This window comes from Sciurus carolinensis, chromosome X, assembly GCF_902686445.1.
Source record: "Sciurus carolinensis chromosome X, mSciCar1.2, whole genome shotgun sequence".
In the NCBI taxonomy this organism is placed as follows: Eukaryota; Metazoa; Chordata; class Mammalia; order Rodentia; family Sciuridae; genus Sciurus; species Sciurus carolinensis.
In genome coordinates this window covers 38,042,929-38,187,107 of record NC_062232.1, presented here as the reverse complement: position 1 = coordinate 38,187,107, position 144,179 = coordinate 38,042,929, and the positions used below count along the sequence as shown (strand labels likewise).

Genomic DNA, 144,179 nt, shown 5'->3' with positions numbered 1-144,179 from the left:
GACTTTCCTTTTTCAGAACCACAGTGGAACACATCTTGTTTTATTTTTCCACTTTAGTTTTTAACCTGTACCTACCCTACATCCCCACAACCTGAACTGTACATCATTGCTCTGGTTTTTGTTGTTGTTTTTTTTGTTGTTGTTTTTTGTCTTTTTTTGTGGTTTTTTTTTTTTTTTTTTTTTTTTTTTTTTTTTTTTTTTTTGGTGCCAGGGATGGAGCTCAGGGCCTTATTCATTTTAGGCAAATGTGCTATCACTAAGTTGATTGGTCTGGGTATTTTTTTTTCTTTTTTGATAGTTGGGAGTAGTTCAGTAGTAAAGTACCCCTGGGTTCAAGACCAAGTACTGCAAAAAATATATATATATATATATATAAATAAATAAATATATATATATGATAAATATATATATATCTGTGTGTGCATATACATATAGTATGTATATATATACATATATGTGTATACTACTAGAGAAAAATTACAAAAGCTGTCATTTGTTGAGCATACATTATTTCATTTAATCCTTACAGCTCTTGTCTCTGTAATCCTTACAGCTCATTACCTCTTGTTTTATAGATACATAATTAAGTCTCTAAATAGGCACCCCAAAGCATACAGTTTGCTAAGTGGAGGACCTTACAATTTGCATTTGAGTTGTGTTAACACCATAGTAAAACACTGTCTGATTTCCCTAACTTGTTCTATTTTTTGGGAGCCAGTCTAACAACTTAGGTATTAAATTTAAACTTATTAATATTAAACTTAAACCATAACTACTTTTACTTCAGCCCCTTCCCTTTGATCTATCTTCCATGAAAATATATAGCATGCTGGTAATTTTGTTTAGCCTTCTTCAATCTCAATATCCTAATGCAAAAATCCTAATAGAGGCTTAGCAATATATTAGAAAATTGAAAAATGAGAAGACAGCTATGTTTAACCTGATTTAAATATTATGCAATGTGTACATGTATCAAAACATTACATAGTACTCAATTAATATGTACAATTTTATGCTTTATGGATCAATTAAAAATACAAATTTAAAAATGTGTGACAGAAATATATTGGAAAACTGGCAGAATTTAGTGAGTGGGACACCTGGCTAAAGAGTATAGATACATGGAAGATCATATTAGCACTGGTTGTTCCAACAAGTTTCAAGACTCTTTGATTCTCATCATCATCTCTACCCTTCCCATTCATTCAATCTCTACAGTTAAATGGTGCAGTCAACTTAGAATTATAATGATATTGAAACGGAGTTGCCTTTCTGTCTGAGAATGTGGGTATTTTGTGGATATGTAGCCAATATTAGAAGGTAGAAGTTGTCTAATTGTGTGGTGTTTAGTTTAGATTCCCAAAGCATATTTTCAGACAAGGATTCCAGTGCAAGTAGTTTATTCAGAGGTGGGTGGAATGCAAGGAATACTGGTAGGGAAGTGGAAAAATAATACTGGAAAGAAAAGTAGCCCCAAAAGATGCATTATTAAGCCAGATGCTATCCTGGACAACTGGAGCTTAATCTCAGCAAGAATCTCTGAGAAACGGTGTTAAAAATCACACATGGGAGGTGGGCACAGTGGCTCACACTTGTAATTCTAGCAAATCAGGAGGCTGAGACCAGAGGATTGCAAGTTGGAGGCCAGTCTTGGCAACTTCGAGAGTCCCTAAGCAACTTAGCAAGACCCTGTCTCAAAACGTAAAAAAAATAAAAAATAAAAAGTGCTAGGGATGTAACTCAGAGGGAAAGTGCCCTTGGATTCAGTCCCCAGTACCAATAAATAAATAAATAACATACCTCAGAATTAACCAACTCAGGGCTGGGGTTGTGGTCAGTGGCAGTGTGATTGCTTAGCATGTGTGAGGCCCTGAGTTTGATTCTCAGCACCACATAAAAATAAAGGTATTGTGTCTACCTGCAACTAAAACATCTATATATATATATAAAGGAATTAACTGACTGGATGGTCAACAGAATTGGGGTATTTATAAATAAAATTCTCTAATTCATTGGTTGAAGGCTGCCAGGACAGGGGAGGTGTTAATCGCCTGGCATTTCCACACTGCCGTGCATGAGTAGGCAGAGCAGCCTTTTACAGTTCTGGCAAAAATCCCTTGCACACAGAGATGCAAATATCAGGCACTGGACATTTACCAGAGGATGCTGAAATAGTAAGGTCTAAGGGATCTAGGTGGGTGGGTTTGCCAAATGTGGACAGTTTAGGGGTTGGTTTCACAGTCAAGACAATTAATCAGGCAGAAATAATTTGATACTTAAGGAGTTATCTCAGTTTGCTTTGCACATAGTTTTAAACTACTTGCATTATTTGAACAATATTTCATCAGAAGTAAACAAAACTGATGATCTACATCGAAGGTCGACAAATGTTTTCTCTAAAGGGCTAAACAGTAAATATTTTAAGCTTTGAGTGCCATACAGTCTCTGTCACAACAACTCAGTTCTGCCATTGTACCACAAAACACCCATAGGCAACAGTAGACAAATAGCTGTGTCTCAATAACATTTTATCTATGAGCACTGAAATTTGAATTACATATAATTTTCAGGTGTCATGAAGTATTATTCTTGTTTTAATTTTCCATAAAAATGTTTTACTGTTTTGATCTTTGTGTTAAATAAACTTTATTGATTCTAGAACACAGATTAGATGGCAGATAGTCACACTCAAAGATTAATTCTATGAGTTACTATATGACAATTCACCATGTAAATCCAAATCATAACTTTGCCTCATCTCATGTGAACAGGGGGCATGAGTTTGGAAGGAGCAGTGTCCTGGAAAATGGATGGACATATGGCAATTTTAAGATGACTTGAGATAGCACAATCTCTATAAGAACCTATGAGCATTGTTTAAAGCTAAAATGCCTACAAAAATTCTTAGCTCACAGGCCATACTAGTAGACTAGATTTGGCCTGTGGGTCATAGTTTGCCTACCTCTGACAACATGACTTCACCTGGTTTTAAAACTAGGACTCTTGGTCTCTTTTTTAATTGTGTGCTTTTCACTTAAGGAATTTTCTTAGGGTTAGAACTGTGACCCAGGACATCAAACACACAGTTGATGATTACAAGAACATCTAAATAGTTAGAATTCCAAGTACCCTCTTTCTTTACACTGTAGCTGTATAGTATAAATATGTTTTAAACTATGCAAATGTCTTCAAATGAAATATTGAAAAAAAAAGATAAAGTTTAATTATTTCCAGTTTTGGTGTGGATTAATATCCAATGATGTGTGCTGCTGGCTGAATATACTATTAAGAAAACAAATGTCAGATAAATGTAACTATAAGGTGTCAAGCATTGCACCACCAATTTACTTATTATATTAACTCAGAGAAAAGAACAAATGATCCTCAATTTATGATGGGATTATGTTCTGATAAACCCACCATAAGTTGAAAACATCGTGTCAGAAATGTATTTACTTTTACCTAACCTACCACCATTCCTAGCTTAGCAACATAGCACACTGCAGAGTGTTGGTGATTTTCCCCTAGGATCATGTGACTGACTGGGAGCTATAACTTGCTACCACCATTCGGCATCATGAGAGGATCATACTGCATATCACTAGCCTGGGAGATGATCCAAATTCAAAATTTGAAGTAGAGTTTCTATAGAATGTGGGTTACTTATGTGTAAAGTCGAAAAATTATAGGTCAAACCATCATAAGTAGAGGACTGTCCATGCTAATTGCAAGCAATATTTACTCAACTACAATATTACTCATGAAAACCATTGTGGATGCTAAGGATTTGAAGTTGAAACTTCTTACGAAAGAGCTGCAGATAGCAGTCTCCAGTGCTATATATAGTCTCTGCAAAACCCACATGACTTCTTAGGAAGGAGAGTGCTAGCAATCGTATATAGGCCATATCTAAGGATAACTCTAATCAGAGTACAATTTTACCCCAAATTTAAGGCTCTGCCCTTTCCCTTAATCCTTCCCTTCCCCAGTAACTAGAAAACTAAAGAATAGGAAGAGAAGGGCAAGAAAGAGAGAAGCAGTTGACCATGCTTCCTCCAAGACCAGTAGCATCCAAAACTCAAGTGGACGTAAGCTGGGTGGTTTATAACACTAGACCACACCAAAGTTTGGATGCATATACTGCTTAGGGGTTTTGAAGTACCATAATGAATGTATTCTCATGACTGAATGTGACAGCAGGGCTTTTGAATTATGTAATACTAATTATTAAAGCAAGGAGTCAATCTATGATTTTATTCAAGGTTAAGGGAAAAATTATTCAACAAATTCAAATGGAGTAGTGAAATAAATGAAGTCATTTTCTGCTTACATCCTAATTTTTGTTAGTTAGGGAAATGTCAAAATTCTAAGCAACAACCAGATTAGGATGGTGTTCAATGGATAGTGCTTAAATTCTAAACCTGGAAAGAACAGAAATAATGAAAAACTTTAGACTGTATTAGTAAAATGCCTAGTTAGAACTGTATAAACAGTGCATTTACTTGGATGTGCTAATAGGGAACAAATCCAGTGTTGTCCACCACTGCTGTTCGGAATTTCTCTCTCAGCTAGAAATCATTCTAGCTGAGATTATTCTAGAAAATCCAATAATTTTTTTCAATCAGGGAATTTTATGACATCAAGGAAGTCATATTTTCAGGTATTAAAAAGTCAGTAGCAGTGTATGTGCTTAGCAAGTGTGAGTCCATGGGTTCCATTCCCAGCACACATACACGCAAGTCAATATAAATCAAAACTTCACTATTCAATAAAGTCAAAGACTCTTCCCAAGCTCAGAAGTATCTTAAGTTCAGAATCATATGATGGAGAAGGGATTATGTTACACCTTTTTATCCTCTTTATTCTTCATCATTTCCTACTCATCAGCTACTGAGTATGGGTTTTCTAGGAATTATGTGGGGCATTACATATAGTAATCAATACTGCTTGCCATATGGTTGCAGGCAATGGTAAATTTGTATTTCCCTGTCCTCTTATCCATAGGTATAGCCATGCGCTTTGCCTTGACAAATAAAATGTGAGTAGAAGGGAAGTTGTGTTACTTCCAGGTGTAAGCTTTAAGACATATTGCATGGCTGGGCACAGTGGGGCATCCCTGTAATTCCAGCAACGTGGGAGGCTGAGGCAGGAGGATTGCAAGTTCAAGGTTAGCCTCAGCAACTTACTGAGGCCATAAGCAATTTATTGAGATCCTGTTTCAAAATAAAATAAAAAAGGCTGGGGATGTAACTCATCTCATGTTTAAGCACCCCAGGCTTCAATTGCTGGTACAAAAAAGAAGAAGAAAAGAAAAAAAAGAAAAAGCAAGCAAGCAAGGTACTGCACAAGTTATCATATTTTCTTCCTACTGCTATGGTGATCATGGAAGCAGTGGAGGCATGGAGATAGAACCTTAATGAAGTCAACTCACATTGAACATGTAATATCAGATGAGCAAAAAATACATTTTTTTTTTACTGTTTTAAGGCATTGATTTTGGGATTATTTGTCACTACAGAATTAAATAGCCTATCCTGACTAACACATTGCACGTCACACTGATGCACATTAAAAGAAACAAAGACATAACAATCATGAACTTGTAGTCTACCTGATAATATATCCTTAAAATATATAACATTTTAACAATTAGAATCATAAAGAGAAGTTGAGAAATATAAAATTATGAGGGACTCTATAAGACAAGGAGACAAAAATGTTCGTAAGAACTTTAAAATTTCAAGCAGAAAAGCTAATAACCTATATCTACTGGTATATATCAAAGAATAAACATTCAAGTTCATATTGAAACATTTATGAAGCTTTATCATAATAGGTTGTAAAATAGTCTCAGATATTTCAAAGAATCAATATGATATAATGTTTGTTTACCACAATTAAATTTAAATTACTGATCAGCAATAATAAGAATAAAAGCAAACAGATGCATACATAAGCAACATATACATTTTAAAACTTAAAATGTACACATGAATGACTTAAGGATCATTTTGAGAATTATGTAATATTCAGAAATAGACAACAATGAAAATAGTACCTATGAAAACCACTAGATATAATTAAAGAAGTAACTAATGGTTGGCTTATACAGCTGAATGATGACATATGGGGTTCATTATTTGATTTTCCATTCATATTTTATGTTTATAATAGTTAACAATTTTTAAAGTAAAAATATTGGACCTGGTTATTGCAAAGATTTCTGGTAACTAAAAAAACTGATTTAATAGTTTATGTAATAAACTATTGATTTAATATTTATACATAGTGGCCAGTTTCTCTCAAAGATCATCTAATAAGCAAATTCTTTACCTTTTCTGTGTCCTTCTAATGAGTACTTAATTCTCATCTTGTGATCTATTGATATATCAAAGGATATTAAATGTAAGTATATCAAAATGCATCTTTTTCTTTGCTCAACAAATACTGTTTAAATATGCTATGATCTCCCAAATAGATTACCCATATTAAACAGGGCATTAATTTGAAAATAAAAGTGCAAATAAAATCATTAAATAAATATTTTATCACATACCCAGCCACAATGTGGTCCTGCTACTGAGTCTGGCTCTGTATGAAGAAATATCTGGTCTTTGTTTCCATGTTCTGTATTATACAGTAACTCAGAGATAATTTTACTTCTCCAAGAGGTAAACATAGGTCCTTAATTTGACTTTATTGGTCTATGCTCATTTTGAGCTGGCAAAAAGTACTAGAAAAGGCTACCCAGGTTTGATTTACTCGGGCTGGATTTATTCATTACACTGCCCAAATCTGTAACTTGGATAAGCACTCACCACCTATCTTTTTTTTCTCATTCATCACTAGTTTCTTTTCATCCTGGGCTAGCACTGTGATATCATCTTAGTGATGAAGCAACTTTAGTACTCAATGCATGTCTTCAGAGATGTGTTTGCCCATGTGCAGATTTGCAACATAAAATTCGAATCAAATATGAATCATATTTCATTTTCTTAAGAAGTCTGAGCAAGATATTTTCTCATAAGAAAAACAGAATTTGAAGAGACAATTTGGAAAACAAACTGTTGATCTTTAACTGTATTTGCACTTCTATGTATTTGACACATTCTGATTAAAAGTACGTGTGCAGAAGGATGATGTCAGCAAAAGCAGCAGCATATGCAACTCCAAAAGTCAACCCCTCAATAAGAGCAACTAAAAATATGAAATGTCAGAATCAATATTTTTGGAACTCTGAAATTTAACAAAAACTTGCAACAGCCCAGGGAGCACTTATTCAAGAAAACCAGCTGAATCTTTATCAATATAGTGAGATTTGTGCTGTTTTAATTTACACTAGTCCCACCTTTTGCTCCCCAGCTCATCAGTAGCCTTAACAGTAACAACTTGTATTCCAAGGATTGGTAACTGAAGAAGCAGAACACACCTCATTTGCACAGATTGCTCTTGATTGATCTGCCTGGTGGTTGCTCCAAAGACTGATTGAAAGGATTTGCTTTAACTTTGAACTCACCCAGCACTAACTCACCCAGAACTAAAGGCATCTTCTGGAGTGTTGCTCAAAAAATTTACATGTTGAAAACTGAGGCAATGGGTAATATCTGGGGGTGACAATATGCTCACAAAAATTACTGGGAGAAAAGGTTGGGAATTAGACACATTTGGCCCTCCATATCTGTGTGTTCTATATCTATAGATTCAACCAACTGTGGATCAAATATATTTGGAAAAAAATTGTACCTGTACTGAATGTGCACAGACTCTTTTCTTGTCATTTTTCCCTAAAAAATATAGTATAACAATTATTTATATACCATTTATATTGTATTGTGTATTATAAGTATTATAGAGATGATTTAAAGTATATTGGAGGGTCACACGGCTTATAAGCAAACACTATGGCATTTTATATAAGAGACGTGAGTATCTGCAGATTTTGGTATCTGCACAGAGTTCTGGAACAAATTCCTCATGGATACCAGAAGAATGTTAGAAGAAATAATAGCTCAAAATTTTCTAAATTTGATGAAAAATATTACTTGACATATTCAAGAAGTTCAACAAAACCTAAATATGATATGCTCAAAGAGACCTACATTCACATACTCCATAATCAAAATATTAAAAGATGAAGAATAATCTTGAAATCAGCAAGACAGAAGTCAGGAACAAAAGAAGGGATATCACTATTGACCTCACAGAAATAGAACAGATTATAAGAGAATGATATGAACAATTGTATGTCAAAACAGCAGATAACATAAGTAGAATGGGCAAATACCCAGAAATGCACAAATTACCAAATCTAATTTCAAAGAAACAAAAAATATGGATACAAAACAAGAAAGGAAGTTGAATTAATAATCATAAAACTTCCAGCAGAGAAAAGTCCAGGACCAAATGGCTTTACTGGTGAATTCCACCAAATGTTAAAAGAAAGAGCTAACACTAATCCTTCTCAAATTCTTCCAAAAATGAATAGGAAGGAACAGTTACTAAATATCAAGAGTATTACCTTGATACCACGCCAGGTACTTCATAAGAAAAAAAAAGCTACAGTTTCATATCCCTTATGTATATAGATTAAAAAAAAACTTCAACAAAGTATTAGAAAATTGAATACAGCAGAACATTAGAAGCATTTTATGACACTACTAATTGGGGTTTATTCCAGGAATGCAGGGAAGGTTCAACATAAAGAAATTTAATCAACGTAATGCATCTTATTAATAGAATGAGTGGGAAAATCTGTATGATCATTTCAATAGACATAGAAACAGCATTAGACAAAATTCAACACCTTTCATGATTAAAATAACACTGCCAGGTGTGGTGGCACACACTTGTAGTGCCAGTGGCTCTGGTAACTGAGGCAGGAGGATTGTGAGTTCAAAGCCAGCCTCAGCAACTTAGCAAGGACCTAAGCAACTCAGTGAGATCCTGTCTCTAAATAAAATATTTTTTAAAAGGGGCTAGGAATGTGGCTCAGTGGTTAAGTGCCCATGGGTTCAATCCCTGGTACAAAAACAAAGCAAACAAACAAACAAACAAAAAATACACTTGGCAAACTAGGAGTACAGAAAAAAATCTTCAATTTAATAAAGGACATCTCTAAAAAACCCACACTTAAAATCATAACTAATATCAAAAGTCTGAAATAACTTCCCCTAAGACCAAGAATAAGGATGGAAATAAAGCAAGGACAATCATTGTTTTTTTTTTTTTTTTTGTATTGTTTGGTGGTACTGGGGATTAAAACCAAAGTTTCACGCATGCTAGGCAAGCTCTCTACCCCTGAGCCATATCCCAGCCCAACTATTGTTGTCACTTTCTGTTAACATTGTACTGGATATTCTAGCTAGAAATTAGGGGGAAATAAAGAAAAAAAGAAACAAATTCAGATTGGAAAAGAAATAAAACTATCCCTATTGCAGATGACATAATCTTATATATGGAAAACCTTGAAAAATCCACATAAAAATTATCAGTTAATAAATCCAGCAAAGTTGCAGGAGACAAGATATACTGCATAGTAAATTCAGTTGTATTTCTATATACTAGCTATAAACAATCAAAAAAATGTAATTGAGAAGACAATTCCATTTACAATAGTACCTAAATAAATAAAACAGGAGTCAGGCATGGTGCTGAAAGTTTGTAATCTCAGTGACTCAGAATGCTGAGGCAGGACCATTGCCAAGCATAGGCCAACCTGGGCAACTTAGTGAGACCCTATCTCAAAAAATAAAAAGGACTGAGGATGTGGCTCAATGGTAGAGAACACCTGGGTTTAATGCTAGTACTTAAAAAAGAATACAATAAGAACAAATTAAAAGAAGTTAATGACATATATGTAAGCTGAAAACTACAAAACATTGTTGAATTAAAGAATGTCTAAATAAATGGAGACACATCCTTTGTTCATGGATTAAAACATTTAGTATTATTAAGTCAGCAATACTCCTCAAATTGACCTACAGAATTCATGCAATATATTTCTGTAGGAACCCAGAAACCACTCCGGACGCAGGAACTCACATAAGAGAGTTTATTAAACAAACCCCTGCAGGGTAAGAGAGAAAATGAGAGGAAGAGAAAGAGAGAGCATGTGCAAGAGTGAAAGCCAGGAGGAGAGAGCATGAGAGCAATGAGGAGAGAGAAAATGGCGGGGAGCTATTCTTAAGCAGTCGAATTCCACGGGCTAATGGGACCAATAACGGAGAAGGATACTTGCAAGCTGACTGAAGAACCAGCTAGTTAGCTAGAATGTTCACAGACTGACAAGCTAGGATGTAAGCTGGGAGGCAGGGAAATGACTGCAGCATAAAGGGCAGGGGATCAGCTTTATATTATATTATAATATCAAATTTACAGATTTACAAATTTACAAATTTACAAATGCTTTTTATCCCAGAAATTTACAAGCAGATATCTAAAATTAATTTGGGATTGCAAGGGACCCAGAGTGGCCAAAAATGTTTAAAAAGAGGAACAAAATCAGAGTATTAACACTTACTAATTTCAAAACTTACTACAAATCAACAGAATTCAAAGAGTATAGTATTGATATAAGTATATATATGCAATAAAATTGGGAAACCAGAAATACATCCATATATTTTTGGTGAATTGATTTTCAGCAAAGGTGTCAAGACCATTCAAGGGGAAATATTTTTTTCAACAATGGTATAAGGACAACTGGATATCCATATGTACAGGAAAGATGTTGGATCCCCATATTCATCATATACAAAAATTAGCTCAAAATGAATGAAAGGATCTAAATGTAGCACAAAAATGATAAAACCCTTAGATGGAAACAAAGGACTAAATCTTTATGACCTTGGATTAAGCAATGGCAACTTACATGTAACACCAAAAGCATAAGCTTAATAGAAAAACTGGGTAGTTTTTATTTCATCAAAATTTTTAAATGAAGTGTACTCTCATGTTCTCCCTATCCCTTTCTTTTTCTTTCCCCAGTCTCTAGTAACCACTCTTCTACTCAATTTCTGTAAGATCAACATTTTTTAGATTCCATGAGTGAGATCAAGCAGTAATTGTCTTTCAGTGCCTGACTTATTTCACTTAGCAATGGCCTCCAAGTCCATTCCCGTTGTTGTAAGGAACAGAATTTTATCCTTTTTTATGACTGTAACAGTAGTTCACCTCATGCTTTGAATATAGCCCTTGCTGCTCTGCCACTGAGGCTTTTTTAAAAATGGACATGTTTTCTTTTCCTCTTCTTCTTCTCCCCTCCCTAACCTGGGGGAGGAGACAGGAATCTTTTCCCATCCTAGTAATCTGTTTTTGAGTACAAAATCACCACAGGAACCAAGTAATTCAGACTTCAGAGATGACACCAGAAGGAATGGCTCTCTCCCAAATTAACAAGTGAATCACAACCCCCAACAGGGAACACCTGGAATGAACCATTTCTTTATTAACCCTCTGTTCTCCCTAATGGGGAGAATCACAACCTCTGGGACAGGAGTGACCGGAATAAACTTTCTCTTTCCTTTTTCTCAAAACCATGTGTTTGTTATTGAACTGGCAGGAGGGACAAGGACCAAGCTTTGGGTAACATGACTACATAGCATTCCATTGTCCACATCTACTACGTTTTCTGTCCTTTTTTTTTTTTTTTTTTGGTACCAGGATTTGAACCCAGAGATCTGTAAGCACTGAACCACATACCCGACCCTGTTTTATTTTTTATTTTGAGACAGGGTCTCACTAAGTTGCTTGGGATTTCACTAAATTGCTGAGGGGGCTCTGAACTTGAAATCCTCCTGCCTCAACCTCCTGAGTCACTGGGATTACAGGTGTTCACCACCAAGCCCAGCTATACTACATTTCCTTTATCCAGTCATTACCCTGATTTGATCATTACATAACATATATAAGAATCAAAACAACACATTGTACCTCATAAATATGTATAATTATTATGTGTCAATCAAAAATTAAAAATTAATAAAAATGAATACTGTCAAGTGAGTAAGAGACGACCAACAGAACCTGAGAGAGTATTTGTGAAACATATATCTCCTAAAGGTCTAGTATACAGAATATGTAAAGAACTACTGCCACTCAACAATAGATAAATAATATAGTTTACAACTCGGCAAAGGATTTTAATAGGCATTTCTTCAAAGAAGATATGGCCACCAAATCCATGAAGAGATATTCAAAATCATTAGTCTTTGGGGAAATACAAAGCAAAACCACAATGAGGTACCATTTTGCACCCACTAGAATAATGCTGTGCTTTGGGATTTGGAATGTCCTCCAAAGGTCCATGTGTTAAAGGTTTGGTCCCCAGCCTGTGATGTGTTTAGGGGTTGAAAGAATCATTAAGAGGAGAAAGGTCTTAGGTCATTGGGAGTGTGCACTTAAAGGGAATTGCAGGACTCCGGTCTTCTCTCTTTGCATCCTAGTCATAAGGTGAATGAGTTGTCTCTGCCACACACACACCCACCATGATGTATTGCCTTGCCACAGGCCACAAAGCAATGGGGCCAGACATCAACTAAAACCTTTGAAACTGTAAGTCAAAATGAACTTTTCCCATGTAGAATTGGATTATTTCAGGTATCTTGTTACAGGAACAAAAGGCTGATATGAATGGGCATAATTTTTCAAAATGGAAAATAACAAGAGTTGGTGAGGATATAGAAAATTATAATATTTATATATTGCCAGTTGGGATGTAAAATGGTGCAGCTGCTGCTTAAAACAGTTGTACTGTCCTCAAAGTTAAATAGAGTTACTATATGACCCAGTAATTTCATTCCTAGGAATATACCCAAAAGAATTTTGAAAAGATTTTCTCACAAAACTTTATATGTAAACCTTCACAGTATCAACATTCATAATAGCCAAATAGTGGAAACAAACCAGATGCCCCCCAACTGATAAGTGAATAAATAAAATGTGAAGTTCATGGATGAGCCCTGAAAACGTCATGCTAAGTGGAAGAAGTCACAAAAGGGAAGTTAATTCATGTGTAATTCCATTTATATGAAATATACAGAATAGGCGTATCTATAGAAGCAGAGAGTAGAGGTTACCAGGAGGTGGGGGAAAGGAATATTGAAAAGTACAGAGTTTCTTTAGGGGATGTTGGAACATTCTGGAATTAGATCATGGTGATATTTTCACAATATTGTGAACATATTAAATACTACTGAATTGTACACTTTAAAATGGTTAAAATGGTGACTTTTATTGTTAGGTATAAAGCCACCTTTCTCTCCCGCTACAGGAACCACCTGTCAATCTGCCGTTAAACGCCAGCCTCTCCCCTTACAGGAATTTCCAGCTTACGTTGCCGTAACCTTCCTGCCTCCCACATTACGTTCTAATATGTCATTGGTCCATCAGTCAGTCTGTAATAATTCTCCTCAGCGATTGGTTCCTCCCAGCCCACAAAATTCCAATATCTGAGAAGAAACCCGGCGCCATCTTCTTCTTTCCTTTTCCCCTTTCCCCCGAGGGGGCACAATTTGTCCGCATAAAATAAAGAGTTCCTCGTGTGGGATCTGTATCTGCGGAGCGTTTTTTTCTGGGAGTTATCAACGAACCAAAACTGCCCCTAACATTTATGTTGTACGAATTTGTGTGAATTTTATCTCAATAAGAAAATTAAAAATAAAGTATGAGTTTTTAGAATTTGTTTCTAGAAACTCAGTTAACAAGTTATTAAAATCTTATGGCAAAGGAAGTGTGTTAAATGCTGAAAGAGATAAAAGGCCACTCTATGCACCTGTTCTCTAGGGATGAGACATCTAGGGCAGTGCTTCTCAAATATTAATGTGCACTGGAATCTGTAAATGGGGATCATTTAAAATTCAAACTCTAATTCCTTAAGTCTGGGGTCAGAACCAATATTCTTCATTTTCGCAGAGTACTACATGTGATACTAATGCACCTGGTGCCTGTACCATTCTTTGTGTAGCAGAGTTCCAGGGGAATGTGTGCCTCAGTAACAACTGTCACAGTCATAGTAAAAGCCACCTGAGACATGATCTACTGAAGTGTTCACTAGGGTCTACAAGAAGAACAAATAAATGGTCTCTCTTCCTTTCCACACCCCTGAAGCTTTTGAAGGATTTGAGAAAAAATACAGAAGAATGATTTAGAGGCTAAGTTATTACCTTCATTATTAGTAAAGGCTAAACTGGCGGATAGAGCTAACTAGGCAAACTAAATCACTATGTCCCAGGCAAACAGCAAAAACTCTGTCACTGAGTTTCAGAGGAAAACTGCTCCATGAAAGCAAGGCTACTCTCAGGAGAAAAAGGGAAGACAGAGCTGAGTTGAGGATGTCCAATTTATTTTCCCCTAATTTACCAATCATATTAAGCAACTTCTCTTCCATGAGGAGTAAATCTGGGAAAGAGAGTCCAGGGAAAAGGGAATATAGCAATCCCCTATCAATGTCTATCAATGAACTCTTTAGGTAATATAAAGGGAAGAGAGCTTAATCCTAAACATAAAGAAACAAGATATCTTCTTGGAAATGGCATTTTTCTCTTTGGCTCAGTTTAAAGGCTGGTGGGAAGAGAAAAGCTTCAGGCAGAAATACATCAGAAACAAATTTCACACATTCCTTGAATGCCTGGCCCATATCTGAGCTAGGTAATTGTCAAATCGGAAATTATTCATACTGATTAAGTTTTAGGTAAAATGGGCCAATCCCTAGAACCAATCCTTTCCTCAAAATAATGCCACAATAATTTGAAGTCAATAACCAGAAGAGTTCAGCACAATTAATTAATGACAATGAGGTTCATATGGACAACAATTATAAGGCCACTAAATTAATTCTAAACCTAAGGTAACAATTCACAATTAAGAGCTAATTTTCAGAAAGTACTAGAGGAAAAACAAAATACATTACTAGTAAGAGCTTTGAACTTTGCTTCTCTTTGGAGAATGATGTCCATATATATTTAAGCACTGCTAAATTCTATTCAAAATTACTAATATTATACCTGGTTATCTAGAAACTCAACAGCACAGATTTTGTAACTGAAGAAATTAGGTTTACAGTAGAGAAGAATACCAGGAAAGCTTTTCAGTTATCTTTAGCTAGATATTAGCTTAAATATGTCTTCCCTATTTGTTCATATCCTATTGAATGTTCTGATACTGCTTCATGAGTTTCTGGCTCCATGACCCCACTTACTTCACATTAACCCACTCATTTATATATTGCTAAGAAAACGAAAGAAGAAAGAATGATGGAATCAGAAACTTGAGCTACTTTGGATGGTCAACTTGTTAATATCCTAATTAGAGATAAAATTGCATTGACCAGGGGGAAGGATTCCAAAATGGCAAAGAGCTTAATAAATCCTCTGCATCAAAAGCAATGATAAAACTGGATGAAATTAACAAAAAAAAAAAAACAATCATAACAGGACTCTGGAAACTGAGTAAAGTCAGGCATCAAATTGAGAAGCATTTATTCAAGAAAAAAACCATTGAACCTTGGTAAGAACAGTGAGAAATCTGTGGTGTTTTAGCCTGGGGCTGCTCCTGTTTTTTCTCTGTTCCACGAGGGAGCTGTACTTGATTTGCATCAGAGCACAGAAAAACTCATGCTGAGGGGCATTTTGAAAAACAATAGCAATCTCAGTAGCAAATAATCAAGGAAGACTAACATCACAGTTTTAGCCTGAGGTCATTATATTGGTTGGGACAAGCAACAGAACAGCGCAGCAGCAAGAAATTTAATGTTGAGATCCAAGAAACAAGACAGTCATAGTGGGCCTTGATAAGCTGTCACATGTCCCTGGGGATCTGGGAGACTGTATGCATGTGCTCCACTGCGCTCATGCTCAGAAGAGACTGGAGAGAGCTTTAGTGTGACATTTTGCCAGCACAGAAAAGCAAAGCTGTGACAGACCTGTGAAGTCTGAATTTTGAATCCTTTCCCCCAAGCAATACATGGATCCATCATCAAAGGATAGAAATCTTACTGTCTTGATGTGTTTAAGCAGAACCTCTGACCAATAATTGGTTGACCACTAAGCTCTGCTTCTCTGTTTAAAAATTCAAAACAAAAGAAAAAACACAAAAAAGCAGAGAAATCAACACCTCCACTGTGTGTGAAACAGAGCTCCTGAATTTCCTCATGCTGAGAATAAAAACTACCCCCTGGCTTGGCTGGGTGCCACTGACATGTTCTCTGGCTATCACTGCCTAGTTAAATACACATATGTATATCACCTGACTTTTGTTTCTATAAATTATAACTGCTTCTGTGGGACTTGCAGAGAAACAATTTAGCTGCTTCTCCCCAGTTTGATCAAACTACACAAAATTCATTTTTTCCATTTCCCATCATTTGCCTAATTCTTATGTGGTGGGTGGCCAACTCTGACCAGCTGGGATCCAAGGCAGACTCCCTGGCTTTGCTGTCGGGTAATATGGGGGCAACAGACACTACAGAATTAGTCTTTGCACGAGACTAAACAAATAACAACAAGAGAATTGCAACATCTAGAGTGAGGAGGGGAAGGAATCAGAATTCAGATTTGCTGTCATATACTATTTTTAAAAGTATTTTTGCAACAAAAATTATGAAATGTGGAAAGAAACAAGAAAGTGTGCCCTGTTAATTACCTTAAAACACAATTCACAAAGCAATATTATGAAATTATATTTTTAGGTCTAGAACTGTTCAAAAATAAACTTTGGTACATTAAAATTTTAAGAAGTTTATTTTAGCAGAGAGTGATTCATAAATCAGGCACCTCCAAATCAGTGGTTCGGGGCTTTTATAGGGTGAATGTAGGAAAGCAAATAAATTACTTGTTTGGTTAAAGTTTGAGCAATTTCCTTATTTGGACAATCCCTGTGGGAAAGTTTAGAACAATATGACTAATATCCAGTTGGCCATTTGTGATTGGCCAAGCTTAAGTTTCAGTTTCTTTTAAATTCTGAGTCAGGTTTCAGTTTGCTTATGTAGGAACCCAGGGTATTAAAGTCACCTCAGTATAATGGCCTCTGATTTAATTATTTTAACAAAGCATATAAAAATATACACACCAATAAAAGCACAGGATAGGAGTGAATGTTACTATGGAAGCAAAATTTTATATTTCATTTGAACTAGTATTAATCGAGAGGCTGAGAAGTTAAGATCTATATTATAATCTCTACAGCAACCATTAAGAGAATACGTCAGGAAATAAAGTAAAAGAATCAACAAAAATTAATATAGTACACCAGAAAATATCTATTTAACAAAAAAAGTATCAAATGAGGTAAAAGAAAACCTAAAAAGACATTGACATGTACAGAACAAATAACAAAACAGCAGATATAAATCAAACCATTAATATTAACATTAAATACAATTTAAGCCCTTTAATCAAAAGGAAGAAATTGTCTTTCCAGATTTAAAAACAAAACAAAACAAAGCCTTGACAATTTGGTGTATACATGAGACAAATTTGGGATTCAAAGATACAAATAGATTAGAAGTTAAAAGATGGGAAAAGATATATCATACAAAGTGTAAGGGATCCCACGAAAACCACGCCGGACATGGGAAATCACATAAGGGAGTTTAAGCAAACAAAGTGTCTCCCTGCAGGGTAAGAGAGAAAATGAGAGGAAAAGAAAGGGAACGAGAAAGGGCACATGCTGAGAGAGTGGAAAAGTGAGGAGGATAGAGAAAATGAGTAGGAGAGAAGCATGAGAAAAGATGGCGGGGTAGCTACCATGAAGCAGTTGAATTCCGCTGGGCTAACAGGGGACCAATAACGGAGAAGGATACTTGCAAGCTGACTGATGAACCAATAGCTAGCCAGGATGTTCACAGATTGACAAGTGGTTGGGAGGCGGGGAATGGCTGCAACGGAAAGGGCGGGGGAGCAGCTTTGTACATTACACAAAGAGTAATCAGAAAAGAACTACAGTAACTATAGTAATATCAGACAAAATAAGGCAAAAATTGTTACTAGAGATAAAGAAGTATATTTTATAATAGTAATAGAATCAATTCATCAGGGAGATAAAACATTTAGAAATATATATACCTAAAAACAGTGCTCCAAAATACATGTAGCAAAATCTGACAGAATTAAAAGGCAAAGTACACAATAATGGTTAGAGATTTCAATATTTCACTTGCAGTGATGGGTAGGAGAAGGAGCCACCAATTCAGGAAGGATTCAGAAGGTTTGAACAACACTATGAACCATATTGACCTAATTGACATCTATAAAGCACTTTATACCCAACAAGAGCAGAACATACATTCTTCTAAAGTACATGTGGAACACTCTACAGACAGACCATATCCTAGTCCATAAAACAACCTAAATATATTGAGAAGGACTGAAATTATACCAAGAATGTTCTTTGGCCACAGAAGAATTAAATAAGAAATCAACAATAGAGGATTTGGGAAACTCAAACTGTTGAGAAGTAGACAACAGTCTTTTAAAGGATGCACAGGTTAAAAAAGAAATTACGAGGGACACTAGAAAGTATTTTCAATTGAATCAAATTTTAAAAGATTAAAATTTATGGAGGATCAGGAAAACACAACATAAGCACATTTCACCCTAGTCTTCCCCCCCTTATCACTTCTAAACATCCTCAGTAAAATAAATGAAATGGATAGCAGAAGCTCCTGAATGATAGAGATAAAACTGCAGATTATCTAGGGATCTTGAGATTCACAGAATGAGCCATTGGTGAGTTCTCAGACAATAGTTGTTTTTGTTATGCCTCCCATACATCCCAAATTGAACATAAGAGAAGACTTAAATCCAGAAACACCAATGGACATAACCAAAAGAAAAACAGAAGATAGGCCTGACCTTCACTGTCTGACCAGGAGACTAAGAAGGGGTCCAACCTGTATGATAGCACCTTTTTGCCAATACTAGATCCATTACAGTCAACACCATGGGAAAAATAATGTCCACACTCTATACCCACTGCTGACACAGGGATTGTGAGTGAAGACCAGATTACTATTCAACTCTGGTAATAATGAGCTAGCTCTGTGTCCTGACTGGTAGGCATCTATAGACACTGTGTGAGGGAACAGAGTTTTTTGATCACCCTACTTCAACAAGGTGGCTCCATATTTTGCCTGTGTGAGGGAATAGAGTTTTTTGATGCCCTACTTCAAAAGGTGGCTCCATATTTTGCCTGAAAGGAGTCTGCAGATGCTGTGTCTGAACTGAACCTATTTATAATCCTACCATGGAATGAGATGGTTCTGCCTCTCACCCAGTGAGAATCTGTGGAGGCTATGCCTGAGAGCTGAGCCTATATCCCATTCTACCCCAGTGATGAGACCACTCTGCCTGTCCACAGGAGAGTCTATGGATGATACATATAAGAACTAACACTGACCTCATAATAGAGAAAGCAATCATGAAATTTATTTGGAAAAATAAGAGACCCAGAATAGACAAAGCAATCCTTAGCAAGAAGAGTGAACCAGGAGGTATCACAATACCAGATCTTAAACTATACTACAGATCAACAGTAACAAAAACCTCATGATATTGGTACCAAAATAGTCAGGTAGACCAATGGTACAGAATAGAGGACACAGAGAAAAACCCACATAAATACAGCTATCTCATACTAAACAAAGGTGTGAAAAACATACAGTGAAGAAAAGATAGCCTGTTCAACAAATGGTGCTGGCAAAACTGGAAATTCATATGCAGCAAAATGAAATTCAACCCCTATATCTCGCCCTGCACAAAATTCAACTCAAAATGGATCAAGAACCTAGGAATTAGGTCAGAGACCCTGCACCAAATAAAAGAAAAAGTAGGCCCAAATCTTCATCATGTTGACTTAGGACCAGACTTCCTTAACAAGACTCCCAAAGCACAAGAAATAAAAGCAAGAATCAATAAGTGGGATAGATTCAAACTAAAAAGTTTTTTTCTCAGCAAAGGAAACAATCAATGACATGAAGAAAGAGCCTGCAGAGTGGGAGAAAATCTTTACCACACACACTTCAGATAGAGTACTAATCTCCAGAATATGTAAAGAACTCAAAAAAGTTAACACCAAAAATACAAAAAATCCAATCTATATATGAGCTAAGAAACTGAGCAGATACTTCACAGAAGAAGATATAAAATTGATCAACAAATATAGGAAAAAAAGTTCAACATCTCTAGTAATAAGAGAAATACAAATCAAAACTACCCTAAGATTTCATCTCACTCTAATTAGAATGGCCATTATCAAGAATACAAGCAACAATAGATGTTGGTGAGGATGTGGGGAAAAAGTTACACTCCTACATTGCTGGTGGGATTGCAAATTGGTGCAACCACTCTGGAAAGCAGTATGGAGGTTCCTCAGAAAACTTGGACTGGACCCACCATTTGACCCAGTTATCCCACTCCTTGGTTTATACCCAAAGGACTTAAAATCAGCATACTACAGTGATGCAGATACATCAATGTTTATAGTAGCTCAATTCACAATAGCTAAATTGTGGAACCAACCTAGATGCCCTTCAATAGATGAATGGATAAAGAAAATGTGGTATATATACACAATGGGATATTACTCAGCCATAAAAATGAATAAAATTATGGCATTTACAGGTAAATGGATGGAGTTCGAGAATATTATGCTAAGTGAAATAAGTCAATCCCAAAAAACCAAAGGCTGAATGTTTTATCTGATAAGTGGATGCTGACATGTAACAGGGTGGGCATGGGGTAAGGGAAGAATGGAGGAACGTTGGATTGTGTAGAGGGAAATGAGGGGAGGGGTGGGGGTGAGGGGAAGGAAAGATGGTGGAATGAGACAAACATCATTATTCTATGTACATGTATGATTGCATGAATGGTGTGACTCTACATAGTGTACAACCAGAGAAATGAAAAGTTGTATTCCATTTGTGTACAATTAATCAAAATGCATTCTTCTGTCATGTATAACTAAATAGAACAAACAATAAAAAAAGAACTAACACTGTCTACCAATGCTGGCAATGAGACAGCTCCCAATCTTGACCTATGGACACTTAAGGAAGCTTAGAAAGTGAATAGAGACTATCTACCACCCCACCAAGCAACAGATGGCTGTTTCTTGGTTGGTGTGCATCAACAGAGGCAAGGCCCGAGAATTAAGTCTGTCTACCATACAGACACTTCACTTCCTAGCTGGCAGGAGTTTAGGGATGTTTAGGAATGCTGTGTATGATCAGAACAGAGCCTGACTAACAAACCACATCAATAATAAGGCAGATCTGACCCCCTACCCTTGAGTACTTACCATGTGACTCCTGGGAGCAGGCCAGTCCAACCATAGCAGTGAAGTGGCACTGCCTCCTGGCCATCAGACATCTATAAGGGCTGTTTGTATGCAGGGAGCTCTCACTACTTCCCCAGGCTGGCAATAGTAAATAATGAGATAAGAATATGAACCTATGTCTCATAATACCCCAAATGGTCAGGACATAATTGAAAATCACTCATCATAGTAAGAAGCAGGAAATCTCAACTCCTTTATTTTCCTTTTTATTTATTTTTAATTGGCACATAAAAATCATATATACTGGGTGTGGGGAGTATAGCTCAGTGGTAAACATTTATCTATCATGCACCAGGCCCTGGGTTCAATTTCTAGCACTGAAAAATTTGTACATGCTTATGGGGATACTATGTGATGTTTTGATACATGTATATACTGTGTCATGTTCAAACAAGAGTAAGCACAAATATTTATTAAACTTTAAACATTTTTTGTTTCTTTGTGGTGAAAATCATTCAAATTGCTTTCTCTTAGCTTTTTGAAATCTATACTACATTATTATTATCTATGTCATCCTATTGTGCAATAGAACACCAGAACATATTTTTCCTAACTATAACTTAGTACCTGTTGACAAACTTTTTCCCAGCCCTCTTACCTCCTTATTATGCCTTGCCTTTAGTAAACAAAATTCTTCTCTCAATTTCTATGAGATCAATTTTTTTTAGATTCCACATATAAGTGACACTTATCTTTCTGTACCTAGAGGAAATCTCAACCAAAATGAGAAAAAAGACACTGAACAGATGTGAAATCAAGATGACACAGATACTGATATTATCTAACAAGGATTTTGAAAGTAACTTATAAATATGCTTCAATAAGCACTTAGAAAAACTTTTTAAATAAATTAATAGAAAAATCTCAGAAAAATATTTTAGAAAGTGGATCATAACTGAAAAACACATTTGCCAAAATAAGAAACAGACTAGAAGGGCACAATAGAAAATGAAGACGACACAGGAAATATCTGGTGAATTTAGATAAAAATGACCAAATATGAATAATAGAGCAAAAACAGATTAGTTAAAAAGATAAACAGACACTCAGGAACATGTGTAACAATAACAAAAGATAGAACATCTATGTCATCAGAGTCCCTTGAGGAGGGGAGAAAGAAGGCTGTAAAATATTTTTCAAATAATGGCTAAAATTTTCCAAACTAATGAAGATATAAACATGTAGATTCAGCAAACTAAGTAAATACTAAACAATACAAATATAAAGAAATCCATGCCCAGATACATCGTAATTAAACTTGTGAAAAGAAAGGTCCTAAAAAAAAAAAAAAAGAAAGGTCCTTGAAAGCAGGTCACAGAGAAACATTATGTCACCTATAATAGAACAGCAACAATTTGACTGATAGTGGATTTCTCTTCTGAACTCATGAAGGCCAGATGAGAAAGAAGCACGATATGTTTCAAGTGCTGAAACAAAAGAACAGCCAATCCAAATTTGTTATTTTTATTTTTATTAATTGTACATATTACTGGGTTCAGCGATATTTCAACACATGCATATGGGGTGCACTAATCAAATCCAATCTCCTTTTATCATGCCAACATTTTTAGCTTCCACTTATCAGAGTGAACATGTAGTACTTGTCTTTCTGTGGCTGCTTATTTCACTTAATGTAATGTTCAGTTCCATCCATTTTGCTGCAAATGACAGATTTCTATTTTTCATGATTGAATAATATTCTACAGGATGGATGGATCTATATCTATATTTGTATCTATATCTATCTATATATGTGTATACATATGTAGTCTTTTCTTTATCCATTCATCTTCTGAGGTTGATTCCATATTTTAGCTACTGTGAAGAGTGCCACAAAAAACATGAGCATGCAAATGCATGCCTCTTTGATATACTGATTTCATTTTCTTTGGATATATACCCAGAAGTGGGATACCTAGATTATACTGTAGATTTATTTTTTTTAATTGAGGTAAAATTTATACGATTTTAGCCATTTAAAACGAAACAGTTCCATGACTTTTACTATAATCACAAGGTTGTGCACCATCACTATCTAATTCTAGAATATTTTCATCACCCAATAAATGAAACTCTGTACTCATTAAACAGCCAAACTCCCTTCTCCCTTCTCCCCAGTCCCTGGAAACCATAAACATGCATTCTGTTTCTATGGGTTTGTGTATTCTGAACACTTCATATAATGGAATCATATACAATGTGTAGCCTTTTGTGTCTGGCTTCTTCCTCTTAGCATGATGTTATGTAGGTTCATTATGTAATGTGTATCAACACTTAACTACTTCTTAAAAGTATGATAAAATATACTCCTGGGCTAGGGATATAGCTCAGTTGGTAGAGTGCCTGTCTCACATGCACAAGGCCCTGGGTTCAATCCCCAGCACCACACACACTCACAAAAAAACACACTCCTATTTATGGACAAATAATATTTCCTTGTGTGAATATATCACATATTATTTATTCATTCATCAGTTGATGGACTTTTGGGTTGTTTCTGCTTTTGACTATTGTGAGAAGTGCTGCTACGAACATTCAAGTTCAAGGTTTTGTTTGAGCACCTGTTCTCAATTTTCTTTGGTATATGCCTAGGAGTGGAACTTCTAATTTTTTAGGGAAAAAATTTCTATTGCTAGGGGTATGCTTGCACATTTGCATGTTTGTTCATGGTCACATATATATCTGTCACTGCAAGTTTATCTGTGTGCCTATCTATACATGTGTGTATGAACTTATGTATGAGTGCATGTGCAATAATGTGTGCAAATGCATGTGAGCAAGTAAAAATGTATGCTTGTCTGTGTGTGGCTGGTGAGCTTGTGTCTGTGTTTGTGTTTGTGTAGTGTGTAGTTTCCATGAGGATATCAATCTTTATTGATAGTTCTACAGTGACTTGAAGAACTGGTGCAAGACTAACTAAATGATAGCACGTTATAAAAAGTTCTACATGATATGCAAATTCAACGCTTTAAATGTAATTATCTCTTCAGCTTTATGTTAGCACAAACCATAGATTTTTCTCCAAGTGATCTCTTCATTGACAAAACTGACCAACATGGCTTACCTGAACCTGATCTTTTAAATGGTATAATTTCAAAAGTCCTGTAGATTTTTCTGATAAAATACAAGAGATGCTGTGGAGAAATCTACCAAATTGTACCTAGCAATTTGATTCATGCCCTAATACTTATGTTTAGGATTATCTGAAAGGAAGAATGCTTCACAAATAATTCATTTGTTTCTGGATCAAATTAACCAGTAAAAAAGAATGCAACACTTTTTAACCTTCTTTTTAATAAAAATCAAAGTCCTAGGTTTCTAAGGCCTCTCTAACCTAGGTATTTAAAAATGCTAAACATTATTTCTGCAGTGCATAAGGCATTTACAAAAGGAACATCTGTTACCTTTTATTTTTTTATTTGTATACAGTATAATGATCTCTTTTATTTTTAGTGTATAGTTAAATGCATAGATTTGTATAACTATCATCACAACCAGGATACTGAGTAGTCCACTTATTCCAAATATTACCTCATCCCACTTCTTTATAGTTACCCCTACATATTAGTCAGCTTTCCATCATTATAAAAATACACCTGACATAATTAACTAAAAAGAGAAAAGGTTGACTTTGGCTCATGGTTTTTGACATTTCAATTGATCAATAACTATCCCATTGCTTTGAGCCTAGACAAGGCAGCACTGGTGTGTTAAAGAAAAACCACTCTCTCATGGCTAGGAAGCAAAAGAGAGTGAGGAGGGGCTTTGGCCTCATAATTCCCTTTGAGGGTGCATGCCCAATGACCTAAAGACCTCCCGCTAGGCCCCTCCTCCTAATAGCACCACCCTGGGGATAAAGCAGTTAACACATGGTCCTTTGGGGGACATTCCAGATCTAAACTATACCTCTCCTGGTAATCACAAATCTGTTTTTACTTCCTATGGTTTTGTGTTTTCCACAATGTCATAAAAATGAAATTATTATTACATATGTAAACCTTTTGAGTCTGGTTTCCTTCACTTAGAAAAACCCATTTAAGATTCACCCATGTTATTGCATGAATAGCTCATTTTTATTGTTGAGTAATATTTCAATTTATGGTCATACTATAGTCTGCTTATCTAGTCACCTATTCAAAGACATTGGGTTATTTTTAGTTTGAGGATATGGTGAAATAAATGCTATAAACACCCCATGTCCAGAGGGATCTTTTTTTTTGTGGGAACATAAGTTTTTATTTCTTTAAATGTTCAGGAGTGGAATTATGGGTCATATAGTAAGTGTATTTCTTATTTTAGAGTTGTTTAGTTTTATGGAAATATTGAGTGGAGAGTACAGGGAGTTGCCATATGTACTCAATCCACTCCTCCCGCCCCCCACAATGTTTCTCCTTCAATTAACACCTTGTAAAGTTGTGGTATATGCTTTAATTGAAGAACCAATATCAATACATTACTATTAACTGAAGTCTATAGTTTACATTAAGTTTCATTCCTTAAGTTATATAGTTCTATGGATTTTGATGAATGTGTGATGTTGGTTAGCCACTATAATAATAGTTACACTGACCTAAATATCTCCTATCCTCCCTCCCTCCCATGACTTTTACCCCTGGCAATCACTGATATTTTTTACTGTCTCTGTAGTTTTGTCTTTTCCACAATGTCATGCAGTTGGTATTATGTAGCATGTAGCCTTTCTATTCTGGCTTCTTTTATTTAGCAAAATGCATGCAAGGTTTCTCCATGTCTTTAGTGACTTGATAGCTCATTTCTTCCTATCCCTGGATCATACCCCATTGTATGGACATAGCACAGTTTGTTCCTGCTACACCTACTGAAGGATATCTTGGTTGATTCTAATTTTAACAATTGTGAATAAAGATCCTATCATTTGTGTATAGGCTTCTGTGTTGGCATAAATTTCAACTCACTGGGGTAAATAATTAGTAGCACAATTGTTGGATCATATGATAAGACTATAATTTAGCTTTGTAAGAAGTTTCTAACCTGTATTCCAAAGTATGTATGTGATTTTGCATATATAATGGTTACATTGCCCTAAACATCCTTTGGGTTCCACATACATATTCCTCCTGCCCTCCCCTAAACACTTGGTAACCAGTCTCCACAGTTTTGCCACTTCATATTATATGGTTGGAATCATACAGTATGTGATCTTTTCAGATTAGCATCATTTACTTAGCAATGTGCATTCAGTTTCCTCCATGTCTTTTATGACTTAATAGCTGATACCTTTTTAGTGCTAAATAAAATTTCATTGTACCACAGTTTATCCATTCACCTACTGAAGGACATTTTGGTTGCTTCCAAGTTTCGGCAATTATGAACAAAGCTGCTATAAACACCTATGTGTAGTTTTTTGTGTGGACATATAGTTTTAATTCATTTAGGTAAATCCCTAAAAGCACAACTGCCAGATTGTATGGTAAGAGCATATTTAGTTGTGTAAGAAACTGCTAAACTATCTTCCAAAGTGGCTGTACCACTTTTCATTTCTACCAGCAGTGAATGAGAATTTCTAGTGCTCCACATTTTGTGTTTGGTGTTGTCAAAATTTGGGGTTTTCACAATTCTAATACGTGTGTAGTGGCATCTCATTGTTGTTTAAATTTGCAATTCCCTAAGGACATATGATATTGAGCATTTTTTCATATGGCTAATTTGTCAGATATTTATCTTCTTTGGTGAGATGTCTTTTACATACTGTATGATTCCATCTATATGACATTCAAGAAAAGACAAAACTATGGGAACAGAAAAATCAGTGGTTTACAAGATTTTAGGTGAGGAGAGATGAATAAATAGAGCATTGGAAATATTTAGGGCTGTGAAACTACTCTGTATGATACCACTGTGATGGTGGACACGTCACGATTTTCATATGTCAAAATCCATGGAATGTACAAGAAGAATGAACTGTAATGTAAACTAAGGACTTTGGGTGGTAATGGTATGTCAGTGCAGATTTATTTGTTATAACACTGGTGGGGGACATTTCTAGACAGGGAGGCTGTGCACGTGTGGAGATAGCATATGAGAACCTTCTACAATTTATGCTTCATTTTGCTATGTGTATCAAATCACTTTAAAACATAAAATTTATTTTTAAAAAGTTTTCCTTCCCCCCAAAATCCATCAGTATTCTCCACTGTACTAACAGACTATGGAGGGGGAAATCACATACATTTTTTTAAATGACACATAAAATTATAATAGGATACCACTCCACACCTATTACAATAGCTAAAATTAAAAAAAAATATTGTTAATACCAAATGCTGGTGAAGATGTGGGACAACCAAATTTTTTATATATTGCTATTGGGAATGTAAAATGGCACAGCCAATCTGATGGTTTCTTATAAAACAAAACATACATTTACCATACAACCCAGTAACTGCACACTTGGGCGTTTTTCATAGAAAAATTAAAGCATATGCCACGCAAAACCATGTACTATAATAGCAGCTTTATTTTTAGTGTATAAATACTGGAAACAACTCAGATGTCCTTCAAAAAAGTTTGTGATTAAACTAATAGAGTTATGGTTTTATATATATACACACACACACACATCTATATCTCCAGATATACATATATATATATGAATGGATAGGTCATATATATATGTGAATAGGCATATATGTATATGAATACTATCCATCAATACAAAGGAGCAAACTATTAATACATGAAAAAAATTGAATGAATCTCCAGGAACTATGCAGAGTGAAATAAGCCAGACCCAAAGGCTACATACTGTATGATTCCATTTATATATTATTCTAAAATAGAGAAAAATATGAGAATGAAGAACATATCAGTGGTTGCCAACAGTTGGGGGTGGTCGGGGGAGAGATGTGACTATAAAGGATTTGCAGGAGCAAGTTGTCAAATGATAACATTTTATTCTTAGTCCCACTCCTCCTCATCCACCACCTCCTCTTCTACTCTTCCTGTGTGTTTCTTAAAAAAGAACTAGTCATTCAGTGTGCTCTAGACCTTCATCCCAGGCTTGGTTCAGGAAAAAATCAATTTGTCCCCAAACTCATCTCTGCTTTGTAGCAGGTAGTAACAGTGTGCCATGAGTGTGTGATGTAAGGGGTGACCATCTGTTTGCATTCTATGTTGTGCTGGAAACTCCTTTGCACTTCTACCTTCGTCTGTCCATTACTTTTGCATTAATATCCACTTTTGGTTTTGGGTCTAGGCTATTTTCTTTATTTGTCTTTGGTATTTCCCTTCTCCTGGAAAGGGGGATCTCATGATGCAAACATATTCCTTTCCTCCTAAAGAAAATAGTTTAATTCTGAAAACACTGGGTAAAATGACCAGCAGAATGTTTAGATTATCTGCTTGGATATAAGTCTGATAGAAACTAATAGTAATCATTGCTCTAAAAGTTCTAAGCCAAGGAGTAAGATTTTAGTGGCTTACCAGTGTTCTTTTTGACTTTGTTGATGCCAGGTGACAAAGTACCTTCTTTAGATAAAGAGCACTCATTAATAATTCATACTATTTTTGAAGGAATATATCTGGAAATATATGGAAGTTTAAATAATTTCATTTATTTATTCCATTATAAATATACAACTATTTAGAAAATTTATAAAATATTTCCATTTTTACTGTCTTAAATCTAAGGAGTGTTTTTCTCCAACTATGTACTTTCATTACAAATTTTATTACATGACTAATCACAATACTCTAATATAGGAACACTGGGTTTTATTATATTTGTTGTTTCATTTAACCTTGAAAGTAACACTATAGATTATAAAGAAAATTGAGTATGACCTTTTCTAAACATTTACAGCATGCACATACCATGGAGAAGATTGCAAGTATACTAGTGGCTAATTTGAGGATCCTTTCTTTAAGGAGACAAGACTAGCAAATAAGTACATGTTTAACTGGTTTTTCTGGATAGAAAACACACATTTCTTCATTTACAAGCTTGGTTCCTAGGCTTGTTTACTTTTTACTCTAACTTTATCTCTTCTAGTCAAAGTGTTACTAGTTATGTTCAGAGTAGGGAGAACTTAGTCTTAAACAACAACCAGTTTGAGGTGGTAAAATATATCTAAGTGAGAAATCAGATAAGAAATAGGCAAATATTCAGAGAAGAAAGGTGATAAATCACCATCAAATTCAAGGCAATCAATAAAGTGTCTCATCTGGTGAGTGTTCAAGGAATTGAGGATCATATTCTAGGGCATCCCTAATATGGGGGTTAAGAAGACAAAGATTTCCCAAAAATATGCTAAATGAGTACTCAGGCATACTACAGAGACTGTAGATGACCTTTAGAGATGAGCTATCTTTTAAGACAATATGCTTTAAGATGGTCATGGTGTCCCTATACAAAGACAGATATTGCCTTAGTTATTAACGAGAATCAGTATGGGAAGTGAATCAAATATCATTTTGGAATTTTAGTAATACTCCAAATATCTTATCAGAGAACTTGTAGACTTTAATCATTGCAGAGATAGATGCAGGTCTTGGGGAAGGACAGAGGCCCATATATTTTCTCACATTTGGCATACAAAGAAAACATACAATCAATGACAAAGGTTTAAGAGGCACTTTTGTTTTTAAATTCAGAAGTTATAAAAGAAGATTCTCATAGGATCCCAAGAAATGATAATCTTCCATGGGGCATAAGCAAAGGAAATCTCAGGTAGGAGGGCAAAGGGAATCTGGAAACACCATTCTTTTTCTTTTCCCCATAACCTATGATACCAAAAATCTACAAGTTTTGAAACTAGAAAGAGAGCCTCAAGTTCAATATAATTAAATCATTAAATGTCCCTGGCATCTGTGATCGCATGGTAACTGCTAAAAAGTTGATGGCGTCCCAAACCTTTTTATAGATTATTTTTCTCATTATTTTCAGCTCAAATTCTACAAATATCACAAAAACCTGCAATTACAGTAGTGCCATAAAAATATAAAGTTGACAAAGTCTTCTGTTAGAACAGATGGGCTTCTAGAGTTCCAACCAATGCAGATTAAAAGCTATTATAAAGTATAAAATCAGACCATTGTGAATTTCAGTCAGGCTTTTAACAAAAAGCTCTGCTTTCTGTGGTCATGCTGATCTGTAAGGCCTGCTGCTCTGCACTGCATGGAGATTAAACTTTAGCTTGTTGATGTTTGAGTACTTATTTAGTACAGAAAGGAAGAAATGTATGTAATGCTCAGATAGAGGATACCTCTTCATAGATTTAAGAAGTATATGCTATAATAGATAGTTGTTTTGTTTGGCAGCCCTAAATCTGAATCCCCTTTCCAAGTTTGAGAAATCGCCAAGCGATAAATTTTGGTGTGAAGCAGAGCTATCTTTTCTTACAGGAGCTGAAAATGGCAGATACTTTTTAGGCACTCTTAAAGCTTTGATACAGGTATGTAAACTGGGCTCAGACAATTTAATGCAGTCGCAATGCATGTTAAACCCAGAGTAAATGATGAAAAGAATCAGAAGCAGATGGACATCCAATTAGCATACCACAGTGACTCATTGCTTTGAAATTTTTCTCTAATTCAAACATATAGCAGTGAACCAGAGATGGGGTGAGTTTATAAGCTTGCTGAGCTCAAGACCAACAATAGGCAGTGGTAAGCAGAAGTTTATATCTTACATGGCCAAAGAAACTTGAGTGATTCACACAAAGCAGGGAAGCAGAGGCAGGAACACATTGTGAAGTAAGATGCCAGGGGAGCCAGATCTCAACTCGATTCCTCTTAAAAGACCCTAAGGAAATTACCTCAAATATTGCCTGTTGCTAGAATTGGAATCGAGTTGCAGGTCCAGGGATATAAAAGAAATAGACACACAGCCTTTAAATCTAGGGTTGAACTAATCTACCTGCTGGGTTTGATTTGTTAGGCCCCTGTGATTATTGTGAGAAAGGAACCCCAAAATGTCATTATTAGAACTATTTTGAACTGGGATCCCCAAGGGGCAAGAATAGGCAACTATAAAACCATCAAATCAAAGGGGACCATGCAGAGGCAGATAAGAGAAAGGAAAAAATGAGGTTACAGAGCAAAATTCTAAAATGCAAGAAAAAATTTAATATTATGAAAGACAACTGACAAAGTGAACAATTGATGAAGGAAATTATTTTTATATAATGGTCTGATGAAGGTTTGAAAATAAGTGTGATGAAATGTTCAAAGACAGATGAAATAATTTTAATTTAAAAATTAAGAAATAAAACAGATATTCATAAAGAAATGGTATATTTACAAACAACTTCATTAGAAACTTGAAAATTCAATGTCTGATCAAAAAATATAATATATCATATGCTAATCTAAAGACTAAACAAAAAGAACAATTTGTGAATTACAAAACAATCCTTGGGCTAGGATTGTGGCTCAGTGGTAGAGTGCTTGCCTCACACATGTGAGGCACTGGGTTCAATCCTCAGCACCACATAAAATGAATAAATAAAATAAAGGTACTGTGTCCATCTACAACTAAAATTTTTTTAAAAATAAAAAATAAAATAAAGTGATCCTGACAAAGAATATGAAAGAGAAGATAAAGAATGTAGAAGATATAGACTAAGATGCTTCCACACTTGTAGAATAGAATTTTCAGAACTTGAGAAGGGAGGGAATGCAAGATGCAGTAGAGTGAGAAGTTTTTTTTTATTAAGCAAAGTTTGAATGTGCAGAATAAAAAGCATTCTCAGTATCCAATATAATAAATTAAGTCAAATATAGAGCTAGGCATTTCAGAGCAAAGAAACAGAATTTCAAAGAAGAAGAGATCATAGTAAAAGTTACAAAAGGCAGATTATATGTATATCAACAATTCAGATGAGACAATAGTTCTCACCAGTATCACTTAATGACAATGGAAATGGAGTAGCATCTTCAGGGAGGGAAAAACTCACAATTTATTAGTTGTTACCCAGCCAAATGTATAATATAAGCTCACAGGGAGGAATAAAGAAATTTCAAACTTAAAAAGACTGAGATGGGCAAAGGAATGAAATACTTCTCAAAATAAGACATAAAAATGGTCAACAAATAAATGAAAAAATGTTCAACATCACTAGCAATTAGAAAAATGCAAATTGAAACTACAGTGAGATTTCATCTCATTCCAGTCAGAATGGCAAATATCAAGAATATAAGTAACAATAAATGTTGGTGAGGATGTGGGGAGAAAGGTACACTCATACATTGCTGGTGGGACTGCAAATTGGTGCAACCACTCTGGAAAGCAGTATGGAGATTCCTCAAAAGGATAGAAATGGAACCACCATTTGACCCAGCTCTTCCACTCCTCAGGATATACCCAAAGGATTTAAAATCAGCATATTTCAGTGGCACAGCCACATCAATGTTTATGGTAGCACAACTCACAATGGCTAAGTTGGAGCTAAGCTGGGTGGCCTTCAACAGATGAATAGATAAAGAAAATGTGGCATATATACACATGGAGTATTACTTAGCCATAAAGAAGAATGACTTTATGATATTTGCCAGTAAATACATGGAACTGGAGACTATCAGGTTAAGTGAAATATGCCAATCCCCAAAAGTCAAAGGTTGAATGATTTTACTGATATGTGGAAGATAATCCAAAATAGGAGGGTATAAAAAAAGAATAGAAGAAAGATCAGTGGAGTGGACAAAGGGGAATGAATGGAAGGGAGGAAGGATGGGATAAGGAAAGACAATGGAAAAATCTGACCTAACTTTGCTATACACCTATAAATACACCACAATGAATCTCACCATCATGTACATCCACAAGACAATAATTTTTAAAAAACCTATACATAAAAAGCTGAAAGACCAGTAGAGTAGAGAGAAGGGAACAGCGGGAGGGGAAAGTGGATGGAAAAGGGAATTTTTGGTAACTGAATTAGAACATTATATTCCATGCTTTTATAATTATGTCCAAATGAATCCTATTGTTATGTATAACTAAAAAGAAACAATAAAAAAGATCGAGACATGAAAACCATCTTGTTTGCAATAATCTAAAAACAATACTTGGGAAATAATCTAACTAAGCAGGTAAAAGAGCTCTACAATGAAAATTATAGAACAAAGCAATTGAAGAAAATCTTAGAATATGGAAGGATAGCCCATGTTATTGGAATTAATATTGTCAAAATGGCCATACTTCCAAAAGCAATATACAGATTCAATGGAATCCTCATCAAAATATCAATGACGGGTTTCAAGATGGTGGACTAGAGGGCAGCTGCATTTCATGTTGCTCCAGGACTCAAGATTCAAAAAAAAAAAAAAAAAAAGTTGAGTGCAGGAGAGGAGCACTTTTCTGTCCTCTCTGAGAGAATACAATCTCTCTTGAGAGTGTCCCCTTTCCCTTGTACTAGCACTTCAATAAACTCACATCTTTTAAAAAAAAAAAAAGATTCAAAAGAGGAGATAGTGAGTGACTTGGGACCAACTCAAAGCCACCAGGTGAGTCTCTCCCATTGGGGAGGCGTCCCGGATGGGGCAGTAGCCCCGGAACGCAGGGAACTTTGTGAAATAGAGTTGCTCGGCGAGACGCACCTCCCCCCGCTGGAGCGGTAAACACGGACAGCGGGGAACTTTGCAGAGGAGGCCGTGCAGCACAGCGCTTGGTTTCGGAGCAATCTGCCAGGGCTCCGGCAGCTGCCAGAGGAAGAGCTGGGGGCGAGCTATTTGGACTCAGCAACCGCCTGAACAACGGGGGGGGGGCTGTCCTGAGGAGGTGGAGGTGCGCAGTGAGTTGCTTGATCTACAAGCGCCCACACAGAACACCGGGTGGCTGCCTGGAGGAAGAGGTCAGCGGCGGGTCACTGGGGCTTGGAGCATATGTACGAGGCTCCAAGTGACTGCTCAGAAGAGGGGTCACATAGCCAGGCGATTAGGTGCAAAGCAAGGTCCGGTCCGGGGACCTAGGCGCCTTTTGTTGAAAGAGCTACACAGAGACAAGCTGAGGGGCGGGGCGAAGGTTCCAGGACTGCGGGTAGATTCTCTGAGGAGGGACAACCTAAGGAGACTTGTCTGCGAAGGGCAGGGCTCCCAGGCCCAGGAGGTAGGTCCGGGCCCCTGGGAACGTTGCCTGGGAAGGCTGCCCTGCCCAGGTGGTAGTTGTGGACTGAGGGGAACCTCTAGGAGGGGAACTGACCAGCAAGACCTCCCCATCGGGTGAGTCTTCCCCACCGGGTGGGGTTTTCCCACAAGGATGGTAAAACCAGAGACACAGGCACAAACAGGCCTTGCCTCAGCCCACAGCCTAGTTCCCCTTTGGATGACCATTGCTCAACAAGTAGAGGCATCTCTGCCCACTAGCAGGGAATATACCCCACCTGAAGACCACCACCCCTAGAGAGGTAGCTTCCTTTTGGAGCACCGCATTATCAACTTCCTCTAAGACTTCAGGCTACTGAAGGATAAGAGGGGATACACTAGCAATCTTCAGGGACATTATAAGTCAATAGAGGAAATCTGCAACATCTCAGCAGTCCACTGACACCTGAACGACATGAGAAAACAAGGGAAGAAAATGCCTCAAACAAATCTGGATGTTACATCAATAAAATCCAATGACAGCATGGCAGAAGAAATGTCAGAAAGGGAGTTCAGAATGTACATAATTAACATGATAAGGGAAGCAAACGATGAAATGAAAGAGCAAATGCAGGCATTGAATGAATGCACCAATCGACAGTTAAAAGATCAAATACAGGAAGCAAAAGACCATTTCAATAAAGAGTTAGAGATATTAAAAAAAAAAAACAAACAGAAATCCTTGAAATGAAGGAAACAATAAACCAAATTAAGAACTCCATAGAAAGCACAACCAATAGGATAGAACACCTGGAAGACAGAACCTCAGATATTGAAGAAAAAATATTTAACCTCGAAAACAAAGTTGAACAAACAGAGAAGATGGTAAGAAATCATGAACAGAATCTCCAAGAACTATGGGATATCATGAAAAGGCCAAATTTAAGAATTATTGGGATTGAGGAAGGCTTAGAGAAACAAACCAAAGGAATGAACAACCTATTCAATGAGATAATTTCAGAAAATTTCCCAAATCTGAAGAATGAAATGGAAAATCAAGTCCAAGAGGCTTATAGGACTCCAAATACACAAAATTACAACAGACCCACACCAAGGCACATTATAATGAAAATACCGAACATACAAAATAAAGACAGAATCTTAAAGGCTGTGAGAGAAAAGAACCAAATTACATTCAGGGGGAAACCAATACGGATATCAGCAGATTTTTCAATCCAGACCCTAAAAGCTAGAAGGGCCTGGAATAACATTTTTCAAGCCCTAAAAGAAAATGGATGCCAACCAAGAATCTTATACCCAGCAAAACTTACCTTCAGATTTGACGACGAAATAAAATCCTTCCATGATAAACAAAAGCTAAAAGAATATACAAAAAGAAAGCCAGCATTACAGAACATTCTCAGCAAAATATTCCATGAAGAAGAGATGAAAAACAAAGAAGCAAATCAGCAAAGGGAGGAGCTATCCTAAAGGAACTCTCAAATAAAGAGGAACCAAGTCGTGTCAAAAATAAACAAATAAATGAATAAAATGAGTCAAATGACCGGAAATACAAATCATATCTCAATAATAACCCTGAATATTAATGGCCTGAATTCATCAATCAAAAGACATAGACTGGCAGATTGGATAAAAAAGAAAGATCCAACAATATGTTGCCTGCAAGAGACTCATCTCTTAGAAAGAGATACCCATAGATTAAAGGTGAAAGGATGGGAAAAAAACTTACCATGCACATGGACCCAGCAAAAAAGCTGGGGTATCCATCCACATTTCAGATAAAGTGGACTTCAAGCCAAAGTTAGTCAGAAGGGATAAAGAAGGACATTTCATACTGCTTAAGGGAACCATAAATCAGTAAGACATAACAATCATAAATATCTATGCCCCAAACAGTGGCTCACCCATGTATGTCAAACAAATCCTTCTCAATCTCAGAAACCAAATAGACCATAATACAATAATACTAGGTGATTTTAACACGCCTCTCTCACCACTGGACATATCTTCCAAACAAAAATTGAACAAAGAAACCATAGATCTCAATAACACAATCAATAATTTAGACTTAACAGACATTTATAGAATATACCATCCAACGAAGAGTGAATACACTTTCTTCTCAGCAGCACATGGATCCTTCTCTAAAATAGACCATATATTATGCCACAAAGCTAATGTTAGCAAATACAAGAAGATAGAGACACTTCCTTGTATTTTACCAGATCATAATGGATTGAAATTAGAAATAAATGAAAGAGTAAAAAACAGAAATTACTCCAACACCTGGAGATTAAACAATATGCTATTATATGATGAATGGATAACAGAAGATATTAGGAAGGAAATTAAAAAATTCTTAGAGGTAAATGAGAACAAAGAAAGATCATATCAAAATCTCTGGGACACTATGAAAGCAGTACTTAGAGGAAAATTTATTTCATGGAGCGCATTCAATAAAAGAAGTAAAACTCAACAAATAAACGACCTAACACTAGAGCTCAAAGCCCTAGAAAAAGAAGAACAGATCAACACCAAAAGTAGTAGAAGACAGGAAATAGTTAAACTCAGAGCTGAAATCAACGAAATTGAAACAAAAGAAACAATACAAAAAATTGACAAATAAATAGTTGGTTCTTCGAAAAAATAAACAAAATTGATAAACCTTTAGCCACACTAACAAAGAGAAGACGAGAGAAAACCCAAATCACCAAAATTCGGAATGAACAAGGAAATATCACAACAGACACAACTGAAATACAAAACATAATTAGAAGTTATTTTGAAAATCTATACTCCAACAAAATAGAAAATTTCAAAGACATCAACAGGTTTCTAGACACATATGAATTGCCTAAACTGAACGAGGAGGACATACACAATTTAAATAGACCAATTCCAAGTAATGAAATAGAAGAAGTCATCAAAAGCCTACCAACAAAGAAAAGTCCAGGACCTGATGGCTTCTCAGCCGAGTTCTACAAAACCTTTAAAGAAGAGCTCATTCCAATACTTCTCAAAGTATTCCATGAAATAGAAGAGGAGGGAACTCTCCCAAACTCATTCTATGAAGCCAATATCACCCTGATACCTAAACTAGACAGAGACACATCGAGGAAAGAAAATTTCAGACCAATATCCTTAATGAACATCAATGCAAAAATTCTGAACAAAATTTTAGCAAATCGCATACAAAAACATATTAAAAAGATAGTGCACCATGATCAAGTGGGTTTCATCCCAGGGATGCAAGGTTGGTTCAACATCAGGAAATCAATAAATGTAATTCACCATATCAACAGACTTAAAGTCAAGAATCACATGATTATTTCAATAGATGCAGAAAAAGCATTTGATAAAATGCAGCACCCCTTCATGCTCAAAACACTAGAAAAAATAGGGATAGTGGGAACGTTCCTTAACATTGTAAAGACCATCTACGCTAAGCCCATGGCTAATATCATTCTTAATGGTGAAAAACTGAAAGCATTCCCCCTAAAATCTGGAACAAGGCAGGGATGCCCTCTCTCACCACTCCTATTCAATATCGTCCTTGAAACTCTAGCCAGAGCAATTAGACAGACCAAAGAAATTAAAGGGATATGAATAGGAAAAGAAGAACTCAAACTATCCCTATTTGCTGATGATATGATTATATACTTAGAGGAACCAGGAAATTCTACCAGAAAACTCTTAGAACTCATAAGTGAATTTAGTAATGTAGCGGGATATAAGATCAATGCTCATAAATCTAATGCATTTTTATACATAAGTGATGAATTTTCAGAAAGAGAAGTTAGGAAAACTACCCCATTCACAATAGCCTCGAAAAAAATAAAATACTTGGGAATCAATCTCACAAAAGAGGTAAAAGGCCTCTACAATGAGAACTACAGAACACTAAAGAAAGAAATTAAAGAACACCTTAGAAGATGGAAAGATCCCCCATGTTGTTGGATAGGCAGAATTAATATTGTCAAAATGGCCATACTACCAAAGGTGCTATACAGATTCAATGCAATTCCAATTAAAATCCCAATGATGTACCTTACAGAAATAGAACAAGCAATCATGAAATTCATCTGGAAGAATAAGAAACCCAGAATTGCTAAAGCAATCCTTTGTAGGAAAAATGAAGCAAGGGGTATTGCAATTCCAGAACTTCAACTGTACTACAAAGCAATAGTAACAAAAACGGCATGGTATTGGTACCAAAATAGACAGGTAGATCAATGGTACAGAATAGAGGACACGGACACAAACCCAAATAAATATAATTTTCTCATACTAGACAAAGGGGCCAAAAATATGCAATGGAGAAAAGACAGCCTCTTCAACAAATGGTGCTGGGAAAATTGGAAATCCATATGCAACAGAATGAAACTAAACCCATATCTCTCACCGTGCACGAAACTAAACTCAAAATGGATTAAGGACCTCGGAATCAGACCAGAGACTCTGCATCTTATAGAAGAAAAAGTAGGTCCAGATCTTCAACATGTCGGCTTAGGACCAGACTTCCTCAACAGGACTCCCATAGCACAAGAAATAAAAGCAAGAATCAACAACTGGGATAGATTCAAACTAAAAAGCTTTCTCTCAGCAAAGGAAACTATCAGCAATGCGAAGAAAGAGTCTACAGAGTGGAAGAATATCTTTGCCAATCATACTTCAGATAGAGCACTAATCTCCAGAATCTATAAAGAACTCAAATAACTCAACACCAAGACTACAAATAACCCAATTGACAAATGGTTTAAGGAAATGAACAGACACTTCACAGAAGAAGACCTACAAACAATCAACAAACATATGGAAAAATGTTCAACATCTCTAGTAATAAGAGAAATGCAAATCAAAACCACCCTAAGATTCCATCTCACCCCAATCAGAATAGCGATTATCAAGAATACAAGTAACAACAGGTGTTGGCGAGGATGTGGGGAAAAAGGTACACTCATATATTGCTGGTGGGGTTGCAAATTAGTGCAGCCACTCTGGAAGGCAGTATGGAGATTCCTTAGAAAACTTGGAATGGAACTACCATTTGACCCAGCTATCCCACTCCTTGGCCTATACACAAAGAACTTAAAATCAGAATACTACAGAGATACAGCCACATCAATGTTCATTGCTGCTCAATTCACCATAGCCAGATTGTGGAACCAACCTAGATGCCCTTCAATTGATGAATGGATAAAGAAACTGTGGCATATATACACAATGGAATATTACTCAGTCATAAAGAATGATAAAATTATGGCATTTGCAGGCAAATGGACGAAATTGGAGAATATCATGCTAAGTGAGATAAGCCAATCTCAAAAAACCAAAGGAAGAATGATCTCGCTGGTAAGTGGATGATGATACATAATGGGGCATGGGAGGGGTTAGTGTTAGGGTTAGAGTTAGGGTTAGGGAGGGGGGCAAGAATGGGGGAAGGAAGGACTGTACAGAGGGAAAAGAGGGGTGGGAGAGGTGGGGGGAAGGGGGAAAATAACAGAATGAATCAACCAACATCACCCTATGTAAATTTATGATTACACAAATGGTATGCCTTTACGCCATGTACAAACAGAGAAACAACATGTATCCCATTTGTTTACAAGAAAAAAAAAATCAATGACATTCTTTACAGAACTAGAAAAAACAATTCATAAGTCCATTTGGGAAAATAATGGGCCCAGAATAGTCAAAGTAATACTAAGCAAGAAAAGTGAAGCAGGAGGCCTCACAATACTAGATCTGAAATTATATATCAGAGCTGTAGTAACAAAAACAGCATGGTATTGGTATCAAAATAGACATGAAGACCAATGGAACATAATAGAAGACACAGAGATAAATTCACATACTGACAGCCCTCTGATATTTGATAAAAGTGCCAAAAATATATTTTGAGAAAAGTCAGCCTTTTCAACAAATGGTGCTGGGTAAGTTGAATAGGTATAAGTAGAAAAATGAGATTAAACCCCTATCTCTCACCCTGCACAAAACTTAAATTGAAATGGATCAAAGACTTAGGAATTAGACAGAAACTTTACAACTGCTAGAAGAATATATAGGGTCAACACTCCATCGTATAGATGCTGACACTGACTCCTTTAACAAGACCCCCAAAGCCCAAGAAATAAAACCAACAATCAATAAGTGGGATGCCATTAAATTAAAAAACTTCTGCCCAGCAAAGGATATGATTAAAAGCATGAAGAGAGAGCCTACAGAATGGAAGAAAAGCTTGACCAGCTACTTCTCCAATTGAGGATTAATATCAAGAATATACAAAGAACTCAAAAATCTTAACACCAAAAAACCAAATAACCCAATAAATAAATGTGCAAAAGAACTAAACAGAAACTTCTCAAAAGAAGAAACACAAATGGCCAACACATATATGAAGAAAAGTTCAACATCTCTAGCAATCAGGGAGATGCACATCAAAAATACACTAAGATTTCATCTCACTGTAATCAGAATGGCAATGATTAAGAATATGAAAATAAATGCTGGCAAGGTTGTTTGTAAAATGTCCAGTTTACATTGTTGATAGGACTGCAGATTAGTACAGCCACTTTGGAAAGCAGTATCTCGGAGATTCCTCAAACAACTAGGAATGGAACCACCACATGACCTAGCTATCCCACTCCTTGATATTTTCCCAAAAGATCTAAAATTGGCATACTACTGTGATACAGCCACCTCAGTGTTTATAGTAGCACAATTCAAAATAGCTAAATTATGGAATGAACTGAGATACCTGCCATTAGATGATTGGATTAATAAATTAATAATACAATGGAGTTCTACTCAGCCATAAAAAAGAATTAAATTATGGCATTTTTCAGTAAATGGATATAAATGGAGAATATCATGCTAAGTGAAATAAGCCAAACTTAGAAACTCAAAGGTCAAATGTTTTCTCTCCTATGTGGAAGTTACAGTAAAATAAAGGAAAGGGGGAGAAAAGCATAAGATAACATAAAGAACCAATCAAATACAAATTAATATACAAGATAAAGGAAGTCTAGTCGAGTAGAAGAAGAACAATGAAAGAGGGTAGGGAAAGGAGGATGGGAAGGAGAGGGGAAGGGGAAAAGGGGGATAGGTAACTGAAATCGATTTCCATGCATGTGTGTGTTTGTTGGAATGAACCCAACTACTATGTATAACTATAAAGCTCTAATAATAAAAAAAAAGACTAAGAGAGCCTTTATGTATACCAACATCAATTAGAATAATTGGGAATAATTACCTCTAATGGGAGGTAAGGGCTTTTTTGCAAGAGTAAAAAATAAATAAATAATTACCCAGATGTAAACTTAATAAGAGAACTATTCAAAATACATGTTAAGCATCACTAATCCAAAATTCAAAATGCCCCAAAATTCAAACGTTATTGAGTGCCAACATGATGCCACAAGTGGAAAATTCCACACCTGACTTTAGTGACAGGTTGCTGTCAAAATGCAGGTGCACTAAAAATATTGTATAAAATTACTTTCGGCTTCTGTGAATTAGGTGATTATGAAACATGAATGAATTTCATGCTTAGACAAAATTGGGCTCAATCCTCAAGATATCTTATGCATATGCAAATATTCAAAAATCTGAAAAATCCAAAATCCAAAATACTTCTGGCCCCAAGTATTTCAGACAAGGTATATTCAACTTGTATAGATGAACAAAATTCTACAATACCCTTAAAACCAAAAATAGACTTGAATAAATAGAAATGCATATCATATTCTCACATTAAAGACTCAACCTAATAATGGGTCAGAACTTAAATTTATTTATAAATGTAACACAATTTCATCCAGGAAAAAAGTACAAAAGGTATTTTTCTGGAGCTTGACACATTAATTATAAAGTTCATTGAGAGTGTCACATTGCCTATAAATCCAGTAACTGGGGAGGCTGAGGCAGGAGGATTGCTAGTTCAAAACCAGTCTCAGTAATTTAGCAAGAGCAACTTAATGAGATCCTGTTTCAGAATAAAACATAAAAATGACTGAGGATTTAGCTCAGTGGTAAAACACCACTGGGTTCAATCCCCAGTCCCCCCCACAAATCACTTAGTATGAAAATAAGTAAAAATTGCCAGAAAAATCTGAAAAAGAAAAATAATGAAAAAGAATACAGTAATACCAGACATTACAACATACTAGATACCCTATAAAATGACATTTTGTTACTGGTACAAAGACACACCAATGGAAAAGAATAGAAAATCCAGAAATAGATTGCACATAAAATTTAAGTGTACATTTCCAAGTGGAATCTTAAGTCAGTGTAGGAAGAGATGGACTTTCTCTTAGTTGTTGTGGGCTAACTAGATAGCCTTAATGAAAAAGATAAAAATTCCTCACAGCATTTGCTAGATAAGTTTTAAAGGGATCAACACTTTAAATTCAGAAAATAAGCATATAGGTACTAGAGGAAAACACGTATGAATCCCTTTATAACCTGAGGGCTGGGAAAACTTTTTAATTGTGTTTTTTAATTTATTCATTCATTCATTCATTTATTTATTTTTGTGGTGCTGGGGAGTAAACCCAGGCCAGTGCATGCTAGGCAAATGCTTTACCATTGAGCTACATCAGCCCTTCTAATCATGTTTTAAAATCCAGAAGTGATAAGGGAAAACACTGTTTTTTAAAATTACATTAAAAATTCCATGAGTAAAGTAAAAAGATAAATAATAAATCTGGAAAGGATACAGAACTTGTGAAAATAGCGGAGAAAAAGACCATAAGTTCTAGAGAAAACTGAAATAGAGATATGAACAGACAGTTCACAGAAAAAAATGCAAATGGGTTTTAACCTTATGATGATTAACTCAAAATGAAAGAAATGCAAACTGTGCAGAAAGACCATTTCACACTTACCAGATTGGCTGAAGCAACGGTGCTGGTGGGAGTGGAAAATGGAAAGTCCCTTTGAAGGGAAATTTGGCAATATTCTGCAAAATCACATATGCATTTATCCTGTGATCCAGCAATCTCGCTTCTAAGTCTCTACTTCAAATATACATTGCCAAAAATGCAAAAAGATATATGTACAAGGCTATTCACTAAAACACTATTTATAATGATAGGAAAAGCTGGAAACAGCCCCAAGTGTCTATCAATAGGAAACTGGTTAAATAAATTAGTACTGAAAAGTGAAGTGCTATGCAGGTGCAAAAAGGAATACAAAATATCTCTGTGAAATCCTATGGAGTAATCTTAGGATAGGCTGTTTAGGGAATAAAAGCAAGAAAGAGAAAACAGTAGAGATGCCACCTTTTTGTCTAGGAAAGGGGAACATGAATTATAAAATGCCTATGTAATTATGTCCGTATGTCATTTAAAATAAAATGATAAATCATAACATCTTTAAAATGATTACTTATGGAGAGAAGAAATAGGACCAGAGAGACAGAAGTAGAAGCTGGATTTTATTGAATATGCCTTGTTTTGTGTATTTGACTTTGGAACTATGTAAATGTTTTATACATATATGGGGGAAATTAAACTTTAAAGAAAGAATTCCTAAAATTGAAATTAAGACATTAATGAACTTTTATATGTATAGAGTTCATGACAAAACTAACCAGAGAAGCAGGATACCCATTGACTTTAAAACACAGATATATGACTGTACATTCTTCGTGGAGACAAAAACCTAAGGACAAAACAACAATAACAACAAACAAAACAAAACAACTCTTCAAAATTAATATCAAAGAAGTTAGTAATTATATTGTTGGTGGTAGTGTTGATACTGTTATTCTGATACTGTTGTATGTTTAATGTATGTTGTATGTTGTATGTTTATGAGTAATGTGTTGGTGTCATCGGGATTTTTTTAAACAATGTTTTAAATGTTGATAGACCTTTATTGTATTCATTTATTTATATGTGGTGCTGAGGATTGAACCCAGTGCCTCATGCATGTTAGACAAGTGCTATACCACTGAGCCACAACCCCAGCCCTCATCAGAATGTTTTTTTATCAGCAAAGCTCAGTTTTTTATTCAACATGTTACAAGAATTTAGTCAAAAAGACCAAAGCCCATGTCATCATTGGATTCTTCTTTCTTGGCTTCCACTTTCTTCTCCTTAGCTAGGGTAGCCACTGTGGAGGGAGCAGGACCTCCTGCTGGTGCTGCACCAGCTGCTGGAGCAGGCCCACCAGCCCCTACATTGCAAATGAGGTTCCCAATGTTGACATTGGCCAGGGCCTTTGCAAACAAACCAGGCCAAAAAGGTTCAACATTTACACCAGCTGCTTTAATGAGGGCATAGATTTTATCCTCTGTGACGGTCACCTTGTCATCGTGCAGGATGAGGGCAGAGTAGATGCAAGCCAGCTGGAAACAGAGGCCATGGTGCTGACTGCCTGGTGTGGTGCTAGTGGCTGGATGAAGTGAGGGCCTCACCCCAACGCAGCCTTAGCTTCTAAGGACTGAGCACTTTGGTGGCAGCTGAGGAAAGTCTCATCAGGATTTTTGACATGGGAGAAATAAAATGCAGATGCAAGTTCAATGAAGTTAGGTAAAACCAATAATTCTTGATGTTGAATTGAAGTATCATTATGAATGGGTGATGTATCTTCCTTTTTAAAATAAGAAACCATATTTCTTAGTTTCATTCACTAGAAAGTTCAAGAGACAAAATGAACAAACCAGAAGTAATAAGTACCTTTGGAACTAAGATTGTGGTCCCTAATTTTCCATCAGAAGAAACAGAGCCCACGAGCAGGAAATAAATGAAATGAGCCTAAATATCATGTGATATCACAGAATTTAAAAATATTTTCAAAAAATATTAGAGTTGTGTCTTCAGGACTCAGGAACCAGTGTGAATAGGTTCCCACTGACCAAATGTGCATTGGTCTGTTCATCACAAAAAATAAAAACATGCAATGGATTTAAAATACGACTTGATAAGGATACTTAAAACTATTCTTTGGATATCATTGGTAAATGCTAGAGAACCAATTTACTATTTTGAATTTACAAATGAAGAGGGAGATCAAGAGTTAAGTATGTCTTTCTTTCTTTTTCTTTTTCTTTTTCTTTTTTTTTTTTTGGTACTGAGGATTTAAACCAGGGGCATTTAACCACTAAACCCTATTCCTTTTAATTTTTTATTTTGAGAAAGGATCTTGCTAAGTTGCTTAGGGCCTCACTAAGTTGTTGAAGCTGGTCTCAAACTTGCTATCCTCCTGCCTCAGTCTCCCAGGTCTCTGGGATTTCAGGAGTGTGTTACCACATCTGGCTTAATTATGCCATCTTATATGAACTGTAATTCAGGATAAACGAGTAGTTGGTAAGTACAAGTATCTGTATATAGAAGCTTTCCAAGTAATAAGTGAAAAAGAAATGATAAAAATAAACATCATTTTAAACTACCTTTTAAATTAATGGAAGTAGATAATGATTATCAGTGGCTATTAGTGGCATAAAAGAGACAGCCAGACATTATATGTTTTCTAGTAAAAATAAACTGTACCACCTATGATAAAATGTATGAATAAACTTAATTAACTATGCATTTAAAATAATCATAACTATTGTGAATTGAGCTACTATAAACATTGATGTGTCTGCATCACTGTAGTATGCTGATTTTAAGTCCTTTGGGTATGAGCCAAGGAGTGGGATAGCTGGGTCAAATGGTGGGTCCAGTCCAAATTTTCTGAGGAACCTCCATACTGCTTTCCAGAGTGGTTGCACCAATTTGCAACTCCACCAGCAATGTAAGAGTGTAACTTTTTCCCCACATCCTCGCCAACACCTATTGTTGCTTGTATTATTGATAATAGCCATTCTAATTAGAGTGAGATGAAATCTTAGGGTAGTTTTGATTTGCTTTTCCCTTATTACTAGAGATGTTGAACTTTTTTTCATATATTTGTTGATCAATTTTATATCTTCTTCTGTGAAGTGTCTGCTCAGTTCCTTAGCTCATTTGTAGATTGGGTTTTTTGTATTTTTGGTGTTAACTTTTTTGAGTTCTTTACATGTTCTGGAGATTAGTGCTCTATCTAAAGTGCATGTGGTAAAGATTTTCTCCCATTCTGTAGGCTCTTTCTTCATGTCATTGATTGTTTCCTTTGCTGAGAAAAAGCTTTTTAGTTTGAATCCATCTCACTTACTGATTCTTGTTTTTATTTCTTGTGCTTTGGGAGTCTTGTTAAGGAAGTCTGGTCTTAAGTCAACATGGTGAAGATTTGGGCCTACTTTTTCTTCTATTTGGTACAGGGTCTGGCCTAATTCCTAGGTTCTTGATCCATTTTGAGTTGAGTTTTGTGCAGAGTGAGAGATAGGGGTTGAATTTCATTTTGCTGCATATGAATTTCCAGTTTTGCCAGCACCATTTGTTGAACAGGCTATATTTTCTCCATTGTGTGTTTTTGCACCTTTGTTTAGTATGAGATAGCTGTATTTATGTGGGTTTGTCTTTGTGTCTTCTATTCTGTACCATTGGTCTACCTGTGTATTTTGGTGCCAGTACCATAAGGTTTTTGTTACTATTGCTCTGTAGTATAGTTTAAGATCTGGTATTGTGATACCTCCTGGTTCACTCTTCTTGCTAAGGATTGCTTTGTCTATTCTGGGTCTCTTATTTTTCCAAATGAATTTCATGAGTGCTTTCTCTATTTCTGTGAGGTACATCGTTGGGATTTTAATTGGAATTGCATTGAATCTGTATAGCAATTTTGGTAGTATGGCCATTTTGAACCAAACTAGATGCCCTTCAATAGATGAATGGATAAAGAAACTATGGTATATATACACAATGGAATATTACTCAGTCATAAAGAATAAAATTAAGGCATTTGCAGGTAAATGGATGGAGTTGAAGACTATCTTGCTGAGATAAGCCAATTCCTAAAAACCAAAGGCCAAATATTTTCTCTGATAAGTGGGTACTGATACATATTGGCGAGGGGCAGCAGGGTAAGGGAAGAATGGAGGAACTTTGGATTGTGCAGATGGAAATGAGGGGGAAGGGAGGGGCCAGGGGTGGAAAAGATGGTGGAATGAGACTGACATCATTACTCTATATACATGTATGATTGCATGAATGGTGTGACTCTACATCGTGTACAACCAGAGAAATGAAAAGTTGTACTCCAATAAAAAAAAGGAAAATTCCAGAAAAAAGCAAGGTGTAGTTGCACACACCTATAATCCCAGCAACTCCAGGAGGCTGAGAAAGAAAGATCATAAGTTCAAGGCCAGTCTGGGAAACTTTGTGAGATCCTGTCTCAAAATAAGTTTAAAAAGGGCTGGGGATGGCCACATCAATGTTTATAGCAGCATAATTCACCACAGCTAAATTATGGAATCAACCCAGATGCCTGTCAATAGATGAATGAATTAAGAAATTGTGGTATATACATGCAATTAATTTTTTGTATATGTATATGAAATCATGTTATTTGCTGGTAAATGAATGGAAATGGAGAATCTCATGCATGCTAAGTGAAATAAACCAAATTCCCAAACTCATAAAACATGAACATAACTACCTTTTGGATTTAAAATGGGCATAAAATTAAAACATTTAACAAAATCAAAAGCAGGGAAAGTGTGTTCATTGGAGTGTAAAAGCAGTCTAAGGAACTTGTCATGGTTGAGATAAGAATAAAATATTGAATAATTATTTTTTTGAGGTTTCAATATTTTATTCAATTTTTATTTTAAGTGATGTTAATTACAGCATTTGAAGGGGAAGATCTAATTCTACACAAAATGGAAGATTCTAAAATGTATCCGTTAAAGTGCTGAAAAGTAAACTGGGCGGTGAGAATACAATAGAAGTCCAATTTAGATTCCTAGTGTTGTCACTGTGTGAATTCAAACATGCAGACTCTTCCAAGCCCAAACCTGGAGCTCCTGGAAGCTATTTCATACATTGGTATAAGGGCAGGGAAGCCACAACACACAAAGGAATTAAGTCCTGAATTACTGGCTTCATCACTTCCACCCTTTCCACCATTTTGGAATGGCCCGAGAAAGAAACATCGACCACACCCTGCAGCCTACTTTTGGTGTAAAAGAGCTGATATGGACTAGAGTGGAAAAAGGTCATGAAGATCTGTCTAAAAAAGTCCCTTTCAGATGAGTTTGTACACACCACCAAGCAATAAGCTCCTCGTCAATTAGGGTTAGGAAACCAAGGCTTGATTCTCGGGAAGTCCCAATTCCATTCCTTTACTCAATACAGATTTACAAAGTGCCTATGCATTATTAGCTTCCCCTTGCAGTCATTTCTAGATTAAAAAAGAAAAGAAACCTGGCGTCTCTAGAGGGGCCACCAAATCACACACACACACACACACACACACACAAGTCTACAGCTGAAAAGACCATTTTTTGGACTTGGTTTCTTCTGTACTTCTGAAATGGTAACACTTTAAAGCTGAATCCTTTTTAACCTGGAGGTCTAACATAATTTTTAGCAATTTTTGCATCCCAGATATACAACTTTAAAAGGTACATTAAATTCTGAAGGTAGTTATGCTGCAAAATAGTTTAAAATTAACAACTGTACAATATTCATTTGTTTGAAATTCCAGTCCTAGTCCCAACTTGTGGCCACCATCATTGACATTCTTGCCATCCAGTAGAGCTGACAGTGTCAGTTTGATACCTGACTTTAGGGTCTGATGTATCCTAAACCAATCAGGCTGGAGTTGTTCTTTGGTCGAGAAGCAGGCATCAGGTCAATTTGATACTTTGCTGTTATTCCAAAGCAAACGTTACTGTTTCTTGCTGTCCAGGTGACACTGACAGCAGTCTCCAACTTCCTGTTCACCTCTGATAGATGAAGCCACCAAACTCTGTCCCCTTGTTCACATTAGTGTGAAGCTGGAATCTGTTAGTTGTTTAGCCAACTGCAAAGTTGCTCTAGGTCTCAAAATTCATCTGGTAATTAGCCAGCTAGCCAGCCTTCCTCACCCAGCACCAGAGTGCCCCAGATTGAAGGCCCAGCAATGGCAAAGTCCACATCACAGCCCAGGTTGATGTTCCCATGTGTACCCTGTCTTGCTTTTAGCATTCCCCACCTCCCAGTGTAAGGTGAGAAGGATGAATGGAAGATCAACTTCAGTCCACATGCAAGTTGATCTTCCACCGTGATCTCAGTGCCTAGTATGTTGTTCGTGTTTCACTTCTCTGTAAACGTCAGGTCGTATTCAGTCCACCTATACTTGGTTTCCAGGCTGCCTGACACTTTGGTGGTCTCTGTGTTGGCTGAGCCTCAGCTCGTAAATTCCAATCCATTCTCAGATTTTGTTTTTAAATTGAGTTTTATTAAGCCAAAGCCATAGCCCTTGGTGAAGATGTCCCTGGCAGATCTGCAAGACTGGCATACTTGGGAGGCACAGCCACCTTCTGCTCAGAGGCAGTGGGAGCTGTGGGGGCAGGGGTGCCTACCACTAGGGCTGAGGCCTGAGGAACCAAGAAGAAAATAATGAATAATTCTAACCTTTGTTAGAAAACGTAAAGAATATATATTTTTTTAATTTGAGGATAACTAATAAAGAAATAAAAAATAAAATATAATAATAGCTTCCAAATCAAATGGAAAATTTTATCTACTGAACAGAGGACATGAAAAAGGAACAAAGAATAACTAGTTAAGAGAAAACACAAAATAAGTCCAAATTCATTTATAATCAAAATAAATATTTTTTGTACTCAGGATTGAATCCAGGGGTGCTTTACCACTGAGCAATATTCCCGTTGCTTTGTAATTTTAAAATTTCAAGACAGTCTCATTAAAGTGCATAAAGCTTCCCTAAATTGCTGAGGCTGGCCTCAAACCTGCAGTTCTCCTGCCCCAGCCTCCTAAAGTTGCTGGGATTAGAGGTGCATGCTACCATGCCAAGCACATTATATTCTTTTATTAAAAGAGTGAAATATTTAAAAATTCAGCTACATAAGGAACACACTTAAAAGCTTATAAAATGTTAGAAATAAAGGAATAAAAAATACTAACCATAAAAAGATGCTAAAACTATATTAATATAAGTCAAATTAGAATTCAAAGCAAGAAAAGTATTAAATTCAATAAAGAAAGATAGCTAGCAATAATAAAATGAAATGAAAATTCTATCAGAAAGATATTAGTTCTCAACTTCAGTACAACTGACAACATAGCCTCAAGGCAAATACAACAAAAATCCACATTCACAATAGATTTTTCAAACATCTCTATCATAAATTGATAGATAAAGCAGACAAAAACCGTGAAGGATATAAGACATATGATACTGCAAAATATATATTTGATCTTCATCCCTATTTCTTGAAGTGCAGATCCTAAAACCCTTGACATCTCCAGTTTCTTTTGTATGCTAATCAGATGACTGGTAGGTGGCAGCTCATGGAGTGCTTTAGAAGGGTAGCTGGTCACTGGAAACATCAAGACATGATTAAAGAGTTAAAAATTTCAGTTCCACCCCCAAATCTCTGGGGCTAAAGTTTGAGTTGATCACCTATGAATAATGATTTAATTAATCATGCCTACATAATGAAGCACCCATTTAAAAAAACAAAAAGGGATGTGAATTATTCCTTTGTCCAGCAGATCCATGTTGTATACACTACCTATTAGTCATGTAGTAGCTGTCTTGCTTATGAGATAAACTGATGTGGTATTGTAGTGCTTGTGTTCAATGAACCCTTTGGGGGTTAGTCACATTTTCATCACTGTGACAAAATACCTGAGAAAATCAACTTAAGGGAGGAAATGTTTATTTTGGCTTACAGTTTCAGAGGCCTTGGTCCATAGTCCACTGCTCTGTTACTTTGAGCCTAAGAAGAGACAGAATATCATGGTAGTGTGAGTGTGTGGAAGAAGCTGTTCACCTCATGATGGCCAGGAAGCAAAGAGAGAGGGGACAAGATATACCTTTCATGGATATGCCACCAGTGACCCACCTCCTCCAACAAGGCACCACCTCCTAATGACTCTACCACCTCCCAACACCACCACCAGCTGGGGGCCAAGCCTCCAACAAATGAGCCAGATCCAAACTGTAACACTTATTTTACTTAATAATAGTCCTAAGAGTAGTGATGCTGGAGATTTTATTATAGTATTTTTTAATAATTGTTCTGTTATGCTGTTTTTGTTTTTTACATCTTAATTTCTCTGATTTTATAAACTTTCTTATATATATATATATGAAAAACAAGTCTTTATAGGAGATAGACTTTGTACTATTTGTACTATCTGTGGTTTGGGCATGATGGGAATCATGGAATGTATCCTCTGTAGATAAGTGGGACTACTACTTTCACAAAAATAAATACTAAATAAAAAATAAAAGGACTAACACTATAAATAATTTGTAATAAAGGGGACAAGAGCTGTAAAAATGAAGTGGAAAACAAAGAAAGACAAAGATCAACAAAAATAAAAGCTTTTAAAACATCTATAAATTGGACATAAACTCTAGTACTATTGAACAAATGAAAGGGGCACAAATAAATAATATTAGGAATAGTACAGAGATATAGTGTATCAGGAGTTTTCTGAAATTAAGATACTCTGAAAAACACTAATACATTTGAAAGCTTAGATGAAATAATTTGTAATAAAATATAAATTATAAAAATTGATACAAAAGAAGTAGAAGATATGAGTTAACTATTAATTTTAAAAATTAACTGGTAATCAACTGTCTTTTTCAAAAGATATCAGGCCCAGTTAATTTCACAGGCAAGTGCTATAGTTTGGATCTGAAATGTGTCTCAAAGGTTCATGTGTTAAAAGGCTTGTTTTTCAGTTTCACACTATGGGAAGGTTGGAATCTTTTTTAAGAGGTAGGACCTGGTCAGAGGTCTTAGGTCACTACCCTAACCCTTGAAGAAGATAGTAGTAATACAGTCTCTTCCTATCTCTCTCATTTGATTCCAGTCGAATCATCAGGTGAATGGTCTTTCTCCACCACATACTCCCACCATGATGTATCTTACCACAGGCTCAAACAGAGCCAATCAACCACAAACTGAAACCTCCAAAAACTATAAGCCATAGCAAATCTTTCCTCTTTTTAAGTTGATTTTCTCAGGTATTTTTTTATAGTAATGGAGAACTAATATGGCAAGTTTTATCATCTTTCAAGGAATGCAGCATCCCTATTTTACACAGTGTTCCAGATAATACCAGTGACACATTCATTACCATCAATGAATCTACACTGACATTATTATCATGCAAAATCCACAGTTTATGTTAGGATTCACTCTTGGTATATATTCTATAGGTTTGGACAAATGTATAATGATATGCATACACTATAATAGTATTATACAGAGTAGTTTTCCTGCCAAAAAACCCTCAGTGCTCTGTCTATTCATCCTCCCTTACCGTTAAACCTTGGCAACCACAAGCACAAGGCCCTGGGTCCAATGCCTGGGGAAAGAAAAGAACAGAAAAGAAAAGAAAAGAGAAGAGAAGAGAAAGAAGGAAGGAAGTAAAGAAAGAAAAAGAAAAAGAAAGAAAGAAAAAAAAAAACGAAAAGAAGGGAAGGAAGGAGGCAGGGAGGGAGGGAAGAAGGGAAGATAGGTTGTCTACAAACATAAGTTGTCTACAAACAAAACAATTTTTTGATACATTCTGACAATATCTGTCTTTTAATTGGTGCATTTAGACCATTGATGTTCAAAGTAGTACTGATATAGTTGGATTATCAGTTAATCATATTTGCTGTTGTTTTCTATTTGTTGCTCTTGTATGTTGTTCCTATTTTTGTCTTCCATTCTGTTGCTTTTCTTTGTGGTTTTGTTTTTTTGAAACAGGGGTCTCATTACATTTCCCAGGTTAGTCTTGAACTCCTGTGATTAATTTATTCTCCTGAATCTGCCTTCCAAGTAGCTGTGACTACAGGCATATGCCACCATGCCTGGTTCCTTTTGTGGTTTTCATTGAACATTTTGTATGATGCCACGCTCTCTCTTAGCATATCAGTTGAATTTCTTTTTCTACTTTTTTAGTTATTGCCTTAGAATTTGCAACATACATTTACAACTAATTCAAGTCAACTTTAAAATAATACCTTATTACTTCATACTTAAGTGAGTACCTTGTAATGACAAAATAATCCTAATCCCTCCCTCCCATCCCTAGTTACATAGCTGTCGTACAGTTCACTTACAGATAAGTATACATAAGCATAGATAATTGAATACATTATTGCTATTATTATTTTGAACAAAGTGCTATTAGATCAATGATCAATTAAGATTGATACAAATAAGGTTTTTTTTTTGGTTTTTTGTTTTGGTACTGGCGATTGAACCTAGGGGCACTTAACCACTGGGAAACATCTCCAGTCCCTTTTTAATATTTTATTTTTTTAGAGACAGGGTCTTGCTGAGTTTCTTAGGGTCTTCCTAAGTTGCTGAGGCTGGCTTTGAATTTGCGATCTTCCTGCTTCAGCCTCTCCAGCTGCTGAGATTACAGGCATGTGCCACCATGCCCAGTCAAACAAGTTTTAAATTTAACTTGACTGATTGATTCATTCACTAATGTTCTTCTTTTCTTTGCACATCTGAATTTCTAAAGCATATCATTTTCCTTCTCTCTAAGGAACTTCTAACATTTAATGCAAGGTTTAACTACTGATGACAATTCCCATCTATGTTTGTCATTACTTCTACTTCAAAAGTGTGAAGGATAATTTTACAGGCCACAAACTTTTAAGCTGCTGGGTGTTTTTTCTACAAACATTTCACATATTTTACTCCACCCTTTTCTTACTTGTGTGGGTTCTGAAAAAAAGTCAGATGCAATTATTATCTTTACTCCTCTATAGGAGAGGTGTTTTAACCTCTGGCTTCTTTCAGGATTTTATCTTCATCTCTGACTTTCTGTAGTTTGAATGTGATATCATTCCTACATTTGGGGGATTATCTATTCTTGCATTTATACTGTTTGATTTTTCTCTGAGCTTCCTGAGTCTGTGGTTTGGGGAATTAATTTGGGGGAAATTGTGTTATCATTTCAAATATTTTCTATGTTCTTTTCTCTGCTCCCCTTCTTTTCTTTCTTTTTTAACATGTGTAGTGCTATGGATAGAACCCAAGGCCTTGCACATGCTAGGGAAGTGCTTACTACTAAGCTATATCCCCAGTCCTCTCTTTTTCTTCTGACAGTCCCATTTTTCACACATTACATTTTTTTTGTAGTTGTTCCACAATACTTGGATATTTGGTTCTGCTTTTTCAGTCTTGTTTCTCTTTCCTTTTCAGTTTTTCAAGTTTCTATTGAGATATCATCAAGTTCAGAGATTTTATCAGTAGTGGCCAGCCTACTAATGACCCCATTGAAGGCATTCTTCATTTCTATTACAATGTTTCTGATCTCTAGCATTTGTTTTTGGCACTATCTTAGAATTTTCATCTCTCTGTTTACATTGCCCATCTGTTCTTGCATGCTGTCTACTTCATCCATTAGTGCCCTTACCATATTAATCATAGTTGTTTTAAACTCCTGATAACTTCAACATCTCCTGCCATATCTGAACATTATTTATTTAATTTATAATTGTACTGGAGGTCCATGTAAGTGAAAGAATCAAGAAAAATAAAGGGGGTAAGAGGATTGGGATGGAAGTATCAAATTGTCCTTATTTGCTAATGATAATTTATCAGAGAAAATTGAAGTGAAGATGTGAACACCTTGAATTATTAAACATGTTCAGCAAGGCTGATAAACACAAAAGCAACATATGAGAATCAATAACATTCTTAGGTATCAGTAACAACCAATCAGACAGAGGATGGGGGAAGAGATTCTATTGATTTAAATAGAACTACAAGGCAGTTAGCCTGAATCTTTTTAGAAAACATGCAAAAACTTTGAGGTAAGAAGTATACAAACCTACTGAAATAAAATAGACATGAGTGTGTATGCGTGTATGTGTGTACTGTTGTTCATGCATCAGAAGATTCACTATAATAAAAATATTTAATTTTCTAATACTAATAACTGCAATGTAATTTCAATAAAAAATGGCCATAGTAGCATCTTTTAGAACTTGTAAGCTTATTTTAAAGTTTATTTGGAAAATCAAAGGGCCCAGAATAGCCAAGAAAATTCTGAAGAACAGTGTGAATGAATCTTCTTTACCAGATATCCATTTATTATGTAGCTAATTACTATTAATGTAGTAAACTACTGGCAAAGAAATAGAACAATAGTACCAATTGGATTGGCTCAGTAACAGACCTATATATGTGAAATATGTGACTCCATAAGAGGGAAATCAGTGGGAAAATAATTGAGTAAATGATGTCAATGCCATCATCAGCCTGTTTGTCTCCTACTTGCCTGTACTTTTCTTAGAAACATCATCTGCTCCTTTTAAAATTTTATTTTATTGGTTCTTCTTAGTTATACATGACAGTAGAATCCATTTTGATAAAATTAGACAAGCATAGGATATATGTTATTCTAATTAGGACTCCATTCTTGTGAGTCATCCACCTCTTTGAATTCAACTGGTAATTCCTAAATCTGTTCCTGATTCTCAGTTCTTATTCTTCAGCTCTATTCAATTACCTATTAGATATATCCTTCTGTATTTTGAAATAGATAAACTGAACATATTATCTTGTCTAACAAACCTGCTCTTACTCATATATTTCTCAACTCAGTTGATAGAAGGACACGTTATTCTAACAAGCCAGTAATCCATGGACATCATCCTAGAACAACATTTGCCAAAGTGAATTCCATGCAAAATCCACAGAACAGGATGATTAATAGGTGTTATACAAAAACAGAAGTTCTTTGCTAAAATACAGCTTTAAACTTCTGAATTTAACAAAATAAATAATTTCCCCTGTCGAATTAGTTATCAGATCTCTTCTATGTTAGTGGGCATCTAAGAGCCTGACACTGTTTCCCAAACTTGTGTAGTGATAAAATCACCATTTTAAATAAAATATCTTGCTGAACTAATTTTCTGAAGACTTTAGGATATATTTTCTTCTCTTTTGAGTTTATTTCCAAAATATCATCAAACTTCTCCCTTTAATGGTCACTGGCCTTTAAATATTCAGTCTTCCTCCCTTTATCCCAACCCTTTCTCTAGATAGGTGCCAGTGACCCAAATTACAAAACTGACCATTAGTCCTTGTTAAAGCACTTTAATAGACTACCATTTCAGTCTAAAGCTTAGAATTCCTTATCTTGGTAAGTCCATTTACTCAACAATCTCAATGCTCCTGCTTCTTTCAATGCTTCCTACCTGAGTAAAAGTAAAGCACCTGATGAAGTTGAGGATACGCTACCCCCAAATACAGCACCTCAATATTTGAGAAAATAGCAGAAACAGGAAGGTCACTCTTACCTTCCCTCTGCCCTTCTCTCTTAAGACACATCATAAAACCCTCATTCAGTGGATATCCTCTTATATTAGTCATAGTTCTCCAGATAATCAGAACCAATAAGATATATATGGAGATTCAGTATGGGAATTAGCTCATGTAATTACGGAGGCTGAGAAGTTCCACAATGTGCTGTCTGTAAGCTCGGCAACCATGGAAGCTGATGGTATAATTCAGCCTAAATCCAAAGGCCTGAGGACCAGGAGAGTCGATGGTGTAATTCTTGTTCCAAAGCTGAAGGCCTAACAAAATGTGGGGGTAAGAAGTGGTGCTGATGTAAAACCCAGAGTCCAAAGCCCTAAGAATGTGGAGTTTTGATGTCTGAGGACAGAAGATGGATCTCCTAGCTCCATAAGAAGGTGAATTTGAATCTTCCTCCATCTTTTTAAACTATCTTGCCTTGCCTGTCAATGCTTCAGATGATACCCACCTATACTGGTGAAGGTAGATCTTCTTTACTTAGTCCACTGCATAAAAAGATAATCTCTCCCAGAAATACCCTCACAGATATACCAAGAAATAACAATTTACCAGCTATATGGATATCCTTTAACCTAATCAATTTGACTCCTAAATGAACCACCACTCCTCCCTACACCTGGAGGAAACAAACATCCTTTTTTTCTGAAGGCACAGGGACACAAAAAGGAATGTGAACAAACAGGACTTGATGAGTTTTCTCCAGTTTATTACCATCAGGTCATACCCTTTTGTCCTCCAATTACAGTTCTCTGTGACTATCTATTTCAACCTAGCTCAGAAATATACAAGTTCAACCATTTTTTAGGTCTTCATTTCCTTACAAAAGTTCTTATGCCACATAAAACTTATATTAAATAAGTTTGTATGCTTTTCTCTTATTAATGTGTCTTTTGTTATAGGGGCTTTGCCATGAACCTAGGATGGGTAGGAAGTAAGATATCATTCCTCCCCTATATACGTATAGTTTACCAATAACTCAACATTCATCTTCTCTGTACAGTTCTCTGCCTGAAATTTCACACATCACGTATTATGTACAAGAATAACAGGTTCTACGTGCTGGACTGGATTTTAAAATCTAATTGAGAAACCAATAAGTAATAAGTTTTAAATAATTAGCAAATAATATAAGATTATTAGCCTGGTGGGTGAGTTTATTTCCCAGGTCTTGGTGCCTGTGCATCTGGGTAATGAGTTCTGATCAGAAATTTGATTATTTTATTTTATTAATAAACACGTATTGTATGGGGTGGGTCTCTTTTTCTAAAAACTAACAATAAATCTGATTTATCTAGTCTTTGGCAAAATAATCTATCTTTACAGCTTCTACTCTTTATAATGAAGTCATACTCACATTCAAAACCCTGAGAACTCTGACAGCCTTAAAATTAAGAATCTTATTAATTAAAATATGCCATTATGAGAGTTTAAAGGCAAGTCACAGAATGGTAAGAGAAATTTACAAAATATATAACTGACAGAAAGCTTGTATCCAGAATACACAAAGAACTCCTACAAACCAACATGAAAACATCAGACAACCTAATAGAAAAACAAGTCAAAATTCAAACTATCACTTAATAGAACAAATTTTAAATGACCAATAAACATGTAAAAGAACACAACATCGTTAGTAATTAGGGAAACACAAATTAAAATCATAAGAATGACTAAAATTTTAGCCCATAGAATGACTAAAAGTTATATAAGGTCAACAGTATCAAATGTCAGTGAGAACATAGAACAAAAGAACTCTTATACACTGCTGGTGGAACTGTAAATTTGTACAGTCATTTTGGAAAACTGGCAGTATATGTTAAAGCTGGACATATATAAAACAATGACCCAACTCCTGTGTACAAATCCATCAGAAATGCATACTTAAGTGCACAAAGACATGTGTAAGAATGTCCATAAAAGTTCCAAACTGGAAGCAAGACAAATGCTCACCAGTAGTAGAATGGAGAAATCAACTGAGGAATATTCAGTATTCATGAACTACAGCAATGAAAATTATCAGCATACACCAAATTAGATCAATCTCACAAACAATGCTGAGTGAAAACTACAGACATCAAAGAATGCAAAAAAAAAACTCCTCTTAAATAAATTTTAGGGAAATATCAAACTAGATTTAATATTTTGGTGCATGCATACATGTGGTAAAACTATAAGGAAATTATGAACATAATCAAGAGAGTGGTTACTTGTGGGGAATGGAGAAGACTGTGATTGGGAAGTCACATGGAATCACAGCAAGAAGACTCATTGAGTGTGGGTAATGTTCTATTTCTTGACCTGAATATTGATTATACTGGCATTCATTAATATTTTATAATGAATTTCTTAAACTATACATCCTCATTCTATGTTCTCTTAAAATTTGTGTTCTTTCCTATAGTAAAGGAGTTTCCAAATACTAATATCTATATTCTACCCTAAACCAACAGCAGCAGAGTGTCTAGATCAAGAAGGAGTCTGGGCATCTGTATTTTTAAAAAGGCTTTTTATGGGTTGGGGTTGTGGCTCAGTGGTAGAAGACTTGCCTAGCATATGTGAGGCACTGGGTTTGATTCTCAGCACCACATATAAATACATGAATAAAATAAAGGTCTATCAACATCTAAAAATATTTTTTTAAAAAAGCTTTTTAAATGAGTAGCTAAGGTTGAGAACCATTGATTTAAAAACTGTTTAAACTCTTTTAACTATTAGGTTTTCATCTTTTGACATGATTGTAACTCAAGACTCAGATCTCTGGTGAATTCTGAAATACAACCATTCCATGATGTTAATGAAAACCCTTATCATGAGAGTTAATGATATTTTCATGTGTTTGTGTCTTGCTTCCTCATGTGCACACATGGAGGGCAGGGGCCAGTCTCATACCAGTTTGTATACTCTACAGTGCTCAGTAGAATGTTTACTGGTGAACTAATTTAACATTTATCTAGAATGTCCCCAAAAGCTGTATGCCAAGGGGCTTGGGGCAGGGGAACTTAGTGGGAAAGCATTCACTTACCATGTGTGAGGTCTTGGGTTCAATCTGCAATAGCAGTAGCAACAACCACAACAAAAAGCTGTATACCAAATAATACCAATCAATTTAGATAACTAAGCACTATGGGAAATACAGAGGAAGTGAGCAGAAAGAAGAGTGAAATGGGAGAACCAGCAATTCAAGAAGTTGTGCTCTCCTTTGCCAATTTTTCCTCCCTTTTGAAGAGACACTTGGCAAAAAGACCCCCACCCTTGGGACAACATCTTCTGCCAGTTCCTTCTGCTAGACAGAGTTTCATGCTTCTAGCTTTCTCTTTGCTTCTTCTGAGAGCCAATCAAAGCAAAAACATGCCAGAGAAACAAATTCAAAGGCACTCATAGAGGTATGTATTCAGGAGAAAGATATTAAGTTTCTAACCAAGTCAGATAAAATGCAATCCCAAAGCTTACCACTGGAACCTTCAGGAGCAAAGCTGTTCACCATCTACAGGTCTTCACATGGGGAATTCTTTGAAGAAACTCCTTCCCATATTCCAAAGTATCTTATGGCCTAGAACAAAACTGATCAAAATCCCAAGTGGCATGTTGACTGAGGGCTCCCTCTAAGTGGAGAACTTCCTATTTTAAGGAAACTGATCGAGTAATAGAGCTTCAGTAATAATGACAATAAGGGTATTGCTATGGTTTGGAATATGGTTTGTTCCCCAAAGGTTTGTGTGCTGGAATTGTGGTCCCCAATGTATCAATACTGAAAGGTGGAGGGACATTTAAGAGGTGGGACTTAGTGAGAAATGATTAGGTCATGACTGCCTTCATGAAGGGATAAATGTTGGGTCTCATAGAGTGGAGTCAATCTTACAGGAGTAAATTAGTTCCCACAAAAGCAGGTTATAGATGAATCCGGCCCTTGCCTGTCTTCTTGCTTCTCTCTTACTATGTGATTTCTTTTGCATACGGCCAATACCATTTGCCATGTTGTGATGTAGCCAGAAGGCCCCTGCCAGAGGCCAAACAGATAGGGCTGACTGATCGTGGACTTTCACTCCCCAAAAATGCAATCCAGGGCAAACCTCTTTTCTTTATAAATTACTCAGTCTCAAGTATTTTGTTATAGCAACACAACATGGCCCAAGATAGGTATATGGTTTATTCTTCCAAAATAAATACCATTTGCATTATAAAAGTTGCTTTCAATACTGTCCAACCAGAGGAGTGACTAGAGTAGAAAGATTCAGACACGTGGGGCAGTTTGGAGAATACATGAAATATTTTGTGGAGAGGGGTTAGGATTCCTCAAACTATACCATGTAATGTTGGGTTTACATAAGCTGATGTCATACTTAGAATGGAACTGAAGACGCACCCAGATCTATTTGGGGGGAATTTGCATATAAATGACCTACCTCTTAGCTCCAATCATAGTGTCCATCAAACTCTTCACTTCCAACTATCCTGGACCATTAGTGGGCTAGATCATCACGTATCTTCCTTTGCCCTAGTCCCTATCTAAAAATGCCCACCCTCACCTCGCCTGTTCCCCGATATTATCCAAATGTCTTTTTTAAAAATTTTTATTTTATTTTTTTTTTAGTTGTAGATGAACACAATGCCTTTATTTTATATATTTATTTTTACGTGGTGCTAAGGATCGAACCCAGGGTCTCACACATTCTAGATGAGTGCTCTATCACTGAGCCACAACCCCAGCCCTCCAAAAGTCTTAACAAGGCCAAATTCTTGCCCTTCTGTTACATAGAAGGTCTAAAATTTTATAGACCTTTATCAATTTCCTGCTCTGAATTTCACAGCTTTTATTGTCTGTTTTGCCCATTAACTTTAAAAATATATTCAGAACACTGTAGACTGTAGAAAAAAATTATGCTTCAACAGAAAACACGCATTGGCAAGGAGGTCAGCAAATCTTTTTTTTTTTTTTTTTTTTTTTTTTTTTTTGGTGGTACTGGGGATAGAACCCAGGGTCACTTAATCACTGGGCACTTAATCACTGAGCCACATCCCCAGCTCTTTTTTATTTTTTTATTATTTTTATTTATTTTATTATAAGTTGCTTAGGGCCTCACTAAATTGTTGAGGCTGGCTTTGTACTTGTGATCCTCCTGCCTTAGCCTCCCAGCCACTGGGACGACAGCAAACTTTTTAATAAAAGGACAAGATAGTAAATATTTTAGGCTTCGAGGGCCAAAGGTTTCTGTTGCAATTACTTGACTCTAGTAACCAAACAGCTGTGAAAGCAGCCCTGCACAATATATAAATTAGCAGGCATCACTGTATTTACATAAAACTTAATTTTCAAAAAAGAGCCATATCGTTAAATTTGGCTCAGGAGCTTTAGATTGCTGACCCTGTGATCCAGCAGATACTCCTCCAACTTACCCAATTCTGATTCTAAGGGAACTATTTTACAAATCTTTAAATTGTAGATAACTCATAGCAATGTAAAATAATTCTTATTTATAGACATGTGAGTTCTGTCTGGTAGAAGTTTAATTAACTTCCCTCTCTCACTGTGGAAGAAGCCAGTTTAGCCTCCATTTGCACATTCATTTCAATATATCATTATAAGATCTGTCTGGTTCCCTCATTATGAATTGAATGAAATACTTAATGTGTATTCATTTTTATATCAGCATGAGAGTCAAAATTTTACCATTTTTTGAAAATTATCTTCAATAGGCCAGATACTACTCTGGAATGGGAATAGAAGTAGGGTACCAAAATGAAAGGGAATAGTTTCTCTGTTATTAATTCTCTTTGAGCCCCATCAGACTAGTAACTTCCTTAAGGGAAGAAACACCTGTGTCCCACTCAATGTGGCATTGTTAGTTAATTGTTTATTGAGTTAATTTTCTTCTTATAGAACCTTTTTTTCCCTTTTCTGCTCTAAGTCAAACAGTTGCTATGCTGTGCTGAAAGGTAAAAAATTTCATGTTAGAATGCAGTTAGCAAAGCTAACCCACTCTTGGGAGCTCAGAAAAATAGTTCTTCCAATCAAGGGCTTAACATTACTGGAACATGAATAGCTCTGGTCTTGGAGGAATGAATATCACATTCCTGCCAGCTCCAATGTAAAAAATTAAACCTTGTGGTTTTATCTATTTTTTAGGTCTTCCAGAAAGAACAAAAGGGTGACTTAACCTTCCTTTCATCTTTGCCAACAAAAATTCTTTATGCTTATGTAGTGTATTACTATATTATTTGAGGTGTTTTAAATGCCTGGAAAATGTTTAACCTCATAACCACCTTGGCATCAGTATGGGCATCATTTATCCCCATTTTGAAGACAAACTGAGGCATGTGGCACACAAGATTTTCCCACGGCATCAGGGAGGAGTACCAGAAATGTAAGCAGAACTCTTAAGTCCCAGTCCGGTTCTCTAAACTCAGGTCAGCAGATACTTTAACCCTTCACATATTTTACAGCCATGGGACAAAACTAATCTTGTTGTCCACTGACACAGAGAGACATGACATAAAAATCCACATAAATCCCAAATTTTCATAAAATTATTGGGAATTGATATGAATTTTTATATGAATTAGTGTTCTGATTATCAGTACTTTTTAAAATAACTTCCCCTTTCTCTGAAAATATCCCCTCCCCAAACAGCTCCAATAATAACGGTGTTCTGGCTAAAAATGAGGGTCTAAGCTGAGTTTTAATTTGTTTTAAATATGTTAAATACAAGTTATTATGTCCACACCAAGTCATACATCTGAATGTTCATGTCAGCATTATTCATAATAGCTAAAATGTTAAAACAATACAAATCTCCACAAGCTGATGCACGGATAGAGAAAACGTGATACACTTGTACAATGGGATACAAGTCAGCAATAAAAAGGAATGAAATACTGATATATTCTACAATATGGATGAAACTCAGAAACACACCAAGTAAAAACAGCTGGACACAAAGGATTGCATGCTGCATGATTTCATTTATATGAAATGTTCAGAAAATCTTAAGACAGAAAGTAGATTGCTGGTGGCCTAAGGTTGGATGTGAAATTGGGAACTGATAGCAGCTAACAGGTACTGGTTTTGTTGGGGGTGGGAGATGGAAATATTCTAAAATTGGCTTATGACGATAGTTACAGAACTCTGTAAATATATTAACAATCATTGAATTATATGCTTACTATAGATGCATTTTATGGTATGTGAACTGTAACTCAATGAACTTTTTAATAAATAAGTAAATAAAGAGCTTCATAATGACTTTCTCACATATACCCCTCCCCTTGACTGTTTCACAAGAATACTAGTAAGACATAAATTGCAATTGCAAAGACACCAGGAATCATTTTATATCATTTTAAGTTTGACTTTCTGGACAATAATATAGGTGTCATGGGATTCAAAGCTTCAATATCATGATCTGAGGGTAATTTCACCACAGGTGTGCAGCTTAACAGGGTGTTAATTGGGAAGCCCATGAACACCTCCTCCACAGGCAGCCCAGAAAGCTGTGCCAACATTCGCTGGTGAATAGAATAATTCAAGAGCCAAACCCAGGATCAAAAATAAAGAGAAATTTAACTTGTTTTTATACTGCAGCCATTACCACACAAAATGACTTAAAGCCCATTTTAATTGGAGCTGAAGGCTTCTTGACTTCGCCACTAATCAGAACCACTTCAGGTTTGGGAAATATTTTTGTACTGTGGAAGGAAAATAAAAGAGCCAAATTAAAGACTGAGATTTTCTAACAGAAGTAACTTCCCCACATTCAGCAGGTTGGTTAATTTAGTATGAGTAAGAAAAGGTCTTGCTGATTCCCTGGGGGATCAGACATTCAAGGTTTCTACAGAAACAGAAGCATGGGTATAATGTAGTTTCCTTCTCTGAAAATGTCCATTGTTTCTCCCATATTCCCAGTCTCCAGCTGCAAGGGTGGGGATTGTGATCTACTCTTTGGGAAGGTAGCTAAGACTCTGTGGAGCCAGACAACAGGGTTTTAAGTCCTGTATCTTAAATTTGACCTGGATATCCATTCCCTTCTTCTTCCAGGAAGATTGCAGGAAATAAGCAATCCATTACTCTTTAGGGACAAAGCCACTGTCTGGACAATAAGATGACATTGAAAAGCCTCAATGCCTTTCCCTAGGTAAAAGAGTCTTTTAATTTTATAGAAAAGTGGTTTGGAATAAAAAGCTTTTGAGTGCTTTTATTAACTAAAGATAGTTTTCCAAGAGCCCTGGTCCCATCCAAAAAGTAATGGATAGCAATCTTGCTCTTTTCAAACTCTGTTAATATGTAAGTATATCATATGCCTAAGAAAAACAGAAGTTTTAATTCCTATACCAACAATATGTGTAGTAAAAATGAAATCTAAAACAAAACAGAAAACTAAGAAGGCATGGCTAGACTTCAAAAAGTACCAAACTTGCCTTATGGGAAAGGCAGTGTTTTCCCACAAACATTTCCAATTGCTGTATCCTGACATTACATTGCATAAAGGCACTAAGTCCCAAATCTCTACAACCAACCAACTTCTGAAAACACAGTGAAATTGTCCTGTCTTTGGCTTAGGTAGAGTACAAGTTGATGTATTGAACTATGCTAAAAAACAGTCTCTTAGCATTTGCCATGAGTGATTTGAACCAAATCATTTAATGAAATCCACGTGTACACACATGACACAAATCTTACTTTAGGCACAAAAAACAAAATACAGTGTTTTCTAATGTGAAGACCGCAGTAAACTCTTTGGTATTCAACTTGTTCTGCCTTATCTTAGAACTACTTTGGATGGAAGATATGTAATTCAGGCCTAGCTTATTGAAGAAACAGCACAAATTTAGCATATTTCTTCCAGTGTGTTTCATAGGAGAAAGTTAAACATATTTCCTCTGTACAGGACTTCTCAGAACCTTTAATATGAGCATGTTCATTGTGAATTTCTAAGAGGTAATTATAAAATGCAGCATGTTCTTCATTAACCACCACCCCATTTCATGTAGAAAATCTCATGCCATAATACTTTAAGGACCATATCTTAAGAAATACAGTGGAATGAGTGCAAGACTTGGGCTGCCCGTTGGTCCATACCAACTGGCATTACAAAGATAAGACACTTGACTTTTCTTGTGCCACTATTCTATCCTTTCCAAAAGCTGGACTCCTTTCTATGAACCTCCAGGCATTAGTAAAGAGTTAAATGGCAGACATACAAAACTATTTTGAAAAGTTAAAAGTGTTACACAAATATGAAGTATCATTTGAATATTCATTACCCCATACTGCTAATATGCACCCCAATTATTCCTTCTTAAAGTCTTTAAATGTTTTTATTAGTGAATTATAGCTATACATAATAGTGGGGTTCATTTTGACAAAAATCATACATGCATGTAATATAATTTGCTCCATTTCAATCCTAGTACTTTTTCTTTCCCTCCCCTCCTTCCTCCCTATTCCCTTTTCTGTACTCTATTGATCTTCCTTCTGTTTATTTATAGTTTTATCGATACAAAATGAGACCAAGTAATATGATTTAAATTAAAACTCCAATGTTATTATTTTTATTGGTTCTTCTTAGTTATGCATGCAGAAGAACCCATTTTGATAAAATTATACAAGAATGGGGCTGGGGATATAGCTCAGTTGGTAGAGTGCCTGCCTCGCATGCACAAGGCCCTGGGTTCAATCCCCAGCACCACAGAAAAAAATTATACAAGAATGGAATATTTAATTAGGACCCCAATCTTATGGGTGGAACAATGGTGGGATTCAATTAGGTATTTTCATATGTGTACGTAGGAAAATTATGTTAGATTTATTCTACTGTTTCCTATCCTTACCCCTTCCTTTCATTCCCCTTCATCTAATTCACTGAACTTCTCTTCTTTTACTCCCTCCCACTCTTTATTGTGGTTTAGCTTCCATATATTAGAGAAAACATTTGACCTTTGGATCCATCCATTTACTGGTAAATGTCATAAAGTCATTCTTCTTTATGGTTCAGTAATATTCCATTGTGTAGCTGTGCCACAATTTCTTTATCTGTTCATTGGTTTAAGAGCACCTAGGTTGGCTCCTAGCTATTGTGAATTGTGCTGCTATAAACATTTATGTGTCTGTGTCACTGTAGTATGCTGATTTCAAATCCTTTGGATATATGCTGAGGAGTGGAATAACTGGGTCAAATGGTGGTCCCATTTCTAATTTTTTGAGGAAGTTCCATACTGCTAAGTATGTTTATAGGAATTTTAAAAATTCAAAAAGAAAGTCCTAAAAGACTAAAGCTCATCTATTGGTTCAGTATGAAACACTTGGATATTCTGACATTGCTTTTACTGACACATTAGGTAAATACATATTTTAAAAACATGGAGACATGGATTACTGACCTAGATTGAGATCTCTTTGTCCATTGGTGTCAATACTTTGTTTCAAGAACTTTAAAACAAAAAGTCAGATCATTAAAGCTTACTGTGTTGATACAGTAGCTGTACTTGCCCACTCTAAGAGAAAATTGAAAATTCATCCTTCTTTTCTTTAGAAAATCATTACAAGACAGATTCCATGTGTTATTAGAGATTGCCCTCCTCAACCAAGGATGTTTATCCTTTACTCACTTTTTATTTCAGCCACCTCAACTGTTTGAACTGAATGCTCTTCCAGGTCTTAAAAGAGCATTCAGTGGGAACTGAGAGGCCTGAATTTTAAGACTGTAATCCTGATCCTCCATTTCAGATGAGAGATGGGACATCTAGCATATTTTCTTTCTTCCTTTCCCTAGTCCTTCCCTTTGCTCATTTCCTCTTTCTTCTCCTTTTAGTTTTTTCCGTGTTCTTCCCTTGTTCATCTCCCTTTGAATGAACACATTCAAAGTTCTCTTTTGGTCAAAATTCCATGCAGAGACAAAAAAAAAAAAAGACACCAGGCTCTATACATCTATTAACCCCTACATACCTTTGGTTGCACATACTCCAGAAAAGCCATGACTCCTTTACCCCAAGCCTTCACAGTTGAGTTATTCAAGCCAGAGTTAAGAACCCTTCATTTAAAAAATAGTATTTGTACATCTTTATGTGGTACATTATGGTAATTCAAATACATGTATAAAGTGTAATGATTAAATTAGGGTAACATGCAAAAAAGAACCCTTCATTTATTCTTATTGCACTCCATCCCCTCCTACTCAGCTGATTATCCCCAATCTTTTAAGAGCTTTTGCAATTCTTTTTTCTGTTACAAAGGATCACTCACCCAGCTAGTCATACAAAAATCTGATAGGTGTAGATTTAAAATGCTGGACAAGCCAGGAAAGGGGTAGAGTTTGCATGGGAAAGATGGCCTGCAACCTATAAATCACTGGACCTCAAAGACATTACTTTGAGGACAAAAAAAGATTAAAATGGAGGCATGATTTTCCACAGGGGAGAGTCCTTCATATTAGACCACTGGGATTCCCAATGCCTCCCATAACTTTAAAGTTATTTTAAAATCTAAGAATAACTGGGTGTAGAATTGTTGACAAAATTTCAGGTGATGATCATGAGTCTTTATCTAGTAATGTTTGTGAGCTCTTATCTCTTAACAAAGGTAGATTATTTATTATCAATTGGTGTCCCTATTCTGCCCTTTTCAAAGTCTGGTTTGGACAGAATTTCATTCATGACCTTAATTGTCAGTCATTCATCTCCTAACTGATCTCAGAACAATCTAATGCTCTTCTATAAAGGAGAATGACTAACTCCAAAAAACCTAAACAACAAGTAAATACCTATTTGCTTGGTAGAGAAAGAAATGATAAGTAAAAATGGAGAAACTAGTCCAAGAGCAGAGGTCTTGGTAAAGGCAGAAATACCTAGTTTCTGAAGGGCTCTGGGAAGGCCTCAACATACAATTTGGGGGATTACTCTGAGCAGGAAGGTAGAGAGGTGCAATTTCTACCCTAAAAGCCTAACGAGTATATCCCCCTTTCCTGATCAATGGGAAAATAATGTTTTTATTTATTTTTCTGATTTGCAAAAGTACTAGAACCAGGAGCATGAGAAATGAGAACATTCCAATTATTTTTATTATACTTCATTTTGGTGGTATTAGGGAGCACCATCATAAACTTATGGTAGTATATAAAGTGATTTCTTTTTTCTATTTCTAAGAAGACTATCATTGGAATTTTGATCAGAATTGCATTGAATCTGTATACTACTTTTGGTAGTATGGAAATTTTGACAATATTAATTCTGCCTATCCAAGAAATAGAAAAAGCAGTCATGAAATTCCTTTGGAAAAATAAGAGGCCCAGAATAGCCAAAGCAGTCCTTAGCAAGAAAAGTGAAGGAGGAGGCATCACAATACCAGACCTTAACCTATACTACAGAGCTCTAGTAACAAAAACAGTGTGGTATTGACACCAAAATGGGCATGAAGACCAATGGAATAGAAGACACAGAGACAAACCCACATAAATGCACTTACCTCATACTAGACAAAGGTGCCAAAAGCATACATTGAAGAAAAGAACCACTTTGACACAGGGTTCTGGGAAAACTGGAAATCCGTATGTAATAGAATGAAACCTAATCCTTATCTCTTGCCCTGCACAAAACTCAACTCAAAGTGGATCAAAGACTTAAGAATTAGATCAGAAACCCTGCACCTACTAGAAAAAAAAAGTAGGCCCGACACTGCAATATGTTGACTCAGGAACTGATTTTCTTAACAAGATTCCTAAAGTGCAAGAACTAAAATGGAGAATCAATAAATGGGATGGGAACAAAATAAAAAGCTTCTTCATGGCAAAGGAAACAATCAAGAGAATGAAGAGAAAGCTTACAGAATGGGAGAAAATCTTTGCCACCTGCACCTCAGATAGCACATTATAATCCAGGATATACAAATAACTAAAAAAACCTAACACCAAAACCCAAAAAAACCCAATCAATAAATGAGAAAAGGAAAAAAACAGACACTGTTCAAAATAAGAAATACAATCTGGGAGATCCAAGATGGCGGACTAGAGGGAGACTGCATTACTTGTCGCTCTGTAACTCCGGTTTCAAGCAGAGGATATCTGTTTCTTGGTAAGGCAATTTTGCTGCTTATTGATCCCCTGCTGTTTACCCCATTTGTCTGCTGTGATCACCTGCAGTCTGCCAGCATATCGACGCATTTTTTGAGTGCAGATTGCTCACTGTCAGGCGCCTATCATCGGACATTTGCCTGCCTCTCACCTGTCCATCACCTGCCTTACACCTATCCATCACCCAACGCATAAGGTTCACCTCCTGATCATCCAACAACAGTCAGCAAACTGATCGCTGACTGCCAGTGGAGCACCAGCTGCCTGCTGTTGCCTGGAAGTTCTCTGTAACAGTACCTGCAGGTTTGATTACACGTAGCTGCCGCCATTTTGAGACAGCAGCCAGGCCCCGTAGGACCCTTGGACAGACTGACTGAGCCCCATCTCCAGGATCCCTCAGCCAGACCCATCACTCCCTGCCTCTGGGACCCTCACATTGACTGACTGCTCCCTGCCAACAGGACCCCCCAGACCAACTGACCGCGCCCTATCACTGGGACCCCAGACCGACTGATTGCACCCGGCCTCCAGGATCCCACAACCACACCAAACACACCTGACCTCCAGGACCCCTGCCTGACCAACCGCACCCCGCCTCCAGGACCTCCTGCTAACCACGGCCACACCCTGAGCTGCAGCTCCCCATTTGCCAACACATTTCGAAGCCAGAGTGACCATCTTGGATAATCCTGGAAGCCGTAGCTCCGATCTTTAGGTGGGGCAAATCCCATCCTGAGATGCCTGCTGGAGGCTTGAAACTCATTGTCAAGTACCGCTCATGCATCAGACTACTGAACTCTGGAAGGTTTCATTACTATATGACTGTTACACTGTGGATTTTCTTTTTTCTCCTTATTGAAAAAGTTTAAGTTTTTATTTCTTTACTTTTCTTGCTCTCTTTTCCTTTTGTTTACCTGTTCCCTCAGAGTCTCTTTCTCCCTTTTTTGCATGCTAACATACAATTTCTTTTGATTACACTCTCACCCTTTCTATTATCTAGAACTTCTGTATATTCTTTTCTTATCCCATTAACAGCCACATTCTACATCCCTCTGCACCCTCTTTGTCCTCCATTTGAAACTGCAGACCTTATTGCAAATCTGTTTGTTTTACTGAAGATAATATTTGAACTCATTCTATTTATTATGACAATTTTGTTATTGTCCTCATAGGGTCTATTTGGTCTAGGATTGCATAGTGTCTGAATTGGGCACTGCTAATATTGATCTGCCCTTAAAGAAAGGGTTTTGGAAACCTATAGGGCCACTATAAGCCTATAGGGGGAAATCTGTAATACCCCAGATCTGTACTGCTAGAGGGGAAGATACATGAATAACATGAAAAAACAAGGGAAGAAAACGATCCAAACAAATCTAGACCGTATATTAATAGAATCCAATGACAGTATATTAGAAAAAATGTCAGAAAAGGACTTCAGATTATACATGATTAAGATGATTCACAAAGCAAAGGATGAGATAAGAGAGCAAATGCAGGCAATGAATGATAATACCAATAAGCTGAAAGAGCAACTGCAGGAAGCAAAAGATCGTTTCAACAAAGAGATAGAGATGCTCAAAAAAAAAAAAAAAAAAAAAACCAAACGGAAATCCTTGAAATGAAGGAAACAATAAACCAAATAAAAAACTCAATGCAAAGCATCACCAAAAGACTAGACCGCTTGGAAGACAGAACCTCAGACAATGAAGACAAAATACTTAATCTTGAAAATAAAGTTGCCCAAATAGAGAAGATGGTAAGAAATCATGAACAGAATCTCCAAAAACTATGGGACATCATGAAAAGACCAAATTTAAGAATTATTGGGATTGAGGAAGGCACAGAGATACAAACCAAAGGAATGCACAACCTATTCAATGAAATAATATCAGAAAATTTCCCAAACCTGAAGAATGAAATGGAAAATCAAATACAAGAGGCTTACAGAACACCAAATGCACAAAATCACAACAGATCCACACCAAAGCACATTATAATGAAAATGCCTAACATTAAAAATAAAGATAGGATTTTGAAGGCCGTGAGGAAAGCATCAGATTATATATAGGGGGAGACCAATACAGATAGCAGCTGACTTCTCAACCCAGACTCTAAAAGCTAGAAGAGCCTGGAGCAATGTATTTCAAGCTCTGAAAGAACATGGTTGCCAACCAAGAATCCTATACCCAGCAAAACTAACCTTCAGATTGGAAGATGAAATAAAATCCTTCCATGATAAACAAAAGTTAAAAGAATTTACAAATAGAAAGCCTGTGCTACAGAATGTTCTCAACAAAATATTCCATGAGGAGGAAATGAAAAACAACAATGGAGGTCAGCAAAGGGAGGAACTACCTTAGAGAAAAACCACTCAAAGGAGAAACCAAGCCAACTTAAAAACCAAAAATAAGCCAAATGACTGGGAATACAAATCATATCTCAATAATAACCCTGAACGTTAATGGCCTAAACTCATCAATCAAAAGACATAGACTGGCGGAATGGATTAAAAAGAAAGACCCAACAATATGCTGCCTGTAAGAGACTCATCTTATAGAAAAAGACATCCACAGACTAAAGGTGAAAGGATGGGAAAAAACCTACCATGAACATGGACTCAGTAAAAAAGCGGGGGTTTCCATCCTTATATCAGATAAAGTGGACTTCAAGCCAAAGTTAGTCAGAAGGGATAAAGAAGGACATTTTGTACTGCTTAAGGGAACCATAAATCAGGAAGACATAACGATAGTAAATATTTATGCCCCCAAAAATGGTGAATCCCTGTACATCAAACAAATCCTTCTCAATTTCAGGAATCACATAGACCACAACACAATAATTCTGGGTGACTTTAACGCACCGCTGTCACCACTAGAAAGATCTTTCAAACAAAAACCAACCAAAGAAACCATAGAACTCAATAACACAATGAATAACCTAGACTTCAATAGACATATATAGAATATTCCATCCATCAACGAGTGGATTCACTTTCTTCTCAGCAGCACATGGAACCTTCTCGAAAATAGACCATATGTTATGCCACAAAGCAGCCCTTAGGAAATGCAAAAAAATAGAGATACTGCCTTGTGTTCTATCAGATCATAATGGACTGAGAATAGAAATCAATGACAAAATAAAAAACAGAAATTACTCCAACACATGGAGACTAAACAATATGCTATTGAATGAAACATGGATAACAAAAAACATCAGAGAGGAGATAAAAAAAATTCTTAGAGGTCAATGAGAACAACGATACATCATATCAAAATCTCTGGGACACTAAGAAAGCAGTACTAAGAGGAAAATTCATTGCATGGAGCGCATTCCAGAAAAGAATGAAAAGTCAACAACTAAATAACCTAACATTACAGCTCAAAGCCCTAGAAAAAGAAGAACAGAATAACAGCAAAAGTAGTAGAAGACAGGAATAATTAAAATCAGAGCTGAAATCAATGAAATTGAAACAAAAGAAACTATTCAAAAAGTTGACAAAACAAAAAGTTGGTTCTTTGAGAAAGTAAACAAAATAGACAAACCCTTAGCCACACTAACAAAGAGAAGGAGAGAGAAAACTCAAATTACTAAAGTTTGTGATGAAAAAGGAAATATCACGACACACACCACTGAGATACAGAACATAATGAGAAGTTACTTTGAAAATCTGTATTCCAACAAAATAGAAACTACCGAAGACATTGACAAATTTCTAGAGACATATGCTCCTCACAACCTGAACCAGGAGGACATACACAATTTAAACAGAACAATATCAAGCAATGAAATAGAAGAAGCCATTAAAAACCTACCATCCAAGAAAAGCCCAGGAGCAGATGAATTCTAAAATGAGTTCTACAAGACCTTCAAAGAAGAACTCATTCCAATATTTCTGAAAGTAGTCCAGGAAATAGAAAAGGAGGGTACCTTACCAAACTCATTCTATGAAGCTAATGTCACCCTCATACCCAAACCAGGAAAAGACACATCAAGGAAAGAAAATTTTAGACCAATATCCTTGATGAATATAGATGCAAAGATCCTTAGCAAAATATTGGCAAACCGTATCCAAAAACATATTAAGAAAATTGTGCACCACGATCAAGTGTGGTTCATCGCTGGAATGCAAGGATGGTTTAACATCCATAAATCAATAAACGTAATCCATCATGTCAATAGTCTTAAGGATAAGAATCATATGGTTATTTGAATTGACGCAGAAAAAACGTTCGACAAAATACAACACCCCTTCATACTGCAAACACTAGAAAAAATAGGGATAGTAGGAACATACCTGAACATTGTAAAGGCTATTTATGCTAAGTCCATGGCCAACATCATTCTAAATGGAGAAAAACTGAAACCATTTTCTTTAAAAACGGGAACAAGATAGGGATGTCCTCTTTCACCACTTCTATTCAACATTGTCCTTGAAACTCTTGCCAGAGCAATTAGGGAGACTAAAGAAATTAAAGGTATACAAATAGGAAAAGAGGAACTTAAGCTGTCACTATTTGCTGATGACATGATTCTACATTTAGAGGATCCAAAAACCTCCTCCAGAAAACTTCTAGACCTCATCAATGAATTCAGCAAAATAGCAGGCTATAAAATTAACACGCATAAATCTAAAGCATTTTTATATGTAAGCAACGAAACAGCTGAAAGGGAAATGAGGACAACAACTCCATTTGCAATAGCCTCAAAAAAAAATACTTGGGAATCAATCTAACCAAAGAGGTAAAAGATCTCTACAATGAAAACTATAAAACATTGAAGAAAGAAATTGAAGAAGACCTTAGAAGATGGAAAGATCTCCCATGTTCTTGGATAGGCAGAATTAATACTGTCAAAATGGTCATACTACCAAAAGTGCTATACAGGTTCAATGCAATTCCAATTAAAATCCCAATGATGTACCTTACAGAAATAGAGCAAGAAATCATGAAATTCATCTGGAAGAATAAGAAACCCAGAATAGCTAACGCAATCCTTAGCAGGGAGAATGAAACAGGGGATATCGCAATACCAGAACTTCAACTATACTACAAAGCAATAGTAACAAAAACAGCATGGTATTGGTACCAAAATAGAAAGGTAGATCAATGGTACAGAATAGGGGACATGGACACAAACCCAAATAAATATAATTTTCTAATACTAGACAAAGGTGCCCAAAATATGCAATGGAGAAAAGATAGCCTCTTCAACAAATGGTGCTGGGAAAACTAGAAATCCATATGCAACAGAATGAAACTAAATCCCTATCTCTCACCCTGCACAAAAATCAACTCACAATGGATCAAGGACCTTGAAATCAGACCAGAGACCCTGCATCTTATAGAAGAAAAAGTAGGTCCAAATATTCAACTTGTTGGCTTAGGATCAGACTTCCTTAACAGGACTCCCATAGCACAAGAAATAAAAGCAAGAATCAATAACTGGGATAGATTCAAACTAAATAGCTTTCTCCCAGCAAAGGAAACTATCAGCAATGCGAAGAGAGAGCCTACAGAGTAGGAGAAAATCTTTGCCACTCATACTTCAGATAGAGCACTAATCTCCAGAATATATAAAGAACTCAAAAAACTCTACACCAAGAATACAAATAACCCAATCAACAAATGGGCTAAGGATATGAACAGACGCTTCACAGAAGATCTACAAGCAATCAACAAACATATGAAGAAATGTTCACCATCTTTAGTAATAAGATAAATGCAAATCAAAACTACCCTAAGATTCCATCTCACCCCAATTAGAATGGCGATTATCAAGAATACAAGCAACAATAGGTGTTGGAGAGGATGTGGGGAAAAAGGTACACTCATACATTGCTGGTAGGGCTGCAAATTAGTGCAGCCACTCTGGAAAGCAGTGTGGAAATTCCTTAGAAAACTTGGAATGGACCCACCATTTGACCCAGCTATCCCACTCCTCAGTCTATACCCAAAGGACTTAAAATCAGCATACTACAGAGATACAGACACAACAATGTTCATAGCTGCTCAATTCACAATAGCCAGACTGTGGACCCAATCTAGATGTCCTTCAATTGATGAATGGATAAAGAAACTGTGGTATATATATATACAATGGAATATCACTCAGCCATAAAGAATAATAAAATTATGGCATTTGCAGGCAAATGGATGAAACTGGAGAATATCATGCTAAGTGAGATAAGCCAATCTCAAAAATCCAAAGGATGAATGATCTCACTGATAAGCGAATGATGACTCATAATGGGGAGTGGGAGGGGGGCAAGAATTGAGGAAGGAGGGAGTGTATAGAGGGAAAAGAGGGGTGGGAGGGGTGGGGGGGAGGAAAAATAACAGAATGAATCAAACATCATTACCCTATGTAAATGGATAATTACACAAATGGTATGCTGTTACTCCATGTACAAACAGAAACAACATGTATCCCATTTGTTTACAATAAAAATAAATTAAAAAGAAAGAAATACAATCTGTCAACAAATATTTGAAAAAAAGTTCAACATCTCTAGCAAATTAATACTACACTGAGATTTCATCTCACACCAGTCAGAGAGGCAATTATCAAGAATACAAATAACAATAAATGTTGGCAAGGATGTGGGGAAAAGGGTATGCTCTTACATTGTTGGTGGGACTGCAAATCAGTACCATCATTCTGGAAAGCAGTATAGAGATTCCACAAAAAATCAGAAATGGAACCACCATTTGACCCAACTGCCAACCTATAATAAATTATGTGGCATCAAAAAATACCCGAAGAATACACCTAATATCATGTCCATGTTTCCATGTTTATAAGGGTGTGTGTGTGTGTGTGTGTGTGTTTAAGAAACATTAAAACTTATGGGGGCTTCTCCCACTCTCCTATCTGTAAAGAGGTCTGTTCTATGGAATGCCTGCTGTGATACACGTGCTTGATATTTTTCAGGCTGTTTTCTTCCAAACCACAAGCAATTGATTATGATATCCCAATTGATGTAGAATTTAAAACAAAACAAGCTTATACCTTACATGCTATACTTCATATTAGCTTAAACATGAAGCACGTGTAGTGTATGACAGCAGGCATTCCATAGAACAGACCTTTTTACAGATAGGAGAGTGGGAGAAGCCCCCATAAGTTTTAATGTTTCTTAAACACACACACACACACACACACACACCTTATAAACATGGAAACATGGACGTGATATTAGGTGTATTCTGTGGGTATTTTTTGATGCCACATAATTTATTGTAGGTTGTCAGCAAATATTTATGAAATGGTTTGTTATTGTGTCACATAAAGAGTCAGTTAGTAATAATTTCAAACTAATTGAAAGGTCTAAGCATAGACAGTGATAATATACTATGATAAAATAATCAGGTTTTGTTAGCACCATTAATTTCAAAAATGTGGTCCTTTAGACATTTTTTTTAAAACTCAGTTTACAAAGATGAGAGAATTAGAGAAATGACTACTCAGTTTTTGAATCAGATCAGAAAAGAGAATCAAGGAAAACTGGTCAAATGTACCCTTCATAAAACTTATACATAACCATACCCAGGTAGTCTTTGATGGATTATTTTTGTTAATAACTAAATTTTTATAGGGTCAGACTTCCAGTGCTAGAATAGTTCCTGTGATATTGTAGAAAAAAGCACCTGCCTGGAAATGAGAAAGATACACCTCAAACTTCAATTCTATTACTTAATAATTGTGACCTTAGGCAAGTTACTTACATATTTTGCACTTTGGTATCTTCACCTGTCAAATGAAGATATTATTATTATTATAAGACTTAGATGAGATAACATATGTAAATAGTTTAATACATTTCCTGGTTCAGTATGTTAATTGTTTATTATTTCAGGATTACTAATTTTAAGCATAGGGAGAAGACTATTTGACAGATGGGAGATAATAAAAATAATGACTAATGTTTACTGAGTATTTGTTATATGATAGGCGTAGTGCCAACTCCTTTATGAGCCTTATTTCACGTATTTACTTTTTTTTAAAAAAACAACCCATTATGTAACTCAAACCATCATCTAAATCAATCCACCTGGTGTTTACTTAGGCTTTACAGGTCAGGCAATTGAGGCCAACAAAAGGTAAGTGTCTTGTCCAAATTCACATCTCTGGTGAGTGGCAGTCATCTAAACTGTGTCGAAATAGAACACATTAACCTGAGTTTCAGTATATACGAATATACATATAGCAGAATAGTATGTAGTCTCAAAACAGAAGGAAATCTTATCATTTGAAACAATGTAGATGATCCTAGGGGATGTTATATAAGTGAAATGACACAGTCACAGAACAATAAATACTGCATAATTCTACTTATATGAAGTTTAATTGTTAAATTCATAGAAGTAGAGAATACAATAGTGGTTTCTAGGGCCTGGAGGCTAGGGGAATTGGAGAGTTGTTCAATGCATAGTTTCTATTATGCAAGAAAAATAAGTTCTAGAGATCAGCTATACAACGTAGTGCCTGTAATTAACAATACAGTATTGTGCACTTCAAAATTTAAAAAGAGAATAGATCTCATGTTCTTACCCTGAAACCCCCCAACAAAACCCAAAAAACAAGCAGATAAACAAAAATTCAAGGGGATATAAGGAAACTTTGGGAGGTGATTTTCTTTGATTGTAATGAAGGTATCACAGGTGTTTACATATATCCAAGCTCATGATATAGCACACATAAAATTTGTATAGTTCTTTGTATATCAATTATATCTCAGTAAAGCTGTTAAAAATGAGTCCCAAGGTGGTAGAAAGATGCTCAAGATCATCTTGTTGGATAAAGTAACAGTCAACATTAGCATTCAGAGCTTCTACATTTTCTTTCCCTTTGAGCCTTTATTTTTCGTTTCCATAATGGTGATAATAATCCTATCACAAAGGATTAAGAAATAATGTGGGAATGGCTAGCATTTATGGGCACATAATGGCACTAAGAAAAGGAAATGAGATGAAATCAAAAACAAAACCTTCCTTGGCCTGGATCCTGCCTTTCAGGCAGACAGGAGGACCATAAATTTTTGGAGAATGCACAGTTTATTTTTATTCGTTCATTCATGCATGAATTTTTTCATTGATGCACCCACCCATTCAACTGTTATTTATTAACCATTTCTAGGTCTCAGGGGTATGATAGTGAGCACAACATAGATAAGGAACTCATTTCTGATTTTGGCTGGATGCTGGCAAGATTTGGGGAACCTCATAGAGTTCCTGTGAGTTGCTGGACCTTGGAGGCAGAAATAACAAGATTTCCTGTTACCCCTGCCTGCACCTTTTACATTCCTGGATGAAACCTAAGCAATATTTTGGATTACAGTGGTCAATGCCCTATTGGTCCCATAATGTTTGAGCTTTCTGAGGACTAGAAGAGACAGGTCTGGAAAAGGAAAATTGACAATAAAGAAGCAAAACTTTTTTGAGCCAACATCAGACCAGGGATGTATTCAACAGAGCTGATTGCTCTGCTCTATTTTATAAGTAGACCACATTGTAAATTTATGCTTATAATATATTGTTTAATGGAACAGAGTGAAGTCTTTTTGCTGGAGGATGATTTTGGTTTTATAGTTCTCTGAGCATGCTGACCAATTTAAAATTTTTTCAGTCACTTTACCACAGAAAAAGTATAATTTTCCAGTTATCACTCTGAGGCTTGGTTTTTTCTCTTGAAGATTTCATGACAATCCTTAAATTAATTTTCATTTACCTTATAAAAAATAATCTGTATGAGTTAGTTTTCTGTTACCATAACAAATACATGAGATAATCAATTTATAGAGTGAAAAGATTTATTTTGTCCCACAGTTTTAGAGGTTGTAATTCATGACCAATTGATTAGCTCCATGATTTGTTGCTTTGGTCTTTTTGCAGCACACTGCATCATGGTAGGAGTGTGTGGCAGAGGAAGCCCTGTTTACCTCATAGCAAGGAAGCAAAAGAGAGATAAAGAGAATGTGAAAGAGACTGAGATCCCAAAATTCCCTTCAAAGGCATGCCCTCAAAAAAGGATATTATTCAAGTAAAATCCACTTGTTTTTTTAACTCTTAAAAATGTAACTATTAGAAAACATTAACTTATAAAAAACAATCTCTAGGTCCAGATGATTTTACCAGTAAATTCTATGAAATATTTAAGGGAAAACAATACTGATTCTCCAGAACATCTTCCAAAAAGGAGAAGAAGTAACACTTCCTAAACACATTCTATGAGGCCAACATGATCCTAATATCAAAACCAGTTAAGGACATTATAAGAAAGAAAAATTACAGACCAACATCTCTCACGAACATATATACATAACTATCCTCAATAAAATGCTAACAAATGGAATCCAATAATGTATATAAAGAATTCTACACCAATACCAAGAGGAATTTATAATAGATGTGCAAGACTGGTTGAACATTCAAAAATCAAGGGATCTAAAATCAGCAAACTACAGTAACACAGCCACATCAATGTTTATAGCAGCTCAGTTCACAATAGCTAGATTGTGGAACCAACAAAGATGCCCTTCAACAGATGAATGGATAAAGAAATTCTGGTATATATACACAATGGAATACTATTCAGCCATAAAGAATAATAATATTATGGCATTTGCAAATAAATGAATGGAATTGGAGAATATCATGCTAAGTGAAATAAGCCAAACCCAAAAAACCAAAGGCCGAATGTTTTCCCTGGTAAGTGGAGAATGATATATAATGGGGGTGGGGGGATGGGGAATGAGAGAAGAATGGGGGAACTTTAGAATATTTAGAAGGAAATGAGAGGGAGGAGAGCATGAAAAATGGTGAAATGAGACAGACATCATTACCCTATGTACATGTATGATTACACGAATGGTGTGAATCTACATTGTGTACAACCATAGAAACAAAATGATATACCCCATTTGTGTACAATGAATCAAAATGCAGCCTGTAAAAAATTAAAAGCTAAATAAAAAAATCAATCAGTGTGATCTATCACATCAACAGCCTAAAGTAGAAAAATCCTATGATCAGATCAATTGGTATAGAAAAGGAAGACATTTGATAAAATCCAATACTGATTTCAATCAAATTAGTATTAGAGTTCAAGAGTTTTAAGATATGTGCTTAGCAAATACTGATTTCAATCAAATCAATATCCAATACCAAAAATTTCACAGCAAACTAGAAATAGAAGGAAACTTCCTCAATTGACAATGAACACCTACAAGAAAATCTATAGATAATATCATGCCTAGTGGTAAGAAACTTTGTGTTTTCTCCTAAAACCAGAGACAAGGCAAGGGTATCCTCTTTCACCACTCCTTTTCTACACAGTTCTGACTGATGTGATAAAATGAGAAAAGGAAATAAAAAAAAATTAAAGACTAGAATGGAAGAAATAAAGCCCTCTACTCACAGACATGATTTTCAACATAGAAAATTCCATAGAATCAACAAAAATCTCCCTAATGAGTATAGATAGTACTAATTGTACAGAACTAATGAGCATAGCATGGTTGCAATATAACAGTCAATTATTTTTCATATATACCAGCAATGAACAAATGGAAGTTGAACTGCTAAAAATACAATTTAAAATAGCACCCTAAAATTAAATATTTAAAAGCTGAACACAATGGTGCATGCCTGTCATCCCAGCTTCTTGGGAAACTGAGGTAGGAGGATCACAAGTTCAAGGCCAGCCTGGGTAATTTAGAGAGACATAGCCTCAAAATAAAACTGAAAGTGCTGAGGAGGTAGCTCAGTGGTGCAGTGCTTACCTAGCAGATGTGAGTCCCTGGGTTATAAAATTTGTTAGAGAAAGAAAAGAAAACATTCACATAGCTTAGAGTTTGGTGATGAGATTTTAGGTATGATAATAAAGAAAAATTGATAAGTTAAACTTTATATAAAATTAAAATTTAATGCTATATGCAAGTGACAAATAAAAGAATAAAAAGACAAGCCATACCCTTGGAGAAATTATTTGCAAAGCACATATCTTAAAACTCTTAAACTTTAAAGTTAAGTTAGAACACTTAGAACTCAATAAGAAAAGCAGCAGCTCGATTTTAAAAAAGGTAAGAGATCTGAATAGAAAATTCATAAAAAGGGTATATAGATGGAAAAAAAGCATATGAAAAGATGCTAACCATCATTTATCATCGGGAATTATAAAGTAAAACAATGAAATAACTCTATACATCTATTTGAAAGGCTAAAATAAAAAGGTGGTGGCGGGGGGGGGCAATACCAAATGATGGCCAGGATGCAGAGCAATAGGAACACTCATTTGTTGCTGGAGAAAATGTAAAATATATTGCCTTTTTGACAGTTTGTCAGTTTCTTATAAAACTAATCCTAGATTGACTTAAAAAAAACCTAATCCTAGTACTCCCATGTGATCAGCAATCACACTTCTAGGTATTTACCCAACTGATTTGAAAGCTTATGTTACATAAAAATATGCACGTGAAAGCTTACAGAATCTTTATTCATGTCACCAGAAACTAGAAGCAACCAAGATGTATTTCAATAGGTGAATGAATAAACAAACTGTGCTAAATTTATGCAATACAATATTATTCAGAGATAAAGTGAATTGAATTGTCAAGCTACAAAAAAAATGAATGAATCTTAAATGCAAATTGCTAAGTGAAAGAAACTACTCTAAGAGGCTACATATTGTATGATTAAAATTATCTGACATTCTGAAAAAGGCAAAAATATATAAAAAAGTACATAGCACTTGTTAGATGTTTGGGGTACTGGGGAGAGGGTTGTATAAATGAAGCAGAGGGGGATTGTTTTAGTCTGAAAATCTATTCTCCGTGATACTGTAACAGTGAATAAAAGACATTAAGCATTTGTCAAGCCCCACAGAAATTTATAGTATACAGAGTGAACCTCAATGTATACAAAGTTAAAAAAAAACAATTTAGGAAGTTGGAGGATTCCAAAGTGGAATGCAGAATGTGACAAAACAATCTCACTATTATACATGTATGAAACAATCTCACTGAAGGGGGTAGAGGAATAAGGTGCTGACATGAGTAATTTTGGAAATGAGTGGAGTCTAAGACTAAAAGCAAAAAAAAAAAAAAAAAAAAAAAAAAAAAAAACTACACACAAGCACTGTACTCTTGTTGAAAACATTTTTCCCTAGGGGGAATGGGGTAATAGTTCTGAAAGCACCATATGTGTATACTGGAATTAAACAATTAAGTAAATGAATAGTGGATGGAAGAGCCAGGTTTCTCATTATTGGAGTAGAGCAAGAAAAAGAGGCTAGAATGATCCATGTGGTAATGAATATGAGTATGAATTCATGTTTAGCTTAACATAGAGTTGCATACAGTATATTTATAGATACATGCATACACCTGGACTTGAATACATATATATCTCCTTGCTCTGAGAGAGCCTAGAAGCAATGACACCCCTGTAGCAATGAATATATCTAGCAATCAGATCTTTTTTTTTTCTTTTTTTTTTTTTTTGTGGTGCTGGGGATCAAACCCAGGGCCTTGGGCTTGCAAGGCAAGCACTCTACCGACTGAGCTATCTCCCCAGCCCTAGCAATCAGATCTTGATGGTTAATATCATTCTGCAATAAAAAGAACCAAGGCTCTTTGGAGAAATGTGAGATTTCAGGAATGGAGGAGGAACTAGAGAAGATGAGTCTGGAGCATCTTCCAAAAATGTAAGTAAGTGCTAACTAACCAACCACGATGATGAGTATACATCAAAGAGATGAGTTAATTGCAAGAGTGACTGATGCCCAAAGCTAGAGCAAATGATCAACAAAATAAATGTAGTATTTGATAATAAGACAAAGTCTAAAATAAATATCCATAAGTCTACACTGTTATAAATAAATGATTGAACAAATAAATGGCAGAGAATAGGCAAATATCCTATATTGAAGAATTCCTAACAGTTAAAGTAGATACCTACCTCCTCCCCTCCAAAAAAAAAGAGGTAGAACTTAATTCTCTAACCCTTTAGCATAGGTCAAACCTAGAATTTTGCTTCCAAAAAGTACTGTATGGAAAGGGAGGAATAAATGAGTATCTTTACAGTGGAGAAAGATAACAAACACTATCTCATAGTGATAGAGGTTAAGATCAACAATAATGTCATGATGACAGTATGGACTCTTGCTATGATGTGGTGATAACGACACTATCTCCATGGTTTTCCTCCCCAAATCCAATAACCCATCTAATCATAAGAAAAACATCAGACAAATCCCAATTGATGGACATTCTACAAAATACATGACCAGTACTCCTCAAATCTCTCAAGGTCATCAAAAACAAGCCAAGTCTGAGAAACTGTCACAGCCAAGAGAAGACTGAGATATAATGACTAAACATAATGTGGTGTACTGGATGTATACTGAATGGGAAAAGGACATTAGGGAAAAGCTAAAATAATTGGAATAAGTTATGATTTAGTAAAACTAATGTATCAATATTGGTTCAGTAATTGTGACAAATGTAACATTCTAATGGAAGATATTAATAGGGGAAACCAGGTGTATGTGTATATAGAAACTTTCTGTAGTACCTTCACAATGAATCTATAAATCTAAAGTGTTCTAAAATTTAAAGTTTATTTTTTAAAAAGCATATCAATCCTATCTATTCCCAAGGCAGCTATTTCTTGGAAGGAAAGAAGGAAGGAAAAAGAAAGGGAGGAAGGGAAGCAAGGATAAATTAAAGTAGGGCTTCATTATCTTGAGTAAGTACTAATTGCTATAGTGCTAAGCATCTTAAACATACTTAGCTGTGGATTATGGATTAAAATTATATGGCTTTATTTTTCTACCAAGTGTGGTGTTACTAATAAGGTTCATAGAATTGCATTGTTCTCTTAGGAAGTAAAAGGAACACAGAGCTCATTAACTAGTTGGATATTTTAGAGGTAGCACACAGATGAGGTAAATTTGGGGAGAGCAGTAGAGTGTTGGAGAGGAGTTTACAATTTACAGCTCAACGAGATGCAAAAATATTCCTTGTTAACTTCTGCTGGTAGTTCAGCACCTACAAAAAGAAAAGAAGTAGTAACTTGGTCTATGGAGGCCACCTGCCTACTTCATAATTGTTCTGAAGGGAACAGTATGTATCCCATGAGTCCATCTTGGCACCTGTGCAGTGATACCTTGAGTGAACTATGTTAAATAGCGTGTGAAAGTGGTCAAACCTATATGTAGTTTTTAAAAAGCTACAAATGAGGGGTGAATGGAATGAAAGGAAATCTAAGTGAAAGAAGAAAGGCATGAAGATTTTATTTGAATAGAGTTTAAGTAAAAATATGATTCAGATGAGACTAGGTCTTCAAAATTCATTTTAGCTCTGTGCCTCCCATCACTATTCCTCTTTACCATGTCTAAACACCATCACCAGCATCACAAATTTTCTAACCTTATCAGGGATTCTTTAATTTAGAATAAAGCAATGAAATAATTGTGTAGTATGTGGCCCTAAAACCAGGCTTTTTCACTACTCTGTTGCTGGATGTTTCTCTTTCCCTCCACAAACACAGCCAGGTCTTCCCTTAAAAGGTATACATTATAATTAAATCAGGGTTAGTGGCAGAGTAATAATAGCAGACACATACAGGACTGTGTGACAGGCTCTTTTCTGAGCATTTTTCATAGATTACCTCATTGTAATCCTCTTTATAACTCTATGAGATATGTGTAGTTATAATATCTTCATGGTACAGATGAAGAAACTGAGGCACAAGGACCATCTTTGAGATTTTTAGAGTTTGGCTTCATAGTTGTGCCTCAGATATTTAACAGGCCCCAAATAAATCCTGGGTTTTTCCTTAAGGAAGGTAATTTTGTTGGTTATAGGTGTTTGCCTCATTCTTCACTGACTTTTTCCCTAAAACCGGAATTTCTAACCTGCGAAGATTGTGTATACTGGTCTCCTAAAACCCATTCCCTTTCCATGTAAGGACAGGTGTGAGGTGTTAAAAACAGATGTAAAGACAGATCTTTTGGCATCAGTTACCCTTGTTTGTGTGTATGTGCAAGGTTTTGTCACTTATTTGACAACCAGCAATAAGTTCTCATCCACATTGTAGATTTTTTTAAAAAGAAAATTTTTATTTTGTTAAAAATTGAATCAAAAGGAAAATTTTTTTCAGTTTTTATTTGTTCATTTTAGATATACATGACAGTAGAATGTATTTTGACATATCATACATACATGGAGTATAACTTTCCACTCTTGTGGTTGTACCTTATGTGGAATTACCCTAGTCATGTATTCATATATGAACAGAGGAAAGTTATGTCCCATTCATTCCACTGTCTTTCCTAGCCTATAGATTTTTGAAAGTGGTAACAAAAGTATAAAGGTAATAGGTAACCGAAGTATAAAGCTTGTCTAGTGAATTTTCATCCTCATGTTTTCTGGACAACTATACACAGATATCGTATGGGAGAGCAAATAGCTCATCTTGTAGAGTGCACGTGTAGTGTGCGCACGGACCCGGGCTTGAATCCCCGGCACCTCGGAAAGAAACAAACAAACAAAAAGATATTATATGGGACATTCTTTAGTCCTTTAACCCAGGCAACTTTGTTGAGCCTCCTTCATGGCAAATTTCTGGATCTCTGAGTGCTTGAGGGGCATGCTTCTTGAAGTCGATTCCGGGGAATTTTTGTGTTCAATTTAACATTTGCATTTATTGATTCCATTATAACATAAAAGCATATTACAAACATTTTGAAAAGGAAAATAAAACACCACCCTAACATAAAAACTGCTTTAGTATTTTGATATACTTCTTTGTAGACTTCAGATTAATCTGATATTTCCTACTAAGTATTTGATCCACTATAGAGGAGACATGAAAATGCTGGTTTCTACAGTCCTAATTACATTTTTTTTATCGCTCAAAGCAATATTTTTTCCTTTCAGCAGCAAATACTGAAAACATTATATAGTTATAAAAACTGATTCTCCAAGGTTTGCACAGACTCTAATCAAAAAGATAATTTTTCTATGAAGAACATATTACTTCAGTTCTACTGCTTAGAATAAAACTTTTTGTGTGTGTGGTGCTATGATAGAACCCTGGGCCTCACACATGTTAGGCAAATACTCTACCACTGAGCTACACCTTCACCCCTTAGAATAAAATCTTGAAGAGAAGGAATTCCTATGTACTATTGACTCCCTGAGTATATAGACAAGAAAATCAAATCAAAGACCCATCTCTGCTTGCTTAGAAATGTTTAAGTAGACAGAGTATGCAGTCTATTCAATTACTTGGAACTAAAACTCTCAGTCTGTGAGTGGGAGTATGGCGGAAGGAGGGAAGGCCTTATTCTTAATACATGTGTGGGAGGGAGGGAAGTGTCTTTATGACCATTATCTAAAAAGTCAACTAGCTGACAGCCTGGCAGCACATGTAAAACTCATCTTAAATCATCTTTATTCTAAAATATCACTTTACTTGAAATGTGTAAATTTCATATGCAAAAAAATGTTTAACTTTTATATAACATCCAGGGGAAAATTGAAATAAAAATTGTAATCGTTTTCTGTTTTCCTTTTTTTGCTGAATATTTTAGATTCCCTTGTTCTTCTCACCTTCAGGACCAAGCAGTAATATGCATTGGCACTTTAGGAAACATTTTGTATTGCACAGGAATACATCCATGATCTGCATTAATTAAGGGATATGTAAATAAAAAGATGCATTTGACAGGACAGCAGCTTAGTTTAAGCAGTAGGTCAGACTGATGGAAATAAACAAGAAAAAAAAGTGCTTCCATCTGCACATGCCCACATCCTCCTTGTATACTAATCTGCTGGCAGGTTAGTCTCTTTCCCTTAGGCACTGCTACCTTAGCCCTCTTGATGAACTTGTCAGTCTATTTCCTGGGTGACCAGCACCACCCTAATAACCTCAGGACTCCATATCTTTGGAATTAACTTCATTTAACACACTAGGTTTCTCTCTTCCTCTCTGGTCTTCCAGAAGGAGACAGTCATTTTATATCCTTAACTTCATTTCTTTCTGGCCTTTATTAAGATGTTGATATTTGCCTCTGCAGGCAGCTATGAATTGTGCTGAAATATCACTTAAATTGCCTTTATTTATGGAGTACTCTTCTCCCTATTTAGTTTTGATTAAGTTCAACAATGCATTTGGATAACATGGACCCAAATGAGGCAGAATTATCAACATTAAAAAATAAAAATGTATGAATGAATGAATGTAGGAGCCCAGGAATTCAAGGCCAATCTGGGCAACATAGTAAGACTTCATTTCTTAAAATAATAATAATAATAATAATAATAATGTCACTAAAGCATTCCTTTTTTTGTTTTATTTCATATTTTAAACATAAGTAGATTCTAACATGGTATTCATTAGCAAAATATGTTCTGACCAGCACAATGCATGTTTAGAAACGTTATTGCTCTTGGGAGAAGTAATACAGGACACATGAAGATGCACTTAACAGTATTAGGTAAGGCCCATAATTCATACTGAAGCAAAATAAATCATAAATAATTTATAGATGACTGAATATCAATTAATACTATGTAAAGTGTTCTTGAAAACAAAATATTGGTCTAAGTGGAAGGAGGGAAAAAATCATGGTAGCCTGAAATTCCTTTAATGGTGAGCGGTATTTTCATTCTATGTAAGAGACAAATGTTTATTTGATAATGTTGTTTGCAATCAGTTAATCGATTTCATGATTTGAATAAGGAAAGAAGAAGGAATGAACAGCAAAAGAATATACCTGCTGAATATCAGGAAGCACTGAAAAGAAGGCATGAAAAGTCATCAAAGGGGAATAAAGAAAGGAGAAAACTTGTTCAGATGTCACAATTATACCTATGTTGTCCTTGATGATGCTGCATCACCCCAATAACTACCCTTTAGCTGAAATCATTGCTATGTGCTAAATATTGTGCTATTGATATTTTCTACAACTTCACAATAATCCCCAGATTATAGGTGAGAATATCAAAATCCAAAGATGTTAAATAACTTGTCCAGACACTAATAAAAATGTTAACTAACTTGTCCAGACTAGCCAGTGGCAGAGATAAAATTAGAACTCAAGCCCAGCTCATTCAGTAGGACTGCCTGTGTACATTTTCAGCAGCACACCAAAGCTGTGGAAGAGGGCAGATTTTGGTGATGAGTGGTTGTGCATGCAAACATATTTTCTATCATTTATGAAGATGAATTATTTTGGAAAATAATATTCATATTATAAAAGTCATGAGTGTTTGATAGTTAAAAATCAGACACTTGCAAAAAAGCAGAAAATAAGGAAATATAAGACCCCTCAAAACCCCTTCTACTTAGAGCCAACCAATTGTGGCATCTTCATATCTGTTCATATTGACTATAAGTATACATAAGCCAAAGGGCATGGGTATTTTAAAGCTTTAATTATGGACTGCCAAACTTCCAGGAAAATTGTTTTATATTAGTATACTACATTAAAATGAAGTGTGGGGGCTGGGGTTGTGGCTCAGTGGTAGAGTGCTTGCCTAGCATGTGTGAGTCTCTGGGTTCAATTCTCAGCACCACAAATAAATAAATGAATAAAATAAAGGTACATCAACAATTACAAATATTTTAAAAATATAAAATAAAATGAAATGTCATTATCAGAGAATTTGTTAATTGGGATATCACTGAATCACAGTCAAGTTTCTGTAGTATCTCAGAAATTTCCATCTGAGGAAAGCTACAGGGTTGTTAACTACAAATACTTGTTAAAAGTACAAATACTTGTTAAAAGTATTTGTGCTTAAATAACAACTAGTTGCAAATTAGTGCAGTCACTCTGGAAAGCAGTGTGGAAATTCCTTAGAAAACTTGGAATGGAACCACCATTTGACCCAGCTATCCCACTCCTTGGCCTATACCCAAAGGACTTAAAATCAGCATACTACAGAGATGCAGCCACATCAATGTTCATAGCTGCTCAATTCACAATAGCCAGATTGTGGAACCAAACTAGATGCCCCTCAATTGATGAATGGATAAAGAAACTGTGGTATATATACACAATGGAATATTACTCAGTCATAAAGAATAATAAAATTATGGCATTTGCAGGCAAATGGACGAAATTGGAGGATATCATGCTAAGTGAGATAAGTCAATCTCAAAAAAACCAAAGGACGAATGATCTCGCTGATAAGCGGATGATGATACATAATGGGGGGTGGGAGGGAGACAAGAATGGAGGAAGGCGGAACTGTATAGATGGAAAAGAGGGGTGGGGGGGGAAGAAAAAAATAACAGAATGAATCAAACACCATTACCTTATGTAAATGTATGATTACACAAATGGTATGCCTCTACTTCATGTACAAACAGAGAAACAAGTTGTACCCCATTTGTTTACAATAAAAAATAACAACTAGTTATAGTTTTTAATAGAGGGGGGCAACATTATATCAGCACTGAAAATGCACATGCACATATTTACCAGAAATAAAAAAAATTATGTGAAGAAAAATTTAAGATACTTTTGAAGTACACAAGAAGAAAGTGGGCAGAGAAAGGAAAAGTGGATTGAACTGGAGTAAATCATGTCATATGCATATTTGAATATGTAAAAGAGAACTGAACCCCTCTATTATATAGAATTATAATGCACTAATAAAAACATTTAAAAAGAAATTATTGGAAAAGCAACTAATTCTTGGGTCAGAAGACTCAATTTACAAAAGATGTAAATTCTCTCCAAGTTTATTCATAAATTCAAAATGATAGCGATATAAATTGAAGCAGATTTTATTTACTTATTTATTTTGAGTGATGTGGGTAAGAATAAGACAAGCTCATATGGAAAAATGAACAAACAAATAATGAAGAAAATGTAATCAAGGGGGTAAAGTAGGGAAGAACATTTGTGCCAATCATAAAACCATTTTGTAGAAATTCAACAATTAAAATAATTTGATATTAGTTCACAGATATTAAGAAAAATGAATAAAATAGAAGAGAAAATAATAAAGTAGGCCATACTACATACAACATATTACTGTGTTTTATAGGTAGCCTCTTAGAGCTTGTTGTGGGGGACTGCATTCACATTTCCAAAGTAAAAAAGGTTTTTTTTTTAATGATTTGTTTAATTAACAAAGATACAACTAGCAACGAACTAGATGCTATAAGTTGTCAAAAATAATAAATTTACTTGAAATTTTAAAAATTTGTTTTGGAAAAACTTGGTTATCATCTGGAAAATAATAACCTTTGCTCTATTACCTGGTACTTTCACCAGCATAAATTCCAAATAGATGAAATACGAATGAAATCCTGGACGTGCTAAAATGAAATACAGAGAAATTATCTGATAGCCTCAGAGTAGGAAAGGCCTTTTAAATTTCAAATTACGGAAATTATACTGTTAAAAATTGATATACTTGACAACCTAACAGGTAAAAGTTTCTACTTAAAAAAATAAACATCAACTTCAAAGACATGAAAAACTAAGAAAAATGCAATTTATCTTACCATCAAAAGCATTTCCGCCTACTAAGTATCCATGTAAATCCTTGAAACAACCCTTCTCCACTAAGGATTAGGTATATGAAACAAATATAGGAACAGCAAAACAAAACATTTTAGAAGACAAAATAACATATGATTAGACAATTGTTTGGCAGAAAACCCAGAATTTCATCCAAATAAAGAAAGCATATTAACCAAACCAACAACTTTGAAGACCATTTAATGAGAACACAAAATAACCTCACTCTTTCTATAAACATTAAATATTTCAATTCAAAATAACACTGTGGTCATGGCTTTCTTTTATCCTGGCTCTTTCACCTAGAATTATGGTGAGCATGAAAGGCCCTCTGAGCATGCTCAGAACTCGGCTAAAATTGTAGGCTGCAATTTATTTTTGTGGACAAAGCCTGAAGCTGATCATCCATCCTCACTCCACTGTCTTAACACCCCTTTTTGTACCTCAAGTCGTTTGGAAGTGTGGAAATTACCTGTGCAGGCAGGGAGCTAGGTTTAGGCTGTTCTGAGGACAGTAATAGCCACAGCCTTCCCAGGGGACCCCATCATCTGCACGCTGCTGAAACCTGGTTAAATTTCCCCAAATCATTTGAAAAATGGTTATGAAGCAGGAATGTTTAACTGTTCCCAAGTGGTAAAGGACCACAGGTTTCTGGCTGTGCTCTGAAAGACCTTACCACAGCTAGGATTGTAAGTCAATCCAGCTGTGAGTTGAGAAAAATTCCATTAAATTGGTTCACTAGAATACATACATATTATTTGACTTATCATTTGCTTTGCTTTTCAGTACATTTAAATTGATTTAACACAGGATGTGATGTATGGCTCTTGTCTAAATACCTTTTGATTAAATTTATACTTAAATTGACATGAATTCAATAAAATTAAAAGCTTTATATTTTGGATATATTCTGTATATTGAAGAAGCCTTTATTTGACAAGGAGGAGAGAAGAGAAAAAAGAAAGAAAGGAGGGAGGGAAGGAGGGAGGGAAAGGAAAAAGAGAAGACAAATGAAATACATATAACCAGGTGATTCATTCATTCAGCACAAAATGGAGATTTTTTTTTCTAATAAACTACCATGGTAAGTTTTTTCTGCCAGTGGCAAAATCTAATGATCAAACTGTTGGTTTGGAAATCAAATGCAAGTGTGATTTTCACTGCTTCCAGCTTAATCTAAAACGGATGTTCAAATCACTATTTCTTGGTCCTGTGAGCTACAGCTGGAAGTGACAGCTGGGATACAGTGGCAGGAATGCTGTCCACTTGGGCACCTGAGCACATATTTAATTTTCTATCCAAATACTTGTCTAAGAATTCATCCATGTTTACCCAATGATGATTTTTAATGGGTGTATTTAAAAGGATATGAATGATGAGGACAAAAGAGTATAAATGGCAAAATAGGACCCTGGCAGTTTTGGTCTCTTGGGACTGCTCTCTATCCCTCCCTTGGTGCCCAAAGTCCTCATGACACCCCATCACTTTCAATTTCTTATGGATCAATACATGATTAAATGGTTCCGGAATGTAAAGATGCAAATAAGGACAAAAGAGTCCATTACCACCTTGGGAAGCTGCATTTCACTTAGGATAACTATAACTAGATAAACAAAATTGGGTCAGCCCCTTATAATTAGCCTGAAACCCCAACTTACAGCTGACACACCTACTCAAAAACTCATTTGTTCACACATTTATTCTTAAACTAGTTGATCCATTCATTCATTTGCTAAGTATATAGAAAGCATCAACTATGTTTCAGGTTTGGTACTACATTCTGAGTTTCAAATATAAACCAGTAGGAAAAACTTTCTTAGAGATGACATATTATAAAATAATGCCTGAAAACTCCCCAAATTTGACAAAAGACACTAAAAACATTGAGTGAACCAGAAGTGTGATAACCCCAAAGAAATCTATGCCATGAAACATTATGTGTTAACTAGTTTTTTATCTCTATGACCAAAATACCTAATGAGAACAACTTAGAGGAGGCAACATTTAATTTGACTCATAGTTTCAGAAGTTCAATCCATGGCTGACTGGCTCCATTGCTCTGGGTCTGACATGAGGCAGCATATCATATAGAAGGGTATGGCAGAGAGAAAGCTACTCACCTCATCATAGCAAGAAAGCAGGTGGGGAGCACCAGTTACACACCCCCAGTGACCTACTTCCTCCAGCCATGCCCTGCATACCTACAGTTACCACCCAGTTAATTCTTTCAAATTGATAATCCATCAAATGAATTAATTCACTGATTATATTGCAGTTCTCATAATCTAACCATTTCATCTCTGAACATTTCTGTATTAACACACGAACTTTTGGGGGACACCTCATATCCAAACCATACCACATTATAATGAAACTTATGAAAACTAAAGACGGGGGAAAAAAGCAGACATATTTCCTGTACAGGAACACCAATTTGAATGATAGGGGATTTCTCATCTAAAGACATGGAGGCCAGAAAGAACTATTGAAAGAAAGAATTGTCAACTGTGAATTTGATATCCTTCAGGAATGAAGAGAAAATAAAACAACCTCGGATAAAGGGAAACTAAAAGAATTTTTTGCTAGAAGGTCTACTCTTAAGAAACTGGTGAAGGGAAACTCTTCAAACAGAAAAAAATAATAAAAGAAGTAACAGTAAAACATTAGGAACAACAAAAGAGAAGGAATACAGGTAATAAAATAGACTATGCTTTCCCTCATGAGTTTTATAAATCATGTTTGATAATTGAAAGGTAAATTATAGCTTATATTATGGTCAAGGCAATAATATTTAAAAGTGGTTAAGGGAAAAGGACCTGAATTGAAGTGAGGTTTCCAAATTTCACTAAAAGTGGTAAAATGTTGATACAAGTAGGCTGCTACCACGTATCACTGTGGAGACTATATAGAGACATATACCTAAATATAATATAAAAAAATCAAAATGGTTTCTAAAAATTGTTCATCACACAAAGAAACAAGCAGAGGAATGAGACCCAGTGGAAACAAATACAAAACAAAAAGTAGAATACCAAAAAAACAGAATAGCAGGCTTAATTAAGCATTAACATACAACTTAAATACAAATTATAAAAATACACCAAAGAAGAGGGATGGGCAGAGGGAACTAAAAAGTAACATGGTCCAGCTATATTATACTTTCAAGAAATTCATTTCAAATTTTACATATATAGATTGAAAGTAAAAGGATGCAAAAAGATAGGTCATCCGGGCATTAATGCAAAACAGTTGAAGTGGCTATATTAGTATCTGATAAAGTTACTTCAGATCAAATAAGATTACTACAGACCAAGTAATATTACTTAATGATAAAAAGATCAATCTACCAGGAAGATATGTATGCACTAAACAGCAGAACCTCACAATACAGGAAGCAAAATGTGATAGACAGGAGCAATAGTCAAGTCTTTTTATTTATTTTTTTCGTAATTGTAGATGGACAGCATGCCTTTATTTTATTTATTTTTATGTGGTGCTAAGGATGGAACCCAGTGCCTCATACGAGCTAGGCAAGCACTCTACAACTGAGCTACAGCCCCAGCCCTCGTTAGAGATTTCAACAGTCCTTTCTCATGGTTTATAGAATAACCACACAGAAAATCAGGAATTCAACAACACCACTGGCAAATAGTCTAGTTAACATTTATATAACACTCTTTCTAAAAATAGCAGAATAGTTTTTATTTTTAAGTACCCATGGTATATACAGATGCTCTTCAACTCATGAAGTACTTACATCTCAATAAACCCATCATAAGTTGAAGGTATCATAAGTCAAAATGCATTTAATACATTAATTAATACAGCAAACGGCAAAGTATTAGTCATTTCCTCTTATGATCACATGACTGAATGGAAGCTACAGCTCACTGCCACCACCCAAAATTATAAGACAGGATCCGGGCATATTGCTAGCTGAGGAAAAGATCAAAATTCAAAATTTGGAATATGGTTTCTACTGAATGCATATCACATTTTTGACCTTGTGAAGTAAAATAAAAGTAAGTAAAACCATTAAGAGTAGGTATACCAAAATAGACAACCTGGGCTACAAAACAAATGTCAACAAATCTAAAAGAAGTCAAATCATACAGAATGTTTTTTAAAACCATGATGGAATTAATCTAGAAATAAAAGAAAGACAAGAGGAAAATCTCCAAACATGGTGAAATTAAATAAAATACTTCTAAATAACCCCTGGGGCAAGGAAGAAATCTCACGGGAAACTGGAAAATGTGTTGAACTGATAAAAGAATGTATCAAAATTTCTAAGACACAGCTAAAGTAGTATACAGAAGGAAATTTATAGCACTAATAAATACTTACATTAGAAAAGAAGGAAAGCATCAGATCAATAATCTAAGTTCCCATCTCAAGATGGGAATTCCCCCAAAAGAAATCTCCAGGCCTAGAAGCCTTCACTAGAGAATTCTATAAAACATTTAAAGAAGAATTAATACCAATCCTACACAACCTCTCTAGAAAATGAGCAGGGATGATATTTTCCAATACTTTTCTTTCTTTCTCTTTTTATTTATTTCTTTTTCAGCACAGGGGATTGAACCCAGGAGCATTCTACTTCTGAGCTATAGCCCCAGCCTTTTTGTAAAAAATTTATTCTGAGACAGGGTCTCACTGAGTTGTCCAGGCTGCCCTCAAACTTGTGATACTCCTGCCTCAGCCTGCTGAGTCAGTAGGATTACAGGCAGACAACCCTGATTGATTTTATGAAGCTAGGTATTATCATTATACTAAAACAAGACAAAGACAACAAAAATACAATTACAGATCAATAACTCTCATGAATAGAGACACACAAACATCAACATAATCTTAGCAAATAGAATCCAGCAATATATAAAAAGAATAATATGATCAACTGTGGTTTATTTCAAATATTCAAGACTGGTTCAATATTCAAATATCAGGGTAATCAATGTAATCTACCATCTTAACAGTCTAAAATAGAAGAAAAACGACATCATATCAAATGATGCACAGAAAGCATTTGAAAAAAATCACTGCACATTCATGATGAAAAGCTCTCAGAAAAATAGGAATAAAGGGGAAATTCCTCAGCATCTACAAAAATTCCTACAGCTAATATTATGTATAATGGTACAAGACTAAACGCATTCCCCCTAGGATCAACAACAATGCAAAGATGTCTGCTCATACCATTCTTATTCATTACAGTGCTGCCAACAATGCAAGAAAAGTAAATTAAATCCTTACAAATCATAAAGGAAGAAAGAAGACCCACTCCTATTTGCAGAATGCATGATTATCTACATAGAAAATCTCAAGGAGTCTATAAAACATAAAGATAAAAAAAAACTCCTAGAAGTATTAAATGAGTTCAGCAAGGTTGTAGGACACAAGGTAAACATACAAAAACCAATTGTACTTATATGTACTAGCAATGAGCACTGAAATTAAAAATGTAACAACATTAATCATTATGCAAAAGAAAATTAAATTACTAAATGTGACTCTAAGTAATATGCACAAGACTTACAAGCTGAAAAATGTAAAATGCTGAAGCAAGAAATCAAAGAAGACCTGAGTAAATGGAGAGGCATGTGCTGTTCGTGGATGGGAAGACTTACTATAGTGAATGTTGATTCTCCTCAAACTGATATATGGGTTTAAGACAAATCTTATCAAAGTCAAAGGAAGTTTTTTTCTAGATACAGGCAAGATTATTCTAAAATTTATACAAAAGTGTAAAGGAACTGGAATGAGAAGAACAATTTTGAAAAAAGAATTGAGTGGAAGGAAGCAGTCTACCTGATTTCAAGACATCTTAATATCTATGGTTATCAAGAGTGTGTGATTTGGCAGAAGGACAGATGCATAGAACAGAGTAGAGAATCCAGGAATAGAGCCACACAAATATGCCCAACTGACTTATTTTTTTTTTGTACCAGGGGTTGTACCCAGGAGTGCTGAGCCACTGAACCACATCCCCAGTCCTTTTTAACTTTTTTAAAACTATGATACAGGGTCTAAGTTTCTTCGGGCCTCACTCAGTTGCTGAAGCTGGTCTTGAACTTGCGATCTCCTGCCTTCAGCCTCACAAGTTGCAGGGATTATAGGCGTGCACCACTGAGCCCAAGGTCAACTGAATTTTGATACAGAAGCAAAAGTAATTCAATGGGCTGGGGATGTGGCTCAGTGGTAGAGAGCTTGACTAGCAAATGTGAGGCATTAGGTTCAATCCTCAGCATCACATAAAAATAAATAAATAAAATAAAGGTATTGTACCCATCTACAACTAAAAAATATTTTTAAAAAAAATCTTTTAAAAAACCATAATGAGATATCCCTACAAATCTATCAAAATGGCAAAAATAAAAAAATATTGACACAAAATGCTGATAAGGATGTGAAGAAATTAGATCACTCATACATGACTGTTGGGAATGTAAAATGGTACAGTTCTTCTGAAAATAGCTTGATAATTTCTTAAAGAAACTGAATAAGCAGTTACCTATTACCTAGCAATTGTACTTTTGGACATTTGTATAGGATAAATGACAACTTAAAGTCACACAAAAACCTGAACACAAATGTTCACAGTGATTTTATTCATAACAACTAAAAACTGGAATTAGCCCAAATGGCCTTCAACAGGTGAACAGTTAAACAAAATGTGGTATATACCATGGACTACTACTCAATAATAAAAAGGAAGAACTACTGATATATTAAAACTACATTCATGAATCTCCAGGAAATTATACTGAGTGAAAAAAACCAATCCCCAAAGGTAACCTACTATATGATTTTATTTATATAATATATATACGTATATCAAATATATACATATATATATATATATGTTTTGAAATGACAACATTTTAGAGTTGAAGGATAGATAAGTGATGCCAGAGGTTAGACACATTGAGGGAGGGGAGGAGAGTGGAAGTGGTTACAAAAGGGTAGCATGAATGTTCCCCAAAGTGTTGGAACTATTTAGTGTCTTGACTATGGTGGTGGATACATAAAACTACAAAGGTGATGCAACCGTGTGGGATACAGTACATAGAAATACACACATACACACACACACACACACACACAAATATAGATAAAATGGGGGAAATCTGGAAAAGATCATTGTGTTCTATCACTGTCAATATAATAGTTATGATATTATACTACTTGTTTGAAAAATATTAATGGGTATAGTGCACAAAGGAGCTCTGCTTTTTCTTACAATAGCATGTGAATCTATAAGTTTCTCAATAAAAATTCCAACTAAAAAGTAATATTATCAGTAGGATTCCAATTTTATTTTTAAAATACACAGAAATATTCTGGATGATTACCCAATGATCTGCTAACAATTGTTATTCTGATATTGTGGAATTATGGGTTATATTTATTTTTATATGATTCTGAGTTTTCAAAAAATATTCATGATGAACATCCAAATATGGTACTGTCAGAAAAATAAACTATTCAATCTGAATATCAATGTGACATTATGTTTTTGAGGAATGTACAAAGAGATCAGTCTAGGTAGGCAAATTGATTCTAGTAATATATACATTTCTGCAAAGATGGAAAATACATTATTTTTTACTTCCAATCTCACTTCTGCCACCCTGTCTATAGACCTGTGTTCTTTCTTAGCATCTTGATTTCTAAAGACATCTCCTGTACTGATTAGAATGCACAATTTACTAGGTTATAAGGTTAAGTGGTTTAGTTTTTAAAACAAGATTACTTACGGATCTACATTTATGAGGTTATTCTTTTTAAGTATAGAAGAAACACTAAGGAGATAAAGCCTATGGGCGCTAATTAAGGAAAGGAGGAGTGGTGGAGGGAAATAGGATGTGTGACCAGAAGTCCAGGTGGAAGAATGAGAGCCTGATATACATAAGACAGTGGTTGTAAGAGGAGTACAGGAGGGAACAGCCACCAAACATATTAAAGAACAGGAATTCGGATCGCTTGGGAGATTTGATGCAGAAAGTTTACTGAACAGTGAGAGAGGGGCAGGGAGCCAAACAGAGGATAGGGAAGGACCCCAGAGAACAGCAACATTAAGAAGTTCCTGCTATGCCCCAGCTGGAGAGACAAGGGCTTCAGTCATGTTACTGAAGCCACAATTGCTCAGAGGAAGCTGGAAATATAATAGCTTGTCTGGCAATAGATGAGGCCACAGATGTAGCCACAGCTGGAAAATCTGCCCACATCAAAGAGAAAGGGTGAAAGCAACCTAACTTCTCTCTCCTTCCAACTCTCCAATCTCCTACCAATGCCAAGTCTAGTTGAAGGCCAGATGATTTGAGAGGTTGGGGAATGTAGCCATAGGAGTCAGTCCTTAGGGTACAGAGCAGAGATGGAGAAGAGTATGAAACAGATCTGAGGGCAAACAGGCTCAGGACTAACCCTTGATCTTTTTAGCTACTCAGCATCCTCATAGCCTTAATTAAATAAATTCATGCTTCTGTCAGACTTGAGACACTACCCATGATAAAACTCAGCATCTTTCTCCAGTTTTCTATCCCAAGTTCAATATCTCTACGCATTATAAAATTCTTCCTAGAAATATCAGATGTGGCTCCTTATAGTCTGGTGATCTACAAATTACCAGTCATTATTACCAATACTTCTCATATAAAAGAGTAGGAAGGAGATAGTTGGTTAATACATGCATAATAAATTGTGCTAGGTACTATAATTCATGTGGCCATAGTTGATATTTATTACCTTTTTATTCTACCACATGTATTATTTTATTCTTGCTCTTTCAGCCAGAATATTAGTTGCAGTTCTTTGCCAGTGGGGTGATCCAATCTTTCATTCCTGCAACATCTGACTCTTTGGTGGTCTATACTTATTAGGTTGCTACAGGCTTTAACTGACTTTTACTATCAGAAATGAAAGTACTAAAAATGCCCCCATGAATCCTGTTATTATTTAGCAGGAAACAAGTTTTTCATTATTAATCATGATCAGTCACAACTCAGTCAATATAGTCACCCTCCCTCCTTTGCACATTGGTTCAGTGTTATGAGAAGCTCCAAATGCCAGTTGATGGTCTCAAATTCCATTAATGAGACTGAGTGGAAACATTTCTTCCTTGAGAACAAAGACCAGAGCTAAAGGTTGTGGACAGGAAGCAAAAACTCTGTGACTGTATTATTACATGTAATAGTGAGAAAAGTCATCCCTACTTCTGCCTTTTAATTTCTAGACCCATGTATTCTATATAAGGGGGAAACATATATCAGTCACTGGTTCAAACCATATGCTATGTCTTGAGAGCTAACATTCTAACCTCACAGAATGTGATCTCCCATTTAGTACTATAAATATATCTTAATTAAGCCATTCCACCATTTTATCAGGCCAGCAGCTCCTGAGTGATGGGGTGCATGCAAAGCAGCAAATTTTAGTGACATGATTTATTACTGTACTTTCCTTGTAATGAAATATGTTCCTTGAACAGAAGCATTGTTATATGTGATAACATAATAGTGAATTAGGCATTCTATAAGCCTTTAGATAGTGATGAAAAGGTGTTTTAGTAAGCTTTTTCACTGTGCTATGACTAAAAGACTCAACCAGCACAACTGTAGAAGAGGGAAAGTTTATTTGGGGGCTCACATTTCCAGAGGCCTCAATTATCAACAGCCAGCTCCATTCCTTGGAGTTCAAGACGAGTCTGAACATCATGGCAGAATAGTGTGACAGAGGGAAGCAGCTCACATGATGATCAGAAAGCAGAGAGAGAGAGATCTCCACTTGCCAAATACAAATATATACCCCAGAGCCACACCCCCCAAAGCCCCAACTCTTCCAGCTACACCCCACCTGCCTTCATTTACCACTCAATTAATCCCATCAGGTAATCAATTAATTCTCTGGTTGGGTTAAGGCTGTCATAACCCAATCACTTCTTCACTGAACCTTCTTGCATTGTATCACACATGAGCTTTTGGAGGACATCTCACATCCAAACCACAACAGAAGGCAAATCTATACTCAAGAACAAAGTGTGTTCAATAAAAGGTGCTGGGAAAACTGGAAATCCATATGCATCAAAATGAAATTAACTGGAGAATATCATGCTAAGTGAAATAAGCCAATACCAAAAAACCAAAGGCCAAATGTTTTCCCTGATGCATAGATGATGACACAAAATGGGGGTGGGGGTAAGAGAAGAATGAAGGAACTTTAGATTATGTAGAGGAAAATGAGAGGGAGGAGGGGGGCGGGGGTATGAAAGATGGTGGAAAGAGACAGACATCATTACCCTATGTACATGTATGATTACACAAATAGTAAGAATCTACATCATGCACACCATAGAAACGAAGTCGTACCCCATTTGTGTACAATGAATCAAAATGCAGTCTATAAAAATTAAAAATAATAACAATAAAAATAAAATAAAATAATAAAATTAAACCCCTTTTTCTCACCCTGCACAAAACTCAACTCAAAATAGATCAAGGACCTAAGAATTAGACCAGAGACCCTGCACCAAATAGAAGAAAAAGTAGGCCCAAATCTTCATCTTGTCATCTTAGGAAGAGACTTCCTTAACAAGATTCCCAAAGCACAAGAAATAAAATTAAGTATTAATAAATGGGATGGGTTCAAACTAAAAAGCTTTTTCTCAGAAAAGGAAACAATCAATGACATGAAGAGAGAGCCTACAGAGTGGGAGAAAATCTTTACCACACACATGTCCGATAGAACACTCATCTCCAGAATTTACAAATAACTCAAAAAACTTAACACCCCAAATACAAATAACCCAATCAATAAATGGGCTAAGGACCTGAGCAGACACTTCACAGAAGAAGATACACAAGCAATCAATAGATACATGAAAAAATTTTCAACATCTCTAGTCATAAGAGAAATGCAAATCAAAATTACCCTAAGATTTCACCTTACTCCAATTAGAATGGTTATTATCAAGAATATAAGCAACAATAGGTATTGATGAGGATGTGGGGAAAAAGATACACTCATACATTGCTGGTGGGGTTGCAAATTGGTGCAGCCACTCTGGAAAGCAGTATGGAGATTCCTTAGAAAACCTGAAATGGAACCACCATTTGATCCAGCTAACCCACTCCTTGGCTTATACCCAAAGGACTTAAAAATCAGCATACTACAGTGATACAGCCACATCAATGCTTATAGCAGCTCAATTTACAACAGCTAGATTGTGGAACCAACCTAGATGCCCTTCTATAGATGAATGGATAAAGAAACTGTGGTATATATACACAATGGAATATTACTCAGACATAAAGAAGAATAAAATTATGACATTTGCAGGTAAATGGATAGAGTTTGAGAATATCCTAAGTCAAATAAGCCAACCCCAAAAATCCAAAGGTCAAATATTTTCTCTGATAAGTGGATGCCGACACATAATAGGGGTGGGGTAAGAGAAGAATGGAGGAACTTTGGATTGTGTGGAGGGAAATGAGGGAAAGGGAGGGGACAGGGATAGGAAAGATGGTGGAATGAGAGAGACATCATAACCCTATGTACATGTATGATTACACAAATGGTGTGATTCTACATTGTGTACAACCAGAGAAATGAAAAATTGTACTCCATTTGTGTACAACAATGAATCAAAATGCATTCTACTATCATATATAACTAAATAGAACAAACAGTAAAAAAAGGTCAAAGTGTGGCCCCTCCATGGTAGGAAAAGGTTAAATGTAGTCAACTTCCTAATAAGTGGTTTGCTGGTTCCCCCCAGAGAATGGTACCAAATTAAGAACTCAGTATTGATCTCTAATGTGGTGGACTAGGCACTTAGCAGCAACAGTGGCAGATCATCAGTGGTAAGGAGAATTCCACATTCTTAAGTTTTGCTAATCTCTAGTTGAAAGACTTCTAAATGGATAAACCCAGCCAGAGGCTGGCTGATAAAAGAACTTGGGAGAATGCAGGCTGCAGAGGATCAATCTCCTGGAGTAAAACATAGAAATAGCAGGGAGCAGATCTGAGGGAAAACAGGCTCAGCTTATTAAATGGACATTAAGGAACAGAAAGTGTTTTCCCAGTATTCTGACTTGGATAACTGGGTGGATAGTAAATAACTAAGCTGAGGATACAGGAGTTTGAGAACATGTTGAGTTTAAGGAGCTTGTATAATGTTATAGTAAAACTTCCCAGGACTTTGCAGTCTGAAATTCAAGAGAGAAGTTTATGATATAGAACCAGGAGTCAGCAGAATATAAAGAGTCACTGAAGTCATGGGAGTGGGCACCTTCACGCAGGCTCAATGTAGGATGAGCAAAGAAGAGAACCAGAGACAGTTCAGTCATCACCAATATTCAAGTGACTGACCATGGGAGAGAAGGATGTGAGGAAGATGTCAAAGTATTATCTCAGAAATCAAGGGAGAAATGATTGTCAAAAATTAGTTTTGGACTAAGGCTCTAGCTAAGTGGTAGAGTACTTGCCTAGCATGTGTGAGGCCCTGCATTCCATCCCCAGCACTGCAAAAAAGAAGGGAAGTGAGGAAACTTGAAGTAGGGGAGATAGGAAGGATAGATCAAAAGGTCAAATTCAACTTGGAGGTCAAGAAAGATAACTTAAAGGGGAACTACTGGGGAATTATATTAGACAAATTATATTGTAATATTATGTGTATGTGTAACAACAAATCCCACCATTATGTATAACTATAATGTGTCAATTTTAAAAAATGGTAAAAAAAAGAAAGATAACCTGAGCAAATGGAAAAGAACTGAATGACAAAAGGTCAATGAAAATTGTTGTCTGGTTAAATGTAGAAACAGATGCTCCTTTAAGAAAGTCCTACCAAACACCAAATATGTGCGTAAGGCTGTCCTAGAGTACCTGGCCTTCAGTTCACCTACCAGCAGAGATTAGTAGAGTCTAACCAGACCAGAACCACTCCACCAATTCACAGAACCAAGAATAAAATAATTGGTTGTTTTAAGGTACTATGTTTGGGGATTTTTTTTTACACTGCAAAAGCTAACAGATGCACATATTTTTTCATTGTGCTGATAACTCACTCCAATAAAGTAACTCATACTTTAAGTCTCATGGTTTCTTGAATCAAGAGGCAAGGAAATATATTCTTCCTGTCTTAATTTTTGTTCTATTATTTTCATTTAGGTATCTAAGCTTCAAAAGACGATTTATAGAATAATTTTTTTGGACATGCAAGTCTATGTAAAGCTCTTTGTAGGCCATCTGCTTTGAAAAGAACCCATGGTAGACTCCTTTATTTTTACCATCAATCTCCCCTTCTCCTGCCCACGTCTCAAGGCATTCAGCAAAGATCTGTACATGTGGATCAAGGTGGTACTAAAGGGGAAAAGAGGGGGAAGGCAGCTCCACTCTAAATTAGGACATGGCAGTGACATTGTTTCTTAGTTTGGTTCCAACCTGGGGCTCTCTAAATAAACACTGCAGAAGCATCTCCTCTAGCAATGCACTGAGGAAAGTGAAGCAGAATGAATATATTCCTGATCTGGAACATGGCAGATGAACAGGCTGGAAACTCCTACTTCTGTTAAAGGCTCTAGGGATTTGTTATTCATAGCTATTCAATTCTATTGAATCGTTAATTTGATATAAACTTACTCTTAACAAAAATGAATTTATAGAAAATGTCCACAATTGGTAATTAGGTTGATGAAGTCACAGGAACTTTCAACATACAGTAATTCAATTTTGAGATCAAGTTTGATATTTAGTTTAATGAGATTATACCAAGCACTGACTTGGGCTCTGCTGCATAGCAAAACATTGAACTGGATGATACTGACAGTTACCATTACATGCCTATACTCTCTCCCAGAAAGGAGACTCTGGCAGGGCATTATTGTCTTTTTTAGATTTAGTCCCTACAATCACACCCTCGTCAGTCAAGACTTTTTATATTTTATCATTTAAATACACTTTGAGGCTGGGGTGTAGCTCAGTGATAAAGCACTTGCTTAATGTAAGAGGGCTCTCAGTTCCATCCCTAGTCACACACACACACACACACACACACACACACACACAGGTAAATATACTTCAAAAATAAGTAAAAATTCTTTAGTGAGGTTAGAAGTGAGATATTTTACCTTCTTTCTTATCTCTTGCTTTTTTTTCATCAAGGTATTCTAGTAAGAAAAAGAGAAATGAAAAATAAGCATGTGAGGTCACAGATATATCAATGAGCTTGATTGAATCATTTCACAATGAATACATATACCTCAACATCATGTTGTATACCATAAATATATGCAATATATTTGTCAACTGTACCTTAATAAAGTTGAGGAGACAAAAAACTAATGTTGCTATATCAAAAAAAGAAAAGTCACACTAATATGATAGAGAATCTAATTTACCATAATCAATTAATTGCCATACTCAAGCTCTATGCAGTTTCAAAAGACAAGAAGAAAACTTAATAATCAACAAGTATCCATCTTTAAGGAGCCATTATTAATTCAAAAGTTTATCAAGCACCTAATCATACCTCTGAAGATTCAGAAGTAAACAGGAAAGATCCTCAACTCACCCCTAGGAAACTGTCAGATTATCCTGTCCTTAGGCTGATTTCCACATTTCTTCTTTTTTCTTTTCCTCTTTTAGTACTGGGGATTGAACTCAGGCACTTGACCACTGATCCACACTTCTAATTACATCTTAAGCTATAGGTGTGTACCAAGAGAAATGTTGCCTACTGATGTAATTTCTTTACAAGTAATAATAATAATAATAATAATAGTACAATAAGAAAAGAGCTAACATTTATATAGCACTTATAATGAGCCAGAAAGTATTCTAAACACTTTCACATATTAGCCAATTTAATCTTCAACAATCTTTCAATGTACTCTTATTATCCCTCATTTTTAAAAGCAGATGACTTAACTGAGACACACAGATGTTAAGTAATTTACACCATTTCAGACTATTAACTTCACTTTTCTTACTAAGATGGAATATTATAGAATTTGCTGTTGTTGCTCTTACTGTTGTTATTTTGTGGTACTGGGGACTGAACCCAGGGCCTCACACATGCCATGAAAGGCTCTATACTATTCTGTATCTCCAGCCCTCTTTGAAAATTTTATTTTGAGGTAGGATCTTGCTAAGTTGCTGAGGTTGACCTCAAATTTCCAATTGTCCTGCCTCAGCCTCGTGAGTAGCTACGATTATGGGTATGCACCAACACACTCAGTGAGAGTTATTTTTTAACAACAAAGAGTTGTAGCCCCATGTTAATTAATAATTTTAAGCATCAATCATACATTCTCTAAACACTCAGCCTGAGATTTAATAATCTAGTATGAATGTTTTCCACCTAAAAAGATGCCCATAAAAGCCATATCCAAAGGAAAATAAATTGTAAAGTATGTTAAATTATTCTTAAAACTACTGCTGATTTTCAGTCAGACTATCCAAATCTCTTCTTGGATTTTTAGCTGGCATATCTGCTTCTATATTGAGTGAAATGTCAGGTTTCTCATATTCCCAAAGGAAACCAGGAGAATTTGGCCAAGTGTTTACTAAGTTTCCTTAGAGGCCCATTCTTCCAAATATATGAAAATTTCCTTCATGGACTTTATGAAGAGTTCCAGTTTCAGTGATTTACTCCATGTGCCAGAGCATGTATCAGATGAACCGTTATGTCTGTCTCTTGCACAAACCTGGGTATACCTGAGCCTGGTGAGTGGAATGCTTTACCTAAACTTATTCTGGTCTCCCGGAGATAAGTGCATTTGATTTGATGCCTAGAGCCAAGAGAATTCTAAAGTGTAGGCAACACATGACTTCTTGTTTTACTAAGAAAACCAGCATACCAATAAGACATGCTTGCCACACACACGAGTATGATATCTTCTAATCTTAATGATTATCTTTTAAAATAGCAACGATGATGTTGCTGATGATGGTAATAGCTGACATTTATTGATCTCTTATAACATGCCAGGTCCAGGTTAAATGATTTAGTCTATTTTAATTAAAATTTCACAACAATCCTTATTCTGAAGGGATTTTAAATAACTATGATGACAGTTTTTGATCTCTGGCATGAGCAAAATTTACCCATGAAGCTTACTAAAAATGTAATTTACCAGGCCTCACTCTGGAACATCTGATTCAGTAGGTCTGAGGAGAGGTCCAAATACTTTTTTTCTAGGGTACCAGGGATTAAACCTAGGGGCACTTAATCACTGAGCCACATCCACAACCTGTTTTTATACTTTACTTAGAGACAGAGTCTCACTAAGTTGTTGAAGCTGGCTTTGAACTCATGATCCTCCTACCTCAGCCTGCCAAGCCCCTGGGATTACAGGCACATGCCACCACACTTGGCTCCAAATACCTTTTCTTAATGAAAGTTGGCTAACATGCCTAAAGTCAATCAAATACAGTTATATAAAATTTACTGTGTTTCTATTCAATCCACACAGAAATCAACAAAATAGAGTCACATTTGTTCATCTTATTTTTTAAAAAGTCTAACAATATTGAGCACATCCTCTTAAAAAAAAAAAAGTAGAAGGTAGCCAGGCAAAATGTCACATGCCTTTAATCCCAGCAACTCATGAGGCTGAGGTAGGAGGATCACAAGTTTGAGACTAGTTGAGCAATTTAGCAAGACCCTGCCTCAAAATTGAAAAATATAAAAGGGCTGGGGATGTGACTCAGCGGTTAAGTGCCCTGGGTACTAAACGATAACAACAACAACAACAACAAAGTAGAAGCTATGTGTTGGTTATATGACAAATTTGGGGAAAAGCAAGTGAAATTAACAGGGAGGAGGAAGAAGGGAAGAAGTTTCAAAGAAGGGGAATGTTCTGGTTACCTCTTGTTCCACATAAAACTACTATGAGATTAAATGACTTAAAACATAACAATCATTAATTTTGTTTATGAATCTAAAATTTGAGCAAGGCACAGTGAGGAATTGTCTTTGCTCCATGTGGTACTATCTGCGATGGCTTGACTAAGGCTGGTAAATCTGCTTCCAAGATAGCTATTCACATGGCTATCAAATTGATAACAGATACTGGTTCCTTTCCATGTTGGCCTCTCTATGATGTTATAAAAGTGATCACCACAAAAAACAAGGAGTAGAAACTGCCAATTTCCTAAGGCCTGGGCTCAGAAGTCAGCACAATATCACTTCTGTCACCAGTTAAGCAGTCACAGATTCAAAGGGAAAGGATTTTGCCTTTTGATTGTAGGAATGTCAGAGAACATTGGGGTTGGACTTTAAATTACAACAGGAACACAGAAAGGAAAGACCTGAAATAAGAAAGAAAAAATTTTTACCTGGTTTGCTAAGACCAGTTAAACCAGGGAGAAAGCAAATATATCCCCCTCTTGGATATTCTGGAAATCCATGCCAAGTAGAATCTGCACCCTTTCTAGATACTTGCTACAGATATGGTAAAGATGGGAGGTTTCCCCTACACACGCAAATGGAAAGAACACACTTTCAAATGTTACTCATTTCCAAAATACTTTCCTTCTTGCTGTTTAACAAGTAGCAGAAGTACCTACAGGTCCAGTACTGTGCTAGATAAGGGGATGTGGAGATGAGTAACAGTCTTTGACCTGAAAAATGCACAGGTAGCTGGGCACAGTGGCACACACTTGTAATCCCAGAGGCTTGGGAGGCTGAAGAAGGAAGATTGCAACTTAGGGAGGCCCTAGGTAACTTAGTGAGGCATTAGGTCTCAAAATAAAAAGGGCTGGGGGTGCAGCTCAGTGATTAAACATCCCTGGGTTCAATCCCCAGAACTATGGTGCATATCCATAATCCCAGCTACTTGGGAGCCAGCCTGGGCAAGACCCTGTCTCAAAATAAAAAGGGTTGGGTATATACCTCAGTAGTAGAGTACTTGCCTAGTATGTTTGATCTCAGTGCCCTCCAAAAAGTGCATAGCTAGAGGGAGAAGTGGCAAAGTATATAACCAGAAGAGTTATGCTACACACATACAGTTATCTTGGATATACACAAGTAAGAAAGACTGGTGGGTGTGATCAGCTCAAATCTCACTTTCCTTAGGTCATAGATCCTTTATAGTATTTCATGCATCTTGATCTCTTCACAACTTCCCATATCATAGTACTTTATTAAATATCTGTAGAACTATATAACCAATGTCTCTCCCTAAACCATATCATAGAATTTTCTTTAATACTGGGTCAGCTTTAGTGATTCACTTCTAATGAAAGGCATACAGCATGGGCTGGGGAGATAGCTCAGTCGGTAGAGTGCCTGCTGTGTTAGCACAAGGCCTTGGGTTCAATCCCCAGCACCCAAAAAAAAAAAGGCATACAGCAGAACTAACTGCATATGACCTCAGAGGTTAGACTACCGAAGTTCCTGCCTGCTTGCCCCACTTCCCCACCTCTAAATATATACTTTAAGACCACATTGAGAGGGGTGTATGTGTGTGTGTGTGTGTGCGTGCACACACATGCATGTATGTAGCCCCAGTTGTTTTAGCCTCAGCTGTTGGAGTCTTACCAGCATCAATCAGAAGTATGAGTGAGCAAGCCGTAAATGATTCTAGTTCCCAACCTTCGAACTGCCTTAGATGATGCTGAGCTTTGCAGACATGCCTTCGTCTCTGTATATTATCTGAATTCCTGACCTACAGAATCTGTAAGCATAATACATGGTTGTTTTATGCTATTAAGTTTTGTACAATTTGTTATGCAACCATAGTTATTAGAACAGAGAAACAGCAGGATCCAGACTTAGAGGCACTGTTCATGAATGAGGGGGATTTGTGCTTTTTCCTAGGCTACAGAGAGACATTGAGAGATTTTAGGCAGAAGAGAACAGTCAAGAGTTTTAGAAAATAATTCTGACTATATGCAGTGAAGATCTTATAGAAGAAAACACAGGATGCTGACAAAGGGCAGTATGTAAGGTAAAAATGATGAGAGTCAAGTCCTACTTCACTACTGTGTGGTCGATGCCAAGTCACTTAACCTCGTTAAACCTCAGTTTCCTTATCTGTATATTAGGAATAACAATTTTTCCCTTTCAGTGAAGATTGTGAAGACAACCCAGCTGTGGCTATCATTTTAAGCCTGCTTTTCCATAATGAAGTAAGATGGTTCCCAGGGGAAGTTGGTCTCAAGAGAACATGAAACATGAGTTGAGATAACAGTATATCTTCATCATAAATAATACCATTAAAAACTCTATTTCCCTGATTCTAGGTGGCTTGTTCAAAGTGAATTACTTCAAAATATAGTCAACAATTATATTGCTTTAGGACCAAAGTTCATGATTTTCCACTGAGAATAAGATGTCTTATAAAGACTAAATTGTAATTCAAAAATTTCAAAAGCAACATTTGACTTTTCCACCACTGGTTTTACTCACTTCATAAAGAAGTCATTGATGTATCTTGGAGCAAATGTTACAATCACATCTAAGGACTGTATCAGAACATGAGGAAGCCAGGCACAGTGGTGCACGCCTGTAATCTCAGTGGCTCAGGAGACTGAGGAAGGAGGATCACAAGTTCAAAGTAAGCCTCAGCAACTCAGCAAGGCCCTGAGCAACTTAGCAAGACCCTGTTTCAAAATTTTAAAAAATAAAAAAAAAAGACTGGGGATGTGGCTCAGTGGTTCAAAGTTCCTGGGGGTGGGGTGAGGAAATATTTTCAGAAAGGAATATAACCAAAGAATAGATCAATAATGTATTTGCTAGTATTTCCTAAGACAAAACATTCACCACCCCCCCAATTTTTTCCTTCAATGTACTTAGCATTTGACAAAACATTAATTTTAGTTAGAATTCTCTTCATAATTTTTAGTTCTCTGCTTCATTCCAATATCTAAAATGTACCTGATCAATGCAGCAAATACTTATACTATTCCTACAAAGGCAAAATGTAATTTAAGGTCTTCTAAATTAGTATAAATAAAGAGAAGAACAAAAGAGATACGTATGGAACTTGAGCTAAAACACAAGCTATTCAACGTTGAGCCAGATATACAGTAAAGAAAGATTACAAATGATATTATCACTTTCTCTGTTATGAAACTATCATCACTATTTCATTAGGAAAAATTATGCATTTTTGCATTTATGAAATGAATTACAAATAGAAATGAATCTTTTAGTTAAAAACTTGTTAGTCCAAATGTGTCATTATCCCATTAGATTCCAAATGTTTGAGAAAAACTATACAGATGGTGATGATATAGGCAGTTGGTTAGATTGATCCCCAAAAGTGTAAATGATAAGAAAAAAGGAACAAGAACAGATCCCAGGGAACACCCACATGAAAAAGACAAAGAGGAGTTAGAAGGAGACTGAGGAAGGAGAGGCCAGAGATGTAGAAGGAAATATAGGAGAAAGTATTTTCATGGTACAAGGGAAAGCAAGAGTTTGAAGAAAATTTGCTGATCACAGAAAGGGATCAACATCACATGCTCACAAGTTACACAGGAAAAGAGTTGAGAAGACTCACCCAAAAGAGCATAATTGAATTCAATGAGAACAGTTTCATCAGAGTCATGTGACTGGAAACCCTTTGCTTGGAATAAAGTGTAAAAGGAAATAAGACAAGAGAAACAGGGAACGTGTAATGCCCTTTCTAGATTCTTGGCTAAAAAAATGATAGGATGCTAGCTGTGTGTGTGTGTGTGTGTGTGTGTGTGTGTGTGTGTGTGTGTATGACAGAGAGAGAGAGAGAGAGAGAGAGAGAGAGAGAGAGAGAGAGAGAGAGAGATTCCTAAAATGGAAATAAGTTAATCATGTTTAAATACAGACTGAAATCAGTTCATATAAAGGGAATGTTCTAATTACAACAAAGGCTTGAAGAGGCTGGAAGGGATGTAATCCAGATCTTGATGCAGAGAATAACTACAAATAGAAAGGAAACAGAGTAATAGAATGATTAGAGGGCTGGGGACATGACTCAGTGGTAAAGGGCTTGCCTAGCGAATGTGAGGCCCTGGGTTCAATCCCCAGCAAGACACAAACACACACACACACACACACACACACACACACACACACCAAAAAAAAAAAATGAAAAAAGAAAGAAAGAAGAGTGATTGGAAGTTCTGTTTTTAAAAAATATTTTCTAGTTGTCAATGGATCTTTATTTTACTTAGTTATATGTGGTGCTGAGAACCAAACCCAGTGCCTCACACATACTAAGCAAATGCTCTACCACTGAACTACAACCCCAGTCCAGCAGTTCTGTTTTTAAAAGATGCGGTCAATTAAATATTGGCCATGAGTTGATAATTATTGAAGCTGGATCACATATATATGAGGGTTCATTAAACAATCCTCTCTATAATTTTGTGTATGTTTTACATTTTCCATTATAAAGTATTTGAAAAAATATTGACAAAAATATTGGGTAAAAATTGCTATATAACTCAGGATGGCTGTGCAGTAGGAGGAAAAGGTATTTGTTGAGAGTGAAGGTTGCAGGTTGAAGGCTTAGCAAGAATGGTCAAAGTTTGAAACTGAAGCTAGGGAGAACGAGTTGATGATCCAGTTAAGGTTGGTATTTCTAGTAGCAAATATTTGTGTTTGTTATAAGATTATCTTTAGACGCTCTCTGAAATGGAAGTGCAGGAGCTCTTGGGGAGTTCCATAATTGATTTTTGATGGGGTGGTTTCAACTAAACATTAAGGGAAGCATCAATAAGAAAGATTTAGTGTGATGGAGAATATTGCTTTCCCCTTCATGCAAACCCTATTGTAATTTTTTTAAGTAAGAAAATACTTTAGTACAGCTGTCAAGAGCTTGCAGTTAGATTCTGCAGAGAAAAAGAGAGAAACTAACTTAGGAGGTAAGATAATTTTTCTTTTAAAAAATCCTTTCCAAGTTGGGCACTGTGGCATATACCTGTAATCCCAACAACTCAGGAGGCTGAAGCAGGTGGATGGTAAGTTTGAGGCCAGTCAGCATCTTAGCAAGACCCTGTCTCAAAATAAAAAATAAAAAGGACTGGGGATGTAGCTCAGTGGTAGAGTACCCCTGGGTTTAATCCCAGTACAAAAAAAAAAAAAAGAAAAAAAGAAATACTTAGGACAATTTTAAATAGATAAAATTATATATGTGCAATATAAATAGCTCAGTAATAAAGTATTCCTGTGTTCAATACCCAGGATGGTGTGCACGTGCACACACACACACACAGACACAAACACACAAATCCTCTCAAATACTGTTGTATAATGCTTATCATAAATATTTACAAGGAATTGAAAGATAGTAAAATAAAATAATTTAAATGCACTTTCAGAAATACTTTTAGATTTTAAACCAAATGTGCTTTAAAGTGTAGCAAATTATTTATACCAAACAACTACTATCTATCTAGAGGCAAAACCATTTTGGATATTGGCCTTCAAATTTAGTAACCTTTCTGCTATCTTCACTGATGGCCTTCTTTCAATTCCAGACTTGCAAGTCTAACTGTAACTCAAATTTAAATATACTTTTAATGAACACTAATTGCTCCACATCTTTCACATTTCACCAGTATCCTCATAGTCTAGGAATCCCTTGAAGCAGAATGACTTATAATCCATTAGGGTTAAGTGATCATCAACAAAAATCTCAATTTTCTATAAACTCACTACACAAATGTGTTTATATTCTGCAAATAGATTCCAGAATTTAAACATTGTAAGGTATCATAAAATAAGAGTTGGGAAAATAAAGCCTGTACTATGAATAAGAAGGGGGTTAGTGGAAATCATGCTTACTTACAGGCAAATTGATTTGTATATATTTTTAAATATTGATTTAATTTTATCCTTTAAATATTAGAGCTGTCAATGGTTTCTAGTTTGCACTGTAGATTTTTAGAGAGAGACATCTTTGAAACTCTTTATGAATGCAAACCAGATCATGGAAGGATATGTCATTGTCCATGAAGGTAACCACAGACTAGGTAAGTCATTACTAACCTTTCCATTGAAAACAACTGTAAGCTGGACAAAATATAAATACTATCTCCATAAAGGCATCAGAAAACTTTTAAAAGAATGAAAAATTAGACAGCATGTAGTGAGGGCACAGGTGACAGAAAATAAGACCATTACTTGGACCTTGTTTTCTCTGGGAACGTTTTCATAGTTCAGAGGAGACTAAGTAATTCAGATGCTGAATTGAATTTTTAACAATGTCACATAGCTTTGTAGACAGATATCGAAGTCTTGGGATTGTCAAAGGGGAACAGGGCAAGGGTAAAGACTACAGAGTCAGAGCTGGGATTCTGAAATCATGAACCATTTAAGAACAGACCTGCAAATGTCCATCATTAATAATGGACCAGCTCCACTTCTGTATTTAAGTGATCCCTCATTGCTAGTGCCAACAAGCACTTGATGGAATTAAATATAAACCCTCTATGGACAAGGATAATATTAAGACCTCGAAATACTTCTTACAACACTTGTGAAAATGTAAAGTCCAACATGCAATAAGAAATGGCCAAACATCAAAGTGATAAGATGTATGATTAAAAATCGTAACAGCAGACTGTGGAAATATACCCCAAAAGACACAGATATTGCAGTTAACAGATAACAACTCTAAAATAATTGTATCTGCCACAAACAAGATGAAAGTCATGATTAAGACTTGAAATTCTAGAACTCAGAAATAACTTATGAATAGGTTTAATAGCAGACTGGACATGGAAATTTAGAGAACCAGAAGAGAGGTCGGAGAATACACAGAGTGAAACTTGGAGAGAATATAAAGGTAGAAGCACTGAAGGGAGAATAAATGACGTCCAAGGGTTCAATGATAAGTCCTCCTGTAAGGTTGTAACATGAGACACTTGAGCGGGATGTGGGGTAAGAGGCACAGAACCAACCTTGCAGTGTATTGGGAAAGCAGGACCTCAGCTACAGAAGCCGCAGGAAGGCACGGTGTTGGCAGGCTCACGGCTGCTCTCATCTGCAGGCAGGGAAACGCGCATGCCCAAGGGGCGGGGCCTCCCCTGTGACGTGACCCTTACGTCGGGGTTACGTATGACCTGTCGTGCTGTGCCGCCATTGCTCCTTCTACCGTGCCTGACTTCTGGCCGCGCGGTAACCATTTCGCACGTTCTCGCTGAGGCGCCACATTGAACGAAAGTTCTAGAACAAGAGTGTGGCAAATCTTGTGGTATCATGCCATCTTTGCCGCTGCAGGTGGCCGTGGTCTGCTCCAGCAACCAGAATCGGAGCATGGAGGCACACCACATCCTCAGCAAACGAGGTTTCAATGTTCGTTCCTTTGGAACAGGATCTCACGTGAAGCTTCCAGGACCGGCACCCAACAAGCCAAATATTTATGATTTCAGAACCACATATGATCAGATGTACAATGATCTTATTAAGAAAGACAAGGATTTCTATACGAAGAATGGCATTTTGCATATGTTGGATAGAAATAAAAGAATCAAGCCTGGTCCAGAAAGATTCCAGAATTGTAAAGAACCATTCGATCTGATCCTCACTTGTGAAGAACGAGTCTATGACCAGGTGGTGGAAGAGCTGAATTCCAGAGAGCAGGAGACCTGCCAACCAGTGCATGTGGTCAATGTGGATATCCAAGACAACTATGAAGAGGCCACCCTCGGGGCATTCCTCATATGTGAGCTCTGCCAGTGTATCCAGCACACCGATGACATGGATGACGAAATTGATGAACTACTGCAGGAATTCGAGGAGAAAAGCGGCAAGGCCTTCCTGCACACTGTCTGCTTCTACTGAAGAAGACCGCCTCCTGCCCTCTGAAGCCATCAGGAGCTTCCTTTTGTTAGTACTTTTGCCTTCCTGATACTTTTAGGCATTCTGACATTGGACAGAGTATCACCCCAATCAACTGTGCACATGAAATAAGATATATGAATATGAAGCTTAAAATATCTTCTATCCCACATACAGATGAGTGGGATATCAATTATAAATGTGTTCCTTCAAAAAAGAAAAACCGTTTACGGTTAATTTCCTCCAACATAAGTATGTCTTTGCCTGTGCCTGTCTTTCCCTTTCCTAGTGTCCTGACCAGACTCTACAAACACCTGGGAAAAAAGGAGGAAGCTGTATCTTATTAGGAAAAAAACTTGGAATTGTCCAATAAATAAATATTGCTAGACGTCAAAAAGCTCTTGATTACATTTAATTTGAGCCTCAGAAGGAGGAAAGAGAAATCATATAGGAGTAATATTTGGAGTGGCTAAGAATTTTACAAAATTAATAAAATAGTTTTAAAGGGTTTATGAGCCCTTAGGAAGAAGAAAGGTGAGGTTTGGAGTCAGTGTCAAGACTTTCTCAGTCTATTCACTGAATTTTGGCATGTAGATATATTAGAACATTGATGGTATAAGATTCAGATGGGAATCCTAAAAGCCCAAATAGGAATGAGGGGCCATTTTCTTGAACAAACTAAGAGCAGGAAAGGGCAATACATGAGTACTTACAGAAAGTCAGGAGTCCAATCTGGGAGAACTGAGCTTAATATTTGTTATGTTCTGCATCTTAAATTTCCTTCAGAGGCCATGTAAAGTCTTTGTCAGCAGCCTGTGGCCCTACTGGAGGTGGTCAAACCTTTAAGAGGTGGGGCCTGCTGGAAGGACGTTAGGTCACTAGGGACATGCCCTTACAAGAGTTATTGGGATCAGAAATTGCATCCCCATAGACTTCATGCTGCCATGAGGTGAGCAATTTTGCTCTGTTATGTATTCTCCACCATGATATTTGGCCTCACCCCAGTTCCAAAAACAATGGAGCCAAGTGACCATAGACTGAAAACCAAATTAAGTCTTTCCTCCTTTTAAGTTGATTATCCCAGGTATTTTGTCACAGCAATGGAAAGCTAATGCAATTATCAAGTCCAAACAAATAGAAGAGAGAAAGCAGAAGGAAAACATCCTACAGGTTGAGACCTAGGCAGAACTTAAATGAAATACAAAACCAGAGTTAAGCAAGGCTTAACCATCCACAACATGTAAACAGAATCTGAGTATCTGTGGAAATGGCTTAATTTGATTTAAAGGCATAGTACTAGGGTGGATGGTGAAAGACTTCAAAAGGGTGAATAACTAGATACTAAATGTGTTTTACAAAGATAATTCTCAAAAAAAAAAAAGATAATTCTCTAGTCAATGTAAAAGGTGAACTAGAGAACCTGTCATGGTTATGATCTCAGGACAGGAGATTAGACAGTCTTGAGCACAAACCCTAAATCCATTTCAATAAGCACTGTCCCCTAGGACATATTGTATGATCTCTCTGGGCTTCAGTTTTCCCATCTGTAAATTGGGCATCTTCACAGAATTCTTTTGAAATGAGTGTGATGATGCATGTGAAGTGGTTGGCCAAGTGCCTGTCATGCAGTGAGCATGCAGTAAGCATACTGCGAGCACTGATGGGACTCTTCTGAGGAGAAGCCAGAGGCAGCAAGATTGACCAGAACTGTACTGAGATGATCTAAGGAAACATAGGGACGTCCATGCATGGGCTTGTCAATAGCTGTAAGAATGAGGAGGGGGATATGTAGCAGGGCTTGAGGCCAGAGATTGAGTGTATATGAGGGAGTTTGTCAGGGTCGGGGAGGATAAGAGCAGTGAAATAACACAGAGAAGAAACAAAAGAATCCCCTCCAACTCTTCCTAGGCACATACTCCATGTCCAGTTGGGTGCAGCTGAATGAGCTCTGTGCCGAGGGACAGACCTGATGAAACAAATATCTGCATGTGCAGAGGTTCATTTGGTTTTCAGAACGGAAGTGGCCCACTGTATTCCACGTTTTTTTTTTTTTTTTTTGGTACCAGGGATTGAACCCAGAGGCACTTTATCACTGAGCTACTTCTCCAACCCTTTTTGTTTCTTTTTATTTTTTATTTTGAAACAGGATCTCACTGAGTTACTCAGAGCCTCACTAAGTTTCTGAGGCTGCTTTGAATTTGTGATTCTCCTGCCTCGGTCTCCTGAGCTGGTGGGATTATAGGCATGTGCCACCACTCCTAGCTGTACTCCAATATTCTGCAAAAATGTAGAGCCCAGTATGAACTTTGACCAGAGGCAAACAACTTTTTTAATGATCATGGTCAGTCATACCATGACCCTCAACAATTTGCACAAAGGTCAGCAGGCTATTAATTTCTCATAGAACTGAAGAAACAATTAAAAAATATTAATGGAAAACTTATTTGTTTAGTTAATCTACTCCCCCTTTCCACATGGCCACTTCTTCAACCAAACCTAATACTTAAGAGTAACAGCTCATAACAGATGCTGCTTATGTTCTCAGTCCAAGCAATCTGTCTTGCAAAAGAGGTTAAGAATAGATCGCAACTCCCTCTGAAGTCTCTGTTTTATACTCTTGCTGTTTTCATTTAGACAGAAGGAGTCAGTTTATCAAAGGATTTTCTGAGGCTCCAGTTTCTCTGACAAGGAGAAGTGTGAAGGCCAAATGGCCCCACTAGGGAAGATTTCAATCAGTGGACATCACCAGTAGATGGTTTGCCTTGGCTATTTTTGGTTACTGTAGTTCCAACACTGAAAGAACCAGGCAGAGGGCAGGAAGGGATGACAGATGAAGGGATGGGAAAGAGGAATGGAGAAGCAAAACCTTCTAATGTGCTAGAGAACATTAGAAGTCTCATAACAAAAATCCTGTTTCTCTCAGTTTAGCCTCTCCCCTGTCAGTTTGCCCATCAGCTGGCCCTAAGAAAAACCTTTTAATAGACAAAATGATTTGTGGTCCCCTCATCTGCTTGCATCCCCTAAAACATTACCCCCTTCTCCAACATTGAACCCCAGTTGTGTTCATGCTGTTCTTCTCCCTTGCCACCAGACTGAATGCAACCCTATTCTATGATTTAGATTTTTCTTTCCCTTACTCAGCTTTCCCCCACAGAACCTGATCTAATATGCATGTTCACTCTACAAGGCCTAGAAAGAGGCTACCCACATTGGCATGTTCAGAAAAATATGGACCTCATAAGAGTCACTTTCCAGTAATGGTATTTGACTCTGCCAGGAAGATTGGCACCTTGAAGGAACTGCAACAATTTGAACAGACACAGTTCTCTGACCCTTTTTTTCACCTCAAATATGGCTAAATTCAGTGCTAATTCAGACTGCTTTCGATTTTTGTTTCTAGGTATAGACAACTACCTGGTGGCTTATTTAGGAGAGGAACTCTACCCATCTGGCTCATCATCATGCCTACCTACACACAGTCCCCCCTACAACTCCTGTGTGACACATAGAGTTCCATAATTGTTCCCCAGACATAATGAGATAGAGCACATGATTGTTGCTTTTCTCATACTGAATCCAGAGATGGTAAGAAACACTTTTCCATTCTAACAGCAGTCCTTGAAATACCAGTTTTAATATTTTCTGAGGATTGTGTAAACATTCAATAATTAATTCTCATACTGTCTTATAGAACTAGTATCGTTATGAAAGTTTTATGGATAAAGAAACCATGTTGAAATTCTGGTTTAAGATGGAGGGAGGAGAAAAATTTAGATTTAAACATCAGATGGAAATTGCTGAAAGCTAGATTTAGGCCAGCCTATGCTTAAAGACATCAATCAATGAAAGTGATGGTGAAGATTCTGAGATGGCTATTTTCTAATTGGAAGTCCTCAACTAAGTACTTAACACATTTGTCTTTCTCCTAACAAGATATAATTTTATAAGAGGGAAAATAGTTGACTTTTTAATAGCCTATCATATTCTACCCTCGAGTGTTTCCCTCATCCCAATCAAAGATATTATCATCTTCCCAGTGAGTCAAGGTCATTATGGTTTTCTTCCTCCTCTCATCCACACCAAGGAATCAGCAAGTACAATCACATGGACCTCCTAGATCCAATTTAGTTCATTACAACTACCACTGTAGCACTAGCCCTTGCCTGGAAGAGTGAAAGAACCTCTTAAATATTCTTCCTGCAGTCATTCTTATTTCCCCTGATTAGTACAACTTTTATGCTCTTTATAAACACAAAGCAGTTCATGTCATATCTCTGCCTCTCACTGTATTTCAAATGAAGCTGAAACTCTCTTCCAAGTCCTGTAAGCCCTAACATTTTCAGTTGCTTTTTGACCTTAAATCCTTTCACTCTTTCTCTTAATTTTACGCTCCTGCATTGCACTGCAGTCATCTTATTATTCTTTAAACATGATGAAATTTTTTCTATCTTAGAGTCTTTGTACTCACTTTTTACTGACCATTGTATTAGTGTTGCTAATATTATTATTAATAGAACAGGTATTCATTGAGCCAGCTAATTTCTATAGAATGCAGGCAGAAAACAACTTTTTTCTTATTACTACTGTTCTTTTGTCAAAAGACTTCTTCTGCAGGCCTGAATGAACACTGGACTGATCCCATCATTGATGGCTTTCAGATATGAAAAGGTCCAGAAAAATCTAAAGTTGTGGTTCTCAACAGGTAAGACACCACTCATCGCAAGGGAGGTGGATATTTGGAAATTCTTGGGACATTTTTTGATTGCTGCAATGACTGGGAGTGACATTCAATGACATTGGCTAGACAAGGGCCACAGAGTCCAGGTCAGTGAGTGAACAGTTGTTCCAGGTACTAAATGATTTTTAATGCCTTTTTGGACATTTATGTATGCATTAAAACATATAAATACAAATTATTTTTTGTCTTGTTTTACTACACACTAAATTTTCCAAAATTGAGAACACTGGATATATCAAAGGATAACTGCACACTGTTTATGCTCAGAACTTTGCCAAGAATTGTTCACCATTTCAGAAAACCATTTCACTAACAGACACAATATTTGTATCATATAAGTAACCAATATGACTATCAAACTACTCATTAGTAGGTGTTGTTGTCATGGTAGTTCTGTGTATACATAGGAATACACTCAATCCTTATTTCAAATGGTTAAATAGAAAGAAATGACACTGATTATATTCATTTGAGTACTGTTCATTATAAGTAGCTGCAAGCATTTGATTAATTATGTCATCTAGTGTGATCATGCCAAAGCATTTATATATGGTTATTATTTTATTATAAATTGATTTTACTTCTCTTCAATATTGCAGTTAAAGCATTGCATTTTTTATTTTTGAAATTTTGTGTGTAGGTAGGTGGTCTTATCTATAAATTCTATTTCACAATTTTAAAAAAGGAATGTTATAAAATATTTATTACAAGGAGTATGGTATGATTGAGGACTACATCAGATTTTCAGGAACTCTTACTACACTGGATCCCCTCAATGGAAAAACAGCTCGCTTCCACAGCAGACTTTCTTTTTGCTTTGTTCTCAGGGAAGTCTGCAAGTCCAATTTCAGTCCAGTTCCTGCAGCCCCCAAATTTCAGAGGGCACTGCTGTCCATATGGCTTCTTTAAACCACTGTCTTTCTAAAGAATTATTTCCCATCAATTCAACAATTTCTCCTTATCAATCATGTATGCCTTGTATATGTAATGAGCATAGAGAAAACCAGTTTTTGAAACCTCTTCTGCACCACACTCTCCATAGATTTTCTGGCACCTAGTTTTAGAATTTGATACAGTTTAGGGATCACTGTCACAGCACTGAGACAGGCAGGACACACAACTTTAACATTCAAGAGGATGAGGATTGCTCTACAAATGAGTATGAGTATTGGGTGAGAATGTCATTCTTTAACTGCTAAATATGTTGTTGCTCAAATGTTATTACTAATGACATACCTAGCATATCTGATACCCAGAGTGTAAAATTTCTTGACATCTTACTCCTCTATATTACAGAATTATTCTTAGTAAAAATAAAGTAGTAATAATCATTAGCATATTGATTCATGAATGTTTCAAATACTAATTTAAAAGAATAAAATTCAATTAAAATATTCAAATTAATTTCATGTTTGAACTTAAATTTGTACTTATCAATGAAAGTATTACACTGTTGTAGTTTTCACTATTTTATTTATTCATATTTTATGGTGCTGAGAATTGAACCCAGAAATTCACATATGCTAGGCAAATGCTGTACACCCTCAGTCCTATTTCACTATTATAGGTCTGGATTTGTGATACTCACACCACAATCATGTGTGATTTAATTGCATATAACTACATACACACACAGAGAGAGAAGAAGAAGGAGTGAATGTAAAAATGGTCAGATAGGACGGATCTACACCCTCAGTCGTATTTCACTATTTTAAACACAAATAAAGACTCTAAGTTGTACATAGAATGGCACAATTGAAGTAACTAAGTTGTTTTTTGCCTTTACAATCACTCTGTCTTTATAGTGATGTTTATTTTGAATATACTACATATGTGCAACAATATGTAGTAACACAGGGATTGGAAACACAAACTACAGCCCAAAGGAGCTCAAGCAATGCTGTACCATTATATACATGCTCCCAAAATGAATGTGGGCATCTGCATACTTATGCCAAGGGTGAACTATTTAATTCAGAGTTCTCCAAATTAATTTGCATGCAGAATAAAAAGGTTATTAAAGGATAAGCAATTACAGTGAAACTTTTTTAAATGTTTTTAACAAGGGAATTAATACACAAACTGGTATGCCCATATAATGGACTACCACTACTTGGCAACATGAAGGAATAAGCTATTCCATGATTCATGGGACTGAAGAGTATCATGGTAAGTGAAATGAGCCAGTCCCCAAAAAACAAAGGTTACATGTTCTCCCAGGTATGTGGATGCTAACCCATAACAAGGGAGGGTAGAGAGGAGAAGTATAGTAGTATGCTGGATTAGACAAAGAGGAATGAAGGTAAGGGAGGAGGATGGGAATTAGAAAGACAGTAGAATGAATGGGACATAACTTTCCTATGCTCATATATGAATACATGACCAGTGTAACTCCACATCATGTACAACCACAAGAATGGGATCAAAATTGTAATGGGTTGCACCCCATGTATGTATAATAGGTGAAAATACACTCTACTGTCATGTATATCTAAAAACAACAACAATAACAAAATATTCCATTATGCAACTTGATCTATGATGTAACTTATAGGGATCTCAAGAGCACTGAGCTGGATGAAAAAATCTAATATCAAAATATTATATACTGGGTGGGTGGAGGTAGGAGGATCACAAATTCAAGCCCAGACTAAGCAACTTAACAAGACCCTATTTCAAAATAAAATTAAAAAGGGCTAGGGATGTAATTCAGTGGTAGAACACTTGCCCATCATGTGTGAGGCCCTGGGTTCCATCCTCAGCATTGCAAAAATACACATACACACATATGTATATATGTACATAATATATATATATATATATACACACCCAAACACATATATATAATGTATGTGTGTATATATGTATATATATATATATATATATATATATATATATATATATCAGGGGGATAGCAAATTCAAGACCAACCTCAGCAATTTAGTGAGGCTGTAATCAACTTAGTGAGTGATGTCAAAATAAAAAAATTGAAAGGACTATGGATGTAGCTCAGAGGTAACACACCCCCTGTGTTAAATCCCCAGTTCCAAAAAAAAAGTCTACACGCACGCACATGTACACACACACACACACACACACACACACACTTATACAATGGTTCTACTTGTATAACATTATTGAAATGACAAAATTACAGAGATGGAGAACAGAGAAGTGGTTGCCAGGGTTTAGAAGTGAAGAGTGGATATGACTACAAAGGTGTAGCACAAGGGAGATCTTTGCGGTAACAGAACAGTGCTGTATCCTGATTGTGTTGCAATTACCACAAATTCACATTTATGATAAAATTGCATGGCACTACGTGCACACACACACACACACACACAAAGAGAGAAAAATGAGTGGATGTAAAAATGGTGAAATTCAAGTAGGACCTGTAATTTAATTAATAGAATTATGCCAATGTTTACATTCTGCTGTTGATATTGAACTATGATTATGAAGATGTTGCCATTGAGGAAAGCTAGGTAAAAGGTACAGAGAACTCGCTGAACTATTTTTGAAAATTCTTGTGAATCTATAATTATTTTAGAATATAAAATTATAAATATGCTAACGTGATTCTTACGTATTTATTATTAAAACTCATCAAGAGGAGTGGTATCAGCAACACGGCAGACCAGGAAAGTCCAGCCCATCCTCCATCTCCCAATGGAAAAAGTAAGTAAACAATTAACAGTTACAAACTGTTATAAAAGTTGTTAACAACTTTATAGGAGCTCTGGAAAGATTAAGACAGGTCACAAATAAATATTAATGCAGTGAACTCAAAGCTCTATACTTCCCCTAACATCACTGTTTGGCATGTTTCTGTTTCCATTATTAGCATTTACAACCTGTAATCTTTCTTGTGAATTGCATTAGCAAATAGAACTATGTCAAAAACAAAATGAACAATAGCTTCCCATCTCTCTCAGTGTAAACGCATACAAGCCCCTATGCCATCTGTATCCCTTTCTGCACACAGATACTGCATACATACACACACCTGCTACATCTCTTTGACTTCAGTTCCCTCCCTCTGTCACTTCTCCTCTTAATAATCACCTAATTTCTGTTTCTTGAACATACCAGGCATAATATTGCATCAGGGCCTTTGTATTGGCTATTTCCTCTGTCCATAACACTCTTCTACATATCAAAATAGATCTCTCCTTCAAATTTTTGTTGTAAAGTTTGTGTTGCTTTCTGAAATGAGGACATCTGCTTAAAGTTAAAATTTTCCTCCACCATTCCACATACATATTCTTAATCTCTTCCCTACTTAATTTATCTCCAGAGTGTGTATCTATCAATAAACTATTTAGCTCCTCTCACTAAAAGGTAAGCTACATGAGAGGAGGAATTTTTGTGTTTTGTTTGCTATTATAGCCCCAGCATAAAAAACAGCACAAAACAAAATAAGGCACTCTTATTGTGAGTGTGTTGAATGAATGAATACACAGGAAATGAAAAGGAAAAAGAAAACTTCAGAGAATATTCTAGTTTCAAGAAGATAAAGCCAAATAGTGGCCAACCTGCCAGATTTTTTTATTGCTCTCATTATTCTTGCTTCCTTTGATGGAGTAGATAGAGAAAAAATAAACAATACATTGGTTAAAGCACTTAGAAAAATTTTGAAATGATTTTATATACAACATCATTCAACTAAATTGTTGGACTGCATTTCTGGAGAAGAGTTCTGCTGGTATCTTGTGACAATATTATGTTTGTATTTTATTTTTTATTTAAGTTAAATTCTACAGAAAACAACCCATCTAATTATCAGATAAATCTTCAAGTTATTTTAAGAAGTCTGGGTTCCTTACTGCTCTCTGTTTAGGCCTGCCTCTATGCCTTTACTCATGCTGTTACCCTTAGTAGAAAGGTTTTCCCTATTTATTTATCTAAATGTCATTAATTCTTCAAGGCCCAGTGTTGGTGATAGAGCAGGGAAGCAACATACTAGTATGTATGAATTAATGAATTCTTCTATTCCTCAATTACAAAATTCACCTGTATAAACCTGCTTTTTGCAATGTGAAGAGGACTTACAAGTGTAGTAGTAATTGGGAAGGAAGTGCTTTGTCAGTTCTGTTTTCCTGTGACCCAGTGGTTATACCATGGACCATTCCTAGTGTATGTTTGGTCTTCCATTGGTACGTGATACTTGAAAAAATGAGTGACTCTGAGTCTCTGTGTAGTCAGAATTGAGCTTAATTATGCCTCGAACGACTAAGGAATTAGCCCACCTCTGAGTTTATATACTGAGTTAGAGAACCTGTAACATTTCATGATAGGTCATGTTTTTATTTTTCCACATACCTCAACAAGCAGCCTCCTAACTGTCTCCAACACTACCCCACAGTATGTATATAATATTGTGCTGCAATAGGCTTGCTTTATGCAGACCTCCTTTATGTATAATCCATGGCAATACTGTCTACTTCATAATTTATTGTATAGAGAATTATAGCTATAAATGTTAATTTGGCATATGATGACTTGATGACTCACTTCGTAGGGGGACCTTGTATCTCTGAAGTGTTTAAATCATCATAATTAGAACATTTCCTCCTTTTTGCCATGAAGTAAAACACCTATTTACAGAATAAACTAGAGTAAAAATTCTAGACTCCAAAAACCAACATAATGAAGACAGTATCTGACTCTGAAATCTGAAGATAAAGGACTCAGGAATTGTCCTCAGAGCCTCTATTTTCATGTGAAATCTAGACGTTCTCAATAGAATTCATGTCACTATTGTGCACAGAGAGAATCATGTTGTGAAGGTGCTGAAAGTACAGAAGATACAAATGTAGTACATCCTGCACATTTTGTCTTTCACAGGTTCCAGCTATGACATGTGGTCAAGTTCTCCATGTAAGAAGGCATATTTCTCTCCAGGATTTGCATTTATTTTTCATGTGAATATTTGAATGTTGTCAGCATCCCATCCACATGCCACTAATCTGATCAATTTTAGGCCAACTCTTTTCCTTTACTGTTTATTGGGAATGCAAAGTATGCTCAAATACCAAATAATGCAAGTTGTTTTTAACACACACACACTCTCTTTCTCTTTTTTTCTCTCTCACAAAAAATTTATATAAGATTTTGAAATAGAACTCATATTCCATTTCAGATCTGTTCATGATTATGCCATTATGTAAACACACTGAAAATTGATGGATATTTTGTGTTAATTGTCTCAATTTTCAATTCCATCACAATTAGTTTCTTTACTAGAACAATTGCAGGTAAATTTTTCATTAAAGTTTTCACCATTTTCTTTAGGAAAAGTGTATATGACTTGGAAGTAACCTAAAACTCTGATCAAGAATAAAATCATCAGGTTTCAGGTTAACTTTTTTTTTTTTTTTTGCAGTGCTGGGGATTGAACCCAGGGCCTTGAGCTTAAAAGGCAAACACTCTACCAACTGAGCTATATCCCCAACCCCTCAGGTTAACTTTTAACAGCAATAAAGAAATTCATATTAAGTTTATACTTTATTCTAAATTTGTAGCATCATCAAAGAAAAGTGAAATAGAATTCAATTCATTGCTATGTTCATCTCAAATTTTACCTGGAACAGCTTATGTGCTGCAATCTCAGCATCATATAGAATTTATATTTTTCTAGAAACAAATTTAATCTTTTTTTTACATCTATATAGTTTTCCATCTTTAAAACATTGTGTATAAGTACAATTATTTGTATCTATTATTCTGAATATGTTTGTTAAAGTTGATTTTTAATTGTTTCTTTTTCAGTGAAAATTTCTAAAATAATAATAATATGGTTTATCCAAATTGGCTTCAAAAATAAAGATATTCAGGCTGAGGATATAGCTCAGTTGTTAGAGTGCCTGCCTCGCAAGCACAAGGCCCTGGGTTCAATCCCCAGCACCGCAAAAAAAAAATGAAAATAAATAAATAAATAAAATAAAGATTTTCTTTGACAAAGACATTCTGGCTTACAGCTAGGATACCAAAACAAGCAAATAAAAACTATAAATAAAGGGTGCTCCTGCTTCTTCCCTCTGAACCTCTACCTGGTGAAGAGAGAGCCATAGTTCTCTGAGTTAACAGCTGTGGACTGTGAACAAATGCAACCTTCTTCACTGTGTGCCTTCTGGCTTTGTCATCAAGAGAGGGCCAAGCTGAGCCCCTGGCCTAGTGGGGGAGTTTGAGGGATGTAGGAACAGAGAAAGAACACAAAAAATAGTGCTGGATATTAGGCCAAAATCAGTATGGCAGGTTCAAAGTAGTCGCCTATGACCACTGACTGCAGCAGCCTCCAAGCCTGGGATGAGGTCAAGAACAGCTCTTGGAGACACTGGTGACAAAGTTGGTGAACAGCTACAGGCCAAAGTGCCTCTGAAAAAGGGAGCAAAAATGTTAGCTACTGGAAAAATTATCGCTAAAAATTACCCAGACTTCTGGAAAAGGCACCTGTGTGTGTGCCACAGCCAGAGCTAGAGCCAGCAGCAGAATCTGAATCTGAGCCTAAGAAAGAAAAACTTTCCCCTGAACCTATTTTGATTGATATTCCCTCTTCGAGCCCAATGGAACATCTGGTTGTGTCTCTGCAGAAGAATATCTGAATAGGGCTTTCTCTGATAAATTCTTTTTTTTAAAAAAAAAAATGTATGTTTAATTGTAGATGGACACAATATCTCTATTTTATTTATTTTTTATATGTGGTGCTGAGGATTGAACCCAGTGTCTCACACATGCTAGGCAAGCACTTTACCACTGAGCTACAACCCCAGCCCATTTCTGATGTAATTCTTGCAGTGATTGACGTGGATGCAGAATATGGAGCCAAAGCCAGGGGTGGTGGTGCATGCCTGTAATCCCAGGGGCTCAGGAGGATGAGGCAGGAGGATTGCAAGTTCAAAGCCAGCCTCAGCAACTTAGCAAGGTCCTAAGCAACTTAATGAGACCCTATCTGTAAATAAATATAAAATGGGCTGGGGATGTAGATCGGTTAAGTGTTCCTGGGACCAATCCCTGGTACAAAATAAAATGAAATGAAATAAAATAAAGATGGAGCTGTACCAAACCTTCGCAGTAGATATATGAAAGAGACTTATGTTTATCTGAGACAACTTAAGGAGGAGAAATCAGTGAGACCAGAATACCTACTGGGTGGGGAAGTTCCTGGTACCATGAGCGCCATCCTAAACGACTAACTAATACAGGTTCAAATGGCATTCAGGTTGCTGCAGGAGACTGGGTAAATAACTATTTCTATTGATTGGTTCATGAAGAATAACTATATGCTCAGGAAGATACTCAGCTGGTTGGTGTCACTGCCATGTTTAACACAAATAAACAGGAAGAAATGTACCTTCCAGAAATTGATGACTTTGCTTTTGTGAAAAACACCACTTAAACTAAGCACCAAATCATTGAGATGGAAATAAAGATTCAAGAGTCTTAAACTTTGCTCTGGGTCACCCTCTACCCCTGCATTTCCTTCACTTCCTTTGTAGAGTATTAAAGATTGGAGAGATTGATGTTGAGCACTGTATTTTGGCCAAATACCTGATGGAACTATGTTGGACTAAGATATGGTGCATGTTCCTCCTCAAATTACAGCAGGAAAGTTTTGCTTAGCACTGAAAATTCTTGATAATGATAAATGAATACCAACTCTACAGCATCACCTGTCATACAATGAGGAGTCCCTTCTTCCTGTTTTATAGCACCTAGCAAAAAATATGGTCACGGTGAATCATGGGTTTACAAAGCACATAATTATGAAGAACCGAGTATGCTGCATCGAAGTATGCAAAGATCAGCACTCTAGCACAGCTGAATTCTGCACTAGTTCATGATTTAGTCAAGGTTGTAGTAAAGGTATAACTTGTAAACTTGAGTTGGATTACTATATCTGCAAATAAAATTAGCACCATGTGCCACCTGTACATATTATACTACATTTAAATATTTTATTTATTTATTTATTAATGGTATTGGGGATTGAACCCAGGGATGCTTCACCACTGAGCCACATCCTCAATATTTTTTTTTTGAGACTGGGTCTTGTTGAGTTGCTTAGGGCCTCATGAAGTTGCTGAGGCTGATCCTGAACTTGTGATCCTCCTGCCTCAGACTCCTGAGTCACTGGGATTACAGGTATGCACCACTGTGCCCAGAAAGTTTATGTACTTTTTAATAAAAGTTGTGCTCCTTTTTATTTTTCATAGCTTAACTCATTTTAATGTGGTTACTCCTATTTTTGGTAATCTGAAAGTTGTCTTAAAGGGATGGTGGGGGATATTTTTTTAAAACTGCTTTCAGTTTACCAGGGAATCCAATTAATGTATATACTTATTGTCTATATGTTGATATCATTGGTTCTTATCTTACATACCTGGCATTTACTTTTAATATAAAACTATTACTTCCATTAGGACATTCTACATATTAATCAAGTCACCTTGGAGAATCTTCTGCCTAGTTCTATTTTAAAGTAAAATTCCAACATCTCTTCCCTTAAAAAAGTTTGAATAGTAACTCTTTAAGTACTAAGAAAATGATTTTTCATTATAAGATGAATTGTCAAAAAACAATAAAGGGGTGATATCAACGAAAATCTTGGAGTAAAGAATTGTGAAATTTTGTTTCTCCATAAAAGCAATGACAAAACTGACAAAAGTTATTAAAATCAACTTTTTCAGTACTTTGGAAACCAACAAAATACTTATAGCAACATAGAGAGTGTTTACAAAAACAAGCAAGCAAACAAAAAACCTCTACTGCATTTCAGTAAGAACAGCAAGCTTTGTGGCTTTTAAACCTACACTAACCCAATCCTCTTATCCCCAGGTCCACGTAACCATGAAAAATAACAGCCTGCCTTTCCAGGGGAAGGCTGGTGATCTTTCAAAGCTTCACTCCCAAGTAAGAGTCATTATTAAGTGGTTTCTTGGGTGATACCACTTGAAAGACTTCTCTTTATTAGAACTCACTGGAACTCTCTTGATGCTAAATATTTCTCTCAAGGTGATGGAGGGACATTTCTCACCAAATGTTTTAACATCACAGATTTCTGAAGAAATGGTTAGTAGTTCATGCAAACAATAGACCAGTCAGTGGACTTAAAAGGAAAAGCTGAGGAATGATATGTTCATAGGGACTTTGGAAAGTTCCAACCTATTCTTGGAAATTTAGGTCACCAACATGCATAGAGCTTTCACATTGCTCAGCAAAGACCTAAGAAGGCTGCCATCTCTCATCTCTCACTATACATAAGGCTGTGCACAAGCAGGAAGGACGGGCTAAGGTGGAGTTGTAAACTGGCAGAGTGATGCAGACATGTCAAAAAATACAGATACAGAGCCCCTAGGCAAAGACTGGGAGACTTACTGGTTCCAGGCATTTAAGAAAAATGCTGTTCAATCATTAGCTGACTACTGAGCTAGGCAAATAAAGACTTCGTGGCCACACAAAACAAAGATAGTTTATAAAATTAATTAACAAAATCACCAGGCACAATGAAATACACCTGTAATCCCGGCAGCTCAAGAAGCTGAGACAGGAGGATTACAAGTTTAAGGCTGGCCTCGGTAACTTAGTAAGACCATCAACAACTTAGTGAGACTCTGTCTCAAAATAAATAAATTGATTAATTAATATAAAAAAGAACTAGGGATGTAGCTCAGTGGTAGAGAGAGAGCAGTACCCCCACTCCAACAAACAACATAATTAATAAAAGTTGCTCAACGAACAAACAACTGCTTAAAGCAGCAACGAAACAAACCATGGGAAAGTGGAGAACTGATTTCCAGAGTTGCCACATTTTACTATTTGAAATGTCCAGTTTTCAACAACAACAACAACAAAAAAATAGGAGACATGCAGAGAAGCAAGAATGACCCATGTACTTTCTTGCAAACAATAGAAAAATAACCAATCAATGGAAACTGTCATTGAGGAAGTCCAGAAAGTTGACTTACTAAAAATACTTTAAAGAAGCTATTTTAAATATATTCAAAGAACTAAAGGAAACCATTCCTAAAGAATGAGAGGAGAATCTGGGAAGTATGTCTCACCAAATAGAGGATAAATAAAGATATAAAAATAATAAAGAGGAACCAAATATAAATTCTGGAGTTTAAACAGTATGGTAACTAAAAGAAAATAGTCACTGAGAGTGAAGGGTAAACACAAGATTTGAGCAGACAGGAGAATCAGAGAAGTTGAAAATAAATCAAAGGCGATTATCCAGTCTAAGAAATAGTGAAAAAATGGAAAAACAAAAGTAAGCAGCATCTCAGAGATCTGTTCTGTGATGTAGAATATCATCAAGTATACCAATATATGCATAATGAGGAATCCAGGAGGAAAGGATAAAGAAAAAGTAGTAGAAACATGTTTTAATAAATAATAGTCAAAACTTTACAAAGTTTAGTAAAATCATTAATCTGCATATACAAGAAGCAATGAACTCCAAGTATGATAAACTCAAGTGACTGACAATTACGAACATCATAATCAAACTGTTGAGAGCCAAAGAAAAGAGAGAATCTTGAAAGGAGTAAAAAAAAACTCATCACATAGAAGTGATCTTTGATGAAATTATCTCATAAGAAACCATGGAGGACAGAAAGCGATGGTATGACATATTTGAAATGCTAGAAGAAAAAAAATGTAAGACTGGATTACTATTTTTGTCAAAACCATCATTCAAAAATATTGGAGTAATTAAGACCGTTTCTGGTAAACATAAACTGCTTGCCATAAGCAGACCTGCACTAAAAAAATGCCAAAGGGAGTCTCTCAGAAAGAAAAGAAAGGTCACTAGACAACAGGTAGAATTAACATAAAGAATGCTGGTAAAGGTAACTACATGGATAAATATAAACCCACCAGACCTCCTAGAAAGCTCTACTGAACAGTGGCAAAATACATATTCTCAAGTGTACATGAAGCACTCTCCAGGATAGACCATATGTTAGGCCTAAAAACAAGTATTAGCAAATGTAAAAGAATTGAAATCAAACAAAACCTCTTCTCTGATCATAAGGAAATGAAATTAGAAATCACTAACATGGAAAGGTTGGAAATTTGTAATTATGTGGAAATGAAACAAAAATACTCCTTAATAACCAATGGGTCAAAGAAAAAAAATCACCAGGAAAATTAGAAAATACATTGATATGAATGAAAATTAAAACACATAAACTCATGGGCAGCAAAAGTGTTCACAGGAAAATTTATGGCTTTAAACATCTATATTAAAAAGGAGAAAGGTTTCAAATCAACAACCTAAACTTATGCCTTAAGAAGTTTGTCAAGAGTTTTATTTTTTTGTATATATCACAAATAGGTATTAGATTTTGTCAAATGCCTTTTCTACATCAGTTATTTGACTATATAATTTTTCTTCTTTATCCAGTTGATGTGATAGCATACACTAATTTTTAAATGTTGAACCAGCCTTGTATACCCAGAAAAAATCAATCTTGGTTGTGGTTAGCAGTGTGTCTTTTGTGTATATGTGGTTCTGGAGCTTGAAACCCGGAGCACTCTACTACTGAACAACATCTCCAGCCCTTATTAATTTTGAGATAGCATCTTGCCAAGCCTATCCTCAAACTGGCTATTCTCTTGCTTCAGCCTCCCCAGTTGTTGGGTGTACAGTGTATACCACCTGCCCAGCAGCAGTGTGTCTTAAATTACATTTTTCAATCAGATGTGACTGGTCCCTTGTACAGACAGACCAGTGGTTCTCCAAATGTAGCTCATAGTTTGGCAGAATTAACATCCTGTGGCTATTTGTTAGATGTGTGAATACTTGGGCACCATCCTAAACCTACTGAATTAGAAACTCTAAGGTTAAGGTCTGCTAATCTGTGTTTTAAGGAACCCTCAAGATAAGTCTGTTGGAAACTAAGGCCTAAATACCACTGGCATAAATGGAGTGAAATGAGTAGCACTGTAGTGTCCAGTGATTCTCAATCCTGGAGTATAGCCATTTTTCATTACTATTTTAGCAAAGATGTGCTTTTCAGATTAAGTGAGGACCCTTTGAAAACACTGTTGAAGTAAACTGTTCAAAAGATTGATATGGAGCCTAGGTATGTTTTTAAAAAGCATCCCAGATCAACGATTTTAAACTTTGGATCATAACTCATAGGATAAAATGTATTAAATGCATGGTGATCCAGCAGACACATACTTGAGTGTATACATATGTGTGTGCACAGGTGTATGTATATATGTATGTATATAAAGCCTTCTTTAAATAATATTTATCCATACTACATACCATGTACCCTGGTATTTTCTATTCCATTTCACTTTTTAATGGTGGTTTGATGGCTAATGTTGTTTGTTTGTTTGACCCAGTAAAGGGTTACAATGAATACTTTGGAAAGAGCTATATAAGATTTATCCAAGCCTTGCATGGTGTTACACACCTGTAATCTCAGCAGCTTTGGAGACTGAGACAGGAGGATTGCAAGTTCAAAGCCAGCAATTTAACAAGGCCCTATGCAACTTAGCATTTGTAAATAAAATATAGATATGGCTCATGATTAGGACCCCCTGGGTTACATCCCTGGTACAAAAAAAAGATTTATTCAAACTGTTCAAGTCCATCTCTGTGTTGTCAAGTGATCCCTTCCTAAATGGATAAAGGCCCATGAAATTCAATAGGTGGGAAAGTGAAAGATGGTAGTGATCTTTTTTGTATGTCCAAAGCCTGGGTAAAAGTCCATTGCAATAAACATCAAACTTAGGAATGACTTCTTCAACTCAAAGAGAAATCAATGCATGGAAACACCACTAAGCAGCCAATTTTTTTTTATTTTGTCATTTTCTCAAGGGAAAGCCTTGTATTGCTTCCCAGGGTCTTTTCAATGGTAAATTTCAGATATTCAGTATAATAGAGAAGTTATGAGTCTGAAGGGCTAGTAGCTCATGCTTTATGATGACCAAACACTAACTAAAAACTTGAAATGAGCAGCGATTTATTTTTATGGATACCATTTTATTGCCACTCAACTTCTTTTCATTTTAGACTAAAAATTTTCAATTGGAATTAATAAAACAAACAGCATGCATTTGTTGGTAAGAAACTGAGAAGAATTATTCCAAAGCTTGCACATCTGGTAGTAACTTAATAGATGTAAAATATTACTGGGGTTCGTTGGTGATTCAATATCGTAATTACCCATGAAAAGGTATGCTAGTGCTTTACTGCGTGAATTAATTACCAATCCCGTGAGACAACACCTGCAAGTTCTTATTTAATGCTTCTCTGTTGCCATTAATAATATTAGTGCAAACAGGGCATTCAGGGAGTACATTTACCTACTTATTTTTATTATACAAATCACCATGGTTTTCAGTTTTTCCTAGTAGAGATATTGAATCACTATACTGATTGCCCTTGTAGTATTGCATCTGTTTGACTCAACAATGATAAGACCTTAAATTAGATGAGCTTTTGGTATATACACACCTTTATATCATTCTTGCCATTGGCCTACTCTGGTTAGAAATGGAGAGAAGACATTTTACTATGTATGCTGATATACAGATTTGTGGTCACCAAAACACCTTCGGGAGGAAAATATGATTTTTAATCTTCAATTTTCCTAGAATTTCTTCCTTAAAACTAAATATCAGTGCTATTTGTTTTGAAGATTTGGTTAGCATGCTAGAACTTAGTGGCAGAGCACTTGCCTATCACGTGAGGCACTGGGTTCCATCCTCAGCACCACATGAAAACAAATAAATAAAATAATTATTTTAAAAAAGATTTGGGTGGGCTGGGGATATAGCTCAGCTGGTAGAGTGCTTGCCTTGCAAGCACAAGGCCCTGAGTTCGATCTCCAGTACCGCAAAAAAAAAAAAAAAAAAAAAAAAGATTTGGTCAGATCAGTTAAATAGTCCAAAAGATTCTGACTGTTACCAACACATGAAAGAATTACTGGATACCCTTCATAACCCTCTAAATGTACCTGAGTAATTTTTCTACTCTTGCTTATCTACACTTCTTTTTTTTTCAATAGATTGGTTTGTTTCCTAAACATGCACGGAATACCAAAATAATATTAATCTTTTCCCTCTTTATTTTAAAAAAGCCACATTCATAAAAACTCAGAAATGTATCATGTATTGGGTTTTTATTTAGTTTTACAGACTGCATTTGGATTCATTGTACACAAATGGGGTACATCATTTTATTTCTATGGTTGTGCACAATGTAGATTCATACCATTCATGTAATCATACATGTACATAGGGTAATGATGTCTGTCTCATTCCACCATTTTTCATACCCTCCTTCCCTCTCATTTCCTTCTAAATAATCTAAAGTTCCTCCATTCTTCTTTCACCCTCCACCCCCGCCCCCATTATATATCATCATCCACTTATTAGGGAAAACATTTGGCCTTTGGTTTTTTTGGGATTGGCTTATCTCACTTAGCATGATATTCTCCAATTCCATCCATTTACCTGCAAATGCCATAATATTATTCTTCTTTATGACTGAATAATATTCCATTATGTATATATACCACAGTTTCTTTATCCATTCATCTGTTGAAGGGCATCTAGGTTGGTTCCACCATCTAGCTATTGTGAATTGAGCTGCTGTAAAGATTGATGTGGCCGTGTTATTGTAGCATGCTAATTTTAAGTCCTTTGGGTATAAACCGAGGAGTGGGATAACTGGGTCAAGAAGTGGGTCCATTCCAAGTTTTCTGAGGATTCTCCACATTGCTTTCCAGAGTGGCTGCGCCCATTTGCAACTCCACCAGCAATGTAAGTGTGCCCTTTTCCCCACATCCATGCCAACATCTATTATTGTTTGTGTTCTTGATAATAGCCATTCTGATTGGAGTAAAATGAAATCTTAGAGTTGTTTTAATTTGCATTTCTCTAATTACTAGAGATGATGAACACCTACTCTTTTTCTGTAGAGAAATTGCTGTCAAAATGAACTTGCCAGTAAATCACACGATGCCACTGAAATTCTCTGACCTTAAAACAAAAGAACTAATGAAATTCAAATGAATAGACTAGTGAAAGGAAGTCCAGTAAAATAGAGGAAAGAGAAGCGGAGAGGATGGGAGGGAAAACAAGGGATCACGAACTGAAATCAATTTTTATGCATGTATGTTTTTGTCGGGATGAACACTACTACTACATACAACCATAAAGCTCTAATAAAAAAATAAATAATCCACCTAAAGTGTTTTTTTTAACACTTTAGATATGTGACCAACATTCCCCTAAGTTGCCACAATGTTGGGAAGAAGCATGGATCATGAGGGATGGAGAAGAACTACAGATGCCTGCTACTACTATGACTTGTTCATCACCTGGTAATATATAGAAGATCATCTTTCCCCTGTATTCTTAACCCTTTGCACATCAGCCTGTGACTGAAATGCTCATACACCCTTGGGGAGGAATTAAAGGACAATGCTAGACATTACTACTATTACAAAGGAAGATAGAGGCCAGTGCATTCTCATGAAGATCCAAGGCTAATCCTGTTAGACAAGAGTAATTATGCCTGAAGCCAATCATTTAATGATTTTTCAAGCTCTTATTATGTGCTAGGTGCAGTCCTAAAAGATGCAGCAGAGAGCAAATCTGACAAAGTCCTTGCTGTCATGAAACGGACATGTTTGTTAGAGGAGAAACAATATACAAATAAACAAAGATTAATAAAAGCAAATTTATAAAACCAGGTGGTAAGTATTACAATCGCAATGCAAAAGATAGCATGGTATGGAGATAGAGAATGGTAGAGGTGCAATGTGTTTTACTTTTAGTGAAACATTCTTTAGTTATCAGGAAGGAGAAGACAGACGCTTTAATAAAGTAGCCTTCAAACAAACATCTAAAGGAAACAAAGAATGAAATAAGTGGGTATCTGACAGAAGAGTTTTCCTGCAAATGTGAATAACCTGAGGTAGAACTATGTATGATGTGTTCAAGAAATGACAACAATCCTATTGAGCCTGGAATGAAAAAGTTGAGGGAATCAGTTATCAGGAGATTAGACCATGTGAGACTTTGAGAACCATAATGGAAACTGGATTTTACTCTGAGATGGGAAACTACTGGAGGATTTTCAGCAGAAAAAAATACATTATCAAAACATCTAATGTCTGTGTGAAGAACAAGCAGTAGTCAAGGGGCAGGGGCAAGGTAGGAACTGGGGAACCAGCCAGAAGACTGAAGAAATTCAAGTAAGAGATAATAGTAACTTGGATCTGAGTAGTGGTGATAAATAAGATCAAAAGTTACTAGATCCTGGATTGAATGTTAGGGCAAATCAGATTTTTAAAATAAAATTAAGAAGACCCCTTCCTTTATACTATGGCATATTCATCTAATTCCCCACAGACATTTTCAGATTTGCCTGGATTTTAAATCACAGGAAACTATTTCTTTCTAGTGCTGTTAAACACACTTAAATGCACTGAGCCAAATGAAGCTATTGCAGTGATTTCTTTCAAGGCAACCAGAATAGTGAATTTTGGATTCAGGAGAAAAAGAAGCACATTTTATAAAATGATGCTGAAAAACTAAAGTCTCAGAAAATTACTATCAATTGATAATGCATAAAAATCTAGAAATAATTTTTTGGTCAATTGCAGAAAGGAAAAGGAGTGGGAAATGTCAGCTCCTTACTCTATAAAATGATCTTGGAACTTTGTATTTTTTTTCTTTTTCTTTTGGTACCAGGGATTGAACCCAGGGGCTCTTAACCACTAAGCAACATACCAACCCTTTTTATATTTTATTTAGATACAGGGTCTTGCTAAGTTACTTAGGACCTCATTTAGTTGCTGAGGCTGGCTTTGAACTAGTGATCCTCCTGCCTCAGCCTCTGGGATTACAGACGTGCTCCTAGATGCATTTTTCTTTTCCACATCTAAAAAATACCATGATTCAGTTATAATAGAGTAACAAATACATTTCTTACCAGTTAGAACACTAACCTTAAGAGGGATCTTTCCCTGAGGAACTATATTCAACAAACACTTGCAGTGCATGTAGAGTACTAATCAACATAATGCAAGAAGTAGTGATAGGTCAGCAGGTTTTCCAGAACCTTTTTCAAAGTGGACCTGTTCTGATGGCACTAAATTAAAAAGCTTCTGCACAGCAAAGGAACAATTAGAAATGTAAAGAGAGAAACTAAAGAATGGGAGGAAGTCTTTGCTAGCTACTCTTGTGACAGAGGATTAATATCTAGAATATATTTAGAATTCAAAAATCAAATAACCCAGTTAATAAATGGGCAAATGAATTAAACAGACACTCCTCAAAAGAAGAAATATAAATGGCCAAAAAATATATGGAAAAAATGTTCAACATCATTAGCAATTAGGGAATTGCAAATCAAAACTGCACTGAGATTTCATCTCACACCAGTCAGAATAGCAGTCATCAAGAATATAAATGATAATAAATGCTGCAGAAAATGTGAAGGAAAAAAGATGACTTTTACACTGTTGGTGGTATTGCAAATTAGAAGAACAATAATGGAAATCAGTATGCAGGTTCCACAAAAGACTAGTCATGGAACCACCATAATGACCCAGCTATACCTCTCCTCAGTGTTTACCCTAAAGAATTAAAGTCATCTTACTACAGTAATACATGCACGTACCCATATTTATAGCAGTATAATTCGCAATAGCCAAACTATGGAACCAACCTAGGTGTCCATCAACAAATGATGGATAAAGACAATGTGGTATACATACACAATGCAGTTTTATTCAGCCACAAATAAAAATGAAATTATGTCATTTGCAGGAAAATTAATGGAACCTGAGAATATTATGTTAAGCAAAATAAACCAAACTCAGAAGGTCAATGGTCGTATATTTTCCTCTCAAATGTGGAAGCTAAAGAGGAAAAGAGGAGGCAGGGATCTCATGATAATCAAAGGGAGATCATTAGAGGGAAGGGACGAGGGGGTGAGAAGTGGGAAAGTGCTAGGGGCTGATATTGGAAAAATTATATTGTTATATTGTTTATGTGTATGAATATCAACAACAAATCCCACCATTATGTACAACTATAATACATTAATAAAAAATGTGGAAAAAAATTGAACATACAGGAAAGATAAAGTGAACCTGATTTGAAGTCAAGAAAGTAACTTCCCTGTTCTTGATCCTCAAGGTCAATTTATCAGAAAGGATCTGAGAACTAGGTACAGAAATGCAAACTCTCCAGCTTCAATGAAGGGGGCAAGCAGGGAAAGAAAGGAAGTCAAGCAATTGTGACAATAGCAAATGTTGCAGACAACTAATATCTGAATGTGAAGAAATAATTCAGCATGTGTGGGAAAAATAAATACCAAGACTGGCTTAAAAAATAAGAAGACAGAGTAGAGTGCTGAATTTGGGCAGAAGTGAAAACAAGCAAAGTATGAGAATTCAAAACCAAGAGCCATTGTATCCATGCAAGAAAGCCAAGAGTAACTTCTTAAAGGAGGTAGTATTTGAGATAGACTTGAAGAATGAGGACAAGTTGGATAGAAGTTCAGAAGGAACTAAGTAGGAAAGACATAAGACAATTACCATGAAACAGCACATAAAACTGGAAAGGCATGGAATTTGTATTTCAGTTCCTGAAGTTCTTGAATACCAAGCTAATGGAGATTAAATTTTATGCTCTAGAAACAGGAGAGCCACTGAAGATTTTAAGCAGGAATATGAATTTGCTTTTTAGAAATATTAAGTGAAGGATACCAGTCAAGAAGTTTACTTCATTTTCCCAAGGACACACAAATAAAAGACAAAATATGAAAAAAGAGAACCAAAAAAAAGTATATATATATACCTGGGCTCAAAAACAGATGGGATCCTTGACCAGAAGTGGAACAAAAAAAGAAAGCAGTGATAGAAATGAAACCAGGGGCTCTGTGTCTGGGAAGCCTAGAGTTCAGCACCTGTAAAATAAAGGACACTAAATATTCTCCTAAGGATATGGGTGACCAGGGCTTGCTTACTGCATGAAACTAAGTACTGAATGGAGTTTTCTGTTCTTGAAAGGAGACTGGAAGTATAATCAAGACTGATGGGAGTTAGGGTTATGACAAGATGAAGACTGGGATAAGTTGGAGTGTGGGTCCTTCATGCCCAAGTTGTTTGCTACCTTTAGTAGCTGTGTATGAAACATCTCCAATATCATATGGGTCAGGAGACTCGAAATGTCATTAAAACATCTAGTTCTGGACTGAGTGTCACCATGGTTGATTAAAAACACCCACACGGCCACAAAAACACAAAGGGACAAATGGGGGGGGGGGGTGGCAAACAGACTTAAAATCAATTTGGAGCCACTATAAATAAGTATGAAGAACAACATCTTCCAACCCACAGATAAATAAAATACCAAGATAATCAATAAAATCATCCATTGGAACAGGAATTCTTTATAGATAAAGTTTAATTTTCATAATAATATGATAAATGCAGAAAAATAAATAGATTTTGGATACTCAAAGAACCAAAAATATGGATATATCCCATTAAAAACAGTAATGAAGTCGTATCACACAATCTAACAAATGAAACAACAGGCAACGATTTTTAAAAACCATTATATTAAAATGTGATCATTGAAATAAAAAAACTCAATAGAGTAGATAAATTCTAGACTGCAATATTAAAAAATAGAATAAGTGAATTAGAAGAATTTACTGAAGCCAGCAAAATGAAAGATATTCTTTAAAGAGAAAATACAATTGAGTATTAAAAACAAATTGAAAGACTCCAACATAAGACTAATATATGTTACCATAAAAGAGAAGAATAGAGGGCTGGGGAGATAGCTCAGTTGGTAAAGTGCTTGCCTTACAACAGGGCCCTGGGTTCGATCCCCAGCACCACAAAAAAAAAAAAAAAAGAGAGAGAGAGAGAGAAGAATAGAATTACACAAGAAGTCATATTTTGATCATTTAAGAGTTAAGAACTTTCCAGAATGGAAGAAAGACAGGAGTTTTCAGATGGAAAGTTAACAAGTATTTGGAAGAGGTAATAATCACATATTTACACAAAGATAAATTTTATAACAAGACAACAACCTCAGATCTGAAGAGTCCATCTGTTTATTTTTTTACTCTCTCTTTTTCCAGTACTGGAGATTGAACCCAGGGGCCCTCTTTCATTAAGTTGCATCCTGGACCATTATCTGTTCTTTATTTTGAGACAGGGTCTTGTTAAATTACCCAGACTGGCCTTGAATTTGCAATCCTTCTGCCTCAGCCTCCTGAGTACCTGCAATTATAGACATGCACCACCACCCCAGGAGAAGAGTCCATTTTTAAGATATCTTTTAAAGCTATCAGAGGAATGAGGCAGATTACCTACAAAGAAATAACAGATGTCTTATCAGCAACAGTTATCAGGAAAAAAAATGAATGATATCTTTAAATGACTAAAAATACCTGTGTTCTTTGATTTGATATCTGGCATATTTATTACTCAAAAGATAAAGAAAATCATGAATGTATAAAGTAAAAGAATCAAGGGTTCAGTACTTAAAGATAGAATGTTTTGGTTACTATAAAAATAACTTGTTATCCCCTAAGTAAAGGGAAACTAAAATTATAGATAATGGTAGCAATAGGGAGGAAAGAGTGATCATTAATCATACCACTGGATCATATTTATAGTATTTATTGTGTACTATAAACATCATTAGTAATTTGGGGGAGTACTGAGGATTGAACCCAGGGTGCTTAACCACTGAACCACATCCCTGGACTTTTTTGTATTTTATTTAGATACAGGGTCTCACTGAGCTGCTTAGCACTTTACTAAATTGCTGAGGCTGACTTTGAACTCATGATCCTCCTGCCTCAGCCTCATGAGCCACTGGGATTACAGGCATGTGCTACCACACCCAGCTTTATTAAGTAATTTGCATGAAACAATTCATTTTTATTTTTATTTTTACAAAAGCCTATGAGTTAAATATCATCATTATCACCATCATAATTACATCATCATCATCATCATCATCTTTCTTTTCAAATGCAGCAATTCAGGCAAATTCCTTACTTAGTATCACACAACATATAAAATGACAGTCAGGACTGAACATCACTCATATATGAATATTAACATTTAGTAAGTTCCATGCTGTTTTCAAGAGGAAAAATTATTGAATAACTTCAGACTTTGCTGGAGAAAATTCACTTAAGTAGGTGTATTTTTTAAAAGATAACTATCTAAACCAGACTTGGTTGTACTCGCCTGTAATCCCAGCAACTCTGGAGGCTGAGGCAGGAGGATCTCAAGTTCGAGGCCAGCCTCAGCAACTTAGGGAGACCCTGTCTCAAAATAAAAAGTGCTGGGGTTGTGGTTCCACAGTAAAGCACCTCTGGGATCAATCCCCAGTAGCAAAAAGAGATAACTACCTAAAAGGACATAAATGCATGTATAGCTTCAGTGAAACAGGAAAAATATAAATATAATAAATTTAATCCAACAGAAGGCAGGAAGGATGAATGAAAAGCAAAGACGTGGAAAAAACAAAACCACAAATAGTGGCTAAAGTAAGTGAAAGTACATTAACAATCTAAACATAGTATCAATGGATTAAATTCACTTGTTAAAAGACAGTTATAAGGCTGGGGAGATAGCTCAGCTGGTAGAGTGTTTGCCTCGCAAGCACAAGGCCCTGAGTTTGATCCCCAGTTCCGAAAAAAAAAAAAAAAAGACAGTTATAATTAAATAAAATGAAAGTGATTGAAATCCAAAAATATATAGCTTACTGTAATATATTCATAAGATAGAACACTACTCAGCAATAAAAAATAAGCTATTGACATATGTTTGCAACAACTCAGATGGCTCTTAAAGATATTTTGCCAAGTGAAAAAAGAGCCAATCTCAAAACATTTCATGCAACATGAGATGTATGTCACACACACATACACATGCACATAATCATAAGTTTTCAAAATGATAGACTAATAGAGATTGTAAAGAAACTAATGTTTACCAGAAATTAGAGTTGGAAGAAAGGTGTAGCTAGAGTTTCTCGATGGTGATATAATAGTCCTATGTCCTGATTGTGTTAGTGGTTGAAGTGAATCTATGCATTTGATAAATACATATAATATTATGCATTTTAAAAATGTGTGCATGTAGAAACTCTTGAAATCCAAATAATAAATGTGGCTTATTAATACTATTGTGCCAATTGCCTCATTTTGATGATGCACTATAGCAATGTAATGTGTTGTGATTGGGTAAAGCT

General features: G+C 35.9%; 2 protein-coding genes and 2 pseudogenes across 2 annotated transcripts; 2 read left to right on the top strand and 2 right to left on the bottom strand.

Moving 5' to 3' along the window:
- Positions 1-44,446: 44,446 nt before the first annotated feature.
- Positions 44,447-48,497, bottom strand: LOC124971437 (60S acidic ribosomal protein P1-like). Its single transcript, XM_047535217.1, has 2 exons — positions 48,375-48,497; positions 44,447-44,764 (listed from the first exon to the last, which is right to left on the bottom strand). The coding sequence occupies exons 1-2, from the start codon at positions 48,495-48,497 to the stop codon at positions 44,447-44,449; spliced, it is 441 nt and encodes a 146-aa protein (XP_047391173.1).
- Positions 48,498-48,906: 409 nt separating this feature from the next.
- LOC124971436 (voltage-dependent anion-selective channel protein 1-like) lies at positions 48,907-115,512 on the bottom strand (annotated as a pseudogene).
- A 73-nt stretch (positions 115,513-115,585) lies between these two features.
- LOC124972656 (RNA polymerase II subunit A C-terminal domain phosphatase SSU72-like) lies at positions 115,586-116,170 on the top strand. The gene has a single exon (XM_047537165.1). It carries the CDS (start codon positions 115,586-115,588, stop codon positions 116,168-116,170), a length of 585 nt encoding a protein of 194 aa, XP_047393121.1.
- A 6,901-nt stretch (positions 116,171-123,071) lies between these two features.
- LOC124971435 (G2/mitotic-specific cyclin-B1-like) lies at positions 123,072-129,779 on the top strand (annotated as a pseudogene).
- The last annotated feature ends 14,400 nt before the right edge of the window (positions 129,780-144,179 follow it).

Coding starts and splice junctions, on each gene's coding strand:
- LOC124971437 (XM_047535217.1), bottom strand. CDS start 48,497: ATGACCTTTTTCCACTCTAGTCCATATCAGCTCTTTTACACCAAAAGT. Junction 44,765..48,374: donor GGGTGGAAGTGATGAAGCCA/GTAATTCAGGAC, acceptor CTCTGTTTCCAG/CTGGCTTGCATCTACTCTGC.
- LOC124972656 (XM_047537165.1), top strand. CDS start 115,586: ATGCCATCTTTGCCGCTGCAGGTGGCCGTGGTCTGCTCCAGCAACCAG.